This window comes from Micromys minutus (genome assembly GCF_963924665.1).
Source record: "Micromys minutus genome assembly, chromosome: 1".
Taxonomy (NCBI): domain Eukaryota; kingdom Metazoa; phylum Chordata; class Mammalia; order Rodentia; family Muridae; genus Micromys; species Micromys minutus.
Genome location: NC_137969.1, coordinates 97,847,415 through 97,975,287, shown reverse-complemented (window position 1 = coordinate 97,975,287; position 127,873 = coordinate 97,847,415). Strand labels below are relative to the sequence as shown.

The window sequence follows — 127,873 nt, the reverse complement described above, 5'->3', positions numbered from 1 at the left end:
GAGGTATGCTGGGATGGCCCCTGTGACCTACAGTCAGTCCACCCTGTAACTGGGACAGCATCAGCTAGAAAGACACTTGGTCTGTTCAACAAGAGGCTGAGGAACTCACTCTCAGTCTATACTTAGGCCTGCTGTAGGGGCTGGTGTTGCTCCAGGCTACCAGCTCTCCTCGGGAATCAGTGAGGGACTGATGGGGGCCTCTTTGCCTCACATCACATCCAGAAGACAAGGCCAAACCTCCAAGCCCTGGCTTTTAGAAGAAGGTCTTCAGTAGCTGGGCTGGCCTGCACAGAGCCCGACCCTATGGACACCAGTCTGGAATTACTTGCTCAGCCTGAAGGTATGCAACTTTTGACACCAGCTCCTTGCCATCCATCAAACACGGAGTTGGCAAAAAGAGGGAAAGAGCCCCATTTGCAGAAGGCTATCCATTTAAGATTTGAAACTATGGTTTTCCCCACATCTTAGCGTGCCTCCCCGTAAAACTACAATCAGCCCTCCCTGTCTGCATGGACAGGTTCAATGGCTGTGGGGAGAAAATATTCAGAAAACCAAAATGTTCTTTCTGTGTTGAACATGTTTGGCTCTTCTTCTTCTTCTTCTTCTTCTTCTTCTTCTTCTTCTTCTTCTTCTTCTTCTTCTTCTTCTTCTTCTTCCTCCTCCTCCTCCTCCTCCTCCTCCTCCTCCTCCTCCTCCTCCTCCTCCTCCTCCTCCTCCTTCTTTTTCTTCCCTGTTGTTTTGTTAGCAATGCAGCATAATAGCTGGTTAGGAACCGCTGACATTGAATTAGGATTATAAATAAACTACAGGACACTGTGCTGTAAATTACATGTAAATAACATTTCACTTTATACAAGGACTTGGGTATTTAAGAACTTAGGTAACTGAGCTGTCTTGGAGCTTGTCCCCCTGGGACAGTGAAGGTGACCAGATAAGGATTTATTTTCTTTTGTTTCATAAGTCCCTCCCTGTGGCCAGTGACCCTCTGCTCCGGCCAACCTTTTCCTGTCACCATAGTCTGAGAAGGGTAGCTCTCACTTCTTTCCCTTTTTTCTTCCCCTCTGCCATGGAGACAGTCCTGTCCTTTTCTAAGGAGAAGTTGCAGGTGAGCTGCTCTGGGGACCGTGGCTATGGGTAGGGACAGAAAAAGGTTCCCTGACCAAGACAACCATGAGGAGACAGGAGAAATGCTTTTCCCGTGAGCCTTGGCAGGGAGGGAGAAAGGGACACACAGGCCCATGGCTTGACTCGTGACCAAGTGTGGAGATATTTGAGTGAGAAGCTGTCCTTTACGTGGCATTTCGAATCTAAATCTGAAGCTCCATCAGCAGTGCCATTTTGTGATGAGGGCATCTTGTCCTTCTCTCAGCTCCCAGTGAGGACACTCAGGCATCTCCATCCTGGGGGCTCTTCCCTGGGAATCTGTTTTGGTTCCCTATATCCCTGCTTTACTGGGGAAAGAGTTTCTCTCTCACCTTTGTCCAGAGAAGGAGGGGTAACCTTGTCTGGAGCATGGGCGATGTGGTTTGCATCACTCAGTCAGAGAAAGGGCTGCTTCTTGGGGGGTGGGAGCCTTTCTGATCACACTCCCTTGTAGATGGTACTGAGATTCAGTGGGGATCGGTGGGACCCAAGCAGATGGTTGGGCAGGTGCAGGGCATCAAGCCATCATCCAGCCTGAGTGTCTTGTTTCTGATCACCCACTCCGGCGAGATCAGCAGCCTTCTGCAGGTCCTCAGAGCTACCCAAAGGGCTGGGACAGCATTCATCAGCTTGGTCTCAGTGTCTCCTCCTGGAACTTCTTCTGACTCATATCAGAATCACTTGTGCTTTTAAAAGCTAATGGTCTCGGTCTTAGTTTGCTTTCTGTGGCCATGATTAACACTGCCCCAAAAGAGGAAAGGTTTATTTGGCTTATGGACCGTGATTCATTGAGGGAAGCTAAAGCGGGGACTGAAACAGAAACAGGGCTTGGTCAGGCCAAACTACCAAGGTGTGAATACCACCCAGAGTGGGCTGAGCCTGCCAATCATCAATCAACTGTCTAGGGGAGGTTCAGGCACCATAGCAAGGAAGGATGGGGCTGTAGCTAGCAGCCCTTCTTTGGTGTCTTGCTTCAACCCTGCCTCTTTGCAGGTTACTTTGTGCACACACTGCTTGTGGGACAGCACTGAATGACAGCAAAAATTTCCATTCCTGAAGTTAGGAACTCTCCCCCAGGTTCCGGGGAGGGTACATAGAAGATAGAGATGGATTGAAGATAAAGGGACCTTACATATTGGTTGGTTTGTGAGGAGACTGAGGGTTCTCTGCCTTAGAATGGAGAGCAGAAATCAGAGAGTGTGAGGACTCTAGATGCAGAGAGAGAGAGAGAGAGAGAGAGAGAGAGAGAGAGAGAGAGAGAGAGAGAGAACATGTTTCCTGCAAGGGTGCAGAAGTCCTCAGAATATGGCCGGTGTTTCCCCCCAACCTTCAGGTGTGAGGTGTTGGAATAATTCCATACATTTACCTGAGTACTCAGAGGCTTTAGCTGCAGCCTGTAGCGCTGAAGTGGTTGGAGACTTCCAGGTCAGCGCCTGGAGAAAGCTGGAAAAGACCAGCAGTGTTTTGAGTTATGTTTGCCATGGGGTCCGTTTAGCAATGGCTTTCAGGAGTGACCTTCAGGAAGTATTTGGATGGAGGTGCATACGGAGAGGTTCATGAACTGGGGTTCTCTGCCTAGTGAGTGGGACCCCTGGCTGGTGTAGCACGGGGGTGGGGTGGGGGGGTTGGACACTCTGAACTGGGCTGAGATGTCTACTCCTCAGAAATGGAGTAGGAATTGGGGCTTCTGCCAGAGATCGGCTAAGAGAAAGAAAAGAACCTTACATTTCGTAGCCATTGTTTCATGGATTAAGATTTATATAATACGCAGACAACTGTGAGCAAATACCTCCAAAAACCATCTCAGAGTGGGTGGATTCAGAGAGATTTCCCTTTTTTTCTCCCTTTGAGTACTAGGGATTTTGGAAATCTCTCCAGTGCCTGTGGTTTGCTTTTTGATGAAAATGATATTTTAAGAAAACAGCACACACCCGAGCAGTGAAAGCGGTTTACTTTGCCACTTCTCTCCTGCCTCTGGGGTCCCCATTCCTTAATTGTCCCATCTGTGCCTTTTCCTCCTGCCCCTGCCAGCATACAGAAGGCACAGGCTGGCATGGGCTGTGGGGGCTATGGGAAAGAGTCTCACTGGTGATGACAGTTGGACATGAAGAATAGTCCTTTATCCTTTGAACCCACTGAGAGGGCACAGTGGTGGTGGGACCTTGTCATTGAGTGTTGGGGAGAAGTTCTCCCTCATATGGCCATGAAGAGGGTTGGCCCAGGGTGTGGGGGCTTTTCACACCTAGCCACATTACCAAATAGCTATCCTTGCAAATGGGGAAGGCAACAGAAGAGCCCGTCAACCCCAGGCTGCTTGGGAAGCGGGGAGTGGGGGGGGGGGGCAAGGCAAAAGCTGCAGGGTTGCTTTAAGAAATTCCCACCATGGTGGGTGGGGCTGAAAACAGAAGTGGAGGGGCTAGAGGGAGAAGCAGGCTGGTTATTAAAGAGTGAATTGCCTGCCCTAATTATGAATGCTCTTTAATGACCCAGCTCCTGAAGTTCACAAGTGGCTTTGCTTCAGTCCCACAGAGGAGAGGGAGCAGGTAAGTCTGAGGAACCGGCACCCACCCCCATCTCTCTTCCCTATCAGTTGTGCGGGGGTAGAGGTGTAGACCCCACCCCACCCAGCCTGCCACTTCAACAGTCCTGATGGACACCCCACCTCCCCCAGCTGGTAGGTGCCAGGACACCTTGGAAGTTTGCTTTTCTATCCTGGTGGGTTGTCTGACTTGATTTAGCAGCCCTGATAGCCCTGGCTTGAAGATTGTATGGACCCTCCCCTCCCTGTGTCCTAGGAGATAAAATGGCTTTTCTTCCATTCCAGGAAGGGGAGAGAAAATACACACATAGCTACTCCAGCCACATGTTTGTGTCCATCGGCCCTTTCCTATGACACTAGTGATCATCTAGGCGTGGGGGTGGAAGAAGACAGGCTGAGCCATCCGGCCTAGCTCCTCTTTATCTTGTTTCCAGGGCTTCATCCCATCTTTCCTAAACCTCTTTCTGAAACTCAATCAATCCTCCACTGGTCTGCCGAGGGCACGGCGCCAGGATCCCGGTTATTTCTGGAATACCTGGTCCCTTCCTCACCGCCCTCCCCTCAGGCGACCTGCTAACCACGGCATCTAATGAACTTCTGTTTTATAAGTGGTCCCACTCAAAGGGACACTTGCCCTACTTAGGCTCCTCTTAATGAAACAGGGACAACAAATCCTGCCCTCTGCCAACTCCTCTGGGCTGCTGCTTAGATCAAATGAGATAAGCGATCAGGAAGTCCATGGCCGCAGTGGGCCGGACCTCTAGAAAGGGGTCATTTTGTCTCTCGGGCTTCACACTAGCTAGCACATGACAGTGCTTGGCGATGATTCTCTGATTTTAAAAAGGTTTATTTTGGCTCATGGTTCAAGTGATTCCAGTCCGAGAGTTTGCATTTTAGGGAGTGTGCCAAGGCATTCGTTCAAGGTGGGAGCACGTGGTAGAGAGAGGCTGACTTAGGAGGCAGAAGAGAAAGAGGCAACAATGAGGGTCCCACAAGGACCTGCCACAGTCACTTAAGGACCTCACACTAGGCTCCAGGTCCTACCATCCCCCCATGGTACCTTTGGGGGGACACTCAGTAAACTACAGCAAACAGCGATGGTTGTTTCCTCAGTCTCTGTTAACAAGGACACAGCTCTCGTTGAGGTCTCCGGGTTGTTGTTACCTGTCTCCAGGCTTGCTCCTCTCGCTCTAGGGAGACGGCGCAGGAGTGCATGCCTTTCTCTCACACGGTGCGTGTGAGCTTTGATGGAGAAGGACTGAGCTGCCTGTAGCAGCCTGTTCAGCAGAGTGTGCATCCTCCAGTCTGATACCAAAGCTGCTTGGGGGCGTGTGCATGTGTGTGCGTGTGCGCACGTGTGTATGCGTGTGCATGTTAGTTTTATTGGTGTCTAGAAGTATGTTTCTAAGTGAAGCGTGGCTGGCTTGGGTAAGTTGGAAACCCTGGCTCTAGTTTCAGTAGGTCTTGCTGAAGTGAACTGCTGCTTGGCTGAAGTTGGTTGAGGCAGCTGGGGTCCACGTGTATATTATTTATGTGGATTTAGTGAGGAGATTGCTTTTCCACAGAGGAGCTGAGGAACAGTAACACGGAGACTGAAGACACAGCCCACTGCTTGTACTTATATTACAAATAACTTATTTTACACCGGTGGTGCGGCATTTGCCCAGCCAACAGGGGGAGGCCCTGAGTTCCTTCTGTACAGCCGAGAAAAGGTTCCTAGAGCACTCTTCAGCCTCTTTGTTTTAAATGATCTGCTACCGGGTACCATCTGCCTTAAACACGAGTTCTTAAACCAACAAACCCACAGAATGTATTTAGTACATGTGTATATTGTGCCTGCAGGGGCTTATGGGGACCATGTGTGTCAGAGAACAGTGAGTTCCCTGGAAGTGGCCTTGAGTTTTTGTAAGCCCTCTGATATGGGCGTCGAACTCTGGCCCTCTGCAAGAACAGTATGTACTGTAAATCACCGATGATCTCTCCGGGCCCAGACAGCAAAAGGCTATTTTTCAGGACCCTGTGGTTGGCAAGGCTCAGCTGGGTGGTTCTGGGTGGTCCTTCTGTTCTCTGTGGCAGAATCACTTGTGGGGTTGCTCTCTGATGGGGGGGCAGCTAGCTTGGGAAGTGTGAGAAGCCCCCCCGGTCCTCTGAATTTTCTCTCTATGTGGTCCTTCTCAATGAAGCATGTGAACTTATCTACAACATGGTGCTGGTCTTCTGGAAGGCAAGCCCCAGTGACCTTGAACTCATCAAACTGTTGCTTGGGCTATATTTGCTAGTGCCTTATTGGCTAATGCAGGTCACGTAGTTGGCCAGGCATGCGTGTGCAAAGAGATTCGTGGGATTTGAGAAATGAAAGGCGTGTATTGTTGGAGCCATAAATCCAACAATTCAGACAGAACAGCCACTGTTCTCTTACTTTTGAACCCATTCATACTCCATAGAATAGAGCAGCAGCCACGGGAGGTGCTAGAATTCACTCAGTAGAGCTGCCTCAGAACAGTGCACAGATTTTTTAAAAATATTATTTATTTAATGTATATGAGTACACTGTAGCTATCTTCAGACACACCAGAAGAGGGCATCAGATCCCATTACAGATGCTGTGAGCCACCATGTGGTTGCTGGGATTTGAACTCAGGACCTCTGGAAGAGCAGTCAACGCTCTTAAGTGCCGAGCCATCCCACCAGGCTCAGTATACAGTTTTTAACTGGGTCACTGTGCTGATACCCACTCCTCACTCCCGGGGTAGGGCTTGCCAGAGGTCGCACAAACTCAGGCTCCTCTGTTTTGAGCCAGTGCTCCTTTCGCCCCTTGACCTGGGCCCTCAGACTCTGTGTGGTGCTGCCTCTTGCTCATTGGTGTCGGTTGTGACCTCCAACGAGGCCTATCATGAAGATGAAGCTCGTGTCTATTCTGAGCGTCCTCGGGCGGCCCATGGGCAGCCTGCTGGCCTCTGCCATGAAATGCACCTGTATGAAAGCCCTTGTGTTGCCCGGCTCCCTCCTTTCCTCTTCCCTCCTGGTTGTTTGCTGGACTCAGCAGTCGCACATTCACCCTTGATTGCCCCCTGTCCTTGTCGCTGCTGGATATATTCCCGGTCTGTTGGTAGCGCTGACCTGTGGATAGCTGGGCACAGGAGCTTGGCACAGACAGAGGACACTTACTTGGTGTGCTGGAATGAGAAATGTTTCTGAAAGGCTCCTATGTTAGAACCCTGGATCCCCTGGGGGAGCCTTAGGGTGATAATGGAAGCTTTAGGAGGTGTAGCCTTGCAGGTATTGGACCGATCTGCCAGCTTCTTGCTTCTTGGGGTCAGACCACGCCTTCCCTGCTATCGCGGACTCTAGCCTTCTGGAACCAGAAGCTACAACAAACTCCTCCTTAAGTTGTTTTAGTCATACCAGCCATAAAACCCGCTTCACTTCACTTGGTATTCTCAGATGCCTGTGATCTGTCTGCTTCAGTTCCCCGGAAGTGCGCCCCTCCCCCACCTTCCCCGAATTTCACCTTGCTGCCGCCTCGGTTTGGGCAGGAGGCCGACTGTGTGGTCAGCATTTGTGCCATTTGCGAGACCCGCCGAGAACCTGTGCTCAGTGGCTGGAAACTCCCTCCTTTCCACCCTGCAGCCTCGGTACAAGTTCTATCATGCGGCTCTCTCTGCACTGTGATCAGAGACAGACCAGCTCAGGCGTCGTCTGCATCACAGGAGGAGAACTACCCTGAGAAGCATGGCCTTTTCTAATGCACAGAATATTCGTGCTATTCATACTGACAGACGGTGATGCTAAGTGTCTGCATGTGAGCCTGAGGAACCAGTAACACATCAGCCAGTCTCCCGCCCTGTCCCCCCCCCCGCGCCCCCTCGCCCCCCCTAATTTACCTCCGCAGATTGGGAAGACTGAAAGAAAAAGATGACATGATGGGGCACCAATGAAAGGAAAAGTCACTGAAAGGAAAAGTCACGGGGCACCAATGTTGTGAAAAGATGACGTCCCGGGTTTCGGCACCAATGTTAGGGGAAGGATGAAGACAGTGAGGGGCATATGGCTCGTGGGGGTGCGGCAAGGCCTGGGGGCAAGGGAGATGCCTGGGGGGGTCCATGTTGGGAATCCCTTCCCCTAAGGGACCAGCCACACAATGGTATAGTACAGAATAGAGTTTATTCAGGTCATGGGAGAGTTAAGAGGGTAGTGGGGGGGGGGAATAGAGGAGTAGAGGCCGGCCATGAGCACGTGGAGAGAGAGGGGGGAAGGGAAGGGGAAGAGGAGGGGTAGGGTTGGGAGAGCAAGAGATCCAGGAGGCAAGAGAGGCCAAGAGAGAGAGAGGAGGGGGCAAGCAGCCCCTTTTATAGTGTCAGGTCACTGGGGCAGGGTGGAGCATACCTGGCTACTGCCAGGGAATTGAGGGGTGGGGCTTACAGAATCCCAACAAAGGCTTTAAGGGATTCACTTTGCTGGAGCCTTCTGTGACTGACTGGTTCAGAGTTGAAAGCCTGGGGTTCCGTTCTCTGTGATTATTAAAGTGATCCAAAGAGTCACTTCCTGTGCTCACTCGGGTCTGGGCATATGAAAGATGGTGAGTCAGAGGGATGGTGGCTGGAGTTCTGCTCCCCATGGTCTATGCACGAGGAGAGTCACAGATGTCCCTGGAATCCAATATTCAGTTGTGTTTATGTAACTCCAATAATCGACTCCACCAGCCTGTTCTTACAAAGTGAGGCTACACAGCTCCTATTTATAGCAACAGCATCATCAGCCAGAAACTGATCACCCACAGAGTGTCTCCTGGTTATTTCTGGAATACCTGAGGACTGACCCCACAAATAAGGGTGAGATCTGGTCACCATTCAGGGAACATTTCTGGCCTCCCAGCTTTGTCACCTCCATTTCTAGCTCCCTCCACAGACCAGAGCCAGAACTCTTCTCCAAATTCTGAGGGGCCCACATACCTGGGCCACCGAGCAGCCCTGCTGGGCCCCATGCCTTATACATCGTCCTTGAGCAGTTGAACTTGGCTCTCCTTGCCTGCTCACAATTCATGAGCCCTCAGGAGAAATAGTGTGTGTAAACAGCTTCTGGCCTTCACCTCTCTAGCTTGAGACCTAATCCAGGGAAGGGGGGCAGGGACTAGGGTGTTAACTTCTATGTTCAGCCAGACTCTGAGGAGATAACTGTTGGAGACCCACTGCAAGCTGAACAAAAGTGGCATTTGTTGGGTCACGTACAACAGGTCACCAGGAAAACAAAAAGCTGTGGGAAGAGGGTGGTGGAGGTGGGCTTCACCCAGGGACCCTCTACACTGTACCCTCCCTTCTTCTGTCTTCTCTTTCCTCTAGTTCATTTGCAGACGGCCCCTCTCCACATTCCCAGAGAGACGGATGCATGGTCTCCTGTTCAGCACCGCCGTGTGGTCACAGAGATGTGTGAAACTCAAGGCAAAACTAGAAATTGCCTTGCTTTGGTAAAGTGTGGGGGAGGGGCTGTGCCTTCCGTTGTCTGCACTGGGCTCAGGTGCTGAGGTGAGAGCAGCTCTTGGCCTGTGTAAGGTTGGTATCCCATCACCAATGTCTCCTTTCCCCTTGACTTCTGCACCTGCCACACGCCTGCTTGCTTCCTGCAAGGAAATGACATGGCTAGAAGGTGACAGGGAATTCTCCTATTCCCTGGCTGTCATGAGAAGGCAAAAACCACTGACACAAGCTAGTGGCCCAGCAAGTGCTTCTGAGTGTCAACGGCCCCAAACAACACATGGACTTTTGGTGTGTCCATGTGGTTCGAACCACACCAGTGGGCTGTTTGCCCCACCTCTTTCTGATTCTGACGCACGAGGACCCGAAATCAACACGTTTACAGTTACTTTCATAAGAGAACACCAAAGAGCTAGAGGAGGCCTGTACTGAGAATTTTGGTTTCTTAAAAACAAACAAACACCCCAGTTATGTTATAAAAATATATTTTGTTTTAGTCCCAGTTGTGGGATTAGAGGTTGCTTCTGCAGGTGTTTATGATTTGCCTCATGCTCTAGCTGAGGTGTGATTTTTGCCAGCTGCAGATAGTTTAAATTCTGGGGACTCTGGGAAGGGTACAAATGAGAGGGCCTCAAGAGGGTCTGGAAAGGAGGCTGCTGTTTCCTTAATGTTCCTGGTTGCTGCTGTTGTAGTTTGTTAAGTGTTCATGAGCAAAGAGACAAGAATAAGAAGTTGGAGAGATACTATGAAGATTGGGCTTGTCCCCAAGGAACTCCACACCCCTTATCAGCAGGAAGAAGCCTAAAGAGGTCTATGCACCCAAACCCTTCCCTCTAACCTTTCTCTCTTACCCAGTGTTAAGGGATTGAAAGGATCAGGATGGAATAAGGGTTAGAAGGGAGGTAGAGATTAAGTCACTAAACATTAAATCACTAAACAAAAATCCCCACAGAGGCTCTTTCCTCTTCCTCCCCATTCTCAGGTGCAGAGCAAAGGCTAGCCCACAGGGAAGGCTGAGCTGTATTTGGCTGCTTCCAGTGGGCAGAGCTGGTCCAACCAGCTTGATCTCTAAGGCACCAGAACATCCCTCTTCCAGCTGGGCCTCCTTGCCTTGGTCTCTCTTTGCTCCTCTGTGGCCTCCAACTCTCTTTCAGGCTGATGGATGGGACTTGAGGGTGTGACAGAGCCCAGTGATAACCCATTGGCATCTCCCTGAGGCTCTTGTTCTTCTCTGAAGACTCCAGCTCCCAGAAGCCTTTAGTTTCCTTATTTCTTGTGCCATCCCTTTTCTGAAGCATGGGAATAGGATCTCCTAGGTATTTACTAGGGGAAGAGAAGGCCAGTGGTCATAAGATGGGTGGGTAGTGTTCCCACGGTGTAGTCAAGCCCCTGGGGCTCTTTCCTGGCACCAGCAAGGGTGGGTTAGCCTCAGGATCTGAGCCAGGGAACCAGCTAGAAGCCAGTCCGCTGAATGCCAGGACAGAGTAAGTTGGAATATCTTTCTTTCTCCCCCTCTCCCCATCCTCCTCTCCCTCTTCCCCCTCCTCCTCCCTCATCCTCTTCTTCCTTCTCCCCTTTCCCTCCCTCTGCCCCTCCTTTTCTCTCTCCTTCTCCCCTCCCTGTCCCTAACCTCCTCCTCCTTCCCTTCCCCTTCTCCTGTGCTTCCTTCTCTCTAGTACTTTCTCCCTGCAGGGGGTGAAGAGCTAGGCTAAACAAGAAAACCAAGAACTAAAGGCACTTAGCCTCACAGGCAGGGCACAGGTAGGCGGCCAGAACTCCTTGGCCAGCTCTACTTGTCAACCCCACCTCACTGAAAGCCACAAAGCACCAGTGTCCCCCCAGAGGAGTGGTAATCCAAGAAACCTCTTGCTTTCAGAGTGTCAGAGCCTTCCCAGGCCTGCCACCTCCACGTGAGGAACTTCCCTAGAGTCAGACCTGACAGAGCCCTCCCTGGGAGAAGAAGTAATCTTCCTCAAGCAGAGGAGGGCTGCCTTCTCAAGCATGTGTGTGAGAGCTTGCCTGTCAGCAGCAGCAGCCAGAAGGGCTAATTGGGGGGTTTTGTCTGGGAAGTGTCGGCAGGACTTGTTGAGTCCTATTAGAAGCCATCTGAAAGTGACAAATGACCAAAGACCTCCATACTTAATAATCTCTGCCTACCTCAGAGGCTTGATCAGGAGCCTCCCCATGGGCAGGGGTAGTGATGTGCTGTGGGAGGCAGTGGAACCACTCTCCAGATTAGTGCGGGGTCACACAGCTCAGCTACAGCTGGACACAAATACAGCCGGGGTAACTTGCAATTCTACAAGCTGCATGGTACCGTCTGCAGGCGCTTCCGAAATCCAGGCCCTGGAGGGCTTCACTGGCTGTCTACTCTTTGACCCTGGTCCAATATGAAGTCCTGGGTCCCTCCTCGGTCCTCTCTTTTGGGCAGCAGCAACAGACGCCAGAAGCACGCATTAAAGTTACGAGACAGCATAACAAGTGGACAGAGCCGCTGGACCGGACGAGCCTCGGGAAGTGGCTCCTGTTTCTCTGCCCCTGGACTACGCACATTTCTTTCCTCACTGGCCTGCCTACTGTCTCCACGAATTGCTTTCCCTGTCGGCACTGACTAATTCCGGGAGGGTCAAGGTAGGGAGGGTCACAACATGGAGGGTTGCCGCTCAGCTATGGCTGGTGAGCTCCCCCAGGCTTCAGTCCCAGGCGCTCCACTTGAGAAGGTACGGTAACAGCCCCCTCCATCCCCTGCCTCCTCCTGCCCCGCCCCCTCCCCTCCCCCACCCCGCTCCAGTCTCCTCCCCTCCCCTGCCCTGTCCCCTGCCTCCTCCCCCTTCCAGTCTCTTACCCATCTGGCAGCCACTCCTAGATGGCCCTGAAGGCCTAATGAATGGTACCAGTCTCCATTCCGGTTTTAATTATGCAGTGGGGCCTGTTTCCCTTTATGTCTCTTGAGGAGCAGATCTGAAGCTTAGGATTTTTAGGAAAAGGGTGTCACACAGTTTGAAAACAGGGCTGCCAAGCACCTCTGGCGGAAGCGGTTGGGGAACGGAATGCTGTATTTCACAAGTGTTTATCAGCAATCCGAGGAAGATAAGTGTGGGGGGATGGGGGGAGATCTGAGAGGAAATCTTCCGGAAACATTGGTAATTCGTTCTCTCTGGTCATATTATTTGCTCTTCCAACCAAGCATGTACTCCTTTCTTCAGAGTCCAGGCTGGAACGGGGGACTGCTGGGTCCTAGCCCTGCCACCTTGTGCAGGCTTTGGAGTTTAGAGGATGGCATGAAAAAGGGAAAGGCATCCCCCTCCCCCGGGACAAGCACACAACCTCAAAGGCACCTGTCGACTTTGACAGTTCTAGTTTTTAAATTTTTATTTATTTTAATGTGTTGGGTGTTTTACCTGCATGTATGTTGGTATACCACATGCATGCAGTACCCACAGAGACCAGAAGAGGGCGTCAGATTCTCTGGACTGGAATGAGAAGATTGTGAGCTGCCATGTGGATGCTTGGAATTGAATTCAGGACCTCTGGAAGAGCAGCCAGTGCTTTTAACCACTGAGCCATCTCTCCAGCCCCAAAGGTTCTTTGAAATACAACTACAATCCCTCCAGTGACCCCAGGCTAACGACAGTTTATATTTGTGCAGTGACTTGTTCATGTACCCAAGCTGCCCATGGACCACAGAGTTTGTATCTTGTTCAAGCTTTGTGTTTTGTGGTCCAGGTAGGACTAGGAAGGCCCAGATATGGACTATCCATGGCCACATCTTTTCTAGTTGCCTAGCTCCGCATCCATGGGCCCAACACATGATGACTTCCTCTGCTGTGTGAAATGGGGCAGATATGGCCAAACAGCCTGTATGACTAACAATCAGGGATTTGCCATCTGAGAGCCGTCAGTCACACCTGGCATCCCACGTCTGATATCATGTCACCCTACCTTCTTGCAGCAGAGTTAAGCAAACAGCTTTTGCAACTGGATGTCCTGAAAAGTGAGTCTTATCTCTGCACAGACTTCTGTACAGTCCTGGACTTCCAGGGAACACGTGCAAAGCCACCATGAGCTGAAACTAACACAAAAATGCATATTTTTTTTGTGTTACTCTAGGGAACTGCAGGCTAACTTGTGCTCAGCAATCTTAAAGTGAAATACGGTAGGCCAAAGATACCCAATGGGATAGCTCACTGGGTACCCATGTCTGAAAGTACTAGTCACCAAGTAGAGTGTTGCCTGTTGGTACATACAATCATGTGGCTGCCTAGGAGCAGCTGTCACCTAGCTTGAGATGCTGCATACTGTGTGCTGATGCCCAGCAGAAAAATCCCAAGAAAGAGTATGGGTCTCTGAATGCAGAGCTTTGATGCTTTTGTAAAGGTGAAAATCATCCATCACATGGATTACCATCTCTACATACGTGTGGGGATACATGTGTGCATACATACCCATTCCATATCTCTCGCTCTCTCTCTCTCTCTCTCTCTCTCTCTCTCTCTCTCTCTCTCTCTCTCTCTCTCTCTCTCTCTCCTCTCTCTCTTCCAGGGTTATCTCCCAGGCATTTGAATTCGAAACCCTGACACTCCTTCCAGGGTCACTGTGAAGACTCAGAAGACTGACTCATGGGAAATCCTGAGCACAGCACATAGTAGGTATGCAGTCACTAGCTGATCCCTACCACCAGCTGTTTCCTCATGACCAGCGGGGTCTCCTTCAATCCCAGGGCACCTTCTCTGACCCATGGTGAGGCACATTGTTTGGGGCTGGGCGCCCTCTGGTGGTAGCTCTTCCCACTCTCAGGCCCCCTTGAGGTGTGAGGCTCCATCCCTGGCACCCTTGCCTTCCCCTTTACACTTAACAGGGCAGGGATGCTCCGGGGGAGGTCTGGAGGGAATCAAACCTGCCACATACATCCATGAGTGAGTCCTTCTCTTCCTGCCTGACCTCGGAGAGGCTGGGGTCAGGGCTGGAAATAGCGAGTGGGGCTTGGCAGTGAGGGTAGAGGCTGGGGACTTCTTGGGGGCCGTGGCTGTGGTTTGGTCCTGTCCTCTCAGACAGCCCTGACCCAGTCATATCTGTCAGAAATGGCCCCGAGACCCACATGTCAGAGATGGCCCAGCAACACATCCACCATAGACCCCCAGGCTATTATGAGGTAATTTTATTTCTTCTCATTTTAGGTAAAAATAGTAAATACAAGATAATCTTAATAAAGGTAAAAATACATTATTTGGATTTTGTTGTTCTCTAAACAATGACAACTCTTCCCTACAGTACAATTTTTGATTTAGTGTTTTTAAACTTTTTTTTTTATATAAACAAATAGAACTATTTAGCTATTAGGCTATCTGGGTTCTCATCTGGCACTTAAGAGTAGGTCACAGGTCACCTCCCGGTTCTGGTTGTGTGTATGTGTGTGTTTGTGTGTGTTGGAATAAGAAGGGACTCGGGTGCAGAGGGCTGACTTCCCAGGACACAGCTGTCGCGTCGAGTCAAGCAGGAGGGAACACATGTGCATCCAAGATGGCCTTCTCCTGCTTTGGCCACTGAGGCTGGACAGGAGGTCTCATGTGTGTCTGATGGCACTTCTTCCCTTCTTGGGGTAGCTTGTCTCTCCCAACAGCCTAGTTTCACAATCCTGGATCCAGGTGGTTCCTGGGCTATAGATATCAGCCACGTGCCCAGGAAGTGCCAATGGTTCCCCCTGTATCCCAGGGGAGTGGAACATGAGCCCCTCCCCCAACAGGGCTTAAACTGGGACGTCTGGTCTGGCTTTGGAATGCTGTTAGAAGTCACAGTGCCCTCAGGCCACTAAATGTCCTTGCCTTTGTTCACCCTCAGGTGGTCTTTGTTGAGATTCTTTCCGAACTTCTCACTGAGCTGTTGGATCAGGTCTGCCAGCTCTCCTGTAGCTTGAGACTTCTCCTCCAGGAGTTCATAGCGAAGGCTTGAGATGTCTTGCTTAATCTCTTTGAGTTCACCTGCAAAAACAGAAGAGGCCTTCTTGAGGATGTATGTGTAACAGGAAGGAGGCTCTGTGCTGTGAGTGCAGGTGAATGATCTTGGGGAGGGTGTTGGGAATCCCCTCCCAGCCTGTTTCCCATACACACTTAAAGCCCCTCCTCCCATTCCTGGACAGCCTCTCCCTTTACAGCTTGGAGAGGTGGGATTCAGGGTTGTGAATTTTGGGGCACCTGTTTCACACACCGCTGGCCCCAGTGTTGGCCTCAGAGCCACTGTGAACAGATGTCAGGAGTGCGTAAGATGCTCATTAGCTGGGACATCCGTTTCATGATGCTCTGCTAGGTTCTGTGGATGTGAGTGGAGCGGAGAAACCCTAAGCACCAGAGAACAGGGCTCTGCACAATGGATGTAGCCCCAGAGCTGGCTAGCTGTCTGCAGGTTCCCTTAGTTCTTAGGAGCAGCTTGACCTCCCTGATGTGAGCCTCCCTGATGCTTACAGCTGCCTCCTCCCCTAATAGGGACCACCAAATAGTCACTTTCATTTTCTGTTTCCATAGTGACCCACATGGTTAGAAGCCGGATGGGTCTGGGCCTGTGGGAATCTATTAAGCACAAAGGAGAATAGAAAGGTTCTTTTCTCATATGTTAGACACCAGACTCAACTCTGGCAGGGCCCCGCTGCTTGCGGGTATATTGCTCCTGTCTCTTATGCAGCATGCTTAAATATATAAAGTGCAGAGATTATACGCACAATTATACCCGTTTTTATTAGGGTGCTTCACTAAGCCCCATGGTTAATATTAATTGAGTTAAAATGACATCTGGGTACCTACCCCCAAACTGTGTATTAGTTACCTTTATATGTGTCACAGCCCCCACACTGCTTGAGGCTGGCTGATGTGGTACCCCGTGATCTCATACTAGGGGTCCACGAAGAGTGGTAGGGCTGCTGCTCAGTCTCTGGGCTCTGTGTGCTCAGCAGCTAGACTGGGCATTGCAGTTTTGAGGGCTGTATGATAGGTACCCCAAGATATGAAGCCAAGGGTCACTCAGTGGCTGAGCTCTTTTGGTAGCTCTGTGGCCCAGGTAAGGGGAGACAGGGTACCTTCCGTTATGGGCCAGAGTCTTTCAAATATTTATCCTACGTGTTGCATGATTAGTGCCCCGGTATAAGGCATCTGTATCTTGAGAATAGTTGCTGAAATTAGACTGAAAACTAACTTTTTCAGTGAGACTGGTGTGTAAACAGGAACTCCGTTGTTTATGGGAAGCTCCTGATGCTGTTATCTTAAGTGTAAGCCACAGGCCTTGCAGCAGATGTGGGGAGGCATTAGACCAGGACCTGTACTTTTACCAGCTGCCACTGAAGAGGGCACTTCAGCCTTCCTGAGAGAAACTGCTATCACCATAATCTCAGACCTTGGAACAGAGATTCGATGTGCAGTTCCAGCAGCAGATTCTGAAAATGGTGCCCGGGCCGACCCTTTTGTCTCAGTGCCCACATAAGCGGGTGTAAATGGTGGGATTCTAGGCTATCCTGAATTCAAAGGGCTTGAAGCCAACTGAGGATGGCATCACCGTGAGAGGCTGACTAACAATGTCCCATTCCTCCATGACACCTACAGTGTCATCCTTAGTGGTTAGATAAGTCAGGATAAGTTGGTAAGTGGTCAGGATAAGTTCTGTCACACAGCCAATAGGAGCTAAGGTGACATATTGTCTGGGTTAGGAGGAGATCCTGGACCATCCAGGAACCAACCTGATCATGTGCCTTCCTTACAAAGGGAGGAGGTAGAAGGGCCGGGTAGAGATAAAGGATGCCAGACAGGAGAGGAGGTGAGGAGAGAGGTGTGGACTCTGAGGGGCAGGTCAAGTTCAGAGACAACAGGGTGGCCCAGCTGCTGCTGCAGGGAGGAAGTGAAGACCTTGGTCTCCCCAGCTCATGGGAATGCATCTACTAGCACTGAAGAGCAAGGCATCCTCCAGAAAGAACACAGAACCCAGACTGCGCCGGTCTCCACCTCAGAGAACCATGCTTGACCCCTGGCCCGTAAAACTCAGTAAAATCGATTTGCGGTGTCCCATACCTTCGTTGACTTCATCGTTCTCTCTGTCCACCTGGGCCTTCAGCACGTATCTCTTTATGAGCCGCTTCATGATCTTCTGAAATGAGAGGTACAGCGGTGCTCAGAGGCAGGGAGGCCAACAGAGCCTCACTCGCTCACCCACCCCAGGCCTCGGCACTGGACACTAGCAGGCTAGCATGGTCCCAGGGTGCTCTGCCCAGTGGAGAGGACTTTCTGCTTAGCCTCCCTCGATCCCAGGAGGTGGACAGGACACTTCCGGCTGACAGGAAGCCAAGCGGAGGAGAAAGAGAAGGAGAACCATCTTGGGAGTCACGGCTCTGCTTGAAGACCTAGGCCGGTGTTGCTCTGGCCAGATGTGGAATTCTGCGAAGTCTTATCAGATCAGTCAGATAAATGCAGCCCTCAGGGGTGACAGCAAGGGGCCTGCTGTTCACAGAGCAGCCCAGGCCAGGCTAGAGGAAGCAGTCTACTGTAGAGGGTTGCCAGCATCAGCCACACTCTCATCTGGGCCTCTGGGCCTTGATGGAGAGACCCCTGTCCCCTGATGCGCACAGGCCTGACCCTGTACCACCAGGTATGGAGGAGCAGGGGCTTTGGTCCCTAGCTTCCAGATAACTTCCTGGCAAGTATCCCTTAGGTGAACAAGGTTTGAACTACATGTGAGGAACTACAAGTGCCGTGTGTCAGGAGGCCCGGCAGAGCTGAGCTTTGGATCTTGCCAAGTAGTTGTTCCAGGGTCTTGTGAAATCCGAGGTTAAAAATATTCCAAAAACTGAGATTTTTGGCTCTCATGAGCAGCACAAAGAGAGGGGCCAGAGTTCCCTGGTGCTGCCTCATCTGTCTAGTGCTTGGTTCACCTAACCACACCTAGGACTAAGGATGTGGTAGCATCTTCTAGATTCAGAGGCTGGTAGTGGACCTGGGCTCAGTCCTGAGTTCTCTCTGGCCACAGGAAAATGGAACTGTGCTGTCTGCCAGGCACCGGAGGCTTCAGGTCATTTGCCTGTTGATGCTCTCAGCAGGGACTATCACAGTTGATGTCTCCAGACTGTGGTCCCAAGATACTGCCTGTACTGAGCTAAGTTTCTTTCGCCCATGGGCTGGGTGAACTTAGTCCGCCCCTCTTCACCCATGCCTGTGGGCTCCCTTCCCCATGGCTCTACGGTTTGGATGATGGGAACAGCTCATTAGCAACCCCACCCCCATTCATCTTGATGAGGCAGCTGTTAGCACAGCAGTGTCTGAAGTGTCCGATATGTTCTACTCCATGAAGCAGGGCATCTTCATTACAGGAATGTGTACCATCAGTACATTCACTGGAACACGAACCAAACAAACACACCAAGAAAAATCGTCCTTCATAGGTTCTCAAAGGAGACAGCAGAGTTATCAATTACCTGCTAATCTAAGGAATCCTCAGCATCTGTCTACGGCACAGTTTTAGGCTGGCGGTGCATAGGAGCTAGTTAAACCAGGTGCCTTTCAAGGCAGACCTCAATAAGTGTCTCTGCTGGGTGCCCTCCTGCAGGCTTGAAAAGTCAACACTCTGAGACACTTGGTTAGTGAGTTCCTGGGCCAGTTCCAGGTCTGGGCTACACAGCGAGATCCTGTCTCTGTGAAACAGAGGCTTCTCTATTTCTGGACTGAAGGAGTCTCGATGTTAATGATGAAGATGGCAAGGCAGAACCTAGAAATGAAGGGGGTGAAAGGCACCTTTCTGTGGGTGCAGAAGTCACCACCTGCTTCCTAGTTAGTAGTTAGTATCTACCATGCTCCCGATGGAGTCCCACAATCCAAGTCTCCAGAAACATCCCAAGGGCTATGCTTATTACTTCAAAACATGGCTGCCAAGCTCTGGTCTGAATTGGTGGGGAGCGGGGCAGGGGTGGGGGGGCGGGGCAGGGGCGTGGTGGGGTGGCGGGAGGGGGTGCGGGGGAAGATGGGGAGGGAGATGGGGCGGGGGGGGGGTGCAGGGGCAGCAGCGGCGAAAGAGGAAACTAAGATATGCATGCTGCATCGCGCACAGCCTGTTTAGTCTTATTCACAGACCTGATCTCACTTTCCCCAGAAACTCAGGGACAGATGAATTGTTACTTACAGATGAGGACCTGTGGGCTCAGAGTGTCAGGGACTTCTCCAGGACAGATGGGGAGCAGGGGAGGGCAAGGCTTAAGTTTAGTGGAGATGAAAACCGAAGCTGCAATAAGAGGTGAATCTCCAGGTGGTTTGGCGGATGAGAAGTTTTGTTTAGGAGCTGGATCCTTTAGTCCCTGGGTGTGGGCTGGCTCTGGGTACCCCTTACAGAAAGAAGCCTAAGTCAACAGATAGGTAACCTCACAGAAGGAAAGAGTCTTTGTGCTTGAATACACATGGCCCATTCTTGGCTACTAACTGCTTGATCTGAGTGGGGTTCTGCAGTTTTGGGGTACAGAGGCTACAGGATCAAACGGCATAGGATCTGAAGGACAAGGTGGTAGAGAATGTTGCACCACAAAGCATAAAATGGTTGGAAGATATTCTCCCTGACGTGCTTGCCAGAAGGTTCTGGAGAAGATGGTCATCAAGTTTCCTCTGCTTCATTATGTATGTGTTGTAGGGTAGACTAGGGTGGGATAGATGTAGGGAAGGTGGAGAGAGGAGAGGTAGATAGCTCCTTGTTTCCTTCTGCTGAGTCCTTTGGCTTCAGGAAGACATCTCTCCCACACCCCTGGCCTCGCCCTTGGCCCCGCCCCTGGCCCCGCCCCCCATGACTTTAGCTAGCAGCAGAGGTGAGTAATTTTAGTGCTCTTACTCAAAAGTGGATGTAGAGGAGATGCACCGTGAGTAAGAAGAGGCTGTCACATAGAGACTAGCATCCAGGCACACACCTCCCCAGTGCAGACTCCTGGGGTCAGTTGTCTCTGGGTGCAGGTGGGAGGAAGTACACCCTCCTTTTGGGGGCCTCTGATCTTTGTGCTGTCAAGGTAGCCAAGAGCACAGCCTAGGAAGAGAATACATACTGCATACTGTCAAAGGCAAAGGAGGTAGAGTCAGATGGACCTGTCATAGCCCTCCACCAACAGAAAGGAGGAGCTTATGGAAGCGTAGATAAAATGGCGCTCAGCAGAAGCCATGCATGAACGTCATGTTTGCGAGACCCTGGCACAAGAAAAAGTAGTACCGGCGGTGGCTCGTCTGGAACATACTGGTTTGTCTCACAGCAAAGACCAGCTAGAAGGAACCAGAAGTTTCTCCCTCCCTTCAAGCCAGGCAGAGATTGGAGTTAAAGGCTAGTCTTAGCCACATAGCAAGTTCAAAGCTAGTTTGGGCTACATGAGGTTCTGTCTTAAGAAACCCAACCAACCCACTGCCCCTAAACAGCAAAATGAACTCCCTCCCTTTCAAACAACCTACTGTGTTATGCGAACTAAAGTCTGGATAGTAGACCGTGCCTGAATTCTGTGGTGTCTTTCAGATGTGGCTGTATGCTTTGTCATAGAGAAATGCTTCCCTCAGAGAGTGAGTCCTGGGGTCTGTTCCCCTAAGAGACAGACTCTTGGAACAGGCCACAAGGCAACTCCAAGGGGAGGTCACTTAGACCATGTCCACTGTGTCATGGTCTCTTCCACTGTTCAGTCTCCTGGGCAGGGAAGCCCAGGTTGGAAACAATGTAACTAAAGCAAACAGATAGTGCAGAGGGAATCTAGCAATCCAAGGTGGCTCCCCTGGTCTGCAGGAACCGTCTTTCCCAACTAAGCAAGGCAAGCTTAAAACAGAGACAGATACTGGCAGGGAAAGGAAGGGGCTCAGGCTCAGGGATGCTGGTGATAGCCAGAGTGCGCTGCTGAGAGGGCCAATGACCACGGGGTACAAGGCTGACAGAACAGGCAGGCACTCAGTGAGCTGGCTGCTCCAGGGAGAAGGACTGAGGGCTTCAGAATATCCACAGGTGGAAACTTGCTGTGTGGCCAGCATTCAGCGGAGGGCTCCCTGTGGGCCCACAGACCCATCTTGTAGGGTTGCCTGTTGCTGCTGGTGACAGGACGCTGCTTAAGGGCACTCTGGTTCCTTGTCCTCACGCTGAGCTTGGAGGTTTAGACTGATCCCACTCAAGAGACTGCCTAGCTCCAGTAATGCAGGGCTGAGGGAACTCTGGAGGACGCACCAGGAAGTGGGATGCCAGGCTAGTACTTGGGCAGTGTTCTGGGGCAACGGAGAAGTGCCCTCAGAATCAGGTGGGTCACAACCGGATCTGAAGCCTCGCCAAGCCGACTGTAAAATTTGCCAGAATCTGGGGGAGCCTGGTTCCATGTCCTTTGGGGTCATCCCAAGGTCAATTTAGATCTTGAATAGATGGCACAGAAGGCTGCCCAGACATAGAGCACAGCTGGTCCAGAGTGCCGGGGTGCAAAGAGAAGGGTCTTCACAGTCCCCTGCCTTCCCCCAGACCTTATCAGGTGCTTTTGTGCTTTTCTTCCAGGAATACTTGAATAAGTAGCCTGGAGCTTTTTTCTAAGGGACAAAAGACAAGCGAGCACAGTTTCTCAAGGTCACCCCTAGCCTGAGGCTGAAAAGCAGCCAATTTCTGTCTTTGCAGCAGGGGAGGTTTAAGGCTGGCTGGCTGGAGAGATGGTAGGCAGATAGGAGAGGGTTACTAGGCTGGTGATTCATCTGGGTGCAGGACATTCTCTCGCAAGCATCCTTCCTTTATCTTGGTAGCTGGTTCTGCCCAAGACGAGCCTCTATAAGACATTCCTATCTTGTCATTGACAGAGAAAAATCTATGCTCTTCTCTGATAAGCTGAGACGTGGGAGCCTTCCGTGGTCAGAGGACTTAGACTATAAAATAGCTCAACGCAGATCAAACCGGGCATCTCCATTCTGTGCACGACTAAACTCAGGATCTGCCCGTTGCCAATTTTGAGCTCCTGCCGTCTGATAAAACGGTATACACTTTGAAGGCTGAACTGTTTCTTAATTGTACAATTAAATCCTCTCCACAGCACAGCTGGCTTCTGAAACCCAGATGAGGAGATTCAGATGAGGAGAGACTTGTGTCAGGGAGATGCCAGGTCTGTAAGGGTTTCCCATGGGAAGGCAGCACTAGGGGCGTGTCGCCCTCTCACGTCAGTCACATTACAGCCAGGAGAGAACACACATAAGCGAGGGAAAATGCCCGCACCTGTGGTTACCGCCCATCACTCTTAGGAGCTGATCCAAACTGGCACAAAGATTTAGCCCAGGTTTCCAGAAGGGAGGCAGGGGTTGCAGCCATAGGGGAGGGACTTTACAGAATTCGGTGGCTTCCATCTCTGTGGGCTGCCAGTCTAAGGACGGGTGTGCAGGGAGGATCCTGAGATCCACACAGCCACCTAGGGCACACCGGGTGGCACGGAGGGGCCACTCCTTCCCCTATACCCACCCAGCCTCACCCTGCTGACTGTGTGTCCAGCTGTGCATTGCCCATGTCTGTTTGTCTCCACAGCCCAACTGTAACCAGCAGTCCTTCCATCTGGACCTGCCCATGTGTCCTCCTTACTGGTGTCCTGCCTGGTGCTGAAGCTGAGTCCAGTCTCCTTGTGTCTGTCTCTGCACTTACCCTCCTCTCCTGGATCTTCTTAGCCCTGCCCCCATCCTGAGTGGAAGGGCTCTGCCTTCCTTCCCACCATAACTTCCGCTCCCCCCTCCAGCAGTTTTCGATCTTTGTGGATGCACCTTGACCTACACGGTTATCTCCTTTTCCTGGCTGAGGTCTTAGCCAACTCTCCTCTCCAAGAAGACGCCCCTCTGGCCACGCCTTCCTGGTTTTCTCCAGGTTTAACCTTATTTGTTTTCTTGGGACTTCAATCAGTTTGATGCCTTCCTTATCTATGGGTTTGTCTTTTGCCTCTCCCCTTAAGTGGCCTGGGGGTGCCACGAAGGTACTTCCTGTCTCCTCGGCAAATGGTACAGTGCCTGCTATACAGCAGGCGCTCTGAAGGGAGCTGAGCTCTGCTCACACAGCAGTGCGACTGGGCACATCTTGGTGGCCTCTGCCTCTGCCCATGCGTAGGTAAGGGTAGTTACCTGGTACCTGGTGGGCTTGCTGAATGTGCTGTTTGCTGTCAGGTTTTCAGAATTCCTCATGCTGGCCTGGTAGCGAGTCTTCTGGAGCAAAGAAAGAAAAATACATACATATATATGCGTGCAGGACTTGAGAACACATACATACAGGGAAGTGTGTAGGGGACCTTCTAGAAAGAGATTTAGAAGTGGCGTGGCTTCCTAGAGTGTTGCTCCTGGGAACTGAGTTGCTGTATGGTTGTCATGGTAATGGCCCATTTATTGGCCCATTTGGTCAAGGAAGTCCTGTGTTTCTTGTCTTTCCTCTAGAACTCCTCAGAGGTCCTGCTCTATGCAAGAATACTGAGGCCACAGGAGCAAGGGAAACTGGGCGGGGAATTCAGTTCTGGGTCATCCTCTGGGTACTTTCTGCAAAAAGGTATTTATCTCTACACGCTCTAGGACAGTGGTTCTCAACCTGTGTCAAGCCACACTCTCACAGGGGTGTGAGACCCTAAGAGCATCTGCAGCTCAGATATTTGCATCACAATTCATAACAGTAACAGAACTGCAGTTATGAAGTAGCAGTGGAAATAATGTTATGGTTGGGGTTCACCACAGCCTGAGGAACTGTGTTGAGGGTTGCAGCATTAGGAAGGTTGAGAGCCATTGCATTAGGGAGTACCCCTCTGCTCGGGTCACATCTTTCTAGGTAGCAGGCAGTTTGCTGAACTCAAAGCATCTAAGAGATTTGGGGACATTCTGCTGGGTGGTGCTTTGCTGAGGTGCTGGTAGATTCTGCAAGGCAATGGCCCCTCACAGCTTCTGGCATCCTTGGTTTGAAGGAAGGAGTCAAACACAGATTCCCTCCCACCCCCTCCCTTCCCTCCTCCTCTCCCTTCCTCCCCTCCTCCTCTCCCTCCCTTCCTTCCCCCTCTCCCTTTCCCCTTCCTCCCTCCCTCCCTTTCTCTCTTCCCTCCCTCTTCCCCAGACCTCCCCTCCCTCTACCTCCAGACCTCCCCCTCCCTGCCTTTTCTCACCACCACAGAGTGGATGCTACCTACCCTGAATTTGGAGTTCAGCATGCCCATTTCCAGGTCATTTTCACAGCGCTTGGCCTTAGATTTGCAGAGCTTGATGAGGCACATCTTGATTCTCATTATGAGATAATAAAAGGATTTAGGGCTCGGCACCAGGTTAAAGGGAGCGGGGAGAGTCCTTCCTTCATCAAAGTAAGAAAGCCAGAGCTTCGCTCGAGCAAATTTCCACTCCACGTCCGCGTCTTCCTGCGAAACAAGGGAAAGGCCACACGTGTCAGAGGCCACAATGACGTCGAGGGCAGCAGGAGCTGGGCCGACTGACCGAGTCTACCACAGTAGAACGGATCGCTGGGCAGGATTGTCAGGCTGCACAGGGTTACCCCATCTGCGATGGCAGAGGGCAGGGGTGTGCTCTAAGGCCATATGCATGCACTTCCTGGAGGAAAAGACTGGCCAGTGCTGCACCCCGCCGCCCATGCACTCCACTGGTGCCTTTGCCAGTGGTTCCCACTTGCAGCTCCATCAGAACCAACCGTCCTCACTGAGGCTCCATCCTTCTGCTCCCTGCTTTACCGTTCTGGCTACCACAGCTTGTCCAGTGGGTGTTCCTGCAGTTCTGAACAGCACTCTGTCTGACCCTCTCAGTCTTAAAACATTCAAACCTATGGTCTAGAATAATCTTTCTGGGAGAATGTATTCTGGGCTGAATGACCTTAGAAACCGTCTGCTGTAGCCCTAACTCGACTGCTCTGGGATGGGAATGGATTTGCAGACAGAACCCTTTTAAAAGGTGCTTGACATTAGATGAGGTTACATGGGCAGATTGATCAAGCAGATTGGCAGAAAGGCCATGGAAGGACACAGCTGGGAGGCCGCACTCTGCGTGCCCAGGAGGACAGCCTCACGGGGAACCATCTGCCTGGACATCTTGCTCTCCTAACCCCTACCACTATAAGAAAATAAATGCCCGATGTTTAAGCCACACAGTCTGATTTTACCCTTTAAAAAAATCCATATTAAATTAAATTTTTTATTTTCCTATATGAAAAAATGGATGGAATAGTTTATTATTAAAGCATAGGGTTTGCCAGCAAGTGCAACAGGCCCTGACTGAGCCTGCTGTCTGCTTCCAGCTCCCTGCCCCACAGGGGGACTGCTGCCTTGCCCTTGGCATACTTTCCTCTCCATTTTTCCTGTGTGTGTGTGTGTGTGTGTGTGTGTGTGTGTGTGTGTGTGTCTGGGGTTCGGGAAGGTATGTGCACATGTGAGTGCAGGTACTAATGGCATATGGTACAGCAGGAAGATGCTATAAGGTCCCCTGGGTGCTAGGAACTGAACTCTGATCCTCCGCAGGAGTGGTGCACTCCTAACACTGAGCCATCTTCTCAGCCCCAGTCACACCTTTCCTATTGGCTCCTTGAGAAGGTTTTTCTTTTCCAAACACACGTACAATCACAATGTGTATCCCCCCTGTCCTCTCTTCCACAGGGGAGGTTACTTTTCTCATAAGGCTTGGAGGTCTCCACTGTCATCTTTAGGAAAAATCTTCATCTATTCTGTTCGATTGCCTGTTGTTGAGACATGGTCTTGCTAGGTGTGTTGGGATTCTAGGTATGTGCACTGACCTTTTCAGAAATGTACTACATTTATTTATTATTGTGTGTGCATACACGTTTGGATGTGTACAATGCCATGGTGCATATGTGGAAATCAGAGACTAACTCTCTGAAGTCAGTTGTCTTTACCATGTGGGTGCTGGGATTAAACCCAGGTCACCAGGCTTGGCAACAAGCTTATTTTCCCATCATGCTACCCACCCCCACGATGGCTTCCTTTTCTTCTTAAGTTGTACAATATCGACTTGTTCAGGGTCATCATAGGCAATTTAACTTGATGACCTTACCTGGCTTTTTGACACTAAAACTTATTACTGTATGTGTGTGTGTGACATGGGAATTCGTGTGCTATGGCACACGTGTGGAGGTCAAGGGACAACTTTATGTGGTTGTTTTTTGATTTCTTCTTTTATATGGGTTCTGGGGACTGAACCCTGGTGGTCAGGACCTACACAGCAATACCTTTACCGGATAAACCACCTCACCAGCCCTTACCTGGTTTTGTTTGTTTGTTTTTGCATATGCGTATGTGTGTGTAGGGGGGATGTGCATGCACGAATCTATACGACTGTGAGTGCCTATGTGTGTGCATATAGAGGCCATAATTTGATGTTGAGGATCGTCCTTCTTTCCACCGTATTTGAGGGGATAGGCTCTCTCACTGACTCTGAAGCTCACTGATTAAGCTAGGCTGATGGGCCTGAGGGCTCCCAAGATCCTGCTGGTTTTGCTTCCCAGAGCTGGGACTGCAGGCATATGACGCCATGCCTAGCTTTTTATATAGGTTCTGGGGAGCCAGATTCAGGTCCCCCATGCTTGCTAAGCATGTACTTAATCGACTGAGCCATCTCCCCACTCCCATTCTCTGCTCTTTTCTAATTGGTCGATGAGCCCCTTGGGTGCAGGGACTTGTCTGCATCATCACTGTAGTACCGGCTAGGCACAAGACGGACAGAAGGGAATGGGCACGTAGCCATTGTGATGTGCCGTGGGCTGCCGTCACCTGTTCGAATGATGCACCGTCCTGGTTCCTTCTGCTCTCACTATGCTTTCCCTTGGGGTGGTGGCAGCAAGACCATGTGGCTGACTGACAGAAAATGTGGTCCTGGAAGAAGGTCTGTTAAGGTCTCGGCGTCCCACGTGAGGGCGCACTCCGGTCTGATGCCTCACCACCGCCCTCTTTGCTGCAGTGGGCGGGACAGCCCTGAGCTGGCTTACCTCGATTTCCTGATAGGAGTTGTTGATCATGGCTATGAGCATGTTGAGCAGCACGACCACCATGGTGACGTTGTAGACCCCGTACAGCACATAGCCGATGTTCTCGATGAACTTGTGGTCATATTTCAGCACCACCGAGATGACCTCAGACAAGCCAAATATGGACCAAAACAGGGTTTTAAAGCTCTCTTCAACTCTACAAGGAAGCAGACGGGCCTTTCAAGCACCTTGAACTAGTTCACACGTTTAGAACAAAAGCCACCCTTTAATAACCAGGCTTTAATGGTTTCCCTCCCACCCCCACCCCAGAATGGGGCCGGGATGGGCTGCTGACGCCTGCACTCTGAAATACTGAGATACTCAGATTTCTAAGAAGACTCGGAAAGACGCTCACACGGCGATTTCTTCCGTTTCCAATTCAGTTTTGCTAGGACTCCTGGCTGGGATATTGTTTTTCATCCCGCTGTCATTAATCAGACATCTAAAATTAAACACGGGGCAAATGTTTGCTTTTGAGCCCCGGGAGAGCTCATTGCTCCTTCAGTGGACTCTCAAACAGCTTCTCATAGGCTACACAGCCCGACCATGACCTGTGTCCAACGGACGGAGCTGGCGTTGCTACCTGGCACTTGTGAGCTTCTGACACCTAGTAGCAGGCTCATGTTTTTCCTTAGTGCCTGAGAGCAATCACTTAAACAAAGACCTCTCAGCCAGCGGGACTGGTCAGAAAAGAAGGCTGAGGAAAATGTACCCATGTTCTAATTCCGTGGGTGCTGCACATGTGTGGCGGATGGTCCTGGGGAGGCCAGGCCGTTACCAGATTGCTCTTTTGACACTTTGAAGTTACTGAATACAGTGGTTTCCCTCCCTAAGCACATTTCATGGTCCTAACCTTCTGGCTATGAATTTGTATGAGGCTTATTGCATAATATCCAATCAGAAAGCTGGACTGTGTTTGGATGGCTTAGAATATGCCTGTGTATGTATTAGGGATGTTAAGTTCAACTTTCTAATCTGCATTTAAATTTTCAGTGCCATTATAAGACAGGACTCCCCCCGCCCCCCGCCCCCGCCCCTTAACATTTCAGATTTTTAACACTCCCCCACAAATGGCCAGGATTAACTAGAGCTCGCCCCACCCTATCAGTGTTTCTCAAGCACTGAGGTTTATTCGAGAAAATGTATAAAAATGCTAGTTTTCAAACTTGGGCTAAAAATCCACTCTTGACTTGCATGAATTTACAGTTCTCCTGCATGTGAGAATATGGGGGTGTCTATGTGTGGGGGTGGTGGCTAATGTGTGCAGCAGCTGTGTAGCTCATTCCCTGTGCATCTCAAGAGTCTGAGAAGCTGCCATCCGGAGTAAGTTTACGATGGGACTGCTTGCCTTTTATTTCCTTTGGAGATGTGAGTTTGTAACGTTGAATCAGGAATTCACCAGCAGGGTTTCATTTGTTTGTTTGTTTGCTTGCTTATTTTTGAGACGGGGTCTCACTATGTAGCTTTGGCTGGCCTGGAGGTCACTATGTAGATTGGGTTGGCTTTGAACCCAAACAGATCTATCTGCCTGTGCCTCTGCCTTCAGAGGGCTGGGATTTAAAGGCATGCATCACTTTTTGACGTGAAAACTGGGTACGAGCCATTACTGTAGAGTTCAGGCTCCTGCTGCTGTTCTAGAAAGAGAAAATAGTTTCCTCATAGAAGATGTGAATCCATTTTATGTGTAAACATGGCATTGACTGTGTGTAAGATTTACGGAGGTACCATCTCCCATCACAAAGGAATTATTCTGTTATCTCTTTGTGGATAGCATAGAGAGTCCCAAGCCACAGGATGATGAGTTCCAGATCCTAAACTCATAGGAGCTGGCTCTCCATCTCTGGCATAGCTGTTCTCCTCTCCACAGGATCCAGCAAAAAGTGGCAAGCAGTTGTCCTGAACAACAGAAAGAGGATAATAAAACCCGTGACAGCGAGATGTTTCACCCAAATTCACCTTCTGTTCCTTACTCTAGATCACCCCACAGGTTCCTGACTGATGCCAGTGAGGTCACAGACAACACAGGCGGGGCCATCCCTCTCCATTGGTTTCAGTTGGGGAAGCTGGGCTCAGGTCCGGAACGTATTGTTTCTCACTATGACGTCTGCCTCTGAGCCCTCATCTATTTCCAGTTCCTTCTTAGGCATTCTGTGTTTGTAATCAGAAGGGGGCAGGGCAGGCCTGTTAAGCAGATCACGTTTTGGTAAAACTGTGTTTGCTTTGGGGTCTCTAACGTGCCACGAACCCAGTCCAGACAGCTAGCGGTGCACGCTCATTTGATATCCCCTCTCTAGTGCAAGGATTAGTCTCTTAACTTAGCCTTATTTCTAGAAGTATAATTATAAGAGGCCCAGATTCGAGATTGCTAGAGGGATAAACACTCATCCCTGATTGGCTGCAGTGACCTCTTCTAGGCTCTTGAGGTCTGTGGCTTTCTCCTCTTTGTAGGAGGCAGGAGGAGCTGAAGCAACAGACCCTCTTTTGGAGAAAAGGTGGGCTGACTGACCAAGTCAGGGCAGTGAGAGTCTTAGCCGGCCTCTGAGCTTTGTATCTGGAGCTAGCCCACTCTGGAGGAGTGATCAGTGTACTAACTACGAACAGACTAGTGTTTGCTATTGGCAGAGGAGACCTTATTGGCTGACATCTGACATGCAAGATTCTCTAGGCTAAGCTGCGAGTGATACCCTATTTTGTCTAGACCGACATAATATGAATAGATAATCTCTGAATGGAACTGAAGAGTTAAAAATTAGAAAAAAATACTTATAACAAAAACTATCGTACACCATTGCCAAGAGTTTACAAGATGATCTTGGCTTGGGGAAAGTTTCAGAAACTATTAATACAGATACCAAGAGATCCGACCACACAGAAATTAGCTCCTGAGTGTCAAAAGCACAGTGAGTCACAGACTGGTGGGAAAAGGACCTGGATCTGCAAACATTAGTGGATGTACTAGGACCTTTCCCATCAACTTGATCAGATTCCCCAAAAGAAACAGCTTAAGGTAGGAAGGCTGTATCTTGGCTCATGATGTAAGAGGATATCTGATGGGGGCATCACAGTGGCAGGAGAGTGAGGCTGCTCGCTCAAGCCTCAGTGGTCAGGAGATCCATAGGGGCTCAGATGAAGCCCCGGCCAGACTAAAGACAGAGTCTTTCTTCAGTAACACACTTCCTCAAACTAGGTGCGATTTCCTAAAGTTCCCATAACCCACCTACACAGACACATGAGACTGTGGGTGGCAAGTATTTAAATTCAAGCCACACAGACAACACATGAATGGCTGGCTTTTAACTCAGTTTGTAGCCAAAGCTGCTGACCTTGAACCTGATCCTCCTGCCTCCATTCTCCCAGCACTGACCGGGACCACGGGCTTATGACAACACACTTGGCTTCATAAACACTTCTATGAATCAGCATGCAAACAGCAGACATTGTAAGGAAGAAGAGGTGTGTGTGTCGAGGAAACATCATGAACAATGAATGAGTGCTTTTGAAGTACAAGAGCTTTGTAGTCAAGATGCCTGGCTAATATTTTTTAGTCTAGGGTGTAGCAAAAATAAAATAATTAAAGAAACTCAGTCTCTCTGCCCTCACTGGGAGAAGATTTGTGTTACCTACATTGTGGAAACCTACATAATATACCTTTAGAAAGGAATCTGGGCTTAGAATCAAGTCAGCAGATCATCACTGATGCCAAGGGCTCAGGTCTGGAGCTAACCCCAGTGTCCTGTGAAGTGTACCATGGTCTGCAATGGTGTCTTTATCACCATCCACTGCCTAGCCTGACTTTGAACTCATGGCCATCCTTCTGCCTCAGCCTCCTAAACACTGGCTTTATAGGTACGAACCCTTGAACTCAATCATTGCCTAGAACTTGCAGAAGCCACAAGACCCAGGACAGGAGGTGTGTGTGTGTGTGTGTGTGTGTGTGTGCGCACACACACACACACACACACACACACACACACATGCAAAAGGTCTACCCTTCTCATTGTCTGAAGCTGCCCTTTAGAAAGGAAGATTTTGGACTAATTTAACTATCACAAAACTAATCACAAAGACCCCCCCCCCCACTGGCAGCTGGCTGCTGTAGGGCCAAGTCTAAGGTTCCTCCTCATCAAAGGCTGCATCTACTGGCTCTCCATCCTCCTCTCAGCCCATTAGCTGTACAGTCTGCCAGGCCCTCAGCTATGCCACTCCCAGAGACAGGTGGGGCAAGCAGAAGTGCATGCTGGGGTCCAAATCTCCTGAGCACACATACTGGATATGTCTGTGTTTAAACACCTTACATGCTTGTTAGGGTCTCGGTTTGTTCCACTGTGAAGTGGGCACAAGGGTGATTTACTGCTCTGTTTCTGGGAGGATTAATGAGCAACTCATGCAACATATCCATTAAGAGGAGCATCCCAAATGGCTGCTATCCTTTTGATGTGTCTGCTGGTTTGTAGAACTCTGAAAGAAATCTGGTAGGTGCTAGTGGAGAATGCTGGGAAAGCCAGCTGCTGCTGGATGCTCTGTGCACAGCCCCAAGAGATCCAAAGGTCTCCGCCCATTGAATGAAGAGTAATCAGTTAGGTATTTATCGATTTCCCTCCTTATCTGACAGATTACCACACGTGCTTGCTTTCATGCAAATTATCCTCTGGTTCCTCCAGCCTGCGCTCCCGTGCTCCCTTTTTTCTTTGTCTCCCTTTTGGGCTCTTGGCTTGCAGGGGAAGGGACTGAAGTTAGTCAATAGGCCACCCTGGCATGAAGTCCTCTTAGCAGCCAGAGCCTGTGAGTGATCCTGAATAGACATGATTCACCCTTGTCTCCCTGGGCGGGGGTGTGTGTGCATGGGAAGGTTGGGGCTGATCTGTCATGCAGAAAGCTGGGACAAGGTAATCAGTTCTCTCCCAGGTCTGTCTCGCCTGGATAATGAGACTTTAATAACAGGCTTCCTGAAGAGGCAGCATGCACGCGCCTCAGAGAACAAACTGATCAACAAGGCGACAGTTTAGGCCGATTGTTTTGAAAATTGCAGCTTCTTCAGAACGACAGGAACCCTCCCCACAAGCCTTCGGTTCAGTTTGGTTACCTAGCCAATGTGCAGCTAGCAAGCTAAAATTAAGCAGGAGGATCAGAGCTCAGAGGGTTGCTCTGAGGGCTCAGAAGACAATAGCTGTGCCCTGCTAGAGTTCTGCCAAAGGACAGCAACGCCCGCTTGCTATGCACCCAAGCAGGGTGCTGGAGGAAGGTGCTTGGGAGTGGAGAAAGAACTGTAGGCAGGATGTCTCTCTGATACTCAGATCCCAGGGACCCAGACCAAACACCATGCCTGAGAAGGGTGAGGGGAGATAGTCAGACATCTAAGGGAGTCTACGTTCCTGCCAAGTTCCTGACCCAGAGTTCCCGCCTCTGCCTCTGAATCATCTCGTGGTTCTATCTTGGGCCTCAGATGAGGAGCTGGGATTAGAGACTCCAGACAAGAGAGGGGTCTGGCTTGAGATGAGTGAACCTACACAGTCTAGCGGATAGAAGGATCTCAGCAAACTTGGTGTGTAGTTACGAGTAAATGGATGAATCTGTGCTAGATGTTTCCCTTCCTTCGCTGGCCTTGAAGCTAGACTTGCTGTTGACAGCTGTCATGAGTGCTGAGCAAGGCAAGCTTGGGTTTGGCTGTTAAGTTTTTGGCCAAATTATAGGCTCCCTAGATCTTGTGTTTCCCCTTAGGCACAAGATGGGAAAACAACAGTCTCTGTTGTGTAAGGCTGTTGTGACGGGCAAGTGAATTCTCAGGATGCAGGTGAGGTGCACAAGACAGTTGGCTTTGTAATACTCACTGATAAGCACTACTTGATAAGTATTGATATGTTTTGATAAGCCATACTCATGTTAGGAATGGCATTTTCCTTTCATTGTTCCCTTAATCGCAATAAGCTGTGGCATCTGGGGGAAGTCTCTGGAACCTTACAAGACATTGGAAATAAAAACGGATTCAGCCCCCCCCCCCCCCTTCAGTGGCTTGATGGCAGTCAAAGCCCATCAGTCGGCCAAGGTCTTCAAGATACTGGGCATTTTAGCTCCTCCCACTTGGAAAGATGGCCTGCTATTGTCCGGCTTCTTCTTACTCCGTCTCTTTGAGAATGAGAGTTTCAATTCAGCTTCCACAGGTAGAATGACATTTTGGTGACTAAAAGGGTTAACATGTCCTCTCTAGCAGAGCCTCCACTCCAGTGAGGACCTGAGGTAGTGTTTGAGATACCATGTCACAAAGACAGTCACCAAGGGCCTGTGGCCAAAATGCCCGGAAATCTAACCTTGGAAGCCAAGCAGCGTAGGGCCTGGTTAGTACTTGGATGGTAAGATGTCCACCAATGGAGCATATTTTCTGTGCGTGGGTCTCTTGTCTTACACTAAGGATACGGCTAAGTGGCAGGGTGCTTGCCTGGAGTCTCCAGTGAGGCAAAACAACAACAATAACGAATCCCCCAAACCCTTGTCACCTTTTAGTCTGCTGAAGAGGCTTTAACATTTCATGTCACAAATTAACCCGAGAGGAGCAGCGAGGAGCATTCCAAACAACTCCACAGAGCAACAGAATACTTGTTCTAAAAAGCGTTGTTAGCTTTTAAAAATAGCTCAGGTAAAAGACTATCTCTTACATATTAATGAACCATGCATGCAAAGATAAGGCTTTTTGTTTGTTTGTTTTTTACAGGTTAGTGTTAAGTGTAAGTTGCCCAGACTCTCTGAGTCTGAGTGGGGGCTCCATGGGTCTGACTGTGTGACACCCTGTCAGGTCTCAGAACTTATCTGATGAACTCTCTTATGTATCCAAGCACCTTGTATCTGTTGTATTGTTAAGGGTGAGGCTGATGGCCTTGGGGATATAATGAAACATGGTCTTAAACTCAGCCCAAGTAGCCGCTAGATCAGATGCTACATGTTCCCTCACTGGCCAGGATCCTGGCAAACACCTCACACTGAGGCCAGGCAGGTTGCTTCTCTCCCTTGTGGCTCACCATGCACTGCATGCACTGCACAGATAAAATGGCTGGAGCCAAGTAGGACCTATATGCCCCACCTATATTTCCCTGGCTTCTTGTAACAAGCCACTGGTTGGCATAATCCAGCCTTGGCTGCCTCACAGGACCCACCCATGGCTAGATCCTTGCATCCCCCCTCCATCCCCACCATTGCTACTGTAGCCTCTGCCTCCCCTCTCAGCCCCCAGCACAGCTAGTTCACTTCCCTCTGGAGTGGTTTTAGTTGTAGACCTTTCTAGAAGAATGCTTCTACATTCCTGTCTTATTCAGTCTCCAGACTTCAGCAGCAGGTCCAGACCAAGTCCAAGTCTCCAAGCCCACCTCTCCACCCTCCTCAGGATTTCCATAGCATCCTTTCTGAAGTGTCTCTGAGCTCATCTTTATCTAAGAGAGTCCTCAGCAGAGATTCTTGCCCTCTATCAGGACTTAGAAGACTCTTCATGACGTAGTTCCTTCCAGAGTCCCTTGTGTAATCTTTTCCCAACTCCCACAGGCTCTTGGCTACTTGAAGTTCTTTGAAGATGTCGTGTGGGAGCTGGGTGCCCTTCTAGCTTTCCCCTAAGAACCCTCCACTGGGCCAACCCTTCTAGGAAGCGTTCCCTGACCCTGCCAAGCAGCCAACACTTCCAGCTGCTGCCCAAATACCATTTGCAATAGTTACACAGTTCAAAGCTGCTGCCCATCAACTTCTGCCAGTCCCATTTGTTCAAGAGTTCCCAGGCAGCAGTAAAGGGTATCTCTTATTAAGGCAGGGCCGCAGGACCAGAATAGAACTTGACAGTCATTGGTCGTCCCATAACTATTATAACAGATATCTGTTAGATAGGAGAGAGCCATGGGCTGTACGCTGAGAGCCATTGGATTTTCACTAACAAGTCTTGTAGAGTATATCAGCCTTAAGAATTAGCACCTCAGGGCTGGAGAGATGGCCCAGTGGTTAAGAGCACTGACTGCTCTTCCAGAGGACCCGAGTTCAAATCTCAGCTACCACATGGTGGCTCACAACCACCTGTAATAGGATCAGATGCCCTCTTCTGGTGTGTCTGAAGACAGCTACCCTGTACTTATGCGTATTAAATTAATTAAAGAATTAGCACCGCAGGAGACCAAAAAGACAACCTCCCATGCAAAGCACACAGGTGTAGAGTTCTACTTGATGGAGGAATGACATCGTAGAGGGCGGGGTTCATGTCCTTTTACTGGCTCTGTGATCTTGGGCAAGTCCAGTGCTTTCTTCTCTTTAGAGGTGTCTGTGTCTCCATGGTGTGAGTTAAATGAAAAGACCAAGGAGCTGCTTAAGGCATGGGATTTCTTACTTTCCCTGTCTCTTATTGTCTTCAAAAGGATGGTGTGGAGCCAGAGTGCAGGAGGCTCTGGCTTAGGCACTGTAGCATAGCAGTATAAGTATACGTGGCAGTCTGCAGGGTCCCCTCCCTCTGCCCCCGAGCCCCTCAGGATTGCAGGATGGACCCACGGGGAGGCAGTGTGTCAGTACCTCCTGCTCATGGGTGAGGTGGGACGTAATGAATCTTCCCAGGGCGGAGTGAGGAAATTTCCCATCGTTATCGTGGAAAGCAAGAGCTTCTAATTTAGCCCAGCACTTCTCAAGTTCCTTCCATTAAAAGTCATTCCCGGGGAGCTAGACTTTAAAACAAAGGCACTGCTTTTGATTAGACGGGTATCGCCAGCACTCCTTCCACAGCTGCCAGTAGGAAAGGTCGGCTGGGGTCATTTTTAGTTTATCTTTATGAGGACAGAGCCCCACCTTTAATCTTCAATCAGGGTTAAGTGGAGAGAGCCAAACTGATCTCCTGGGGAGACAGTGGCCCTTTAATGTGTTCCATGAGAGAGCCGGCTGCTTCTGTTCTCTACCACTTGTGGCTCCAACCCCACCTATCTGTGCATTTGTCTGGTCATATGCTGCTTAATGGTGAGTCTATTGGTGGTGACGTACAGCCTGGGCAGGTAGGAGGCGATGCTATCTGTCTGTGTTAGTACATCCTGCGACGTTCCTACAGCGACTCAATAGCCCAGCGCTCAGGATGTCTTCGTTAATCCATGTGTCGTCATATAAGGAGGGCCTGTATCTTCTCTGCAGTCTCTCCCAGGAGGATGTCATGTGTGGGCCAAACCTTTTCTCTCTGTTTTTTTTCTTCCATAACCAAAGTGCTAGGCTGCCAGCATTTTCATATAATATCGACGTGGAATGACTTTGCTTTATGGGATATGTGAATCTTAGCGAAGCTGACTGTAAGACAAATTTCCAAACAGCAAGCCTAACTTCGTTGACTTCCAGTATGTGATAAAAATAGACATCGCTGGTGAGAGCCCATTCTCCCATTCTTAAAGGAGGCGTGTCCTCGGGCTGTCTCCTCCCTCCTTCCTCATCCATGGCTTGGATACTTGGAGACTGATCTAAAAGTCCCCTCTCCTCCTTTTTGGCCATTTCTGGTCTTTAACAGGTGGTTTGGAGGGAACCAGCTGCTGGCAGGTGTGTTGTCTGTCATGTGTAATGGGTCCCGGCTGTGCATGTACACACACAGCCTTGCTCTTCCCTCTTTGGAAGCCGCTGACACAGAAGTGCTTTTGTAAAACACCCAGACCTTCGAGAGAACCCTTGGGTGTGGAGACGAAGGTTAAGATACCAGAAGCCTTCGCAGGATCTAACTCAGGTCTCAGTCCAACTGGATCCGAATTTATCTGACGGCCTGTGCTGTGAAAAACCTGCCCCCGTGGTGTGAAATGCTAACAATGCCACCAAAGAGTCACTGTGCCAGGCTCCTTGCTCTGAAAGTGCATCTGTGTGCTGATAATGTTGGATGTGATCCACACTGAGGTCATGCATGCATGTGTGTGTGTGTGTGTGTGTGTGTGTGTGTGTGTGTGTATGCACGAGTCCATGTGTGTGCATGAACACAGGTGTGGAGGCCAGGGGATAACCTTGGGTGTTCTCAGGAGTTGTTGACCTTGGTTTTGGAAGCAGGTTCCCTCACCGACCTGGGCTCATGGATTGGTCTAGGATAGCTGTCAGGGGGCCCCAGGGAGCCTGCGCCTCTCCAGCTCTGGGATGGTAGCTCATCACCTCACTCAGCTCTTTTGTATATTCTGGGATTTGAACAGAGGTCTCCACAAGCCATGCCCCAGCCCCAAACCAAACCGAACACCTATAGCTTAATCCTGTATCAAAATCCTAGTGGCTTAAAAAACAAATGTATCCTTGGATACTTCATACCCCTGTTTGACACATTGAGATCTCATTCCCACAAATGTTCCCTTATGTCTCCAGGTTAACTCCGGTTCCTCCTGCAGAGAGACTCTCCCACATCTTTTCATCTGTTTTGTAAACTGGGACCACCCAGATAAGCATGGATATAGAGTAGTCCACAGAGTACGAGAGTCGGGCCCCCTTCCCTGCGTCTCTCAACAGCCTATTCTCCAGGGAGGGGCAGGCGTTGTCCACACCGTGCTCCGGATCCTGCTCTATAACCCCTGTCATTAGAGGCTTAGAGGTGGGGTCTAGGAAACCTTAGATTTAGCCACTGCCCCTGTGTGAGCCTGGTGTTTTGAGGACCACTGATCTTGGGGTCTTCATTCACACCTGGAGATGGACTCATTTAACCCTCCCACAGTCTTCTCCCCTCCCTGAGGGCCGCTGGATGGAGGAAATGGGAAGGGAGGAGGGACGAGAGGTCCCCGATTAGGTACTAGAGTACCCTGGGAATCTAAACTGAGGGCTGGGGGCTGCAGTCCACACCTTCTCTGCTCAGTTGTCTCAGAATTTATGTCACACCCCTCCCATAGTACAGAACTGAGCTTGGTCAGATTCAGTTAGTGCTGGAGTCTGTGACCTGCCCGGGGACCTCTCCCTAGGATGGGCAGGACTCCATGAAGAGGCTCCCTGTAGGAGCTGCTGTTGGGAGACCAGCTTTCCCTGAACATGGAAGGTACTGAGGATCAGGTTTAAAACTGAGGGTGAGATGATTCTTGCAGTGTGCTTGAACCCGGACACCCTTCCTTATGGCTGTAGCTTTTTAAGACTGTGAAAGCAGAGGAGAGGAATCCTCTCTTAGCCTGCAACTTCAGGATCTACAGAGAGACAGTTTCTGTGTGTGTGTGTCACTGTGAGTGTGACTGTGGTAGTGTCTGTGTGTATGAGTGAGTATGATGTGTATGTGTTTGTGGTGTGTGTGAGCATATGTGTGAGTGTATGTATGTATGCATGTGTGACTGTATGAGTGTATGTGTGTGTGAGTGTGTGTGTATGTGTGTTTAGTGTCTGTGTATGAATGTGTGTGGTGGGAGAGTGTATGTGTATGTATGTGTAGTATATGTCTGTATACATATGTGTGGTATATGTAGTATGTGTGAGGGTATTTGTGAGTGAATGTGTGAGTATGTGAGTGTGTGTGTGTGTGTGTATGTATAAGTGTATGTGCATGCATACCTGTATGTTTAGGCAGGTGGCCTGGTGCCTGCTTTGGGGCAGAATGCACTTCAGTAGGGTTTTCTAACTTCATCACCAGCATGGTGACACTCCATGTCCCCAAATACAAGTGACTCCTTTATTCTCTCAGGGCATTTTCAATGCCCTGGCTGATCTCTTGGGGGTGACATGCCTCAGTGTACAGTCAAAAGGGAAGGGGTGACATTTACATTCTCTCTTCTTTCTGTTCGCTCTCCTCCATTGACTTTCCCTCCAGTCAACCCCTGCTCACAGTTCAGGACCTGCCAAGGAGGGAGCAGGTCCCTTCTTCTTTGTGCTTGCTGTGCCCGGGGCTCCTTGTCCCCACACTAGGAAGCCCTGGGGTAGTTTGGTGTCTGACATCTCTGGTGCCTGAGACACATGAGCCTTCCCTTCTTCCCCACATCTGTTGACAATGTGGCTCCTGCTGACTGGATGCCTTTAGGTCCTGTCATCCCCACGTCCTGCCAACCGTCTACATACACACCCCAGGACCTTCAGAGCAAACCTGCTTTTGGGTGATTCTGGTTTATCCATTTCTTCAACAGGCTTTAGAGAAACAAAAAGGAGTGTGAGAGACCACATGATGTACTGTAGCCAGTCTGAAAGCCAGGCCACTGCCCAGGGAGGGTCCTACAGTGCCAGCTCGGTCGCCACGCCCATCGCTGGCACTGCCAATAAGGGAGGCTTCTGAACTGCACGGCCCCTGCTTCTGTGTGAAGCCTGCAGCTCTCAGGCTTCCGTTGTTCCTCAGCACTGGGCCTAGCACCTGCATTCCGCAGACACTTCTTGCAACACATGGGGCTGCTCACTGAGCAGGGGGCACCACCACAGCCTTGAGGTAAGTGGAGCGGAGGTCAAACCACTTTGTTCTTAGATACACTATCCCCCCTCCAGGAGTGATTTCCCTAGAAGAAGAGCCAGCCAAGGCCTCGTTGCAGCAGGATCACACAGGGGACCAGTCACTTGAAGTGGCTGGAAAACTCAGGTGCCACCTGTGGACATGGGTCAGAAGGTTCTTAGCCCTCCTGGTCCCAGCTGATGCCCTGCGTGGATGAACACTCGTCTCCCAAGATTCTGGCCAAAGCTTAATGAAGAGAAGTTCTCGGACCTATGGGTCTGGAGGATGTCTGAGACCGGAGACACTGTACCAGGACACTCTGCATGAAGTACTCGGCTGTGGAGGAGGTTGAGGGCACTTGAGAATAAGATGGGTTGTCCCTTTTCCTCTTTACAGATGCGAATGAGAAGTCCTGGACAGAAGCTTTGTCAGCAGAGGCCAATGGACACTTAGCATTTCACTTGTGTGGAAAGACTGGGATGCTGCGGGTCCAAAGGCTGGCTACTTTATCTCGGACTAGTTCTAGCCCCACAGAGCAGCCATTCTTTGCCCATCTTTTCATCAGGACTAACATTTTATGGCAATAGAAAAAAAACCTTTTAATATCTATTAACTTACCCCACTAACCATTGCCTATCCAGAGGCTTAGGAAGCATCCTAGCCCATAGATAAGTTTCCCCCACCTCACTGGTCCTGCCTCTCTAATGTACCCACACCAATAGATCTTAAACTTGTTCTGATCATTCTGCAAAACCATACAACGTCATGAAACTGCTTCCATGTTGGAACATGGAATTTGGGGTAACCTAAATCTGTTCTGGGCCACGGTCACTGAAAATGGCTCCGGAAACTCTTTTATTCCCTTTAAGATGAGAGCTGTGTTTTTTGGGTTGACCCTGAGGTAGACACTTGGGCTCAGATACATCCAATGATGTAGCTAAGGGCCATCAGCCATTAATGCCTGCAGGGTGGGAATTTGGCTTCGCTATATCTGTTTACTAGATTTAGCTCAGTACTCCTGGTGGCCTCTTGGAGACCCTGCTATTCCTCAGAGACCGGAAAGTTGGAGAGGCCCATGAAGCTGCAGAACTTGCTTTGTGCACAGCCAGGTGGGGAGAGCACTCAGCCCCAGGGCTTCCCTGCACTACGGGAGAGTCAGTGACTGACTCAGGAGAGACAGCAGATGGGAGAGAGATCTGACTGATCAATTCTCTTTGTCTTTCCAATAGGCTATTCGGAGATGGGATGTTTTCTTCTTGTCTCCTTGGAGAGGTCTGCTGTGAGCAGGGTACACAGTCAGATAGCAGCCTCTGTTAACCTTCCCTGCCCCTTGTTTTTCTCTCAGCCTGCTTACTCCCTTCCCCTCCAACCTCACTCCCACCTCCTTGGATTATAGCTCTCTGGACCTAATAGCATAGATTTGTCAGGTTCTGTTTCTAAGTAATATAAGTAAATGTAAAAATCATTTTATTGTGTACTTTCTGGGACACCCCATCCTGCTGAATCCTCACACTATTGTCATGGGGCAGACATTGTTATTACCCCTTATGGTGGTTTGAGTGGGAATTGTCCCTCAGAGGTTCAACTGGCCTCTGTTGGTGGCATTGTGTGAGGTGGTGGTGTAGCCTTGCTGAAAGCAGTATTTCATTGGGGGTGTGGGCTTTGAGAGTCCACAGTCCTACCCTACCTTTGGTTTTTCTTTCTCCACTTCTTGTTTGTGGCTGAAGATTCGATCTCTTCATTTACAGATCCATCTGCCTGTGACCGTGTTTCTCCTGCCATTATGAGTGGCCCTCCAACTTGAAACTGTAAACCCAAATAAACTTATTGTTTCTGCCTTAATTTGCTCTTGGTCACAGTATTTTATCACAGTAACAAAAAAAAAAAAAAAAAAAAAAAAAAAGCAACTAATCCATCCTCATTTTAAAACTGAAGAAATGGCTACGTATGGTGGCATTTGTTTTGAATGTCAGTACTCAGGAGCAGAGGCAGGTAGATCTCTGTGAGTTCAAGGCTAACCTCGGCTACATCATCAATTGCAGACCAGCCTGAGCTACGCAGTGGCTGGGTGAAGATTTAAGTCCTTTTGTTCTTCTAATATCAGAAACCAAGCCTTAAAACACTGAGAGCAAAACTCACACCAACCTCACAGAAACCCGAGTTCTGCAAGGAACAGCCTACAAGAGGTTCCCAAGGGTTCTGGGGGATGCCCAGAGATGGCCTCGGGGAGGGAACACACTGCGATACTCACGTTGTAAACGCTGGGTTGTACTTTGCACCTCGGTAGTAGGAGTACAGGTTGAACATTCCGATCATGAAGGCCACAAATACCATGATAAAAATGACCATGAACTTGAAGATATCTTTCACAGTTCTCCCCAGGGAGATCTGCAAGGGTCCGAAGCTCTCATTGGCTGGCAGGATATAGGCGATCCGGGAGAAGCTGAGCACAACAGCAATGGCATACAGCCCTTCCGAGATGATCTGTGGGTCCGAAGGCCACCACTTGTCCCTGGCTGAAAGGAAAGGATCTGTGTTACTTGCTGGGGGATGAGGTCTGCTCTGGAAGAGCCCCCGGTTAGGCATCTCCAAAAGACATGTTCTTATTATTTTCTGTCTGCATGTGTGCGGGGACCCAAGAAGGGTGGAAAGGCTTCAGACCCATTCAAGCTGGAGGTTGTGAGATATCTGAAGAGGTGTTATACCTTGGTCCTCCTGCAGAGCAGCAAGTACTTTGCGCTGCTAAGCTATCTCTCCACTCATTAGGAACCGGAAGCATGCTCCGTTGCCATCTCTACCCTTAGGTAATCTCAGTGAGCAAGATACCATGCTGTTGGAATGAGATGTCTCACCTGCCCGGAACTTTACTTCAGACCTGACTCATTTCCAATCATCCGTTAGGATTCAGTTTAGGAATGATCTTTTTCCAGAAGTTGCCTGGAACTCCAGCAGGTTAGGTGTCTGTTCTCCTGTGAGCTCCCTGTGGTGTCCCACGCATATTTATTATGACAAATGCTGCAGAGTTAGCCATTACGTTCCCATCCTCCACACACAGGAGCCGGGCCCCTCACTGGGAAAGCATGAGGAGGCAGTGGAGACCAGCATGGGCTGAAATCAGTCCACTGGCTTTCCTGAGCCACACTGTATGATCATGGCAGACAATCACGTCAGCCTTAAGGGACTTTGACCTTTAAGCCACACATACATAGAGCTCTGGGCAGAGTTTGTACAGAACAGGCACTAGTAAATGCCTGTGAAGTGTGTTGGGATTCTGTAAACCCCACCCCACGGTTGCCTGGCAACAGACAGGTATGCTCCACCCCCATTACCTGACACTATAAAAGGGTGCTGCTTGCCCACCCTTCTCTCTCTTGTCCTCTTGTCTTCTTGCTCTCCTGCTTTCTCGGTCTCTCGCCCTTGCTCTCCCTTCTTTGCCCCTCCCTCCTCTTCCCATTCCCCTCCCCCCTCTCTCTCCACGTGCTCATGGCCGGCCTCTATTTCTCTACTACTTTCCTGTCTTCTCTCTCAGCCTCTATCACCCTCTTAACTCCCCTCCTCATGCCCTAAATAAACTCTACTCTGTACCATACTGTCATGTGGCTGGTCCCTTAGGAGGAAGGGATTCCCAACATGGGACCCCAGAGGCAACCCCCTTACCCCCATGCCTGACCACACCTCCATGGAGCATACCCCCTCCCACACGCTCTTCATCTTTTTCCTAACTTTGGTGCTGAAACCTGGGACATTTCTTTTCTTTCACAGGTCCTGGGTCACTCTCTTCTTTTTCCTAACAAAGTGACTAAACAACCTCTAACCACATGTTCAGATAGCCACAAGCCAGAACAAATCAGCTTCTGGGGACCAGGAATCTGAAGGGTTTGCCTGTGAACATAATCTTGCTCTCTGCCCCTCTGCTCACCCCAAAAGTATTTGCTGGCAGCCTTTCTCACAGACTGACTAGGGTCTCAAAGGGGATGACCAGTCACACGGACTTGCTACAACACTATTGGAGGAACAGTGTTGGTGTTGACCGGTGAGTCCTAGGGCCTGAGGTCCCTTACAAGCATCGCTGTATCTGAGTAAGCCTCCACTGGGCCCTAACGCAGGCCTAAGTCTCAGGCAAGGGTAGTACCTCCCTCCTGGGACAGTGACCAGTGCCTGCTTCGAACAGTGCCTAGGTAGGAGTACTCCTCAGATGCGGACCATCCTAGATGGCCCCAGACTGCACCGAGTGGTAAAAACTGCCCTGCTGACAAAGCCAGTGGCATCCCCGTTGAGACCTGCTGAATGAAGCTTAAATGAGAAACATTGAGAAACTTAAATTAGCCCTCACACTAAATTAGCTGTGATTTTCACAACAGCCCCGTAGAGCGGACATTACCATTGCCATTTTGAAGATTGGATTTGGGGGTATGGGGCCCCTTTCAGAGCCAGTAAGTGCAAATGGAGAGCATATTACATGGCAATTCTTGGCACCCCACGGGAGGTGGAGGGGGAAGGAACTTTATTCTTTATTTTTAAAGGCAGGCTCTGTTAAATTAATTATAATAGAGGGAGAAACCTTTAGTAAAGGAAGCTGTGCCAACAGTTTCATGTAGTGTATTCCAAATTGCACTTGGAACACAATAACACAGACTCTTAAGTTCTTACCAAGTCAGAATTCAGAAGTCCACCAAAGACAATGTTTTCTAAACTACCTGCTGCCCTCTATGGATAAATAATACATCCATGAAATTAGAAGTGGCTTCTTCTATTAAAGAGGCACTAAAATGAATTCCGTTCTCAATGCCACCTACAATTTATCACCTCCAACCTCAGCTGTTTAACAGTGAAAACTACTTCTAGGCAGCTGTAACTTCTAGGAACTGTCTGTTCCTAGAGGTCCAGGCTGGACTTCCGGTGCAGACAAGTCTTCCTAAATAGGCTTGACACAGCTGTAGTGCTGGCATAAAACACAAAGGGACTTTCATCTTGGAGCTGTTTCCACTAGGTAAAAAATAAGGCTTTTCACAACCTGAAACCTCCCGCTCCCGCGCCCCCATTCTTTTGATACTGAAATGGTTGGAAGGCTCGCCACAAGAGGGTGCTCGGCCTCCATAGCTGGAGCACGTGCGCGCAGCAAGGGCCCAAGGTGAACTGGAAAAGGCAAGGACAGAAATGTTTGGTGAGCTGAGGTGGGACCTAATGCAACTCACAGAGGAATAGAAGTTACCGCGGGGACAATACTGCAACCCGTACCGTGACATTAAGAAGGGTGCGCCCATCTTTTCTGGAGGAACCGAAGCAGCATAGACTGGAAAAATATACACTGATCAAGAAAAACCTGCATTCCTACACCAAAAAAGCCCGGGAGCAGGGACCAGGAAGCAGTGGTTGTAACCGGGGCTTGCACTTCTTTTACCACATTTGTGTTATGTGGACAGTTCTCTGAAGGCCGTGGCTGTACCCTGCCATTCAGTGGTTTGTTTTTATCTACCAGGAGGGATATTTGACATTCAAACCCTTTAAAATATCTATTTTCTTTATGGATGTGGCTCTCAGGGGTCTGGGGAGACGGCTCAGTGGCTAAGAGCACAGCTCTTCCAGAGGACCCAGGTTCAATTCCCAGCACTCACATGATGGCTCAGAACTTCTGTTAGCACCAGATACACATGTGGGTGCACAAACATAATGTATGTAAGACATCTATAAACAAAAATAAAATTTACAGACTATGAGTTTCAATCAACTGAAGGCCAGAATTTTCTCTCATATGAAATAATACTGTGCTTCTGGTAGCATCCTAAGAGCCCCACTGAGGTAGGCTAGAGAGGCAGAAAAGTTTAAGAGGAAAAAGGAAGTTTAAAAAAAAAAAAACTCTTCACTGTGGGGTCTAGTTAAAACCTGAGTCAAGAATCCCAGCACAATTAACACACCAACACAAAGCCAAGTACCTGGAATCTGATAGAAGAGATTGTGGGGAACAGTCTTGATTCATTGGCACATCAAAGACCTCCTGAACTTCTAGAACACTGTGTGTGCAGGCACTAAGAACATTGACTAATAAATTAGACCTCACAAAGCTGAAAAACTTCTCTATGGTAAAGGACATTGTCATTTGGCCAAAGCAGCAAACTGCAGAATGGGAAAATATAAAACTGTGGATCTGATAGAGGGTTCATATCTACAATATATAAAGAACTATAAATAGCCGAACAGTGAGAAAACAAATATCACAGTGAAAAATGGGGTACCCAACTATGTGGGGAGTTCTCAAAATATATGAGACACAAATGGCTGGAGAGCACATAAAGGAACAGCCAATACTGTTACTCTTCAGGGAAATGCAAATCAGAACTACTTTGGGATTCTATCTCACACCTGTTAGAATGGCCAAAAGCAATGAAACTAATGAGCCCTCACCCCTACTTCAAGAGCCATGGACAGTTGATGGCTTCTGTGAGGGGGAGTCCATTTTCTTTATGGATGTGGCTCTCAGTAGGATTCCCCCCCCCCCCAGGAATAATATATGTACAGCACAAACTGGAGAATATGGGTCAATTGGTTAAAAAAATCAAAGGACACAGGGTCTGAGAGGAGTTAGAGAGGGAGGCTTGGGGTGAATATGATCAAAAGACATTGTTGAAATTCTCAAAGAATTAGTAAAGTATTTTAAAAATTAGCTGCAGAGGCTGCCTGCATTTTTTCTAAACAAATGTTGAGGGGAGGGTGATCCTAGGAGCTTAATTAGGGTTGCTTACAGATTTTTCTTCCTCATGAACTCCAACTCTTATTTGTAATGGCCCATTCTGAACTTATTTTCTGCAGGGTAGTCAAGAATCCCACTGTCACCTAAGAAGAGGTCTCGGTAGATCTCAGACTTCTTGGAGGCAGCAGCCTTAGTCGTGTTAGGAGTTTCCATGACACCCGTTTCAAACTTGTATGTTCAGTGTATTGATGTCTCTTTTAAGAACCTGCCTCGCCGTGAGAAAGAATGTTGAACTCAAGCAGAACTTACCTTTGTGCAGAATAGAGGATTGAGCATGGAAGGAAAAATTTAGTATAAATATTCCCCTCGTCGGGGTGGCGGGAGGTGGGGGGCTTCTTTAAAAACAAAACCAAAAAAAAATCTACAGAAACGTTTCAAGAACTTCCCCGAAATAAACCCATCCTTCCAAACACTAAAAATCCATTTCTAAGTCATGAATTAGTTCCACATTCTGTAAGTGTGTGTGCTGGGGACACCTGTGGGATCTGCCCTTCCAGGTTCCGAATCCCAGCTCATGGGACGCAGGCTAATTGACCCTTGTAACTCACCGTAGGTGAAGTATGCCACTTCCGGCGGAAGTGAGACGTTGTGCAGCGTTACATCCTGCACATACTGGTCCACATACAGCTGGGCCTCGCTGGCCTTGAGGAAAGCCATGAACCTCGCGGTGAAGGAGGCCACGAAGATGGACAGCATCCCGAAGTCCAGAAGGTTCCACAGGTGCAGCACGTATTCCCTCGGCCCCTCCTCCCAGATTTCCTTGCATTCAGACCAGATCATTCCTGTGGGAGAAGGCCAGGCCCATTTTCAATTACTCTGGCAGATGCCCAGGGAGCTTGGTAGAAAGAAAAATATTAGCCCTGTGGTGCTCGCTAGAGACAGACAGGTGGAAACACCTTCGAAAACTTACTGGTGAATTTTTGGGACTGGGAGGTAAACCCATCTGAAGTGAGGAGAGGGGCCCACCCATAGATGGACTTTGCAGGCAGAATGCGGGAGATGAGGCTGCAGAACTCACACACTTTAATATAGAGTAGATAGAAATTAGGAACGAAGGGAGCTGAGGGTTGCGGGATTTCTGAAGGCCCCACAGGTGATTTAGAATTCGGTTTCCCCGAATTTGCAGATTTTCTGTTTCTGTAGTTGGTTCAGAGAACTTAAGCATAGGGGCATTGACTTTTCTCTGCTTTTCCTTTACATAAGGAATTGGATTTTAAAATTGGATTTTAAACCTCCTCGTTGTTACACAGTAAACAATGTGGAGGTTGGGGCATATAAAATGTTACCGGTTCCTCCATCCCTCTTCCTCTTCCTAGAAAACCTTAAAACATGGCCCAGGCAGTGGTTTTCAACCTTCCTAATGCAGCAGTCCACAGTTCCTCCTGCTGTGGTCACCTCCTAATGATAAAATTATTTTCGTTACTTTCTGTTATGGATCTTGATAGAAATGTCTTTGTTTTCTTATGGTCTTGGGTCACAGGTTGAGAACCTAGTCCTTTGGTGTGTAGACTTCTAGACCTGTTGTTGTCTAGGACTATGGCCACTTTGTAAGTGTGTACAATATTTACAACTTCTGATTTTAATTAAGAGTTTTAAAATGAAATTCCCACCATGTAGAGAAACTGCAGTTGGGGAATGTTCTGCCAGTGCCAAAAATGACATATACCCCAGGCTAACACCCCATCCCCACCCCCGCTGCCTCCCGGTGCCGGGTACTTCTTGCATTCCTGACTCCTCTCTCTGATAGTCACAAGAGATCCTCTTTTGGTGGACTATGAGTTACATAGAGCGCTTTCAGGTTTCAACTCGTTCACCTTAGTAACTAATCAGGTCACATGGTAGTGATTCACTTCTGTCTTCGACACTGTCATGTGTCCATAATGACCCCAAGGTAAATCCCCACACTGACAGCACCCTGTATTACAAAACTGGCTTCTTTGAGGATTCAGCTGCTGAAAAAGCCGGGAGTCAAAGATGCTCCTGCCAGTGGACATTGGTGGTGGCTCTGTCCTCCAGAGGGAGGCTGCCTGGGGCTCAGTGCAACCTCAGAGCATACAACAGCGAGGAGCTGATTGCCTTCAGTCTTCAGGGATCCTACCCAAGGACTGCTAGGATCAACATTTGGTGGTGGAAGAAGCCCTTCAAATAAAAGGGATTGAAATATTTTTCCAAGGCAAAAAATAGTCTGAGAGCAGCTGTTTGCTGATGATTGAGTTGAAGTTCCCACAGCAAGAACTGTTCCCAACTCCTCGTGGCCCTTGCTTGCTTTTCTCTAAACAAAGCATATTTTTCATGCACACCCTATCAGACTTTGTATAGTAGTTCAGTGCACTTTAAGTTTCTTAACACTGAAATATATTTGCCTATTTAGAAATCTTATTAGAAAACCCATCTTAGGCTAGGGAAAAAAACATGGGTAATTTATTTATTTTTACTTTCTCTTCCCCTAGACTAAAATTACCAATGTCCCAGTGGATGAGGTCATGGGGTGGGTAATCAGTTTTAATTTGGCCAACTGTGGGATCGGGTTCTAGCCTGGCCATTCACTGACAGTGGGATACTGGATAAGTCCCCTGATTTTGAGTGCATTTTGGAGGAACTTCAAAAGCTTCTATGAAACTAAAACAGAAATTATTATCACCAGACACTGACAATTATTTCATGGTCAGATGTCCTTGTCAGTCTTCCTAGATTTAAATATTAATCACGGGAGTTAATTTAAATCATCCCAAGGCCAGAAGTAAAGTAGCACGGGGCGAGGGTTTGAGCAGCCGGGATACCTAATGAAAGCAGGAGTGTGTGAAATGAAGTATGTCAGTAAGGGGAGCTGGGCCTCCTGCTTCCAAGACGCTAGAGGAGCATCTGGGATTATGGTGTAGCTGAGCCCCAGGCCTTTTGCCCTAACATGTCAGTCTGAGAGCTGTTTAGAGCTCAGGGTCCCAAGAGGATAAAGGATGCTTGGCGCTTGAGATTCCTCCAGGCAAAGTTCCCATTACTCACAAATGCCTAGAGCTCAGAGAACAAGGTCGCCAATAATTAAGAAAGGAGCTTGGCAGAGAAGGGGGTTAGGGCATGCTAGGAAGCCTCAGCAGGCATCAGCATCTTGATGTATATAATGTCTGAGTAATGCCTGCAGGGCTAGGTAGAGGGAAAAGCACTGGCTCCCTTCCGGCCTCTCAGAGGGCTTCCCTTCAAAGCATTTGGTGACAGAGCTATGTACATTTCTTAAAGAGTCAGAGGCTCCTTCTGCTTTAACCCAGGGTCTCATATTGCCTATTTCCTTAAGTTACTATCTCACCATTGGGTCATCACAGGGTATTCCATGAATTCACAGGAAGGAAAATACATTAAGAAGTTCTGCATCCACCTTTAAGATCCAAATGCTGCCTCGGAGTTAGCATTTCCAAGGTTTATATGCTTGCCAGACAGAAGGTTGATATTAATAGTTTCACTTTTCTCTTTATACCCTGTCTTCTGATTACAGCACCCAGCAGTTGTCCAGTTTCTTCTAGGTGCCCAGCCCTGAGCTAAGTGTTTTACAGACACCACCTGGTTCTTCATAACATCCTAACTGACAGCTGCTGTAAGTATCCTCACTTTGAAGACGAAACTCATGTACAAGTTGAGTGAGGGTTACACCAGTCCATGAACGGCCTTCAAACATGATGAACAGGACAGTAACATGCTCTGACTTGCTAGAAGAAACTTTGGTAAATCACCTGGGATTGTGTCTTAGTTAGGGGTTTCCATTGCTGTGAACAGACACTGTGACCAAGACAACTTTTAGAAGGACAACATTTAAGTGGATCCGACTTATAGGTTCAGAGGTTCAGTCCATTATCATCAAGGCAGGAAGTATGGCAACATCCTGGTAGGCATGGGGCAGGAGAAGCTGAGAGTTCTACATCTTGTTCTGAAGGCAAACAGAGGACTGGCTTCCAGGCAGCTAGGAGGAGAGTCTTAAAAGTTCATCCTCACAACCCTTCTTCCAAGGAGGCCACATCTACTCCAAGAAGGTCACACCTCCTAATCGTGCTACTCTCTGGGCCCAGCATATTCAAACCACCACAGATGATGTGTTTAGACATCCTGGCTAAATACCCAAAGGCTCTATTCAAAGACTGAATTTGTTAAGAACCAGAAAGAAATCAGGGAAGCGGGATTGTATAGTTTTTCCTCTTGACTAACCATGGAGATGTGATCCTAGAGCTCAGACTCAGCCATGCCTTTGGAGGTTATAATCCCGGTGGGTTTTGTCGAGGGAGCTGGTGTGGGACCCGAAAGCTAACCTGGAGAAAGCAAGCTGGTGAGAGGAACAACCAGGATGGTTCCCTGACAGCAGTTCCAGGCGGTTCCTCTTTTTGGTATTGGCACATATGTGCTGCTGTCCTGGTGTTCGCACTTCGCCCCATCAATGCAGCAGGCTCAGCGAGCGAGCGCCAAGCCTGGCAACCCGGTCAGTCATCCCAGAGCCCACATGGTGAGAGGAAATGAGTGACCCTGGCCAGGTGACCTTCACATGTGCACATGTCTACCCCACCGTGAAAGGATGATTAACAACTGTAATGAAAAGATTTAAAAATGAAAGAAAGAAGAAGAACAACCAATGCCAGGTTCTTCTGAGACTAGGGATAGAAGGTCTTCCACAAAAAGTTTCCTCTAGATGGGAGAACCGCACATTAGGAGAGTCCTCTGGTCTTAACTGCTCTCTGGAACCTCCCATTTCTCTGAGGCCATCTCTAGAGGCTTGCTGTCAGTTTACTGTCTTCCAGGCTCCTCAGCTACCCCAGAGTCGCTGCTTTAATGTGAAGCCAGGCAACAGCTGCTGACTGGGCTGTGGCTCACTCTGCAAAGGTTTCTCCAGCAGCTCCATAGATGGTATGACTTACAGCAAGTTTGCCCCTCCTCCCCAGGTGTGCCCTCCGTGCTGTGTTCTCTCGGGTGCTAATCTGTCTCTCTGATGCTGTCTTCTTAGTCCCCGTGGCTACAGTCCTCTCTGTAGGCATTTCCTTGTATTTTTTCGATAGCTTGGTAAAACACCGAGAGTGACAGAGGGTGTCCTCCTGACTTTGACTGTCTCACAGAACATGTTGGGGAGGAGTGTGGTAGGGAGCTAAGGCTATTGCTATGACATGTGACCACTGAGTGAAGTCATTGAGGAGGCCAGTTGCCCCACCCCCCGCAGAGAGGGTGAGTCAGCCGCACACTTTTGAGGCTGCAGAAACACCCAGTAAGGCGTATGGGCTGGTCAGTGCTCAGCATTAGGGAGAAAGAGAAGGGGCCAGGAGGAAGAGGACCCAGGTTTTGGAGTAGGGTGGCTTATAAAGGCCTCATCTGAAGAAGACCTTCCAGAGTCTAGGGGTTTGGTGTCTAAGTTTGTGGTAGACTGCTTGCCTTGTGTACCTGAGGCTCTGGGGTCTGTTCCCAGGCTCTTTCTCACACAAAGACCCGAACAGAAGTGGACACGTAAGAACCACGAGATCCTTGCAGGAAGTACAACCCAGAAAAGGGCTCGGGCAGAAACCATCAAGGAGAGCAGTGGAGCTGACACAGTGAGTGAGGTAGACAGTGGTGACAGAGAAACCAGAGAGGGGGTTGGAGAGTTGAGGGCACCCTAGGCTGGTGTAAGGGCACTAGCTGTCAAGTAAGGGAATGGATAGCTACAAAAGTTTTGAGGCAGTGACAAGCGGTGACTATGGTTAGATGGATTACTCTTACTCTTGTGCTGAGGCAGGGGAAGGGCAGAAGCAGATCTGAACATGACCCTTCACCTCCCAGTGGTAAGCCTCCATCCCTGAAAGGAGCAGGCTGGGCTTGTTCAAGACCTCAAGGTTCCTTTACTTCCGGAGCTGCGTTTGGTAAGGAGGGACTGATGGCTTGTGTCGTTTTATAACCAGCTGGCCCAGATACTACAGCGAGGCGTCTGGTGTGTCAACAGATAGGAAATTTGCGCATCTGTGCTGGCCACTAGTTAAAGGCTTTCTTAGCTGTGATAAGGAGCAGAAGTCCAAGAACATCAGCAGGGGATAAGGCTACTTTGTGCTCTTCCATGTTAGAGCGGCTTAGATGCTGTATCTCAAGGCGTGAGAGCACGAAGAACCATGTGTAGACAGTATGCTCAGATCTTTCAAAGTCATTTCTTTTGCAGTTATTAAAGGGCTCCAGCAGGTATTTAGGACAAGATTACACTAGTCATACTTACTGTTGTTTCCCTAGCACCTGGCAAAGCACCTAATCCTTGATAAAATGCTTAACATTTAGATGTATCTATTGGGAAAAGGTGATGAAATAGAAAATGCCAGCTAAGGGCTGGAGAGATGGCTTAGTGGTTAAGAGCACTGACTGCTCTTCCAGAGGTCCTGAGTTCAATTCCCAGCAACCACATGGTGACTCACAACCATCTGTAATGAAATCTGATGCCCTCTTCTGGTGTGTCTGAAGATAGTTACTATATATATATCTCACACACATACAATCTTAAAAGAAGAAAATGCCAGCCAAGACCTTCAGCGCACCTCCATCAGTGTGTCAGCCACACCATTTACTTCCTGCCCTCTATATGACCTTGCCCCTGTTATAGTGAGTAATAGAGAGCCCATGACCCTGAAAAGGCCAGGTCCAGGCCATGCACACCAGATCCCATTCCTATCATCTATTAGGAGCTTTGCTTCTGGATGGCCAAACCTCAGGACTCAGCATTCCGTGCTCCATTGGCAGCGCTCCCCAGCTCCTTACTCTGCTCATAGCCCAGTACTCTCTGGGTCTTCCTTTGCTAGATAATGCTCACGTTCCCAAATGTTAACATTGCTGTGCCCTGTGGCCCCATCCTTAGTTTATGGTAGTGATGGGGTAATTTGCTTAAATATACTGACGTGCTCAGATTTGTTTCTGACCCTGCCCCCACTCCTAATTTCAGATGCACACACCATTTACTACCTGACCTTTTCTGATACACACTGGTTCTCTCCAAATCTTTGCCCTTTGGAAAAGCATCTATAATATATGTCTCAAACTGGAGTTTTCATTTACCTCTCTCCTCCAAAATGCCTTCCTTCACCCCTGTGTTTCCCATCCTAGTGAATGACTTCCTTTTGGACCATTTTGTAAGTTACTGTTCCCAACAGTTTTCCTCATGTCTCACATGTAATATGTCGGTAAATATTGACTTTATCTTCAACTTGGGACCCTTCTCTACCTGTCCTCACTAACCATTTGATGTCCAGCTTACTATAGGGGTTTTGGGACTGGACCCCTGCCTCTGCCCCTGTCCCAAGGCATACACGATGAAGGTTTGTGACGTCACTTGTGTTACAGCCTACAAAGCCTCTACCCACATGGCTATCATCTGTTCTGAGTGTGAAGATCTCAGAAACATTTGTCTGAAACATGTCCAATTTGCTACCAATTCTAGGGTCAGGGTGCACCACCCCTTCTGTCTAAAATGCTTTCAGACTATCATGGTAGGGGATAAGATGCTCTCTGGCTGTTCGGCTATTCTGGTGGAATCTTGAAGACTGGGAGAAGGATCCACTTGCCTCTCTCTTACAGAAGGTTGATTACTGTTATAAGATGGCACAGAGGAATTATTCCCCTTAACTCTCTCCACCCAAGTCTCCCTCTGTCTCTCAGTCTATATCCCCAATTTCCTCCCCTCCTTTCACCCCCACTCAGGTTCTTCACATTGGTGATTTTGCTGCCTCAGCTGCAGAGATTACAAGTGCATGTGCTACCATGTGGCCTCGTTAGTTCTGATAAAGGTTTCTGTCTCTGTTTTAGAGAATGTGTCTTGATTTCTGTTCCCAGAAATTCAATAAGATGAACCATTTGCAAACATTCGAAAGAGGCTGCACTGGAGTGTGGCCCCTTAAACCCACGGGAAGGCCTACATCCTCTCTGGAAGCCCATGCCCCACCTGCAGCAGTGCAGAGCAGAGTGACAGGGTCACTGGCTGGAGGGGGAGGATAAGATGTCCTGTGACAGGCCTCTGAGGGAAGGGAGGTGCACAAGCCTGAGAGTGAACCCACAAGTACAGGCATGCAGAAGGAACAGGCATGGATGTGTAAGTTGGGTCCGTGGCTGAGTTCCAAGCCATGAACAGGTGGAGTGGAATTCCACACACAACAGCCAGAAAGGTTGCCAGAATGGAGAGACATTTGCGCTGTGACCACCCAGAACTGAAAGGCATTTTGACACTGGAGGCCTCTAGTAAAGACCACTGAAGTGAGTTCTATAGCACAGAAGTAATAGTCATGGTAAAATCAGCTCCAGCTGAATAGTCTGTATGGTAAAGTTCTCCACAGGCCCTCTAACAAAACCTGAAAAATGACTCAAGGTGACATGCAAAAGCTTAGTTAATACCCAGTCTGCATAAGGCCAGTCTTTAGATGATGGCATGCTCCTGCCAGAACAGAGGCTCCGTGTGCCAGTGTTGAGAAGTTGGGCCGATCAGGGGCTGGTTGGGTCATGGGTGTAAATTAATGTTTTCCTAACACCAGTGGCTTCTTGGTCCTGGGGATAATCGGTGATGGGGCTGTCAGCGAGGTGAAATTGCCTCTGGTACCTTCTTTTATGAACTTGGCTTTGTCCCCCATATTCCACCATAAGGTCCTTGTCAGACACAGCTGCCCCATCTTAGGTACCCCCCGCTTCACAACCAAGAACCAAAACAATCCTCTTTGCTTTATGTGTTACCCAGCCTTTGTTTTTCTGTTCTAGCAAGAGGAATTGTGGAGGCAACAAAACTCAGATGCTCAAGAACACAGCTTATGAGGCCCTAATCGATCGATGTTGATAAATTTCAACTTATAGGAGGAAGACTAGCCAGGGGAAATTACACAAAAATGCCAGAATTTAAGAAGCACTATAAATATAGACGATATATTCAAGGATTTCCAGGGAAATGCAAGCACACTGAGGAAGGAAATGAGAGATGTAAAGATATAAAAAGAATTGAGAAATGCGAAAAGAATACGAATTTCATGAAGTGAAAAGTATCTGAAATGAAAAAGAAGTTACTGGGATTAAAATTCCCAGGCATGGCAAACAGAGCTGTGACATGGGGTGGGATGGGCTTGGGATTAAAAAGAAAAAGAAGAAAGCAGACTTTCCTGTGTGGCGTTACTCTACATATCCCTGAAGCTTGCTTTGTAGACCAGGCTGGCCCTAAACTCCCAGAGATCTACCTGCCTCTGCCTCCAGAGTGCTGGGGTTAAGGTTTGTGCCACTCTACACTTGGCAATAATTCATAGTTGGTGTTTTCTTTTTAAACATAAAAGTTTCATAATCCCAGACCTGGTTTCAGAATAGCATGGGGTGAAGGAAACAGGCCAGACTGGCCATGGCTCCATGATTCTTCAAGATGAGAAACACACACGGATTCCTTCTGTTCCTCTCTTGAGTTTTGTGTTTTTTAAGAGTATCTACAATAAACATTTTGTGAGTTTTTCACATTAGTAGAAAGCAAAGCAAAACATTTTTTCTGTATTAAACAAGGCAAGAAAGGCCACTGTGAATGGCTCTTCTCCAACACTTCAGTTGATTAACTCTTGAAAACTCAGCTCTGGTCTAATGGTCAGAATTCAAGCTGTGTAACTCTAAGAGCCACCATCTGGAGACACACCTCCACTATTGCAAGAAGACTCTGACACCTAGGAGGAGCCATAAGAGACCTCAGGAAAATGTCATGGCCTAGGAGGCGTAGCTTGTAGTAACTGCTTAAAGGGATCATGTACTCACTGTAGTCCGGGGTACAAGTAGGAGAGTGGGGGGAGTGAGAAACTTGTACTGTAAACACTCAAAAACTCAGATTGTGAATCTTTAAGAGAACCTAGTATTAAAGTGTTTGATGATGCTAAACCAAAGGGCTGTCTAAGAGAGGCCCTGGAAGGATCCTGAACTGGGAAAGGCCACAGATATAACAGCATACCAGGGTTCGGTGACTTCTCTGTTCAGCTGTAGTGTTAATGACTTCACTAAACAACTCTCTGGTCACAGGCTTGCCAGTTGATCACATGTCTCTGGGAAGCATGGCATGTTGTCTTGACTGCCCCAGGTCACATTCTCATGATCTCTACTTGCCTACTTGTGGTCCAGTGTAGGTCTGTTTTCCCATGTGTTCCCCGGCCATGTGTTATGTAATCTTTGTACACATCCTTTCATGATTTTGCTGTTTGATGGCACAAACACTTTGATCCTGATTATATGTTTTGACTTAATACTTGTAAATATAATAACAGTTATGCAAATATTAAATATTTGTCAGGAGAGGAAAATCTGGGTGGAAAGCGGTAGTTAGCTGATTTATTGACCAGCTCTCGTTACCACACTGATTCCAGTTCTTTTCAAACTTTTAGTTATCTAGAAATATCCCCATGAATCCAGGGCTTTGTAGTATATAGTTTACAGCTTGTTAGGGTTTTGCTTATTTATTATATCCCTGATGATAGCTTTGGCAAGTTTTCATTTTTCTCCTGTTAACATTTGCGGTTTTCAATGTTAGAAAAAAGAAATCAATAGCATTTTCTGCATCCAGTTTAAGCCATTTCCAGTAATAAACGGGGGACACTGGGAGCCATTTCCTAGGAAATCGTGGCAAACCTCAGAAGCACAAAATATCAACACAGATAGGAACTCACAACCACTTAGCACATTAATATAAACAAATAACACGTCACTGTGGAGAGATCATCTTGTGTACTGTATGGATGCCTCTCCTGTCATTTTAAAAGCCTACTGCCTATGGCTTTGGCAGAAAATGGGAAGGGAAATGATTCTGGGAGAGAAGAAGGCAGGAGAGGATCCCGAAAAAGATGAGGAGACAGACCTATGGACACAGGGTACCTGAACACAGGTAACCTACCGGCCACGTGGCAAAATGTAGGTCAAAATAAGTGGGTCCTCTTTAGTGATGGTCTAGTCAGAGTAGACCTACCTGTATGGCCAAGGTATTTGTAAATATATTTTGAGTTTGAGTCTTATTTCTGGGAGCATGGAGCTGAGAGGAAGAACCGACACTTCAACATGTTATTCTATGTGTGTATGTGTGTGTGTGTTTATTTTTGTTTTGTCTTTTAAGTTGACATAAGCTAGAGTCATCTGGGAAGAAAGACCCTCAATTGAGAAAATCTTCCCTTTGGACTGGACCGTGGGCAAATCTGGGAGATTTCATTGATTGATGATTGATGTGGAAGGTTCTGTCCACTGTGGGCAGCGCCACCCCTGGGCAGGTGGTCCTGCCTAATAAAAACAAAGCAGACTGAGTAATCCAGGAGGACCAATCCTGTGAGCAGCACCCCTTCGTTGCCTCTGCTTCGGTTCCTCCCTCCAGGTTTCCGTCCTGAATCCCTGTGCTGACTTCCCTCAGTAGCCTGGGACCCAGGATGTGTGGGCCAAATAAACCCTCACTATTACTTTTGGTGAAGCTCTTTATTGTAGCAGTAGAGACTTAACTAAGGCACTACTCAAATTTTAGGTAATATTTACTATACAAAGTCTACATATTTGGATTATCCCAAGTGTACTTTAAGCTATGACATTTTACCATTCTTTAAATAGGCTTTTTCTAAGGTTTGCAGGGAACTAAATAATCAACATGTTTCCCAGGCAAAACCACTTTGTAATCATGTGAAGTTCACCTGTATCCAAGAGTGCCCAGCGGATGTCCCTCCCCAAACATTTCCTTTCAACATCGGGGCTTATGTTGCCTCCTGTATAGAATCTTGACTTTGGTGTTGGGCATCGCATCAGCCAAGAGTGGCACAGACACAGAAGGGGAGTCTAGAAGTTGGTACTTAATGATGTCATCTCAGAGAGACAGAAAAGACATAGCATCTGGCTTACCTAAGACCCACTTCATGATGAGCAGCTCCGTCCAGGAGAACTGCGTGGTTTTCACTCTGAAGATCTGTTTGGGGTAGTCTGTGAAGGTCTCATTGGGCAGAGTCTTAATGCCCTCAAACCGGTCAGATGCATTCACAACTAGAAGTCCCAAGAAGATGGTAAAAGACACTGCATGGGCTACAAACTTCATGAAAGGGCTCCTCAGGGTTCGTCCTAGCTGGAGACAAAGTGTGTACAGGACATATTAAAATGACAGCTCAGGTGGGTACAGGTTCTCTGCAACATGTTGCTTTGTTTCATAAAAACACAATTTAACCAGAGACTCTCCTGTCTTGGACAGAAACTGGAAGGAACATAGACATTGTCTCTTACATATGTACAACTGTTTAAGCAAATCTATGTACTACTGACTTCAAAGTTGTTTACAAGTCAGAGGAAGGGGCTAAAGGAATAGAACACATAAATACATAATCAGGTTACATATGTTATTGACCTTGGTGCCCTCCGCCTCATGGATATGGTCTTACACCCTTCCAATCTGAGGAAACAGTATCTAACCAGGATATACATCTTAAAAGTGCACACCAGGGTTTATCCATTTGCTTGGGTTTAGACGGCCATTTCCATTTTTCTTGTGTTCACTTAGGGCTGTGTGCTTCCTGTTACCTGAGCTGCACTTCCATAAAGTTTGACAGACCCTGATATTTATATCTTTGCAGTTTCCTTTTGATTCATTCTCAACTCAGGGATTATTTGCTTTGCAGTCATGCGGGACTTTTTCCCCCTTTCTTGAAAACTGTCTAGGGTAAGCACTAGGGTCAGCATTTGAAGGCTAGCTGGAGCTACACAGGCAAGCCCTGTCTCCAAAACATTTATAACTTATAATTTGATAGCAGCATGCTTACAGATCACAGGCTTCATGGTGCTGTCTTAAAATTCACTGGTTTCTTCTTGTGGCCTGTTAGTTGGTGTGTTTGTTCCCACTGAGTCTGGAATGACCCAGGGAAGCAAGCATTGGTGGCGTCTTCTCTGTCTAATGACACACCAGCTAAAGTTCATCATGTTGGTGAGATCCAGGGGTCTTCACTAGGCCACCTTTGTCATTCTCACCAAGTCTGACCTTCCCCCCAGGATACTGCAAAGGAGGGGAATCTTCCAGAGGCCAGCTCCTTCTCCAAGGTGGATTCAGTTATAACTAGTGGCCGATTAACTGAAGTTCACATGTTACCTCACTCAGGAGTCCCGGAGGTAAATGTCACCTGGGAGACAGACTGAATGTCAACCACAGGGACTTCTCTAAGGCAAGATTCCTGGATTACAGTTGTGTTCAGACAATGTTTGCACATCAGATAGCTTGATGGTATTCTAATGCGTTTCAGTCAGTAACCACCCCCTGTTCTCATTGTCAGTATAACATGATTTATAATTGTTTGAATGTCATGGGACTCATTTATTGGAATTATAATATGCAAGCTGTTTTTTATCCTTTTAAAACATTCATGACTGAGCCACGCATTAGGCATCCATGGCCATGTTCAAAGTTACCAGTGTGCACATGTCGATTACCGTAAGATACACTAGGAACAACTCCAGAGGGGTAGAGATGTTTGTCTGACAACCATAGGCCCACAAACACCTACCAAATAACATTTCTATATACTTATGTATAATGCTGTAAGTCATTATACATAAATAACTGCATTTATTGACTGGTATTTTTGACAGTAGGGACATATACTAAATTGATAATGCAAAATGGGAGGACAAACAGTATCTCACATGAATCAGTAGGATCAAGCTGTGTCTGAACTATGCCATGTTATGCTTGGTTTGTTGCATCTGATAACTAGTTTGAAGTTTTCAACATTTTAGTTATGGGCATTGCCATCTTAGAGACTCCAACCATCTGACCTTGGCCATTCTTAAGTATTCACTGAATTGTTCCTAAATAGCTGAAACATAGTATCTTCTCCCTCCCTGCCTGTGTTTTTTATAAGCAATGAGGGAAATGGTGAGTTCTGGGAGAGGAGGCACTGAGGAACAGACACAGCTACCAGATCTGTGTCTGGCAGAAGGTCCATCAAAGAAAGATGGAGACACCTAGAGAAAGACCTTAGAGCTCACAGGTTATCTCCTTCTGGGCTGTACGTGGGGTCTGCCAGTGACAAGCCATTTGAGACTCTGGAGTAAGGAAGCAGTTTCCATCTTTCTACCCAGGCCAGGCACCTGCTTCTCACCTAAGATGGCTATGGGGGGGGGTCTCTCAGCATAGCATCTTCTAGCAGAAGATGAACCCCTAAAAACGATTCTATTTACTCCAGAATGCAACAAGAAGTAACTCAATGCCCTGCACTGATTTGGAAGTTACCTCAGTCTCCTTTTTCACTTGACATAGGCAATAGGGTGAGAAGGTGAGATGGAGGACTGATGGGTCTTCTGAACATAAAGCATCCCTATGAGTGAGTGATTGGCAGATGAGAGCCAGTTATTTTCGTGGCTCTCCCTTCTTCCCCCTCTTCCTTCCCCCTCTTCTCTCTTTTTCCTTTTCCTGCTTCTTCCTTTTCATCTCTTTCTTTTGAGACAGACTCAACTTCATGGCAATCTTCTGCCTCAAGTAGTGGGGTTGTAAAGGTTTGCCACTACTATGTGTGTGTATGTGTGTGTATGAGTGAGGTGTGTGTATTTATGTGTGTATAGTGTGTTTATGTGTGAATGTGATGTGTGTTTATGTATGTGAGAATGTGAATGTATGTGTAAGTGAATGTAAGTATGTATGTGTGTGTATGAATGTATGAGTGTGTATGTATGTGTGTGTGTGAGGGTGTGTGTTTCTGTGTGTTTGTGTGTATGAATGTGTGAGTGTATTTATACGAGTGTGTGTATGTGTGTGTGTGTGTGTGTGTGATTTCCTGTTTCACCCACAAAGGTAATTTCTGCAGCAAGTTACCTCAGGGCAGAGCTGCCTTCCATAAGCTTGACTGATGAGCCAAGAGAAGACAAGACAAAAGACTAACCAGTAAGGTCACTCAGCTCTAGGATTGTTAGAGCTAAGTCAATGTTATAGCTTTAGGTTTATAGTTGCTGCTGGAATGTTGCGCGGGGGGGGGGGGGACAGTTCCCTCTGCCTGCAGTGTGTGGACTGTGAGTCTGGAAATGCAATGAAGCAGCTCCATCACTGTGGCCTGTGGATGAGAGTACAGCAGTTGCCGTGAGCCTGTTCTGGTACCTGGAAGGATTAGGCAGGAACATTAGGAATCTGAGAGCAGTCTGGGCTCATTGGGAGTTCCAGGCTAGCCCAGGAAGTAGATGCTATCTTAAGGCAAAACCAAGGGCTGGAGAAATGACTTGGAGTCTTAGAGCCCTTGTTGCTTTTGCAGAGGACCTGAGCTTGGTTCTCAGCACCCATATTGGGCAACTTACAAATAAGCTATAACCAGCTCCAGGGGAGACAGCACCCTCTTCAGGCTCCTGTGGGTACCTTCACCCAAGTGGCATACACTCTCATAGACATACACATGAACACATTTAAAACAAAGTAAGAGCAACGAAATCCAGATAGAAGCCTAACCTAGGGCTCAGGTATCTTCCTTTTTATGGCAGTGGATTATTTTTGGAGCCTGAAATTAGGGCATTCTCATAGTACAGTGTGAGGCCACTCTTTGTTTAGGGGCTAAAAGAAGTACTAGGTATTTCTACAAGATAGGGTTGCCAGTAAGGAAAAGGCAGGGTCTGGCATGTGCTAGATCTGATTTCTCTTTTCTAGAAAAGTTGGCATGCAGCTCTACTGGAGCTGTGTGTAGTCACACAGATGCCATTACAGTAACCATGGGCTTATGGTTACTCTTGACCTATAGACACAGTCTATAGGTCACAAGGCCACAGAGTTTTGGTGGTTGATTGACTAGCGTCTCTGTTTCTTCTATGAAATGGAAATGAAAAGATAAATACTTGCCTGTGGTTAATGTAAGCAATGACCAATGTAATGTCCAGCGAACAGCACATGCTCTGTAGGGAGTTCTTGATCTACAGGACTGATGGTGGAAGAATCCCCTAGTGGGAAACTTGAGTGACTTGACAGATTCTTTGAAATTTTTTCTTTAGATTTATTTATTTTATGGAGTCCCTGCCTCCATATGTCTGTGACCCGTTCATATCTGGTACTCTCAGGGTTCAGAAGAGAGTGTTGGATCCCCTGGATCTGGATACTGGGAACCAAACCCTTCTATAGAACAGCAACTAGCTCTCTTACCACTGCGCCATCTCTCTAGCCCCTTGGCTGACTCATGCCAGGGTTCATGAAGGACCCACACAGGATCACTGTACATGCCATGAGCCTGTTTGGAGTGCCAACTATGCGGAACTGGAGAGAATAGAGAGAAAACAGTCATCAAGCGTGGGGCCTTCCCTTAAGGACTGCTCCTTGCCTAGTGGGGAGAGACACAGATTAAAAATGTTGGCGGAAACCTAGATGAGGACTCAGTGCAGGGCTCAGACTGTGCACAGCAGCAGAGTAACCAGCCTCCGGCACCACCCAGTCCTGTCCCAGCAAGTGCCTGCTGCTGAACTGCCCTTAGAGACTTGGTGACAGAAGTGGTAGCAGTATAAGAGGAACCCTGGGGAGCAGACACAGTTGCTCCCATGACCAGAAAGTTGCATGGGATTTCCTGTAGCCTAGGCTTGCCTTCTGGTACGAACAACTGCAGGGGAGTGTGCCCTTTGCAACCTCCATTCTCTTCCGGTTGGTGCCTGGATTGTGTGGACTGAGGAAGCCTTCAAAACCGCTGAAACCCTGTTCTCACTAGAAGCTTGTTTGGGATGGGGAGGGGAGTTCCCACAAATCCTGAGAAATTCTTTCCAACAGGAGTCACATGGCAGGGAAGATGGGTAGGCTGATTCCTGGGACTGATTTTGGCAGTAACTGAAGACTACAGGTTGATGATGCGGAAGTAGCCTCTCCCGTTACACTTTTAACTGGACTGTGCAGCTCCTCCACAGAGCCATGGTGCTGACTTCTGCTGGGTCCTACCTGCAGAAGAGAAGCTGCCTGGGACTTTAGCGGGCACACAACCTAGGGGAGCACTCAGAAAGCACCAAAGTCAGCCAGTCAACAGGCTAGCCAGCCACAAAGGCCCTTGGGCACAGGAGCCCAGCTGAGAGGCTAAAGATGCTAAGAAATGATTTAATCCAAGGCTTCCATTTTAAAGAACTTACTGGCCTCACACTGGCCTTCCTGGTCATGTCTATGTTGACGATGGCGGTGAGCAATGAGGAACAAAATCTCCATTATATTTTCTTGGTTCTGGAAAACCGGTCCCAAGCCCATGCCTGCACTTGCTCTCACCTGTACACACCTGCCGCCTGCTTGTTTCTCAAATGACAAGTTAGTGAGCTGAACTTCTATTGATATGCCTGGCTGTGAAATCTATGAAACTCTCTTTCTCAGAACCCCCCCCCCCCAGAAAGACAGGCTTAGGAGTTCAAGAGGAAGTTAATAGTGAATTCATCTCAGAAGGCCAGTCAGACAATCTCAGTGTTGGTAATTGTCCCCTCAATTAGGACAGCAGCCGGTAGGAGGAACTCCTTTGGGTTGGGAATGGAGCCTCCCAACAGACACTAGACAATGACGGACATGAGCCAGTTGATGAGGTTTGTCAGTGACATTTTACAAGTCAGCTTATAAACAAATATGGCAGTCTAACATCTGGGCACGTAATGATGTCATCGGAACACAGAATCCCTGGAATGGCATTGCGTTCTTTGTGAGGCCACAGAAATAGCTACCAATGGCTATGACCTCACTGGAACATTGGCCTATTAGATTCCTCTGCAGTGGCCTCCTCCTGGGAGGAGATGGTATTCTGCACATTAGGAGCCCTCGGAGAGGCTGGCTTTGTCACATGCAAGATTTTGACCTCTTTGTAATTCCCAGCAACATCTCTGCCAAACTTGAAAAGGGTTTTTTTTTTTTTTCTCTAAGTGGTAAAAGGAAAGACTAAAAATATCTCAACTCTTTTATCTGTCCCTTAGCTGCCTCAAAGCTAGCTTGACAAGTGCTTTAATGAGGGACTCTTTCCTTATAATGAGTGTCAACCCACGTGACAGAGTCGGGCCTGTCACTCAGTTACTACTCACCGTGCTCCCCAGTTGCTTGGAGAGTTTTTTTTGGGGGGGGGGTCTAATAAATATGCCAAAGAGACAAGTGGCTTAATGGTTAGCTCTGTTTATGTTGAGCGCTCTATTAATTTGGTCTCACTGTAGTTTGGAGCACCAAATGTCAACCAAGTTTTTGAAAAGAGGAAAGGAAGCCCGAGTCAAGGGCTAAATCATTTTGCAATAATTTCCTCCATAACATTCCAGAAGGTTAATGTAAGTCTGTTCTCTGTATCTCTGTGTTAGCTTTCTGAACTCACTGGGCCTGGAAATCCCCGAATGCCCTCCCTATAAACATATCTTTTTTTGGAGGCAGGGTTGTGCATATATATATATATATAAGTCTTCTTATATATATATATATTATATATATAAGTCTTCTCAGCCATAACACAACTTTAAGAAGTAGAATCTTTCCCAAGATCCCTGAGCAGACGGTGTACTGGGCAGACAGAGGTGCTCCGTGTGCTGGTGTTGGGTGGACCTGGGGCTCTGGAAGCTGTCACAGTCAGCTTTGTTGGGGTGGGAAGTGGAGAAAGGGGAGGGATGTAGGGTGTAGCTGACTGGTATAACTCCCTAGAGTGTGCTTTGAGGCCCCTCGTGTGTGTGTGTGTGTGTGTGTGTGTGTGTGTGTGTATACATTCAATTGCACTGCAGACTATTTGGTTATAGCCTGGAGACACAGCCTTAAAAATATGTACCTGAAACCTACAGCCAGCAACAATCTAGCTGGAGTCTAGTAACCTTCTTTTTGAGAGTTTTGTAAGCTCATTTTTAAAAAAAAAAAACAAAACAAAACCACTTGGCCTTGCATACATATGTGTTATCTGGAGAATTTTGACTTAGGAGTCATGTCATGAGGCTGTCATAGAAGCAGAACTCTCAATAGGTGTTAAGGGAGAGACAGCAAACACATAGTTCAGTCTTAGGATTCACTATTTGTGAGGGAGCTTGTCCCCTCTCTGGGACTGCTTACCTACCCTGAGGTGCTGGCTTCCTTTGGTGGCTATGGCAGCAGCCTGCATTCTTGGACCCATCACTCTGTCCGGAGTGCCTGAGCTGTGGACCTGAGGGGAGTGTCAACTCAATGGCCGCACTGTAGCAACTGCACTAGCTGGTCAAGCTATCTGTGGAGCCAGTCTCCCTGGAGACATGTTTTCCACTGAGTGTTGGGTCTCCTAAGCTTCATTCCTTTCAAAATATATCACTAGATAAACTTAGTTTAGGAGTATTTAAGACAATATTAAACCCATGGAATATGTTATAAGGCTTCTTCATGGTTTGGTCTTTTGGGCACTGATTTTTCTTGGAGTGTAGGTGCTTTCTGATTCTAAATGCTAGGCCAGGAGGAAGGGGGGACCCACAGCATCACAGGTGTCAGAGTGCCTGTGGGGCCTGGTCCTCATGTCACTCCTGCTTTTCTGGTATCTTCCTTAAATAAACACTGAATCCCATCCTTCTGGATGCCCCTCCCCCCTTTCTCATAGTCTATTTAATGTGGACAAAAACTCTTGATGGAAGAGGGGGAGGCTCGGGAAGTAAGAAGGATGCTGTAAGGAGCCTTCCAGTTCTTTCTAGCTCCTGAACTGCTTCCTGAAGCACACATGTTACAGTGTAACCCGGAGTAAAATGAGCTATCTCAAGAAGAAAGCTCTTGGGGGGCTGTTTATACACCATGATGATAATTAGTGTCCTATGAGCTTGGAGGACATTCCCAGCACCCTGTAGAGGGAAGGTACCTTCATCTTCTATTTTGATATTTACCCATTCAGAGGGACCTCACATATTTAAAATATCCTATCTCATGACCCTGCTCTTTAAAAAGGAATAATTAAAAACAGATCTCTATTTTTGTTTGTATACCAGAACTTCACTCCCTCCCTCCCCACCTCCCTCCTCTTTCCCTCCCTTCCTCCCTTCCTTTCTTTTCTTTCTTTCTTTCTTTCTTTCTTTTTTTCTTTCTTTCTTTCTTTTTTTTTTTTTTTTGTGGTGCTGGGGCTTAAGCGCAGAGCCTTGCATGTGCACCAGGCAAGTGCTTCCCCCAGCTCCAGCTCTATGTAATACTCAAACAACACAGAGATCTTCTGCTGACCTGAAGGAAATGCTAAGAACGGAGAAGAAATAACCGCAAATGACATGCGCCTTAAGCAGTCTGTACCTTGCTGCACGGAGCAATCCAATAGGCTATGGCGAGAAAAGGGAGGCCTATGGAGACTCCAAAGACAGCCAGGAATTTCACAGCGATAGACTGTTGCCGTAAGCCTGAGAGGTTTTCATACCACATGGTAAGCAATTGCTGTTGACAGTTAGGGTGAGCAACGAACTGTAAAAACAAAAACAAAAACAAAACAAAATGCAAACAGGAAAGCGGTGTCATAGCACTTTAACAGTACACAACCCGGAGGAGCACTGGAGCCTGAGAGGAGCACTGGAGCCTGGGAGGAGCACTGGAGCCTGGGAGGAGCACTGGGGAGCTGTGGCAAGCACCAGAGGGCTAGAGTGGGGGTAAGCGGGACTTCTGACCCAGAGATGCTGAGGGGCAACTTCAACCAGAGGGCCTGGAAAAGACTCAGATTTTGGGATGCTCAGCTTTGGGGTGAATGTCTATCTCCAGTCCCAGCCGGTCACCTGATCGGAGAGACTTATCTCTACACAGGGCTCTTCAGGAGCAGCACAGAGGAGCACATAAGTCACTAATAGGGTTTTGGAGTAAGAATTTGGGGTTTGAATAGTATTTTATCATTGTGAGCTAGGTGCCCGTGGACAAGCTACTTAGCCTCAATATTCTTCCAGGCAAAACAGTTTATCAGACTGCCTTGGGGGATTAAGTTAAGGATTATGTTTCCTATGCAGCTGAAGAAAACACTTACAGCATCTCCAGAAATGCTGGAGGAACTGTACAGGGCTTCCGCACTGCAGTCTGCTGTGAGCCTGGGCCTACTGAGTGCTTCTGTGCTAGAACACTGGGTACAGTATGCCTCCATACAGGGCCCTCCTTTGGGGACATCAGTCAGGTCTCTCAGCATGACCTCCTCCTCTTGGAGCTGTCTGTTCTAATAGTTAAGTCACAAATGAACTTCTAGTGGGCATGCCATCCCCAGTTGGTGCAGCTACTGGGTTAGGGTCCCTGCTGTCTTGGCTCTCAGGTATCTGGGGTTCTGCTGAGAGGCAGTGTACCTAGCAGGAAGCTACTTGTAGCTGGGGCTACATGGCCATCTAAACAGGCCAGTTAAAAAGAGAAAAACTAGAGTGAGGAGTTGAAGGGACCATGGTGGTGATTGTCCCGTCAGGGTGCTCCTACACTCTGCCCACATGTGCAAAGATACGTTTTGTAGAGATTTTTTTTTTTTTTTAATTCTGCATGACTTTAGTTCATTGGCTTGCGTTGCTGTAGCCAAATCATCTGTTTTCTGTGGACAGTTGTTGCTACCCTGCCATGTTTAGCTGACCCTGGGTCCTGGCCAGAAGAAACTTATAATAAATAATATTTAAGCTTAAAAAAAAACTGTGGGAATAAAATTTAAGCCTGAGAACATTTTATGTTTGATTTGTATTTTTCTTCATGGCAGAAGGAAGGGATTGTTTGCTTTTGGCAGGCCTATCCTTGGGCCCTGCCGAGGATTCCCATGAGCAAGAGAAGACTAGGTGTCATTTACAAGCTTCACCACTGCTCAGCCCAAGCAGCATGTGCCCATTTCCCTCCCATTGGCCTCACTGGATATTGAGGGAACAGGTACAATGAATGACTCTGAGAAATACAAAGCATTTCATCGTGAGATCAATATACAAAATTAAAAATGTTCAGTATAGAATATTGGAAAGTTCTCAGTACAGATGGCAGCATGCTTTCCATCCCTGGAAACTTAGAACATTAACATTATTTGTGAGGATAATGGCAGTGCTCTTTTGACCCCCACAATACAGCTACCTAAATATAATCTGTTCTTGGTAGTGACCGTTGTCTTCCCTTCCAAAAGGCTCTCCTTGATTGAGGGAGGAGCCCTGAAGCCAGCAAGGGCTATGATAACCTGGGCCCTTTCCTTACAGCTAAGGGTAACAAGAGACAAGATGCAGACGTTGCTGGGATTCCCAGAGTCTGGTCCTAACCTGCATCTAGAGTGGAATGGTGGGCGAACACAGTCATCTCCAAGACTCCATCTTGGAGGGGTACTGACATGGCCTTGCTCCCGAGACTCTGAATACTTAAGGGACTTAAGCCAGTGCAAGCATAGAGGACCATGTGACCCCGCTGTGACTCTCCACACTGCTGCTGCCCTAGAAGACTGTCACTAGTGTCTCAGCTTGTAGAAAGCCTACTCCACCGTTCCTGTGATTGCAGCAGGGTTCTGAGAGAGAAAGTGGGGTCCATACATCCATGCTCTCTTACTCAGGAGGAAGGCAGTGACCTTCACTAAAAGAACAGGGCTCTTCTGCCCTCTTCTTCCTTGTCTTGCCCCTGACTAAACCTTTGCTGATTTTCACAGGCATATTTATTTCCCCAGAGCCAAGCAACCTAGCTTCAGATCTGCTGTTTATCTGAAGATGGCTTTATACTCAGCTCCCAGTAATTTGACAGCAGCTAAACAGCTGAAGCCAAAATGATGTTCACCTGTCTGTGGGCATTTTTTTTTCTATATTCGTGGCAGGCCTTGGAAGACAACTCAATGGCATATAGTTCACTGTGTATCAAAGGCTTTCCCCCTGTTATGTTCTAAAGCATAGAAAATTATCATTCCTGATCCAAGGAGGGTAAGAGTAAGAAATGAAGTCCACCTTCAGGACACAGAGAGAGACTGTGCAAGGGCACATAACCAAGGTACGTAAGCCGAAGAGCTTGGGTCGGGGGAGCTTCAAAGGTCAGAGGAAGAAAAGCCCACAGCTAGAGCAGGACAGATTCAGAAACCTGCTGTCTCAGGCTGGCTTCCTTTGTCATCTAGTTTGCAGAAGATGGAATCGTCAAAAGTTACAAGTCCCAAGCTTTGCCTGAGCCACTTCTGTCCCTGAGCCATTCTGGGCCAGAGCACTGCTTGCTTTTAGGAGAGCTCTTACAGGTAAGGGCTGGTGGGATTGCCTTGATTTTCCCTGGGATGTGATTTCCATTCTGCAGAACTGTGAGTCTATACTGAGCTGGAGTGGAGTCTGTTAAGGTGGGTTTACATGAGGTCACACAGCTTTGTGAAAGAGATGAAATCCAGCTACATGGTTTCCTCGGTGAGTGGGTAGAGGAGGCAGTGAAGAATAGGTAGACTGCAGGGGATGAAGGATGTAGCACTGAGCTCAAGTTCTCTACACTGGGCAGGAGACCGGGATTCACCAGCTTGGGAAATAGGACCCTGAGGTCACCAAAGACCAGCTTTGCATGGTTCTAGTTTTCAGATCTGTCCCCAGCCGATTATCCTGGCAGCCCACCTGCACCCTGTTCATGATTAATGTAAACTTTATATCCAAAGCTAATTTGTGCTAAAAACCTCATTTATACATAATCCCTCCAGTGCTTCTGCAGAGCTGAGACTGTGTGGCTAACCCTCAAGGACCCCTTGGCATATTGGCTAAAGCATGAGCCTTGTTTTGGATTTAGTCTATGGACTATTTTTCTTTCATACCTCAAAGGGAAATCTTCCCTTCATTATTTTCCCTGCTAACTTTCACCAACAAAGAAACGTCCAATGTTTAAAAATAATAGTTGTTGAGCTGCCAGAATCCCTTAACTACCTATCAAATATTGTGTGTGTGTGTGTGTGTGTGTGTGTGTGTGTGTGTATGCATGTGCATGTATGTGTCTGTGTGTGTGTGTGTGTGTGTGTGTGTGTGTGTGTGTGTGTGTGTGTGTATGTGTGTGTTTTCTGGGATATTGACTCCCATGGGCCTGATAAAAAGCAGGCTTAACAAACTCCAAGGCTTTCCTGGTGGTGAGCAGGTAACAGACTGACTGAGCTCTAGGCCTTGCCAGATGTCAGAGGTTGGTCTTGGTTCTTTCCACACTTAGCTGTGTTCTCTAAAGTACTCCAAAGTGTCCTCAAGTTGGTATTCAGGACTGAGTGTTTCATGAAAATGCAATAAATCAAAACAAGCTGGTGACTCTTTTCCCTCTCCCACCTCACTTTCTCTGTTCCTCCTTGGTCCTCCTGTCTTTAATTCTGACCTATATCTGTGTCCCAGCAGACATTTTCTTGAGGTGTTAATGTTTCTTGTTGGCCCATGTAATTACCAGGTATGTAGGCACCCTCCTCTATCATTTGGGTACTCTCCATTGAAAGCGGAGCTCATAATTGAGCTGTTCCCTGGTGGGGAAGGCAGGAGCTGCAGGAAGTCTGTTCATCTGACACATACATTTTTACTGCTAGAGCTTACGAAGCCCTACCCTCCCTCTTCTCCCTTTTTCCAAACTATATTCCTTCCCAACTAGAAGTTCCCCCCTGTTGCAGGGAAGGGAAGCAGTTATCACGGGGCCGTGTGACTGCCATATCCCTTATGGATGGGTCTTTCTCCTAGATCCTAGGGTTCATTCACACATTAAGGAGATGTGGGTATGCATGGTGTCGTGAGCTGAAAAGTGACTCGGCTGGAGAAGAATTTTACGAGTCCAGTGCTTCTGGGGAGAATACTTTTGTAGAGATAACTACCAAAGTCCCTACGTTCATACTGTCTGATGTGACTGGGAGAGATTTTTCCTCTTCCTCATCAGCATCCTTTGATCACAAAAGTCTGTTCTGGAAACAGAGAAGACAGACACGGTAGCAGCCAGCAAGCTCTGTTCTCAGTGTGGCCGACCGATGTAAAATTATTTTTGCAGTGCCGCCTCCTATTGGACTGTATACAGCACTGGGCTCAGTGGCAGTAATGTTCTTCCTGTCCAGTCTGGAAAGAAGTGTTTTGGTCACACCCTTGAATCATGGAAGTGAAAGAGAGAGAAAGCTGGAAAGGTTCACGATTCACTGCTTCTGCTGTTGGCTTGTTTGAATGTTTATTCAGTCAACAAACCTTCCTCTAACGAGAAAATGAGAGATTCCTCTCACTGGAGGTTGTACTCAACACTGAAAACAAAGAGAGGAATCCTGGTCTTCAACCAGGATCACACAGACATCAGCTCTGTGGCCAGGAAGTAGAGTGGAGTTCAGTGGTGGGTGGGGGTGGAGTGGGGTGGAGATATCCACCAGTTCCTGAGCTGGCTGCTGGTGATGCTGGGATGGGTGAGTTAGTTTAGACTGTGGATCATCGTGGGTGTTCCTGATGCCATTTCTCTCTTTTCCTCCCTCCCAACCCCCCTTTGTCTGCCTTTTTCTCTCAAACCTAGTTAGTACCTTATGCTTCACACGCTCTGGAATCCATCAGAATCTAGCTGCTTTGCTTCCATCCACATGTACCTTGTCTGCACCAGTACTGTGGTTGACTGTGCAGGTTCCAGGGAGGACCACCCTGATTCAAAGTCTGTCTCTTTCCTGGATGTGCAAACCTGAGCAGCCTGCTCTCCTTTGTGATCTGAGAGAAATGAAAATGCCTGCAGGGTGCTCAGCAGGACACCTTGCTCAGCTGCTGTTGAAGGTGGGCATGGCTTTAAGGTTGTTCCTGAGCCCACTGTGCCGTCTCTGTGGTCCTTCTCAGAGATAGCCCTTTTACCTCCTCACTTTCAGTTTATGCCAAGGAGGATGCTTGCTGAGTGAGTTTGGCATGGAGAGCCCAGAAATGAATTCTTGCACAGAGCCTGTAAGCATGGGTATCAGGCAACATGAAATCTGAACAGCACAGGCTGTTTCTACTCCTGTTTCTTGAAGCTCTACTGTAGACAGCATGCTAGTTACATTGTTACATAGTCTTCACAATAACCCTCCAAACTGGAGATATCTGTATGCACTCATACTCTAGCGATTTTGTTTCCTCTCTACGTTTCACTTTAAGAAACTAAGGCTGGGCCATCTCAAAAGGTTTCCAGGCCGCGGAAAGCATTCAGATTCCAGCCACCATCTGTCTCTAAGTTTGAGCTATTTCCATTCCACTATACACTTGGAATTCTTCTCTTCTGGTTGACTTGGACATTAACCTCTCCTGATCTTAGTTCCTTGTCATAAAGCAGTAAAAAGCAAAGAAGCAAATATTTACTGAGAACTCACAGTAGATCAAGCCCTGTGATGTTCATTTTACAAATGTGTTTTTTCACTTTTTCCTTATTATCTGATGTTGGAACAATGATGCTCATTTTAAAGCTGACGATACTGAAACACAAGAATGCCGAGGCCGCACTGACACTTAGCCTCAATGCTGGCATATGTAGCTAATCAGGGCCACATTCGCATTCTGCCTCTCCCAAAGAAGCTTCCTGCATCTTCCCTAGGTCAGGCTACTTACTGTCCCATCTATCCTGACGAGCTTGGAGTCTGACTGAGCTGTGGATCTCGGTCATGTTACTTTTCTATCCAGAGAGTCTCCTTTAGGTATCTCCCCCAGATGTCACTTTTATTCAAGAACATGGGCTCTGTCCTCAGAGGCAATTTTGCCTTTTTCCTTCTGAGGAACAGAAGAAGGGTGCTGATTCCTTACATCACTGGCAATGTTTGGGGGGAGGGAAGGGATAGTAGAGAATCATGCTGGCTGGCAAGGAAAGCAACAACTGACAGGAAGGAAAGAAGGAAAGAGAGGAAATCAGGCCAGGGGGCTACTATTGACAATGCAACAAAGAATGAAGCCAAAGCTCTCTGCATTTGCTCTGTGAACCTGGTTCCCCTGCAAGTCTTACTGGCCATGGTGTCACATCTGGAAGGGACATATGTGTGCATGAGGCTGCAGGGTTGCTTGGTTTCCAGATGTGATAAGCAGGCAAATGTCTGAATCTACGTTTCCACAGATTTTTTTTTTTTTTTTTTTTTTTTTTTTACTGTAGAAGCACATCAGATTGAAAAGCCACAGACACAGCAACCTCCTTAATCCACATTGATCTGAGTTGATGAGCTTGCCAGGAGGCAATTCATACTGCTATTTGGAGAGATGGTCTAAGAAAATTGAAGCAGTGGGGGAGATGGGTTGGGGGAGATCAGTTGAAGGAGTTTTCTGGTTATAACCTGGGGCTCTTAATTTTATATATAGATAAGCCTCCCCCCACACACATTGTTTTTTTTTTTTTTAAATAGTACTAACTTTAAATTTTTTCATCTCCTGATTATCTGTATCCTATATACATGTGAGACAGATATTTGTTGTTGTTGTTGATAGTTGGGAGATTCCATTCCTATTTATATCTAATGTGCTTCACTAGACTGCAGCCCCACTTTCACCCTTCACTTCTACACTTCCCAATCCACCTAGCTCTAGGATGTTTCTTGGTTATTTCCAGAGCTGAGAGGCCTACTATGTAGCTTCCCCTAAACATTCTGGAATTCTATCAGGCAGCAGGAAAGGTGAGTATCTCTGATGGCCATTTACTTCTACAAATATATCATCTCATTCATTCAGGTAAGTGGCTTGCTCTATTCCTATTTCCCAGCCATAGGAAAACTTAATGCCTATCTTCTACTTCTCCTTAATCTCCAGCTTTTAAAGTCAACTAGAATTATTTGTACTCATGTTGTAGGTTGGCACATGTCTGTGAAGACTGTACTTGTGGCTCATTATTGCCTCTCAGAAATGCTTTCCTGGTGAAAACAATCATTCATAAAATAGCCTATACCCCAGTCTCAGAGGTGTAGGGACAAGAACAGATGACATTTCACTTGTTGCAGAGTAGAGAGTGAGCTGTTTATTGAGTGCAGGTGTCAGGGCAGGGTGCTGAAGCTGGCCTTTGGAGATGAATAGAGTGCTGGGATTTGTCAGGAATACTTTCTATGGCAGTGAGCCTAGAGGTTGGGATTATGTGACAGGGTCTCTAGTCAGGTTAAGTTGTCATGGCCATAGTCCTGAAGGCCCTAAATGACCACTAGATACTTGGGTGTCTTTTCAGTTTCACAAAGAGGTCATTCCACACAACTAAGCAGCATTTTGTTCTATTTCACTGAGAGCTGTGTCTTCAACTGACACTAAAGGAAAAGTGGACCCACTCCTAAGAAACCCTCTTGGGCTCTTTGTGGTACTAACCTTCCTGAATTCTTGTCTCTAGGCAAGCTCCATACCTGTTGTCCCCAGGCACAACCTATATCTTTTGCCAAAGAAGTTCTATCCTATTCTTCTCTGGTTTAGTCATAATCAGCCTTCAAGATCTATTTTCCTGTTTACCTTCAAATCTTCCTTGATCTACTAGTCCTAGATATGTCCTGAACTCCTGTGGGTCTTACTCAGTGGTACACTCATTTGTCAGCTGTGGTGGTTTGAATGAAAACGGCCCCATAAAGATGAACATGTTTTAATACTTGGTCCTGAGTTGGTGGAACTTTTGGGAAAGGATTAGGAGGTGTGTCCTTGTTGGAAGAGGTATGTCACTAGAAGCAGGCTTTGGAGTTTCAGCAGCTCACACCATCAGCAGTTATTGTGGATAAGCTATGAGCTCTTAGGTACTGCTACAGTGTCATGCCTGCCTGTCTCCTACCATGATGGTCATGGTTTCTTACCCTCTGAAATTATAAACCTCAAAAACTCTTTTTTCTGTCAGTTGCCTCAGTCATAGTGCCTCTTCTCAGCAATTGAAAAGTAATTAAAAGGCAGCAACCACAGGTCCTAACTGTCAGTGTGCATACTTTTGCTTGTGGATACTTATAATTTCCCCTTTTAATCTGGAAAGAACCTTCTGTCAGTTTTCCCCCAAATGTGTGTCACCTTAGGAATAGGTATTCAGTAGGCTTCTGATCAATAGAGGAAATGCTCTTCTGTGTCCTCCTAGGATCTGCTCATGATTTTCTTGGTGACTCATCATCCCAAACAATTTCTAAATATAACAATCTCTTGTTACTCAGGGCTTGGGGAACACTGTCTTCACATCTTGACTAAAAGGCAGATATGGAGGAGTGATAGAAACTAAGCCAGGATTTTCTGTGGCTGTGCAAGAGAAAATTGAAATGTGAGTCTAACATAGGGTTTGAATATTAATCTCTTAGATTGGATGAGAACTGCTAAATTTCTCTCTATGTAGTAGATACTACCACAAATGACATTAATTAAATATTTTAACATTAATCCACATATTTATATAATCATAACTACAATGGTGATAAAATAGTATTCACTGAATATTTTTCTACATCAGGCCTTGTTCTTAGTAGTCATTATATTGTTTAACCCTGTATTAATCTATTTTCAGGTACTTTAGCAAAAGGCTTGAAGCTGGATACTTACAAAAAATTAATTTTATTTAGCATACAAATTTAGAGGTTGTAAGTTTAAGATTGGGTGACTCAGTTATCAGTTCTGGCTGTATCACAGCCTGAAGGATGGCATCAGGCGGGAGATGGAGAGACCTCATGGTATGACAGAGGCCAGAGAGCCAGAGGGCAAAGAGGGCAGCCTTTCTTTAGCCATAACTCGCTCTTGCTAAATATTCCTGATCAAAACTAATTTAATCTCTTCTTAGGGTGATGCTCTTATGACCTATTTCAGTTGGATTGGCCATCTCTTCTCAACACTGTCACACTGAGGAACCACGGTTCTGGCATATGAAACCTAAAGAGAACTCTTAAACCATCTCCAAGGTAGAAAAGCCCTCCCAATCAGTTTCTTCAGATGGGAGCTGTTACATCCTTGCTTTTTAGTATAGGGGCCTTAGACACAGAAGATGTTACTAGTTGGCAGCCAGTTATGCAAGTAATCATTTAGGACAAGGTCTGGTCTTCAACCCAGGCTAATTTGACTTTAAATCTAATATTTTAAACTTTCCCCTATATTTCTAAAAGGTAGATTTGAAATCCAACAGACAAGCCAAAGCAAGGAGTGGTGATTTCTCCTTCAGATCTACATGGGCAGGGCCTTGTGATCGAACGTGATATAGAACTCTTGTCTCTCTGCATCTATTCATTCACCCGAAGCCAACTCCCAATGTAGATGAGATAATGAATGTGTAAGGGAAATTCTCAACCATAGTTTATTTCAACTCTGCATCCTCTTAGAAGGAGCAAATAATCATGCTAGAGGCAAAATTCTGGACCCTGTCTCCCATGTATTAAGAAGAGTATCAGAAACTAGTTTTATAACAGCTCAAGTGCCTGACCCCTGCTCTGCTTGCGCCTCATGAAAGGTCATGCAGATTTACAGCCTCAGATAACACAACTTGGTGAGGCCTAATGAGGCTCTCAGAGCTCTAGCCAGTCCCACGTACACAGCTTACTAGGCAGAGCAGTGGTTCCAGACAGTTCCCTGAATCTGAGTTGTGACTGGATAATTGGCCGACATTGAATAACTTGGTAGCACTCCTGTGACTGTACTGTCCTGGGTGTACAAAGATTCATAGGGTTAGGAACACAGTTGGGCTCCGCCCAGCTGCCAGTCTTGGTCCCAGCATGGACTGTGAGTGGAACAAGAAGCTTCTTTTGTCTGTGAAAATGCCTCAGTCAGGGCTAACTCACAGGTGCTCCCACTGGCTTAGGGAACATTGGTCTAGTTTTTGATTTACGAAGCAATTCTTAATATCTGCTGATATATTTTACTTCATAATTATAAAACACTTCTGTCATGTATTAAAATTTAACTAAACAAAGCTGTCGTTTCTCAACAGAGAAATTATGTTTGGTGGCTTTTCAGCAGAGAATGAAATTTGAGCATCAATAAAAGCGACAGTTTTTTGTTTTTTTTTTTTTCCTTGCAAGCATAATTCTTGATTCTAATTCAAATACTTTATCAACATGAATATGTGCACCAAGTTATCAATAGCAATATAGGAAATCTGCATGGAATTTGTACCTGCGTTTAGTGAAATGGAAGAAGACAGGCACAGGCTGGGAATGCTTTCAGAAAATATGAACTGTAGCTGTGACCAGCATAGAAATTCCAGCCTAGGCTGATGGGGCTCAGGTGGGGGGGGTGGATATACTGTTTTCAAAAAGACTCCCTTGTATGGCAGATAAAATGTTAGGCTGGTTGCCCTGGATGAAAGAATCCATGAGAAATCATTTAGGGTTATCTCTTAATATTTCTAGGTTTTTCCAGATTTCTCTTGCTGATCAGCGTGTGTTGATGGGGAGCGATGCATTTGATCAGCTTTAATTAAAAACATCGTGTTTCATCTTATGTAATTACTTTAAAATTATACTTTAAAATCACCTTCATCTGCCATGAATTTATACAACGACGCTGACTTCTGCATCTCGTCTTTGCCCGTATTTAGTTCTCCTGACACTTATTTTTATATACGCTTTTACATTTGGCATGCCCTTGGGATTTAGTACCACCATTTTTTTTTTTTAATTTAAATTCTGGGCTTCTCAGACTTGCCAACTGTGAGCCTGTTGCCAGCATTTTGTATAGCATGAGCTGTAATGTTGAAATAAGGGTGTTGGTTAAGAATTAGGAATGATCCGGGTGTGACCCTGGTGCCCTAGGTCTTGGCTGCTAATATAAACCTGCTTCTGTAGGTAGAGTCATTCATGGGCACGTTGAATGCATGGTTAATGCCTTTTGATTCTTAGCACATACCTCTAGGCGTAGAAGAGTGAACAGGATTGTCAAGGCTCTGCCTTGGAAGAGTTTATTAACTTCTCGGTCTTGATGGTCCTAAGTCCTTTCAGACGGAGTCTGAAATACCTTTGTATTCTTATTTATTTATTTACTTATTTATTTACTTAGTCACTTTGTGTGTGTGTTGGGGGGTGCTGGGGATCAAACTCAGGCCTTTGCACTAAGTACCTAAGTACTCCACCAGTGAGCCACAGCCTCGCCTTCTCATTGCCAGGTTGTTCCACCTGACCCTATATACTGCGTGCAGCCTATCAGTTCTGTCTTGTTTAGGAAGAGCCTCAGGTAGTCTGCTCCAACTCCCAGGCAAACCACTGTTACCCCGGGCAGCTCTGCACCCACACTCTGGCATGCTCTGGCAACTCCCACATCAGCCTTTGGACCTGGGCAGATGCCAGACTTGGCCAGCCCTCTGCCCACTGCTCTTCAGGAGCTGATTTTCTGTAGTCCTAGGTATAGCAACATCATATCATGGTGGCTGTTGCATTCTTTTGGACCATACTGCTCCTTGGCCACACAGACTCTACTGTAGAGCAAAGATAGCCAGCCGCATTCCTGTCTTCCTGTGTCTAGCTCACTACTGTCAGTCAGACAAGCCCATCTTTCCTGAGACTGTCTTTTCTAAAGGGCAGTCTGTGAACAGAGCTGCTGAGAGTGGTGCCCCAGGCAGAGCAGCAGGTTCTACTGCTTGACAGCCTCTCTTTTCCAGGGCTTGGGTTTCCGTGATGTTGCTTCTCATCATCCAAGGCAGGGGTTTCTGATCTTTCCTCTCTCCCAGACTATGTTAATTAGCTGGAAGAGTCAGTTCTCTGGTTTGCCTGCAGGCAGCCCTTGTAGCTTTTTGGAAGGGAGGCCTGAGGAGGGCCTGAGGGCTCTCTAACTTTCTAACTACTGCTCCTCTTCTTCAGTTGGCTCTTGGCCAGATTTGGTATTGCTGGGAGTTTTGCTCTCAGATTTCTATGGTCTCTTACCCCTTGGCACCATTCTAATAAGTAGATCCAGTGTAGGCAGAGTGCATGTCCACCTTCCCTGCTACTTTGGGTCCATGCAAATAGTGTGTACTGTCAATGAATCCCTGCTCTTCCAAAAGTCTTTTTGCATATGAAGCACGTTTTTAAGGCATTTAAAAAGAAGTGTTCCATAATTCCGTACCTTACCCTGTCCTTTTGTACTCTAGCATGTTAAAGGGGATTATTGCTTACCAGTGTTTCTCAACTTTCCTAATATTCTTGTGGTGGTGACCTCTAAGTACAAAATTATTTCATTGATATTTCATAACTGTAATTTTGCTATTGGGATGAATCATAATGTAAATATCTGATATGCAGTATCTGATATGTGACCCCTGAGAAAGGGCCATTTGACCCCCCAAAGGGTCATAATCCCACAGGTGGAGAACCACTGGCTTAGACCAAGAACCTGACACAAATCCATGAGTGACATTTAGTCAATGTAGGTTTTTTTATGTCTTGGTCATATATACCATGGTTTTTCTGCTACCCAAGTCTCCCATTTTGAACAACTTTTATTGTTCTTCCCCTCTTTGAGAAATGCCAAAATTCCTCAAGCCCCAAGCACTGGGGATGTTTCTGTCCAAGGCATATTATGATATACAGATGTCCTCTGGCTTTGAGTTCTTAGATGCCAAATTAGGATATGATTATTCCTTATCTAAAGCAAAGGTCACAAGGGCACTTAGGGTTGCTTTTGAAGAGCAAGTTCACCCCTTTCTCTCAGGGAGTAACCTTGGCATGGGTCAGTTCTGGTCATTCTTTGAATGCTGTATTTTTTTTTTAATTAATCTATGGTGAATACAATTTCTCTTTTTTACCATGATCATATTCTTCAGAAGAGGAAACTGAGTCTAACCACATGCAGATTTGTCTAACCATCATGCCCTTCCATCCAATTGAGCCAGGCTGGGAGCATGCAGGACTAAAGCATTTTGACTCTTAGGGTCTCTGAGTCTAGACAAGGACACATCCAGAGGAGCTAAGTCAGTACTTTGTCAGTGATCAGTATCATGGAGTCCCATAGAAGGAGCACCTTAAGCTGGGATGTGGAGGCATACAAGGAAAGTCTTGCTAAAGAGGTCATTTTGTTTTAAGCTGAGACAACTGTATACTTAGCTCACCAAAGGATTAAGAAGGGTATGCAGATGAGAAAGAGCAACAGAACACTTGAGCCCCAGAATCATGAACATCTTAGCCTGAGTCTTGCCTCTGGGTGTGACTGGATAGGTATGATCCTGATCACTTCTGTTGATATATGTTGATGTCACCTAACAAGTAGAAGCAGCATTGAGCACATTGTATAATTATACTCAGAGCATCTGGCATGACAAAGGCCATAGAGTGAGCGCTTAATAAGGTACTGTTATAGCTGCTGTTATTATTACTGAAGCCTAAGAACCTGACATATCATGTAGCCAAGGAGATTTTCACCCCAGAGGTACTTATGAGCCATGATAAGATGGAGACTGAACATAAGTCCAAAAGTTTGTTGCCCTGGGTACTAGGAGAAGCTGCAGTAGACTTGGTTTTTTTTTAGAGGTAGACCAGATATCCAGAAAGAAAGTTTTTCTGCATACAGACTTGCCCCCACTGCTACCCCTGCTGTGCCCCATGCACTAAAGAGTAGAGCAACATCCTCTAAATGACACCACCAGACAGTCTCAGAAGGCTCCAGAAGCACCTGATTCATTGAGCCTGCCCAGTGGACAATGATAATTTATTGTGGTGTCCAGTGTCCTGTTTGCAGCCTCTTTAAATGTTAATGATCAATAACATAATTATGATGGGGAAGGTTCCTGGGCTAGTTGTGGCTTTAATTAAATTTTCAAAGCCATCTGGAGCTATGCAGAATTATTTTATGTTTCTTTCCAGACATGTCTTGGGAGGCCTCTAGTGATACAGTATCAAGCCTATAGCAGATATTGTTCCTATGCCCTTATATCCAGTAGGGGAGATGTGTTGGCTGTTGGGAGAGTCTTGTCATCTCCAGCCTTTACACAATACCAAGGCAGACAGGAGGAGTATTTGTCTGGCAAGGAAGCTTCTCTCAAGAACTGAGCCTCGTGTAGTCAGCCAAAGGGCTAGACTGATGAATGCTTTCCATGACTAGAAATAACTTTCTCTCTGCTCCCTCTTTATGAGACTGTTGGTGACCTGGTACTCACCTACATTGCACTCTAATAATTCCTCCCAATGTCCTGCCATGTGGCCCTACTGACCTCCTCCCTAAATTGGACATGCTCCACAGCCCTCCTCAATTCTCTGTTTAAAACGGGATCTTATTTTTTCTCTACTCAGATCCTCCATGGTGTCCTTCTTTACTTTCTCTCCCCCTACCTCTCTCCTCAGATCCTCTAAGGTGTCCTTCTTCACTTTATTTCTTCCTATCTATCTATCTATCTATCTATCTATCTATCTATCTATCTATCTACCTATCTATCATCTATCCTTGTGACTGAGTTTATATATATCAAATTTTGGCCTAGTGCTAATGAAAGCCACAGGAGGGCATCAGAACACATGAGTCTGAAGTTATGGGTGGTTGTGAACTATTGTGTGGGTGCTAGGATCAGGCTCTGGGTCCTTTGCAAGAGTGGTGTGTTCTTCACTGTTGAGCTGTATCTTCAGCCCCAATCCTCCACTTTGTCTTTTATCTCTTAACTACCACTAGCACTGGTTATGCCTTTATTATCCACAGCCATGCTACAATACTAGACCTTTCAGAGTGAGGTTGTTCATTAAATTCTGTCTAAAGACACATAGCAGATACAGAATGCTTAGCTCACAAATAGATTTTTCTGGGTGGGTGCTCATAGGGCAATTGGCCCCCTGAAGGAGTTGTTAGTTCATTCCAGGCACAACCACAGTTAGGGACTCTGAACTTTCCCTTCCTCCCGAGAGTGACAGAATTTCACTGAGACGTTAATGTAAGTATCTCTCTTTCTGATTCCTCTGGAGTACTTTTCTGACAGCTGTCCATTAAGAGGTGGTCTAGCACTCAGTGACCTCTTTTGGCTAGCAGGACGTGGCTGCATTTTGTATGATGCTGAGAAGCTCCCAAGGAGGGGTAATAGAAATCCCTAGCATTTGCTTCAGTCCTGGGAAGGCTCCTTCTTGGAAGGTAGCTGCCATGGAAGATCACTAGTGAATATGGCTGGGCAAATGGCCCCGGCACAAGAGCTTCCCAGCTGAGCCCTGCTCGACTTCCTGCATAATCATGATCAGATGGTATGATTGGTGTCCTAAGCAGGTAAATCCTAGAGCTTCACAAATAACGGGAGCACCTTTTTCAGTTTCCTCACCCAGGATTTCACACTGTTAATCTCTAGGAGGCGTGGGCAAGAAACCCTTCCCCATCCCTCACTTCCTCCCTGCCTTCAGGCTCTTCCTGTGTTTCCCCCCAACCCCTCCCCCACCCTCTTCATCCCAGGACCTCTCCTTGTTCTTTTTTCCACCCTCTAACTGTCTGAAATTGGGCTCCTGCAATCATTCTCTTAAAGTCTTGTTTATTTCTTCCTAGAGTCGTTTCTGCCAGACAGCACTGTGATCAAGCTGCTGCTGGCCACGCCCCAAGCCACTCCTTCTTTGGTCCTGCATGTGTGGAGTGTGGTTGGCGGCTGAAAGAGCCTGCTTGGATGATGTGCCTGCTTTATTTTGTCAGCAGGAGACACATCCTGGAAGATAGGGTGACATTTGCTTTTGGTTTCCCTGCAGGGCCAGGAGGGATCTGTGGGTTGCTACTGTGGAACAGTTCACAGATCACAGTGTGTTTGGGAAGATGCAACCCCCCTGAAGGGGCTTGGAAGATAGTGCCCTTATTGAAAGGATGCTTCCTGGGACCAGGAGAGAGAAGAAGTGTTTGGCAGACTCCCATGGATGGTGTATACCAGGTTTCATTTAAACTTTCTTCTGGTGTCCTTTGTGGAAGCTTAGAGTCTCAAAACCATCTGACTCAGAGGGTTTTCTTCATTGGAACATATTGGAGAGAAGGAATTGTACCCATCCCTAGTACATTCTATCTTAGAATACTGTGGACACTCTAAAAATATGTTAAATGATTACAGGGAATCTTACCTAGTCCAAATGGTGGTGGTGGTGAACATTTGTAATGGCTGAGGTGTCCACAGGAGAAGGGCATTGGTCTGATTTCTGCCATGGGTATACAAGTAAATCCTTGGACCCCAAAGAGGATGCCCAACTGAGGTTGAGATAGGATTTCTAGGCAAAGCAGGTGGGGCACTGTGAGCCAGGTCTACCTCATTAAGGAAAAGTAGAGGATAAAAGATGCCCTGAATGACTTTGATGTATTGATTACCTTAATCCTTGAAAGAGCCTTGTGCCATAAATATAATTTTAGCTTTGTTTTCAAATGAAGAAGCAGAGGTCATACAGAGGTCATACAGCCAGGGTGTGAGACCAGCCTGTCATCATGGGACTTACACCAATAGTCCCTGGACTGGGAAGTTTCTTAGCTTCCAAATCCTTACTGGTTATACCTGCTTCTCCAACCATTCTATATACCATATATATGTATATGATATAAATATACATCTTGATAATATATCAAACTGTATGGCATAATGAAATAATTCTGGCAACAGGTTTAGGTCAGAGTGACAACAGATTTAGATTAGAAAGAGCTCTCCTTTTCTATTAGTACAATATAGTATCTATTAGTAGGATATAGTCAAGATTTAACATCTTAGTACCTTGACTACCACACAAATAATTTACAGACCATTTCCTAATGGGCATTGGATGTGGCTCTGCACAGTTCATGAAAGATGGTATTTGGAAGGTACCATGTGCCACTTTTGTCTAGAACTTAATACAAGCTAGAGATTTATGAGCAAAACATTGCTGTCCCTTTAGTGGAGGTGAGAAAAAGCAGCAATGATTCACTCATGGTAACTCAGTTGTCACATCAGGGTCACACCATGGTTTTGGTGACTATGTCATGTTGCAGTTTTCTCTACATCTTATTAAAGGGATGATTTTGTTTCTTATTCAGAAACATGCATTTCTTGGGGTGGGAGAAGTCAATTATTTTGGAAAGTAATCTCTTAATAGCTTAATGTAAGGAGGGTTAGAGATAACTGTTACTATCTGCAAATACAATATGTTACACCTTGGAGGGATCTATGAGCCTGCATGTGTTCCCAGTCCCTGCAGTGGACTAGAGCCTTTTCTGGGCAGTAGTTTATTAAAATCTAAGGAACCTCAATGGATGCTAATGGGCCCAGTTGTTAAAATCTGTCTTTGTAAAGCATCTCTAAAAGACCTTAAATTTGCTCGATTTCAGCTTGGTGGTCACCAAAAGCAGCTTCCAAATCTGCCAACACTGTACCACTTCCCTTTTGGCCACAGAATGAAAGTCCTTAGGAAACCGTGCTTGGGGCTGAAGAGATGGTGGCTCAGCAGTTAAAGAACTCTTACTGCCCTGGCAGAGAAACTAGGTTTGGGCTCAATTCCCAGCGCCATATGGCAGCTCGTGAGGGTCTGTAACTCCAGTCCCATGGCACCTGATACCCTCTTCTGGCCTCTGAAGGCATCAGGCACACACATGGCACACATATGGCACACACATACACTGGGATAAGGCACCCTTACACGTAAACAAACAAACAAGCACATTAAAAAAAAAAGATGAAAAGATAACCATGCAAGATAACCATGCAGGATGCTACCTGAATTGAAGGTGACCCGGGGGGTAGGATGAGGAGGGCCAGGGCAGGATCTGACGAGGGGAGCTTTCCCTGCACATGTCTGGGATACAGAGTAAAGGTCCCCAGTCTCTCACACCACAGCGACTCCTCTGGCCGCCTCCTAAGCTGGAAGACTTTTCTAGCTCCCTGGTGCCTGTAGAGTGTGGTAGTGGCATGTGGTAAGGGCAGAGTTCAGAATAGACGTGTTGGAACCAGATGTGTGTGAGTTTGGGTCTGCACAGCTTCCTCCCAGCCACACAACATTAGGTGGCATGCTCCCTTCTCTGTTAGGGCACAGCTTGTTTATGAACGGAGGGTGGCCTCTGTTACCCATCAGAAAACTCCTCTATGTCCCTTTTTTTCCTGAACCTCTCTCTCAAGTTCTGCTCCTTTCTCCTGTCTTCCGTCCTGGTTTTGCCCCATTTGTGAAGGGCCCTAAGGCCTCCCTCAGTGTTGCCCAGTTTTACCAGCAAGACCTCTGTTCTTGTAAAATGGCTTCTACTCCTTCCCTTACACGAATCACACTTCTGTCAGAGTGGTGTGGGAATCTGAGCAGTTTATCCTATGATTGGGAGGCGAGACTCTCATTGAAGTTTCTAGACTGACTTTGTCCCTTGACTTCCAAACTCATAATTTCTCCAAAATTACAGCCACACACATTCCTTCCCTGGACACAGCGGTTGTCTGCAGATTTCCGCACTCCTACTTTATCTCAAACCATCTAGTTTATTTTCTGTCACTGTGACAAGAACCATGGCCAAGAGCAAATTAGGGAGGAAATGGCTTTTTTTGTCTTAAACTTTTCAGCTCATGGCCCATTGCTGAGGGAAACTGGTTAGGGACTTGAGCAGGGACTTGAAGCTGAAACCATGGAGGGAGGCTGCTTGCTGGCTCTCACCTAGACTCAGGCTTAGCTGTCTTGTAAAGTCCAGGACCACCTGCTTAGGGAATGGTGCCTCCTCTAGCAAGCTGGGCCCTCCTATGCCAATAAACAATCAAGAAAATGCCCCATGCCTACAGGCTGATCTGACCTGGGAGTTCCTTTAAGTGAGGCTTACTGCTTAGACAAGTCTAGGCTGTGTCAAGGTTAGGGTTAAAACTGGAGTTCCAGAGTGATCCAGCATGGGTGCTGGGAAGCAAACTTGGGCCCTCTGCAAGAACAGTGAGTGCTCGCAATTGCCGATCCATCTCTTCAGCCCCTTGTCACACTAATGGGAAATGTCATTAGCAACCTAGTGAAATTAAGTATATTTTAAGTACGAACATTCCTCAATAAAGTAAATGTATACAGTGGCACGCTGGTTGTCTGCTAACATGGAAAGAGTAATTATAGAAAATACAGAAAAACATTTCCATTCTAATAGTGAATCAAATTACACAATCATTTACTTCAAAGCGAAATGTATGTTAATCTGTGTCTGCACAGAGAAGGAATCAGGAGACTGAAAACATTAAAACAGCTGACATCTGAGATATAGGATCGTATGCTATTATCTGGCTTTTAATTGTCTTTCTCATTCTTTTATCATGTCATGTAATAAACGAAATAAGTGAGATGAAAACCATCACATGCAGAGGCCATTTAAACAGCCACTCCCTGTCACAGAGCAGGCCTTCAGCCCTGCCCCCACTGGCCAGGTTTCTTCCTACCCTCCTCTCCAGTTGCCTCCTGCTTCCCAGCTCTTAGAAGCCAACACTTGCTTCTTCTCTACCCCTTCTTACTTCTACAGGTTTCTCTTGACATCACTCTTTGACCAACCATGAACACATGAGCCCAGCCTCAGGCTTGGTTCCTTTGTGGTGGTCACAATCTGAATCCTAAGGATAAAGACTGAGCCAGGATTGCTTATTCCGAGACAGGAGATTTACGTTTGAACGTGACCTGATGTGATTATTTAAGACACCCTCTCTCTCTCTCTCTCTCTCTCTCTCTCTCTCTCTCTCTCTCTCTCTCTCTCTCTGTGTGTGTGTGTGTGTGTGTGTGTGTAAGGAAGAGAGAAGATGCAAGAAGATTGCTTGGATGCCAGTGCCATCCAGGCATGATGTCACTGGGGCTTCGATTACATTGACTGAAGCCTTCACATTAAACAAACTTCTTCATCTGCAATTATACTTACAAACATCCTTTTCAAGAATGATGCATTGGGGACATAATGAAAGGAATTTGTAATAGATCAATTCCTCATTAAAAGTCTAAGTCTGAAAATATGTAACCAGAACTAGTCAGAAGTCCTCAGGGGAGACTTCTAAGATCTTTTTGATTTATGAGGTGAAAATGACCATTTGAACGTAGTTTATGTTGTTGTTGTTGTTTGTTTGTTTTTTGTTTTTGTTTGTGGGTGTTGTGGTAGTAATTGCCCCTGGTTTGCATCTGCTCTTAGGGATGATGAAGACTTTGTGTTCCTGCTGTAAATGGCCCTCAGACACTTTTATACTTACTGACTTTCTAATCAGAAAGTAATCCTCATCCAGTTCTGCCTTTGTCAACAAACACAGCACCCAATGATTAGAGCTGTACACGCTAAAATTCTGTGGCATCAGAAGCTTGGTAAACAAAGAGAAAGTGTTTCAAAGAATTCTTCCTGCACACGTTTGTTTATGTAGAGCAAACAGGTAAAAAGGTTTAACAGCCTGCCAATCAACAGGAGTTTCAGTGGGCTGTGTGTCCCCCTCATCCTGAGTTTTTGTTTTGTTTTGTTTTATTTGTAAGCTGGGTCGGGCAGACTGTGGGGAAGCAGTGATAACTCGGGCTACTGACATAGGAGTATGCCAAAGATTTCTTTCATGACCTGAAACTCTCAGGCAAGGTCCCCACTGCTTCTCTTTGACTGCAGAGTCCCCTGGGACTCTTTGCTTCATCTATGAGACTGGTGGGCCAGAGCCAGTGTCAGGGTTTCACTGGATAGCAAGATGCTTTTCCTGTGACCCAAAGGGACACGGTTGGTAGTAGAGAGATTGGAGATGTTGAGTCTATACTCTGGGGTCAGCCTCGAATGGCATCTAGGTTCTGCTAGATGTGTTTTCATCGAAGGTAGTAATCACAGATATTGGAGGAGCACCGAGACCACTGGCTTCCCAGTGGACACTTTACTCTTCTGCTCAGCAGATTACATGTAGGATGCATGCATTTCCAGAGAGGCCACACCTTCTGTGAGTGTTCATCCTCCCAAACTGAGAATCTCTTGAGAGCCTTAGGAAATACCAATGTGCCCCCCACCCAGGTTAACTGAACCTAAAACTGGGTAGTGATCAGTCCTTGTCACAAAGCTCCCAAGTGGCTCTGTCAGGGAAGAAATGTATGAAGTCCTTGGGATAAGTACAGTTCCTATCCTGGAGGCTTAGAATCCAAGGTTTAGTGTGGCAAAGAGTCTAAAAACTAGCCTGGTGTTTTTTAGCAAGGGGTGGCTTTGTCCCCATTGTCCTCAGGAAGTATGTTGGAAACAGATGCACTTTTGTTTGGTACAGTTAAGGGGAGGTGACACTGGGTGTAAGTCAGGGCTGCCACTCTGGACAGTTCTCACAGCAAAAAATGATCTGTCCAAAACATTATAAACAATGGGACTGAACTGAGGGGTGCTTATGTAGCCCGAGGGTAGTTCTGCATACAAAATCAGCAAGGCAAATAGCTTCCGCTGACTAATCTATTATGTATGTACCATTTTAAAATTAGATTATGTGTGCTAATAAAGATTGAATACCATTTCTTAGGTTGTATGTTCTCATATATGGATAGGAAAATTGAGGTCCCAAGATGAAGTTACATGTTTAAAGTCATATACCTCATAAGCCAGGACCCTGAGACATGAATCTAAAGTAGCAGGCTTCTGCCAGGCACCTTCCTACTGCTTTTCCTGGGAGTTCTTCTAAGCAGAAAGGGGATCATGATTCACACAGGTTTATTCTGATTATTTTTTCTTTCATTAATACTCTCTGCTTGGAAAAACCACATTTCATTGGGTAAAAGACAGCACTTCTAATCCAGGTGATTAATAGATGTTGGTTATTTTGTGTGTGTGTGTGTGTGTGTATGTGTGTGTGTGTGTGTGTGTGAGGCTAGAGCCACGGAAGTGAAGAGAGGCATCCCTAAAGGGGCTGGTGATCGATGCTTTGGTACCAACACGGTTTGGCAGTGAGCAGCTTCATGCCACACAGCTTGGGTGGTGCCTGAGCAGCCAGCCTGCTTGCTCTCATCTCACCTCTGAGCATCTGCTAGCACAGTGCTGCAGGGAAGCTCAGTGGGAGAATGTCTGATTGAGCCTGTGCGTGTCTGACTGGCCCCTCAGATGTCCTCTAGAAAGATCTGATGTCCCCAGGTCCCCTTTGTTCACTGGCCTGGCCTGTGCGTTGTGCAGACAGAGGAAATGAAACAGGACCCAACAGAGGTCACTTGGCCTCTCCCCAGTGTCCTTCCTGTCCGTGAAAGATACACAGGGGAGACAGTGCCAGCTGGTTCTGACTGCTGCTGGGTCTTGCTTTTCCTTTCTTTTTTCTGTTTTAATGGGGTTCATTAGAACAGCCTGTAATGTACACTAGAAGCCCCCAGGCTAGTAAGTGAAGTGGTACGTCTATATCCATATACCGGGTAATCAAGAAATGTGCAGACATGTTTCTATCTAAATGCAATACTGCTGCCTAGCCAGCTCTAACTCCTAGAAGTTCTTTAAGTAGAAAAGTGGATCCATTTGCAAAAAAAAAAAAAAAAAAAAAAAAAAAAAAAGAGCACGAGGTGTTCACTGGGCCCACATTTAGGTGGAACAATGCAGGTGGATATATGTCCCCACCCCCACACTTCTTGATAGTCTTTCTTGAAGCCAAATGCTCTCTCACTGAGCTCTTCTCAGAGGAAAGCCTTCCTTGGCATTGAGTCCCGTGGGTTCCTGTCCTCCCGCTTATAAAAGAATGGTGGCAGCCCCAGGAAACAGTTACCGCGTGCTGGGCTGGTGTGTTTGACGGTTATTAGGGACTGTCGAACTGACAGGGTGTAGAGTCATCTGGAGAACAAGCCTCTGGGGATGTCTGACAGGGAGTTGCTGGTTGATTGAGGTGGGGGGACCCACCCTAACTGTGTGCTGCATTGGCTGGGGTCCCCTGGACTGCACCGCCAGTGTCCATCCCACCGCTCCCTGACTGTGGATGCCCAGTGACCACCTGCCTCACTGCCTGCTCTTTTGACTTCCTGTAATGGGCTGAGCACTCAAACCATGAGCTAAGACAAACCCTTCCTTCCTTAAGCTGCTCTTGTTTGGTATTTTGACCTAAGATGAGAGTAACTAACACGGGGAACTGGTATTTGGAGTAAAGTTGTTGTGGGATTGAAGAGGATTATGTGGTCTGTAGGCCTGTGAGATGGTTTATCTGGATGAAATGGGGAATGTGTGTAACTTAGAGTTATAAAAGCTCTACAACCCTATAAGCAGAGCTCAAGGGACCATTCTTGTGGGGGTTGTGAGGGACAGGAAGATCAATGGAGGCCTGGCTCCTGAGCTTTTAGAGGGTAATATGGTCTCTACCAGGAACGGGGATAAAAGCCATTGGTTTTCATCATGACAAAGAACTTGTGTGTATTCTGCCTGTGATCTGATAGCTCAAGTGAGGCACAGTTCAGAATCACTGGGCGCATCGTTCGTCAGGGAAAATGCGAAGCCATGAGTAGTGTGTAGCCCGGCTGGGGCTGCTGCCTCTCCCCAAATCATCTCAAGTCAGTGCTGAGAGCAAGAGCAGGACATGAAGGGTTTGAGAAATGTGTGCACTGGAAGAGAACGGAAGTTCAGACAAGGCAGTAGCTGTGATTCTTGAAGGCAGCAGTAAGAGAAACCTCCTGCTATACACTGGGACAACAGGAAAGGTGCCTGGGAGTGATACTGGAGGCTGCATTTGAGAGACATCCTGGTTCATCAGAGAGAAAAAAAATGCCACTGAAGAGCATCCTACACAAAGGCCTGTGCAGTTGTGGTCCAGGGGAGCCAGCTAACTTCCTGAGCTTCCTGACAGCAGAATGTGTCAACATCATGCATGTGGTACCTGGCTTTACAGGTATAAAAGATGCAAGAATAGTGGGGTCATCGAGGCTAATGCAAGGGTTTCCAAAGGCTGGTGAACCGGGCATCTACGTGAAGCCGTGAAACTGAAGCCCAGTTTGCAACAGAGACTCTGGATCTTAGAGATGCCAGGATCCTGAATATCTGCCAAGGGATGCTGCATGTATAGAGTGTAGCTAGCTCTGGCTATAGTAGTAGCCCATAGTAGTATAGTTTAGTGTGGTATGTGGTGTGCTGTGGTGTGTTGTATGGTGTGGTGCAATCTGTGGTGTGGTATGTGTTCTTGTGTATGTGGTGTGGTGTGTGTTGTGGTGCGATGTGTGTTGCGTGGTGTGGTATGTGTTCTTGTGTGTGTGGTGTGGTGTGTGTTGTGGTGCGATGTGTGTTGTGTGGTGTGGTATGGTATAGTAGCATAGTAGTAGCTCAGGCTACTGTAGTAGAATTGAAGGGCAGGTGACTCAAGTCCTTGGAGCCCACATGATTCCATTATGAGTCCAGGATGCCCAACATAGAGCATCAGGACTTGGTGTTTGCCCTGGTGGATGCCGGTCTTGCTTTTGTCTGACTGTTCCTTACCATGCTCCTATTTTTCAGTTTATGGATGAGAATGTTTACTTTGTACCTCTGGATAGCAGAGCAGTGTCGTCATCTTTTGGTAGTATTGACACTCGCAGGTAGGGGAATGTCTGAGTCTCAGAACACACTCCACATGTGTGCATGGGAGAGGCCACTGCTTCTGGAGTCTTGGAACATCCTTTCCATCTGATCGTCCAAATTGTCGGGCACAAGAATGTGACCTGTTCTCATTGATTCTGTAACAGGCCAAGCTGTGTCTGTAGAGTGCAGAGGTGATGACTGAAGACATAAGAACTAATCACCATCACTGTAGACACTGTGCTGCCTGGAAAGAAACACGCTTCTTCTACAGAAGGAATAGATTTAGCAAAAATAGCCATTTCTCTCTTCACTCCACTTCTGACACCCCCTTCTCTCTGTGTGTATTTATCCCCAAGTAGGAGGCCTTTGCTTGATTATGTCCAAGGAGCTGTACCCATCCCACAGGTACAGTTACAACTTCTATGATGCAAAATGAGATAGTCCGGTCTGGGTCCCCTTGCCCTACTCCCTTTGAATACTATCCCTAACAGAGTTCTCTGGCTGTATCTAGGAGAGTCATCTGGTCCTCTCTCGGGCAGATGGGAGGAAGGATGATGAAGAGACAGTCTAGCAAAAGGGAAGGCGGATATTACCCTTTAAGTCCACAGATGATGAAGCAGTAAGGGAGAGGAAGAGTGAGACGCGTTCCCCCTCCGACAAGTCCCATATGTCAGCAAGTCACCAAGTAGTCACCACATGCCATCTACTGGGTCTGCTCTATGGATGAAACAAACATGGGCTCAGCTGAGCTGAAATTGAGATCTAGAGTAGTTGGACCTTTTCAGAGGGTGAGCCTAAAATGGCCCAGGTTTATTTAGAATCAGTGGATTGTGGACGAGGCTTTTTAAGCCTTTGAGAAGGATATTTGAGACCAAGATAGACAGCAAGCTGCCTTATTTAGCTGACGTATGGCCCGAGGAAATGATAAAGCATTTTAAGCAGCTACAAGCCACAGCTGGGGGTGGTTTTGAGTAGCTGGAGGGTACGAGTATTGTCCCTTTAGAACTTTGGTGAGAGGCGACTGGGGGATAGAGTCTTACCTCTGAATTCTCATGAGGTGAACTTGCTCTCTCAGGCAGGTAAGAGGTAGGGTCTCAAGTGAACCCTTAGCTCTCTTCCCTTGCCTTGCCTGTGAGCAAATTAACACTACTGCCTTCTCCCCAGGTGATAAGGGCTGTCCATATTCAAGGTACACACGTTCTATCCCACTTGAGTCTCATCAGAGCCTGTGAAGTTGGTCTTGTCCTGCCTTTAGTAGCAAGAGAAGTAAGACACAGAATCTAAGTGTCTATTTAAGTGAGTCTGTGGTCAGACCTGGGATTGGCATCACTGGGCTCACTCGCACCCACATCTCCAACAATGTTACTCAAGTGTTGCCTTTAACTGCGTTACTGAGTCTGAGTTACCCTCTTTTGTTTGTAAGTCAGGGTCTTATTATGTAGCTCTGGTTGTCCTGGAACTCACTCAGTAGACCAGTGTGGCTTTAGACTCACAGATCCATCTGCCTCTGTTTCTCAAGTTCTGGGATTAAAGGTGTGTGCCACCATGCCTGTCTGGAGTTAGCTTCTTAAAGCAGAAGTCGTGGAGGATAGTCATGACTTAGACAGTTGACCATTCCAGGAGGAATTTTATACTAGATGACATCCTTACCGTGGGGCTACTTTTAATGTTCTTGTGGGAGACAATGCAGGGCAAGTTGGAGAATATCTTAGGGGATAGTAGGACATTAGGTGTCTTTGCAGGTAGTCACCACTGAGACAGCGATGGTGCCTCTCCTTTGGCATACTGAAAGATTGCCTGTCTTGTCATCTGGAAATTTGCAAAAATTTTTATAAAGAAAACGGTCATTCATGGGTCCACTTTTGCAGAAGGCACATAAAGTTATGCCAGTGACTTGCCTGAGACCACAAGATTATATAGTCTTATGATTCAGGCTGGAAGTCTGTGTCCTGTCAGAAGCTCGGGATTGTCTTTACCAAGGGCTTCTGTGTTTTCATGTAATGTTGGCTGACAGCGGGCTGGATGTTAGGATAAGTCCTGAAGAGAGGCAAGTGTTGAGATGAGAGGTGATATTCCTGTGTTAGGTGTGTTGTATTTTCTGTGACAGGTGACACACACTAAGGGCTCTGTGGAGTCTTGGAGCAAAGGCACCTATCTGATTATGCTGAACTCAAGGTATAAAACTGCATTTGAACATAATCTTTTTTTTTTTTCTGTCTCTCTTTTTTAATGGTCAGACCTGATTAGATACCTGTGAAAATGTCAAGAATAACTAGTTTCATTGATGGCTGATCTGATAGCATGTGGGTAGGACCTTAGGCTTTATATTCTATTATCTACCATCTATCTATATGTCTATCTATCATCTATCTATATATCTATCATCGATCTACATACCTATCTCATCTATCCTTGTACACATCTATGCATCTATGTATGTATCATCTATCAACTGTCTATTATCTATTTATCTTATTTATATATCATCTACTATCTATTTATATGTATGTATGTATGTATGTATGTATGTATGTATGTATGTATGTATCTATCTATCTATCTATCTATCTATCTATCATCTATCTGTCAATGTATCTCAGATACAAAAGGCCATGGTAATTTGCACATATTTGTACATGGGCCTTTGTAATTGTCATTTGCAGATGAGATGTCCAGGGATGGACTGTATTCATGAAGATATGCTAAGATTCCTGAGGTCAAACTGGAAGTTCATTCTATGATTCATAAGACTTCCTAATATTAGACATTTTCATTAGCAATTCACAATAGAAAAGATGTCAAGAAAAGCTACAGGGCTGTCTGCCTTTGCATGATGGCATGCATGGTCAGAGAGAATTTGCACACTGGAGGTCTTTGACATGAGCAAGGTTAGCATCCCACGCAAGTCATTTATTATCGTCCCACCTGTGGAGGCAGCAGACACTTGACATTCATGATAGATATTTCCTGAGATCTTTATGACTCCGTTAATTGAAAATTTTCATGAGGGCAAATCGTTTCCCTCATGAAACCCTTTCATTCTGACCTCGGCCATCATGACCATGGAGGGCTTGGGTTTCCCATCTTGTTCATTATCACATCATTGGTACCCATATCTGGCAACAGCGGGACATGGTTGTGGGGAAATGGCCAGATACCCACTTACTGAATGACTCTACCCTCAAAGGCAGTTTTGCTAGAGGATTTGAATTTACATTTTAGAGGGGAAATGGGCAGTGTCTACAAGGTAGACAGTGTTGTGATTGCTTATGGTAGTCAGTTTCTGTGACTGTAAACTGCAAACCCCCAGTATCTCCTGTTTCCTGGATGTTTCAGACCACAATGTCATGCCCTGTGAAGCACCTCAAGCTCATCTTTGCCAATGTCACATGGCCCCACAGCAGGGCTTGTTGAACTGAGACTGTGGGAAGTCCCAGCAGTTCTAGAATGAGACCCCAGTGCTTTGGTTAAAAACAATGCAAAACAAAACCTCTAGTCAGATCTGGGACTAGGTTAAATAATGCGTTTCCACAAGCTCAAAAACATGGATTTGAACTTGAAGCTTGACTTCTCCCAGCTCCTGGCAAAACCTCTTTGTTTTGGGGAACTCATTCTCTGGGAAATGCATTTTTCTCCGATTTAGGGTGATTATTGAAGTAGGAACATAGAAAGCCTTACAAAGCATGGAAGCCCTCTGTAGATGAGTCCCATAGGTGCATGCCATTTGTTGGTGGCTGGTTTATGTTCTTTGCCCTCCCAGTTTAGATAATCAAGGGAGGAGAAGTGTTCAGAGCCCAGACTGGGCCATTTAAATACCATTTGGTTAAAAATGATTGTTTTGAGACGGAGTCTAGCAGTGTAAGTATGACGGGGGATGTGAGAGATGCTGGGGCTGCAATGGTCACCACCTTGGTGTGTACTGACGAGAGGGTGAGCCTGCCCTCTGGCATCTACTTGTGCTTTCTATTAAGAACTTAATGAGACTTTGGAATGAAACATCTCTAAGCTAAACCTCTGAGGTCCACGGGTCTTGCCTGGCCCTCTCTCCGACCTGCTTTCTATACAACCAGCTCCTTAGTGCAGAGACAGCGAGTGATCAGTGACAGGCTTCTCGGTGAGCCGTGGGCCTGGCTGGCTAGCTAGCCTACGGGAGCCCTGCTGGAAGTGTGTTCTGACGCTCAGCTCTGGAGACCGATTTCTGCTCTCCGGGCTCAAGGCTTTCTCATGGACTGATTGTGATTCCTTTGCTGGGGATTGGGAGCCCAGGTAGAAAGCAACGGTCCCTGACCGGGTGTCACAGTTACTTTGTGGGAACATGAACACGTATGAGCACGAAGCTGGGCCGGCAGCACTGCAGAGCCAGGTAAGAAGGCAGGAAAGGCAGAGAGCTTACCTTCTTGACTTCGTATTTAATGGCGAGTTTGATTCGGCTCAGACTCGGACGGTGGTGGTCTGACCAGACTTGCAAGTTCACATCGCCATTTAAAATTGCTTCCACCTCTTCCGTGTCTCGGCACAGGTCCAGCACGCCCACCACAAAATCCTTGCATTGCATAGATAACTTCCTGTAATCATTCTAACAGAATAAAAAAGAAATCAGGGTGGGTCACACCGAGCCCCGCGGGTTGGCTCAGCACAGCAGTGAGGGTCAGCAGGCATGTGCTGGCACCAGGATGGAAGGCCCTCGCTCTCACCCGGGCCTGCCTTCTCTGAGTTAGTGGTTCCCGCCTCCTCAGGTGTGTGCTGAAGCCGGCTTCCTATACTCCACCCTACCCATTGAGCCCCAATTCTCAGGGTTAGGGCTCAGGAATCTGTCGTGTAAGTCTGTCCCTGGCTGCTCTGTGAGCCTGCCCTACCCTCTCCAGCCCCTTTCAAAGAATCGGGTTCTTGTGCCCAAGGCTGAGTAGATCTGAGAACTGTAGAAAATGTCACTCCAGTCAGCGCTAGGAACTGCTTCGCAAGGCTTTGCTGGAACGCTGTGGCCAGTTTGCTAAACTGGAACACACAATGTACACGGGCATGTCTTTTCATGTTTTGCAAAACTGGCTTATAAAATTTTAAATGAGCTATAATTCACATCTAACATTATGCTTTAAAAACTACATTTATTTAACAAGTTGTGACCCCTGCACTCCCTGCCTGTTGAAAAACTGCTCTAGGTCTTGATTCTCTTGCTAATGTTTCTCCTTTTTTAATGAACTGCTCCTCAGTCCTCCCCCCACCCTCTAGTATTTCTTTCAGAAAATCTTTGAGTGGCTTACTTCCTTTCTTAGTGACGTTCTGACATGTCTATCTTCCTAACATAATTCAAAATTTCAGACAGTGCTGCAAAATGTTGGCAAAAAAAAAAAAAAAAAAAAAAAAAAAAAAAAAAAATCTGTGTCACCTGCACACCACCTTCTCCCAAATATTTCCCCTTGAAACTTCCTTTCGGATCTCTTAGCTGAAATCACACACATGTCAAATGTCACTCTCAGTGTTAATCACTATCATCAACCCACAGGCTCACAACCCACAGTTGGCAAACAGGACACCTTTGCCTTCCCAAAGCCCAGATTCCTCAGAACATAGGCAGGAGCCTGGCCGAGAGGCGGCTCAGACATTTCCCCCAGTTAATGATTTCTACCTTCTTCCTGGATGCCGCCTCAGAATGTCACTCTGTGCTACACACAGAGGTCTCAGGGTGCCTGTTTGCTGGGGAAAGGAAAGGGATCAAGCAAATGTTTTCAGACAAGAATGGCCATGCTCCATTTTTGTTTTTTTTTTTTTTTAATTCAGAATTTGGGTAGAAGAAGAGAGTTTCAGAAACTCTGGGGAGACATGGCTGCTGCAAAACTTGGGTAGCTTGACGTGCTGGGTCCACGGGGAGTGTGGGAGGTTTGGGCAACTAAGACCGGGCTGACATGAACACTGCATCCTGTCTTTCTTCATCCCGGGACTCACCCACTCACCACGCACTCATTCTCAAGGAGCAAGGCAGATAGCGAAGGTGCCAGTGAGAGACGTAGCTGCCCTTTTAACGCCGTGGGCATGAAGGAGGCTGGGGATCCCTCAGAGTTCCATCCAAGAGCAGCAGATGCCCAGAGGAGTGTGCACGGAGCTACCCTGACCCAAATCATCCAAAGTCACATTCTTGGATGCTGGGCTTTCCCAGTGCCAATGAGGCATCTTTTTAGCCCCTACTGAACCCTTTAAAAGAAGGGCTGTCACCGTTTCCAGCCAGAGAAACCTTGAGACTCAGAGAGCCTCAGGGGCAAGTATACATTTCTGCTGTGTGCAGCCTTCTCCCCCTCAGGTCGCAGAGGACCTTGTTTGTTGTCAGAAAAGAAGCTGCCCACGCTCATAACGCCAGCCACACCGACTGCCTCTCCTGCCTCTGCACTCAGGAAGCCTGGGACCTGTCACCTCTGCTTCTCCTAAGCCAGTTTCTTCACTCACAATAGACAGCGCTCAAGGACACTCCACTCAAGGATACTCCTCTGCACTGCCCGCTTTTCCACCTCCTACTGGCTCTGCACACACATGCTGGTTTTTTGTTTTTTTGTTTTGTCTTAAAACCAAATGTCTCCTGACTCCCATTATAACCCCAATTTCCTGTCTGACAGCAGAACTCCGGCCACAGTTGTCTACATCCATTGCCTCTGTTGCCCTCTGATGTGGTGGTTTGTCCCTTTTAGCAATGTCCCCAGGCATGGGCTCGGCTGTGGCGGCCTGGCCACAGTCACAGATGACATTCCTGTCACCGAGGCAGCAGCTGAGCATCATCTCGTCAGTTCATTAAAAGTTCATTCCTTTCTGTATTGGACCCACTCTGTGGCGCCACCACAGTCTGTCCACTCACTTGCCAGAGCCACGGGATGTTTCCAGCCTCTGGCAAATGAGAACAAGCAACTATCAATGGCAGTATACAAGTCTCCGGGTGAACTCACGTTCCCACTTGTTAAGGTAATTCTGTAAACGCATGTGGATTTGATAATTTACTTTTGGAATAAGCATATCATTTTATAGGACTGGTCCTTCTGTGGATTCTTTGTCTTCATTTCTGTAGCTTCACATCAAATGCCAAGGATTGGCATCCCTAATCCTCCAGCTTTGTCATACATTTAAATATTGCTTTGGGCTTTTTAAAAAAATGTCTTTTGTTTTTATTTTTACATAACAGCAAATGTATTTCTATCTATAAGAATCCATGTTGGGATTTTTTTTTAAGTGACATGGGTTTGAAATCTGATGAATTTCTGGCCCCAACACAGACAGCAAACTGAACCCACCCGACAGTCTGCGTTGGTCCTGAAAGTTTGGTGCTGAGCCTGCCATTAACAGCATCTGCTTTAGTAAGCCATTGGTTCTCCTGGTGTCGGTGAAGAACTTCAACTTGTCAGTTCTGTCAAAATGACTGACAGATAAAAATGAGGAAAGCGAGAAGCTCATTACCCAGATGGGACAAAAGTGAACAAAAGTCGAGTGACTTTCTCAGGGCGGTGCTATGGAGACACCCACACAACTCAGGATAATTAACACTCAGTCCTCAATGGAAATCCTAGAAATTAAATTTCAAAGGGGAGCGGACTTCAAATCGACTCCCACAGTCTTCCCTTCAGGGACCTGGTTACCGAGGGGATGTTTACTGAAATCCTCCACTGAGGTAAGATGGGTGATGAACGTGCTCTATGCCTGGAGGGAGCTTTTTGTTTTCCCCACGCCCGATTGTGTTAAGACATGCTCTAGTAACAACCGAAGTGCCTTAAACACCACATGTCACCCAGCAGTCACAGATCTCCCATGAAACCTCATTATCCATAAATAAGAGAAATGAGATTTTGTTCCTGGAGTTAGTAACTCCAGGTCATGAGCCACCTGATGGAACAGCTCTGGGAGACCATGAGGATTATGCCACAGGGTGTTGAGAAGAAAGAGAGGCAAAGCAGTCAGCGGGACACATGGAACAGCCAGTGGGGCTCACGGGGCAGTCAGTGGAACACACGGGTCTCTAGAGTTGTGGAGTGAAGGAGAGAAGAGGAAAGGATGCACAGGGCCAAGGGAGTCACTTCTTTTTCTTCTTTCCCCCATCTCTGCCTTCAGAGACAGAGCTCACTGGAGGTGTTAGTCAGACTGAGCTCCCGTTCATGCTCTGCTTCCTGAATGTGGACTCAGCATGGCCAGCCTGCCTTGCCTGCCCATGGCCTGTCTTCCCAGCTGTGACTCTCTATGTCCCTCTGGAACTGTAAGCCACAATTCTCCCTTCTTCTTTAAGTTGTTTTTGTTAAGATATTTCATCACATGGGGTACAGAGCTAAACAAAACATTCTCAGTTGAGGAATATCGAATGGCTGAGAAATATCTGAGGAAGTGCTCGACATCTTTAACCATCAGGGAAATGCAAATCAAAACAACCCTGAGATTCCACCTCACACCAGTCAGATTGGCCAAGATCCAAAACTCAGATGACAACAGATGCTGGCGAGGTTGCGGAGAAAGAGGAACCCTACTCCACTGTTGGTGGGGTTGCAAACTAATACAACCACTCTGGAAATCAGTCTGGCTATACCTCAGAAAATTGGACATAATACTACCTGAAGACCCAGCTATTCCACTTCTGGGCATATACCCCAGAGACACCTTAGTACACAACAAAGATATATGCACCACAATGTTCATAGCAGCTCTATTTATAATAGCCAGAAGCTGGAAAGGACCCAGATGTCCTTCAGAAGATGAATGGATACAAAAAATTGTGGTACATTTACACAATGGAATACTACTCAGCCACCAGAAACAATGACTTGACCAAATTCTTAAGAAAATGGCTGCATCTAGAGAATATCATTCTGAGTGAGATAACCCAGTCACAAAAGAACAGACATAATATGCAGTCACTGATAATGGGATGCTAACCCCAGAGGCTCGCACTCCCCCAGAAACAACTCACAGACTGTATGAAGTCCAAGAAATAAAGAAAACAAAACAAAACAAAACAAAAAAACTCTATACAACAAGAAAACTTTGACTATTTCCATGTTACATTTTGTTTTACATGTACTTTATGCTCATTGTAACTATTAAGTTTTCAATGCATACTATCAAACCTTTAAAAAAAATCAAGTACTGACTAAAAAATATATTCATACAGTTTTATGTAAAAATTATTTTAAAATCTGAAAAAAAGTACTGACAAAAATGTATTGTATAATTTAATGCAAATTTAAACAATGCTTAAAATCTGTACATTTATCTTTGTTTTGTAAAATAAAGTTGTTTTAAAAAAAAGATATTTCATCACAGCAACAGCAAAGTAACTTTCTTTCTCCCTTCCTTTATTCCTTCTGTCCTTCTTTCTTTTGCCCATTCGATGAATTAATAGTCTATATCTTGAGTGAAGTTTAATTATGCTGATTGTTGCCTATGATAGCAGTAGGCCGTTAGACTGATTTAGTGGGTTTAATACCATATAGTGTTAGAACATAGTCTACAAGCAGAAAACAAATGTATATAGAGATGTACACACAGAGAAATATGTCTATCAATAGATAGATGATAGATAGATAATAGATAGATAGATAGATAGATAGATAGATAGATAGATAGATAGAATTACATTTTGCGTATCTCTAGTAACAAGAATTGTCATTGTGTAAGTGAAGCCAGGAGGAGCACTTTTGGTTGGTAGCTGTAGATATTTTCATTCCATTATTTTGCTTTGAGTTAAATACAAACCAAAGTTGTTAGCCGAGAATAAGAGATGTGGTTCAGATTTGAAGAGATCAGATATAGTTTGGGGGAGAATATCAGAATGAATGGGTCAGTAGCGCCTGGGAAGGGTAGGTAGGAGGCAGCAGAGGTTAAGGCTAGCCTGGGGCTGCATAAGGAGTTAGCAAACAGCTAAAAACCAAGGCTCTATCCAAACAAACAAAGCAAAACAACAGCAGACCACAAAAGGACTCATTCAAGGTTTGTGGTAATAAATACAAGATGAGGTCGTTAATGGGATTCTGTTTTTTTTTTTTTTTTCTAAATACATTTCCCTGTTTTGGGTGCCTGCAAAGAGTAGGCAGAAACTTGCCCCCCCCCCAAGAGAAATCCAGAGGGCAGAGGAGGTGAGGATTCTATAGAGGTGTGTTTTTAATGATGGTTCACAGAGCCTAAGATCGTTCAAGGGGAGGAGATTTCAGAGGGAGAGGGATAGTGGACAGATAACATCATCAAGTCCTGGGTTCTGGAGGTAGACAGGCAGGATGGGGAGAATGGAAAGGTGGCTGGCTGCCTCAGTGAGTTGGGTTCCTGAGGATGACAGTGTTGGCAGAGTTGGGGACTTAAGGGAGACAGAAACACTGGAGGTCACAGTCAGAGTTTGGTGAGATGTGCTTTCATGCTTAAGGGTCTGCATTTACTGATGGTGACAAATAAGTACCACAGATTGGCTTGTGGTGACCAGGAGAGTATGAGATTGGAAAAGAGTCAGCAGAACCCAGATAGAATGCTGCAAGGGTGATGCATTCATACTGAACTGCCAAAGCTGTGAACAGCAGTAGATGAAACCACAGGAGAGTGACTGGGTAGCCCCACGGTGTGTTATGCTGTCACACTGTCAACAGAGACAGCAGCAAAGGGTGAGATTGTCTGTTGACCTGCCAGTCAGGCATGGACGTTCTTGGGATGAGAAGCAGAGAAAGGTCTAGGTGTGATAAGGAACAGCAAGGGGATGGCAGTTTCAACCCCAGGTTCAGTGCTGGGGACACTGTCAGGGGCAAGAGCTGTCAAGGGAACTGTGTCCTTAGGGAGATGTCTCTTCAGAAAAGGGGTGGTGGCATTGCATCTCTTAGGGACAGCATGAAGGGGGGGGGGGCTCTACCAAAGGATTGTTCCAGCAAATGAATGGGAAGGTAGGGGAGATGAATGTGGGTGGGTGGATTAGAGTGCTTGGGAGCAGTCTGAAGCTCTAGTGCAGGTTCAGAGAGGCTAGGGAGACCCTGGTTCCCCTGGTGATCACAGAGAAGCCTCACTGATTGATGATAGTGTGAGGATTTGGTGAGCTGAGGCAGGAGAAATAGGCACCCTGGTGCTGGGTGTGTAATACACAGGCTAGACCCTATAGCCACCCCAGGAAAGGTGCCTATTCCTCCTGCATACTTCTCAGTTGCTTGATGGGTGAGAGTGTGCTAAGATTTAATATACAAGGCAGAGTTCTTACTAATTATAACTGGAATAAGCTGATGAATGGGGAATGCTGGGCAAGAACCTGAGCCTGGCTCTTATTATTAGAATGAGAATTGGTTTCTTTGTTTCTTTGTTTGTCTGAGCAGACTGAAGTGGAGATTCTGAGTAAATCAGCAAGGGCTGTCAACATTGTAGCAATCTTCAACAAGGATTCTTGTCTCTCTTGCTTTAACTCTTCCAGGGCCTCTCTGAATACAGCAGACAAAGACAAACACCTGAATTGGACGGACTCAGCTTCCTGCAGTGAAGCCATTGAGTGCACAGTGCAAACACAGGTCAGAAGCTTGGAGCGTGGAGATGGGAAAGAACTCTGATAGCTCACAACTCGGATACAGGACCCTGGATGCAGGACCCTGGGCACAGGCATGGCTTCTGTGCCAGGCGGGGCTGACAGGCCTCTGCGGATGCTTTGGTTTCCCACCTGGATTTTAATTTACTTGTTTGGCGGCTACTGATGTTGAGAGGGGCTCTTAGCTTAGCAACACATCTGTGAAATTCCAGAAGTAACAGAGTACTGAGCTTGATGGTTTTCTTAGCCATCAAGGTCTTCTGTCATATTAAGAGGTTTGCCTAGGGATGGAGCTGCATTTTAAGAAAACAATCCTGGTATTCTTTGGGAAAGCCTCTGATATCACAAGCATATTTAAGCAGCCATGATGTGCCAGGCACCGGAAATATATATCTAAGTAAAACATAACCCTTGCATTCAAGTTACTGGCAGCCAAATGAAGACCACAAGGTAGCAGAAAGTGCCCTGGGCCAGAGCTGGGCATTCCACTGACACATTCCTGTATAGCCACCAGGGCTTTCAAGGCATGCTGGGGGAGGGGAGACAGAGGATGAACTGAGACCTGTGGACAAGAAGTTAAGAGGCAGGTGTGAGGCATAGCAGGGGTGAACTTTCTAGAGAAAGGGGCTTGCAAAGGCCCTGTTGGGAGAGGGCCAGGCCCGTGCGGGCTAGGCTAGATGTTGGTGACTCTGACCAGGCCTGATAGTGTGCACAGACTGTGGGTATTACTCAGATACCAAGTTTGCTCATGTGTCTGTACAGGAGACCACACACTTCACAAATCTTTACTCAGAGCAAGGATGCTCCTTGGCTTTGTGTTGCAGAGTTAGTTCCCAGCAGAGCCTTGCCTTAGCTCCCGACCCTTCTGCTGCTGCTGCAGTGATTCCAAACCTGGATGTCTTGTCCAGTCCTGCAGCCCACACCTCTCCACCCACCCTGGGCCTCTTCTCTGTCTTGGTGGTCCTTTATTGTACACACATGCACACACACACATGCACGCATACACATGCATACATGCACACACACTCTCTCTTACTCACACATACATACACATACTCTGTCTCTCTATCACACACACACACACACACACACACACACACACACACACACACCCCACTGTGTGCACACTGTCCTCTCTAGTCACACTATGTCCCACCCTATGGCAGAATGATTGCTTTAAGCTGTGACTAAGGATTATAAGTCGACATGGAAAGATGGATGGTCTTCATGAGAGGTCCTCTCTTCTGCCTCCACATAGGGTTGACCTAAGCTGGGTTTTAATTGCCATGGTTTGCATGTGTTACCCAAAGCTCCCATCTTGGAAACATAACTGCCAGTCTGGCAGGGTTAGAGCCTGATAAGAAGTCACTAAGTCAGTAAAGCCCTGCCCTTGTCATTGGACTAAGGTCATTACTGGGAGTGGGGGATACATTAGGACATGAGCTAAAAAACCACACTTAGAATTCTATTCTCTTTTGAATTGTTTAGTACTTCCACCTCCCACTACGGGACAAAGCAGGAAAAGGCTGTCTACCAGATGCACACACCCGAGCACTGGTCTTTCCAGCCTTCGGTTAATATTTCTTTGTCATTCATCCAACCTGTAACATCCTATTATAAAGTATGAAATAGACTAAGAGAGACACAATTTTAAGAGGTATACGTATTCCAAATGTCGTTACAACTGGTTGTCATTTATCCAACGCTTGCCGTGTGCCAAGTCTTGGGTTGCCTTCCATATTGAGCTCATCAAATTTGCATGGGAAACCTAGAGTGTAGATACTGTTAACATTTCTGTTTCCTGGATGGGGGTCTGAAGTCCAGAGAGAGACTCGCTGACAGCCGAGATTCAAGCTCAGATGTCCATATTCCTGTGCAGGTAGGTGCTCATAGCAACACTTACTGCTCTAGCACATGGTCTAAGCCCCTATCACCTCTCTGACAGTAGGAAGAAGCAACAGTGTTCAGGGGCCTCAAGGGCCTGGTGTTCGAGGCAGCAGTGCTGAGACTCTAGGCAGGATCCTGTGTGAACACACCCAGGGGAAGGTGGGATGAGGGGGTGAAGAGGGATGAGCTAATGGGCAATTTTATGTCATACTTGATTTAGTGGGGTGCACGTTGACAGGTGTGTTGGGCAGAAGCTGACACACATTTCCTAAAAGAATGGGAGATTTTTGTTTTTCCCAAGGTCCCAAGTCTCCCAAAAGTGCCTGCACCCCGTCCCGAGAGCTGGGGTAGCACGTGGTAGTCTGCCCACTCTATCTGCTCCCACATCCTTTTTAATCTCATGGCTCACTTTTTGTCTGTCCTGGGTCTCCTCTCCACTCGTATCCTTGTCTTCGTGGTGAAAGATATGGCACTGGGCTGATGAACAGAAGGTTCCCAGAGTCTTCTTGTAGTGGCTTGGGGGTCTTGTGTCTTGTTCCTCAGGCACACAGAGAAACAGCCTGGCAGGTTGTGGCAATACCGCTTGTGCCAGCTCAGTCCCTGAGGGCTCGCACAGTCAGCAGGGTAGCTTTCAGCAAACACATTTTTAGAGTCTTTTTGTCCCGCTGTGGCTGAAGCAGACGAGAGAGCTCCAGATGCTGCCAAACTCAAAGTGGCCCCCTCCTGGTTCCTGCCAAAGCTTCTACCCAGTGGCATAGCCAAGCCACAGCCACCCATGGTTGATTCTCTCAGCCATTCGTGTAGTCATTGAAGATGAACCAAGCATTTTCAGTAAAAGCACTAGCTGGGATCCTGGAGTGGGCAAGTGTACCTTGCCCCTGTGAGGCTGGTGTTTCAAAGGGAATGATGCCAGTGGAAGCCCTGTGGTGAGTCAGAAGGTGAGCTCTCCTGCTCGTGAAAGTGGAGCTCAATTGTTCTGCAGTCAGCTTGTCACTAACTCCTGCGAAAACATTTCCTTTCAAACAAACACTATTGGTAGGAGTCAGAAACTGGGTAAGAGTTTACTAACCCAGAGGCCAAGTGAGTGACTTCCAGGAATGTCTTCTTGGAAAGAGGTTCTACCCAGCCCAATGCATGCTCACTGAGCTGCCTTTCACTGGAGCTACAGGGAGTGAAAATGGGGTTCTCCTTGCCCACAGAGACATTGTCTCACTGCTAGATTAGTTTCTATGTGGTGAGTGTTAAATGATCACTGAGAAAAGAGCCACCAAGCACTCACTGCATGCCAGAGGCAGCCATAAGCAAGGCAAGTGGCCGCTCTTGTGGACCTCGAATTTCACTGGGGGATGGGGAGAGCTGCCTGGGGAGGTCACTGCTTCACACAGTTGGTAAAGCAGGAGCTCCCTGAGGAGGTGACTTTGAATGAAGAGCGGAGGGAGGTGAGAGAGACAGCTATGCAAATTTGTGATGTGTTCCAGACAGGAAAGAAGCCTGCAAAGCAGAAAGAGTGTGTCAGTCAGGGGTTGGTGAGGAGGGCAGTGACAGGGGGCAAAGTGAGCAAGGGAGAGAACTGGGGAGAGCTGAGGCCAGGAGAGCAGGGGTGAACAGATGGTGGATGTCCAAACATTGGCTCTGAAAACTGTCCTCCTTTCCCTCCAGGGGGATGGGAAGTCATTGGAAGACCTTAGAGCAGAGCAGACACCATCTGATTCATGCTCTGAAAAGATCAGTCTGGCTGCTAGGGTGGAGTGAATTTCGAGGAGCAAAAGCAGAAGCAGAAGAGCCAATGAGGATGCTGTTCCCATGTCCTAGAGGAGAGATGAAGGGAGCCAGAACCAGGCAAACTCGGTGAAGGGGTTAAAGGATATCGGGCTGTGGACGTCTTTGCAGGATGGAGCTGAGAGTTTGCCGATGGATTGGGGGTTTGGAGCTTCAGCAGCAGGCTGGGCTGGGCGTCACTTAGCAACTCTCCTTCCTTCCAGTCTCATGAGAAGAATCCCCACCCCCACCTTTCCCACTGTGGTCAGTGGAGACAGCATGGGGTGGGAATGGCAGCCACGGAGTTCCAACCTAGGCCTGGGGACATCAGACATTCTCTGTTGTCCCCCTGAGTGTCTTATTGCTACCAAGAGAAGGATGTGTCTAGAGGCAGGGAAATGTAGTTGACATGAGAAAAGAGAAGGAAGCCCCACCCCCAAACTCTGGAGTTTAGTTGAGGTCTTTGCCTCAACAGAGCAGAATCTCAGTGTAACCAACAACTGTCTTTTCCCCCTGGCTTAGCCACAAACCCGTTCTTGCCTCTGTATCTCATGAGAGACCCATTTTCCAGGAAAGGACATATGCTTAAGCTCTCATAGGTTACTTTACTAAATTATAATTCTACCCACGGCATTTCTGAATCCACCTCGCCCATTTCTTCTGTCAAAAGGTGGGTGGAGGCTTCTTAGTAACCTTTTGAGATGTACTCCAGGAGTTCCTAAAAGTATTCATATGGCTAATGTTAAGACAATTAATCGCTCTAATTCCTGAGGAGACTGTACCCAAACTTGGGTAATCTTGATTTTTGCCCATGATTTTGAGAAGTGAACACCTTTGCTGAGGTATGGTTTTCTTTCTGAGGATCTTTCTCTTAATGTTCATGCTAAAGCCTATAATGAACTATCTTTGATAAAACTGCCAACCCCACTTCACTGAACTGGCTAATCCTGATATTCTTTAGTGTTGAAGTCACAAACCCCAATATAGGCTGAGTCAGGTTCTCCCCAAATCCAAGTAAACTCAGGCTGTTGAGGGTGGCAGTGTGGAGCTGTGTCTTGGTCCCTCTAACACTGCCACCCACTGCTATCCACCATGGATAGCCACCTCTCCGCCCTGACCTGTAAACATGGGTTATGTTCATTTGCAGAGGACTGAGTGTGGAGGTGGCTGTTACACAGTCGGCTGTGACAATAGCTGATAGATAAAGACAGACTGGGTGATTCATACATCACTATCAAAGATGGGGTCAGCCCGTGTTTGGGGAGTTGAGGAAGCCACCCTGGATGAGATAAGGGTAGAAGGCTGAGCCTAGGAGGACACATGAGTCGTCCCGTTTTAGAGGTGGAGGAAGCCGGGCTGAGGGCATGGAGACCCTTCTACGGGAATCTGCATTGGGTCATGCTAGATGAGACAGAGCGACAGAGGTTCGCCTGGAGAAGCAAACGGAAATTGGATCACAGAGAGGTCTCATTCCCTCCGTCGTGGCATGGAGGCCGAAGGACCGCCCGGTCATAGTTGGTGGTAAGGATGCAGGAAAATGACTGGGGACACATTATGTTGTAAGAATCTATGTGCGAAAAAATGGGAGCTCAGTGCATGATACGCTGGGGACATCACACTGACATCTGATAGGATCACAAATGATTTTTCTTGCATACAAATGCATTTTTATATCAATCATACATCAACATTATAACTAGAAAAAATTTGGGTGTGTTGCAGTTTTTAATCCCTCCCTGTTTGGCTTTGGGATACCTGTACTGAACACAAAGGGCTGATGGGGATGGAAACCCCTAGGCTGCTTTCCTGGTCATGTTTCAGCTGTTTGTGCTTGGAATTTGACAATTTTGAGATTTTGTTTTTCTTTCAGATAAATTGAAAGAGCAAATGTGGCCTATGCACCATATACCAACTGTGTCTGGTGAGAATGGCTCAGGCGGGCACTAATGTGAACTTGGCGTCACCAGGTACCAGCCTTAGAGAGTGTCATGCTGTGTCTCACCTGGTTACAGAGTCACAATAAGGAATGTGTGTGAGAGTCGTCGTGAAGAGCCATTAGGGACAGAATGTGTGTAGGAGCACATCTGAAAATTGCTTGTGATTTCCAAGAATGTTATTGATTAAGGACGGATAGTGAGATGACAACGTAGCCATAAACACATGGGACCCTCCGATGACAAAACAAAGAGCAAAAATCAACTTAGGCAAAGCAGGGTGTGTGACATCCCTGAGGAAGGGCCGTGCTGTGCCTCCCACACCCCTTCCTGTCACTTCCAAGGACTCTACTCTTCTCACAAGTACCGGAAAGGTACTTCCTGGATGTCTGTCCTGCATCCTTGGAGACACCCACTATTTGATGCCCTGGGCTCCTGCAGCATTCTCTGCTTTGCATTTAAAGCACTGCAGGAGTGTTCTGCATTCTGTTTGACACTTAACAAACCAAACTTACTCATCTGTATCTTCTAGCTCCGGATCAATGCATTCCAGGAACTGTAAAACGTATGAATTGATTTAATATATGCAATCTGGTTTTTGAATCTTCTTGTGGGTGTTAGAGGGGCAGTTCAAAGGTCAAGAGAGCTGGCTGCTCTTGCAGAGGACCTGGGTTTGATTTCTAGCACCCATATATATGGCAGACCACAACTGTCTGTGATTCCACGCCATAGTGTGTGACTTTGCCCAGGCTTCATATAGGCACAATATTCACTTACATGAGAGAGACTGAGAAAGAGGGAGTGGGGTGGGGGAGGAGAGAGATGAGAAGAAGGGAGGGGGGTGGGGAAGGGAGGACATTTGGTATAAGCCTTAAAATAGAGCTGTCTGTTAAAGGCAATTAACTATCCTGAGCATAGACAGACGTAGTAACGTTCTAAAAGTTCTGGAATAGGTATGGTGTGTGTGTGTGTGTGTGTGTGTGTGTGTGTTAAGCAGGGCTAGCCTAGCCAGCCTCAGGCAGTGCTTCCATGCCAGTTTATTGACCACAGTCCCATCTACCCAGGTGCCAGAATCTATAAGGGAAAACTCTGTCCTTATATGCCTCAACACGCTCATTAACATGGGCCTCAAAAGCCAAACCCTTTCCAGGCACACCTGTGCCCAGATTCCTGAGCATACTCTGTGGTCACACACACTCACTCCTCAGATCCCTGAGCACACACTGAATACACACACACACACACACACACACACACACACACACACACTCCACAGATCTCTGAGCTCACACTATGTACACACACAGACACACAGACACTCACACATGCTCACTCCTCAGATCCCTGAGCTCATACAGTGTACACACACACACTCACTGCTTAGATCCCTGAGCACACACTGTGTATACACACACACACACACACACACACTCTCTCCTCAGGTCCCTGAGCTCACACTGTGTACACACACACACACACACATACTCCTCAGGTCCCTGAGCTCACACTGTGTACACACACACACACACACACACACACACTCCTCAGGTCCCTGAACTCACACTGTACACACACACATACATACTCCTCAGGTCCCTGAGCACACACTGTGTATACACACACACACACACACACACACACTCCTCAGGTCCCTGAACTCACACTGTGTACACACACACACATACACACACACACATACACACACCCCTCAGGTCCCTGAGCTCACACTGTACACACACACACACACACACACACACACACTCCTCAGGTCCCTGAACTCACACTGTGTATACACACACACACACACACACACACACATACACACACATACATACTCCTCAGGTCCCTGAGCACACACTGTGTATACACACACACACACACACACACACACACACTCCACAGATCCCTGAGCTCACACTGTACACACACACACACACACACACACTTATTCCTCATGCTCTCCCTACTGGCGCCCATCTGTGGAACTCCTTGGGAAGAAGACCACTCTGGGAAGCTTTTGCTCACAATGGATCATCCTGGGAGGATCTCCTTACTCTCCAGCCTCTTTCCTTGCTCTGGGGATGGCATCCAGATCTCCTGCCCACTGCATCTTTAGTCCCTAGTACAGGATTAGGCACAAAGCAAGGAACTACCCTGTCCAGGAAGGTTTGAACTGCTCAGTCTGTTTGGTTCTCTGTAAAATAGGAATAATAGTTCTCTCTTAACATTTTAATTAAGACATTGGCTGTAGTTTGCCAAGCATTCTTGGTTTTATCCTCCATAATTTAAAGAGTTGTGCGAGTGTGTATTGTTGTTGTTGTTGTTTATGATAGTGTTCTACAGAAATCAGTAGCAGATAGGCTTGAAGCCTTGGGTGTTATTGAGGGATAATATAGTCCAATACCCTGACCTTCAGAGTGAGGAGAGAGAGATGCTGAATGAGGAAGGATTCAGCGGGGGTCACATGACATTGTTTTCTTGGAGCTATCTCCCCTGTCTACACCCTACCCCTATAACTATTCTAAAGACTCATTTATGACCTAATATCACTTATTCCATGAGACAAAGCATGAGAAAGTTTAACCAAGCTTTTCTCCCTGGAGTAATGTGGAATCGCAGCTGCCACGTGAACACTTGGCCAAGCTTGTGTGGCATGCGGAAAGAGCAGACCCAACACTGATTTGTCTTCGTCTGGTTGGTGAATTTGTCTACACAGGGGAGATACTATTTAAAGGAGCCAGTTCTGCATCCTGATGTTTTTAGCCTAATTTGATTTTTTTTCTCTTCTTGCACATTTTCTGGACCTCATTTCCATGTTTATGTTAAAGTATCTGTTTTAAGCCCATAAAACATGGAGTTTCTAATGTGCCATGCCGAAGTGTTGAGTGGACTCTTTGGAGAATGAACTCAAAACACAATCATCACCTGACAAGAGACACTAGTCCCAGAAAGACTTAGTCTAGCAGTCTTAAGTGTGATGGGAAAAAGCCCAAACTAGCATTGCCACATAGTATGCCAGGAAAGCTGTAGGGTGTTCTTGACAGGCAAGTACTGAACCCCATCATGAAGAAGGCCCAGGAAGGGACTGCAGCCTCCCAGCTGTCGGGTTCAAGCAAGTGCTTTGGGAGAGGGAGGTGAAGGAAAGGGAGAAGGAAGAAATAGAGGAAGAGAGTGGGCAATGGGGGGGGGCTCTTCAAACCATTCGTTATTAGTAATTAGCAATCTTTCTCAGCCTGGGAAGCAGATGACTATTGTTAATTTCATACTGTGGCGTGTGGTTATACTGCCCAGCATTCAGGCAACCCTTTTCTGTTTGGGCCTCTATAGTCCTTAGAGCACTGTCCTTTTAGGGGACTATAAATATTGTCAGCTCTTATCACTTTTATGAATCTTCTGTCACTGCCTCTACTATGACCTGAGCTTGTGGCCCCACCTCCTAACCTCTTGGCCAGTAGGGTGGTGAAGAGAGTCCAGACAGAGGCACTGCATCTGCAGTGGGGAGGAGAGTGCAGACAGAGGTACTGCATCTGCAGTGGGGAGGAGAGTGCAGACAGAGGCACTGCATCTGCAGTGGGGAGGAGAGTGCAGACAGAGGCACTGCATCTGCAGTGGGGAAGAGAGTCCAGACAGAGGCACTGCATCTGCAGTGGGGAGGAGAGTGCAGACAGAGGTACTGCATCTGCAGTGGGGAGGAGAGTCCAGACAGAGGCACTGCATCTGCAGTGGGGAGGAGAGTGCAGACAGAGGTATTGCATCTGCAGTGGGGAGGAGAGTCCAGACAGAGGTACTGCATCTGCAGTGGGGAGGAGAGTGCAGACAGAGGCACTGCATCTGCAGTGGGGAGGAGAGTGCAGACAGAGGCACTGCATCTGCAGTGGGGAGGAGAGTGCAGACAGAGGCACTGCATCTGCAGTGGGGAAGAGAGTCCAGACAGAGGCACTGCATCTGCAGTGGGGAGGAGAGTGCAGACAGAGGTACTGCATCTGCAGTGGGGAGGAGAGTGCAGACAGAGGTACTGCATCTGCAGTGGGGAGGAGAGTCCAGACAGAGGTACTGCATCTGCAGTGGGGAGGAGAGTCCAGACAGAGGTACTGCATCTGCAGTGAGGAGGAGAGTGCAGACAGAGGCACTGCATCAAAACTGTACTCAGTATATGTACTCACCCTCTATTTTCCCAGGCTTTGAAAAGAGCCTCTGCTAGGATTTTGAAGAGCGCTTATTTTAGGGTACCTTGTCACTATGCTGTGTTTGAGTGCATGACATGTTCATTAGGTATTAATCACATGGTTTGTAAGTAAAAAGAATAAAAAGAAAAGGTGTTTAGTTAATCAATGTCAAAGAGATTTCTGGATGGTTCCATCTGAGTGACAGTTCTCTGATTGCTTGATGGAATCCAGTGGACTCTCGTTCCCAGGGGCTGCACAGACATTTGCCGACTTCTCACGACTCATGGACTACACAAGTACATGGCTTCTTAGTTGGATGTAGTGCAAACTCCAAAAATCACAATAACACCGAATTAAACACTGAAAACAAACATAGAGAATGTATACTGTTTAACACATGTCTCTGGGAACTCCCTACTGGAGTTAGTCATGTGGACCAATGCACCCTCCTCTCCTAGAGTTAGTCACGTGGACCGATGGATGCACCCTCCTCTCCTAGAGTTAGTCACGTGGACCGATGGATGCACCCTCCTCTCCTGGAGTTAGTCATGTGGACTGATGGATGCACCCTCCTTTCCTGGAGTTAGCCACATGGACCGATGGATGCTCCTCTCTCCACTGCCTTCTTGCACGGATCCTTTCTCAGGTGCCCCTCTCTCAGAGACTTGAGCCCCCCTCAGTTTCTGCTGGACTGTCACAGACGTGATTTTATTGAAGGTGATCATGAAGCTTTCTAGAAACTGATGTCTATTAAGTGATGGCCTAACAGGAGGGGGTGAGTGCCAAGTTATGGCACTCAGAGAAAAGGACAGGATTGCACGTTATTTGTTCATTCATATCACAACTCTACAAGATAAATCTATGCATAGAAAACTAGCATCATCACACCATCGTGACCATGACCAATATTACCACCAACATCATTACTGTCACCACATCACCACCCTCACCACCATCACCATAATCACCACCATTACCATCACCACCACCATCACCACCATCACCACCACCATCACCACCACCATCACCACCATCACCACCACCATCACCACCACCATCACCACCATTACCACCACCATCACCACCACCATCACCACCATTACCACCACCATCACCACCACCATCACCACAATCACTACTATCATCACCACCAGGACTATTATCATCACCATCACCGGTCAAAACCCAAATTCCTAGGAGTGAAACTGTGAAGGGATGGATGGAATTCCCCCACCTAGGGGCTACTGTACCAGGAAACACAGCAGCCGAAGCACTCACTATCCATATGAAAGGAAACTCGGTTGGGCTGAAGACTTACACATGACCACTGGGTCTATGAAATTATGAAGGAGAAGAGAGTATGTAGGACTTTAGGAAGCAGGGGGAAATATCTTTTCCAGCAAGACCACACTTTCAAGCTATTTCAAAACCAAGGGTTAACACAGGCACATTTGACAGAGTTTAGGCCTCAGACTGCGTTACCCCTAAGTGGTCACCATCAGATAGGTTTCACTCACTGTTTCCTGCCTGTTTATGTCAAGAGCTGATTAGAAAGGAAATTTCTCACTGAAGGCCCCTGCCTCAGGGCCAGGAGAAGAGTTGTGATGAACAGAGAGGCCAAAGGATTCCAGACAAACCTTGCTGGGTCACCTCCTCAGCCTGATGCCACATCATTTCCTCTACATGCCACAGAGTCTAAACATGAAAACAGACAGTTCCCTGAACCCATGCTAAGTCCTTAGTTGATAAGCACCAGTCTTGTCACCGAAGCTAAATCTGTGACTGTACACTGGCCTCCCAACCTAAGCATCTCTGTGGGACTCCGGGGACTGGGGCTGAGAGAGGGGTTGACAGAGAAGACATGAAGGGAGGAGGTGAGAAAGGGTTGCCCATCTGATCATCAAACCCCGGGGAGGAAGTTCACGTGTAGACTCTGAACAGCAAATCAAAGCCTTGCTCACAGCATCTTTCTCCAGGTTCGCTTCAGGTAGATACAAAGGACAAGGTTCTTAAGCGAATAGCGTGTGTTCACATCCCACACACTGAAATGCCCTGATGTAACTGTTCTATGGGAGAAGAAAGAATACAGACTTATCTCTGAAGACTCTGGGAAACATTAAAGACTAAATTTGCCTCGCTTTGCTTTTGTTAATATAGCCTTTTTTTTTCCTGTTATGGGAATATCATGAGTGATCCTTGTGGTGGACCAAAATGGCGCACACTGTTCTCATCTCTGCTGAGACAGCTGTCAGGCTGGGAGAAGGTATTTTCATGAGCTGTTTACTAAGCATGGAGAGGGACAAAGCACAGACTTTAGTGGCAGAGTCCTCTGTCCTAGACAGAGGAAAGAAGGTGTGAGTGATGTTCACCTACGGAAGCATCAACCTCAGTCTGGTCTCTCACACTGATGGCACATTATCAAGGGAGGGAGTAAGAAAGCCACAGTTTTATTTCATAACCCCCTGCATATAATTTACAAACGCACGAGTCACTGTGTTTTTCTGTGGTCTTCATAAACACAACGGCAGAGATTACAATATTTTCATGATTTCTTTCCAGCCTTTAGAACTTTGGGAACATAGTAGATAGAAAAGATGCATTTAGCAAATGAATGAGATTGTAGTTATCCTGACTCTGTGAACAACCCGGAGTCAGGCTTCTTGGGGAAGAGAGAAGGGGATGGAAATACAGGAAGAGGTGTAACATGCACATCGGCACCTGTTTGTTAGGGGGCTCATCAGAATCACTTAGGTTTCTGCACTTGGGGTGAGGAGGAAGTCTAGAAAGATATCAAAATATGCATTATTATAGGATTAATTTTGACTATTCCAGCTATTTTTGATATTTTAAAAACATTCTATAATGAATAGTGGTTTGCTATTATCACCATGTTCAGACTAGAGAATGACTCTCTCATACTTGGCAGGGTTGATGCCTTTGGGCCAAGTTTCTTTTTACTGCTTCTGTGAACTGCCCCTCTTCCCTTTACCATTCTTCATCTCCTAACTGCTACACACACATGCACACGTGCACAACACACACACACACATACACACATGCATACCACACACACACACACACAACACACATACACACATGTATACCTCTCACATGCATATATCACACACACATGCACACCACACACTCATGCACATCACACACATACACACATGTATACCACACACACACATACCACACACACAACACACATATATACATGTAAACCACACACACAACACATATACATACATGTATACCTCTTACATGGACATAACATACACACATGCATACCACACACTCATGCATACCACACACATGTATACCACACACACAACACACACATACACACCATACATACATACATACACACATACACATGTGCATCACATGTATACCACACACTCATACACACATGCACATTACACACACATCACACATGCACTCACATATGGGCACTCACACACACACACACACACTCACATATCACACACACACATGAGTACCACATACTACATACTTATACATACATGCACATCACACATATCACATACATACACACACTTATGGGCACATACACTCACACACAATCACACACACATGTACATACTACACACATATATGCATATACTCATACATACACAGACATACACATATACACACAGACACGTGTGCACAGACACCAGACATGTATACGAACACACATAATGCATGCACATTCATGCTTTTACAGAATTGTTATAAGTTTGGCCTTGGTCTACAGAAAGCATGGGAAAGCAGCCCTTTGTTTCCTTCAGACTGGCATCCTAGCAGAAAACTGACCTTGACTTTCCAAGAGTGCTGATGACCTACCTGCCTCTCTCTGCTTCTGCGGAGCTCTGCCCAGATTCCAAGTCTTTGGCCTCCTCTAGTTCATCTCAACCCAGACTTGCTCTCTCCTGTGTGAGTTTGAATGCACACTGCCCTAATTCAAGATCTTCCTGAATCATTCGAATGTGACCTTATTTTGTAGCAGGATAGTTACAGGTAGAATTAATTATAACTAAGCCCTAATACAGATGGATGAGCCTCAGCTCAATCGTATATAGAAACACAGGACAAGAAGCAGGGATTGGAGAGACGCTCAGATAAGCAAAAATAGGTAGAAGCTATCAGAAACATGTGACAGGAAGGACGTTCCTTGGGCCTTCAGGGAGAGCAAGCTCGGGCTGTGCTCTTGGACTGGTAGCCTCTGTAGTTGGGTATAATAAAGTTGTCTGTTAACCCTGATATCTGGGGACTAGGTCAGAGCAACAGTGGAAGACTCAGGCTTAACTGAGTGTCCATGGAGTGTGTTGGGTACCCTGAAAGGCCTTCTCTTACTCAGCCTCTGTTGCTTGGAATTCTCAACACCCTGCACAAGAAGGGGGGGGGGAGGGAGGGAGGGATGTCCACTTGATCCTTTACTTACACCCGTGCAAGCTGCAGCTTAACACAAATCAGTTAAGGTTCAAACCTTTCCTTAACAAAAAACTTACTTATTCCAGGAACCCAAGCAAAGGACAAAGTGTCCTGAGAGTCTGACAAAGCCAGTGGACTACAATCCAATGGATCCCAATCTGGTGCTGTCACTTCTGAACCCACTCTCCAATAGGCTGGTGCCCCTAGTGTAGTGTCAAGGTGCCATGGGCTGTGGAACACAGCTCCTCGACCTCCACTGCCAGCCTTCCCTCTGCTCTCCTGGCTTCTGTCATGGAGGAAAAGCCAAGGAGAGGTCTCTCCTCTGCCTTTCCTCTCTTTGCCTTCCCTAGCAGTGAGAGATCCCAGAGACAACATCATGACAAGAAAGATGTCCAGGAGGTAGTGATGTCCTCTGTCTTGTGTCTCCTCCATCCAGGATGACTCACCTGCTCACTGAGGTGTGCTGGTCACCCTTCACTGATGTGGGCTCCCCCCTCCGCCCCCCCCCCCCCCGTCAGGGAAGTAAGGCTGTGGCTCATCAACGTCCCTATGAACTGCCTCAGCTCTCTTTACTCTTACACTGGATCTATCTCAAGATGCCTTTGGAATGAGCCTCTTCGCTGTTCTCTGTGGTAGATGGTCCGGGAGCCCTTTCCCTCTCTTTCAGGCCTCTGAGTTTCAGTTAAGCATTGCCTTAAGGTAGAAATCTTTGCGCACACACTGTCTCCCAACAGAGTCAGCTTCCCCACCAAGCTGCCTGCCCTCTTCTCAACAGAACTTCACTTTAGGGTTCAGGATGCTGTGTGCTTGGAAGAATGCCCATGTCTCCCACCAGACAATACCATGGTTTTATCTCTGCTTCCAGAGTACAGCCTGTGCATCAGACTCCAGCATCAGACGCTGAGGTTTCAGGGTTCAACCCCATGGGTCACCTGTGAGGCTGGGTCCTGCCTCTTCCCCGCTCAGGGTTTATACTTTTATATTCAATGTAAACACATATCTACTGCTAACAAAACACGTGTCTCCATGCTAATAGTCTGTGCAGCAAAGATGATCAATATAATCAATATGCACAGCCTTGTGACCTTTTCTTCTCAGAGAAAAGTGTGCGTCCATTTGATTTAATTTGCGTTACTTCTCACTGACTAATTTCCTTGAACAACCATCGCCATTTTCTTCAGATCTCTGATATTTCAGACTGACAGTTACACTTCTGTGGAAAATAATTTTTAATATGGTGTGTGTGTGTTGGAGACTCTTTTCATGAAGATATTTTCCAAAAGATGATTGTGTGTTTGGTCAGGGTGCTGCCTGCCCTCTTCCTCCTCCTTCCTTTTGCTGTCTTTTTCCAGTCCACGTAATTTGTTTTCACAGTAATATTTTAGCAGGACTCTTAGCTTATCCAATTTCAGCAGGCTGCATTTTCCCACTTACAAACACTCCCCTGTCTCGTTTCTCAACGAGGAGCTCACCTGTACATCCTCATTTTTTTTTTTTTTTTTTTGTAGTTCTTCGAAGATCTGCTAAGGGGGTGGGAAGCAAAGCTAAAATTGGGGAGACCCTCCTAAAAGAGGACATGCTGAAATGTAAGCCGTGTTCACTGGAGGGGAAAGCTGTGGTATCGATCCAGTAGGAAACCAGAAAGGAGTCTCCCGCAGCAGTGCCCATTGTGTGTGAGGCTCCCTGCCAAGACTTTATGTTCTTAAATTCTCCTTCTCGTCTGACCCGCCTTGACCCTGAGAGCTCATCAGGGATAACTTTCCTCACCTTGTTTATATTTGTCATCGAGGGCATGAATGTTGAGCAACTGATGGGTGTCAGGATTTTCTGGACATTAAGCGCGGTGCGGGGATAAAGTTCTTGCAGATTGATGTTTCTGAGGTAGACATCTCAGATGAAGAGGAACCGTTTAATTGGGGGAAGTAAGCATCCACTGGACAAGTTACAAGGATCCAGTCCTTCCTGCCCTCCCTCCACTTTTCAAATAAGAAAAGGAACTTTTGAGGGATGCCGACCATTGCATGATTAGTAGGAGATGAGACTTCGGTCATTCTGACTTCAGACTCTGCACTGACGAAGAGAAACATGGTGGTTCTGTGCCTTTCCTGTACCCTACCGAATGTGGTGGCTTCCTTAGTCCTACTCAAATCCCCGAACCTACACTCTCTCCTGTACACAGATGCTCTTGACAGCACGCAACCCTAGAAGAGCAGCTGCTTCTAATTTTAGGTTTGTGATCCAGTGAGTGAAAGGCTATCATTAAAGACATGCTGATTGGCTGACTTCCTGTGACGTCACCTAATTAGCGCATGCTCCGTTGAACTATTCCTCTAGCCACTCGGAGAGTAGACTGTAACCTAAGGCGGAGTTGTCTTTTTCTTATTCCCCAGAATAAGCCAGTCCCCAGATCTTGCTCTCAGGGACAGGAGCCTAGGAGCACTGGCCACAGAATGGATTGCCAACAGACAAGAACATTCAGACTGCACCATCCCCGCCTATGCTGGGACTATACTGGTAGCACGGGGACCACATCTTCCTGTGTTTAGGGAGGGGCGCACTCATCAGCACACTGATGGGCCGGCCTGAGATCTTACTGTCCTCTGCTCAGATGTTCTTGTATAGGGCTAATGTGTCACACTGAATCCCCAGGGGTATCGGGGACAACATAAAAGCAAGTGCTTTGAGAACTATTTTTTGTCAGATTCTCTTCCACACATACACCACCCTCGAAAAGCACCTTCCTTTTAACACCTGCGGCCTTCACAGCTTCAAAACATATTTTCCCAGTGGAAAGGGAAGCCGTCTGCATATTAAACAGACATCTGTTTATACTACCAGCCAGCCTCAAGGAAATTCTGTTTTCCTAGGGTGTTGGTTTATATAATTTGGAAATCCAATGTATCTAAGAAATTGATTCGAACACTGGAGGTTTACTCAGCTTTTCTCACTGCCTCTGGCCCAGGCTGAGCCTTTACTCACTTCCTGGCTCCTTGGCTCCAGTTGGCCCCACGTCAGACAACCTCTGGGTTCTCAGCCTCAGGAGACAAAGACGCCTCCACCCTCCTCCTCCTTGTTCCTGCTCAGAAGTTTTCCAGCAGATTGCTGACTATCACTTAACATCTTTAGCTTCCACAATAGGCTTGCCTTGCATCGCGGCAGGTGGCAAATCGTCCGATTTATCATTATTTGCATTTTTAATTGGAGGTATTTTAGGCCCAGAGAGGTTCTTTTTTCTTTTTTGTGGTTGTTTTGAAATAGGTCTCAAACTGACAGCACAAACATAATTCACCATTTGTTTTTCAGAACGCGTGTGGTTAAGGATCCACTGGCACACAGAAGGGTCATTAACAATCTAGACAAAGATGAAGTTACAGTTTGCTCTTCTCGCCTCCTACTCTCCCTTGTCTGAGCTCCAGGCTGCGAAGCACAGGGTGCTTTCGATCTGGCACTGTACCAACAGGAAAAGCCTCCTCAGTGGCGCCTTTGCCCATCTTCGGAATAGCCAAACGCTAAGCAACAGATACATTGACAGGCTTCTTTCTCCCCTGATGGAGGCACATGGATGCTCCTAACTGCTAGCATAATGTTTGAAGGGACATGAAAGAGTCTGATGTCCCTTCAGCTCCTCATTGTTCCTCACCCCATCAGGCAATGCTGTCTCTAAGCCCCACTTTAAGTAAAGCCAAGAAAGCACACACACACACACACACACACACACACACACACACACACACACACATATAGGCACGCACATGCATACACACACATTTTGTCTTCCACATACCACACAGCATAGCATACAATCTGTCCCCAGTTATTCAGCTTGGCATGTCTAGGGGGCATTTTCTAGATTAATGATGGGTGTATAAGTGGCATCTTGTATCCTGGACTGTATATGAAAGGCAGCTAAGCAAGCCAGGGAGAACAAGCCAGAAGCAACATTCCCCTGTGGTCTCTGTTTCAGTTACTGACCTGGGTTCCTGCCTGGGGTTCCTGTCTTGGTTTCCCCTCAGAGATAGACTGTGATTAGTCAGGGGACACAAGCCCTTTTTTCCTCAGATTGCTTTTGGTCATGGTGTTTATCACAGGAACAAAAAGTAAACAAGAATAACCACCAAGCTAGGTATTTTAGAGTTTTTCTCAGTTTCCCAAATGATGCACATTAAATGCTCCCAATAAATAAATGCACAAGCACAGGGAGATTAAGCCATGTACTAAGTAACACTCACTTCAGTAGCTGAGATGATTTCCCTTTGGGGGATTCCTTCCTTCAAGTGTTTCCAGAATGCCCACAGGTTTACTAGGTTCATGAGAACCACTAGGAAGGCTCCAGTGACCTCATCAAATATTAATGCCTTCCTAGACCCAAGAGAGTTAGACCTAAGATAGTCCTTGAGTGACTATGTAAATACCCAACCAAAATAAAGTCTTGCATCTAACCTCAGCTACAATTTACCTGAGACCTTGACACTGGCTATACTTATTAGTGGCTACACTTGATTCTGCTAATAAATTATGATGACCCCCCCCCAAAAAAAAAACCCAACAGCCCAGGCAACTGAATTCGGGCTTATTATGTGTAATGCTTCCTGTCCAGGAATAGTCGCTCTAGAATGTTTGAAGGGTGACATCGGAAGTATTTCCAGAGAACCTTTGGTATCTCTATGTAATTGACAGCATCTGGTCATACTCATATCGTGGCTACCTAAATGGACAAAACGCACTCCCGTGCAAACAGAACAGCCACATCCAATGTTTTGCAGAACAGGTCCACGTGTTCTTTAGCCTCTGGTTGCCATCTGACTTCTGCAAAGCTGCTCTCAGAGATTTGCAACACTGGGATGCACTTGCAGAGGCCCGTGAAAGAGTAGTCATCTCTGAAGGATCAGTTGGGTCGGCTTACAGTGGACCACTTGATCCGAATTCTGAAATTATCTCATCTCCCTAGGAAGGTTTGAAGAGCCAGCAAACGTCCTTTAGGTGGTTTTCACTCTGAGTAAATCGGTGCTTTGTAGAAAATATTTCTCACCACATGTGTAGCCTTCTCTATGGCCCACAATTTTCATACTTGACTTTTGAATTCAAATATTATATTTGGTTTCCAAAGATGCTTTCAAAAGCCTTCCAGATTTAGAGATTGTGGATACTGAAGTATGACGGACCTTCAGACTTTACTAATGGAAACCGATACCTCAGAGGTACTTTCAAATGTCAGTCTAGGATCATTTCATTTAGGCTGGCTCACTCAGGTGGGAGGGAATTGGAGAATCAGGTAATTATCTAGATAACCTGATTCAATAACTTTTTTTTTTTTTGCCTGCTCTCCCTTTTTTGGCCAGGATTCCTGTCTGAATGAACCGGCTTAGCCATTCCTGCCACACAGCCTGTTCCAAGTCCACCTGAACACTGGGCAATGAGCAAAACTCCAAGGACAATGGCTGGGACATCCTTGGCCTCAGGAGATGAGGTTACTAGACGGACAAGGACAGAAGCAACAACTGCTGTAGGCTGTTCTCCTAAGAGCTGTTCTGCACCCCTGCCTAAAAGAGGCCAGGAAGAAGACAGGGATCTTAGAAGTAGAGTTGGAGCAGACAGACTAAAATAAGCATAATTACAGATCTCCTTTCTCACGGCCCGTGGCCTTGCACCCTCCTGTTAGCTGAGCTCAGCTACGCCTGGCTTGTGGGGCAAACTGCTTCCAATAGGCAGACATCTTTGGTCTCATATTACATAACCAAATCACCCATGTATCTAGACCCAGTTTGCATCCTCGAATTCATCTTATTTTCCCGTCAAACAGATTTCCACGTCTCTGTCATTACTGTAGTTCCTTAGCCACAATTTTTCTTTTAAGCGAACCTATATTTCCTACAGGATAACGCTTGAAGTGCTCACACTGGTAAGTAGGGTCCTCGGGCTCTGCTCCCCACCTCACTTATCCCCACATCCCAGGAACCCCTGTTGCAGTCACACAGAGCTTCTTCTATGTCCCCTCCCTACCTTGGGCTGTTGTGGGTTTCCACTTCACCTGTCTGCTCTAGGCCCAACCCTATCTGAATCCTCTGAATCCTGCCTGAGCAGCTTGGCCAAAGGCCTCTTTGCTGTGAGGCTGGACTCACTGTTGCCCACCTAATTGCACTCCATGCAGGGATACACCTTACATGGATATCTTGTCTGGACAATGAATCATTCACTTGTAGGTAACATCTTTTGTCCATTTGATTACCATCTCTGTGTATGACACCATTTCATATCTCCATGGCATTCAGCAGCACACAGAAGTTTTTTAACAAGTGTCAAGATGAGAAATGCCTAGTTGTGGTTTCTACTCTCCTGGCCACACCTCCAGCCACACCCCCTTTGCCATTTTTGTACAGGGAAGCTGAGTGCATGAATTAGCCTCAGGTACTCATTAGCTGGAGGGATTAAACATGGACACTGGGGTCTGGCTGTTCCTTAGATGTGTGCTCTGGGCTCTGTGCTAACATGCAAAACAGGGATGTTGTAACATTGACACATGGTCGTTGAGGTTAAATAAGATCTCACAGGCAAGCCAGATGAGTAATTGGCACGCAGGAAGTACCTAATCAATGTTTGCTCGTCTTACTAAACATCCTGTCAAGAAAGATTCTTACACCTGGGCCCTGTCTCCTTTTTCAGAGCAAATGTCACTTGACAGGGAAGGCAAAAGTACAGTCTCCAGGAATAGCCCTTGGGGTAGGGCTCCAACCTTTGGAGCTGCTTGGTAGGTTGAGGTCTTCTCAAGGTGACTGGATTCTGGGATAACTCTGAACCTTATTCACTGGAATGGCCAACTCAACCCTTATGTACTGGCTGGTTTTGTGTCAACTTGACACAAGCTGGAGTTGTGAGTGACACAAGAGAAAGGAGCCTCCCTTGAGGAAATGCCTCCATGAGATCCAGCTGTAAAGCATTTTCTTAACTAGTGATCAAAGGGAGAGAGAGGTCCCAGCCCATTGTGAGTGGTGCCATCTCTAGGCTGGTAGACCTGGGGTATAAGAAAGCAGACTGAGCAAGCCAGGGGAAGCAAGCCAGTAAGTAACATCCCTCCATGGCCTCTGCATCAGCTCCTGCTTCCTGACCTGCTTGAGTTCCAGTCCTGACTTCCTTTGGTGATGAACAGCAATGTGGAAGTGTAATCTGAATAAACCCTTTCCTCCCCAACTTACTTCTTGGTCATGATGTTTGTGCAGGAATAGAAACCCTGACTAAGACACCTTATTTAAGAAGAGTTTGCTTTGCTCTTTTGTGAGCCTCTGCCACAGTCAACTGACAGAACAATAGCAACAGGTCGCTGGGTCTAAGAAAGACTAATCCAGTCTGGTATAGGATTCCTAGTCCTAGAGAGACTGAGGCAGGGGAATTAGAAGTTTGAGTTAATCTTGGAATACATAGCAAGATCCCATCACATTTTTTTTTTTTTTTTGTATAAAGCTATACTTTTTATGGTCACTGTGAAGCCAACTGCAGGCCCAGCAATGCAGAATATGAACGTGGCAGTCAGAGCCATACAATCAAACAGCAGCACTAAGCTAAGTCCCAGGCCGGAAGTCACCTCAGATTGTTGGGTGTTAGAACTTTCAGAGTCTCTAGGGGTCAGAGCTGTGTCTCAGATAGCTCATCTCTCTCTTCCTCTCTCTTCTTTCACCAGCCTTCTATATAGTTTAAAGCATCCCTGTTTTAGGCTCCTTTTCTCCAGGCCTACACCGGACCAAATAACCCGATCCATTCTTCCCCTACTGTGAACCCCAAAGACAGAAGCCCAAAGCCAATCACTCTGCCTTTGATAAGCACACAACCCATTTCGCTATTAAGTACTCGCAGAAGGGCCCCTGGGCCACCTGCGGGCAGGATGGCGAGTGGAAGGTTACCTTAAATTCAGTCTCAATGTTGGCCAGTCTGGCTAACTCATTGCTTAGCTCCAGCGCAGTGAGGACAGGGTCTTCACTGGATAGGGACAGGTAGGCGGCACTGGCCAGTCCTTTGTAGGCATTCATCCGCGAGCGGGAGTGGCTGAAGGAGTCCTTGCGCTGCTTCTCGGTGCACTCATTGCACTTGCAGAAGTAGTCATGGGGCCGCTCAATGCGCGCACCCTTGAGCAGCAGGATGTGTACAATCTCATACTCCTGGCAGTGGGCCGCCAGGATGATGGGTGTGATGTCATGGGAGAAGCGCGTGCCATCCTCGTCATAGGCATAGAAGTCATCGTCCCGCAGCTCCTGCTCCAGCGGGCTGAGCGTCAGCCGCTGGCCCTGTGCGAAGGCCGGATGGCTGAGGATGGCCTCCACAATGCGCACGTAGCCCTTGCTGATGGCCAGCAGCAGCGCGTCGCCCACTCGCGCCAAGTTCTCCTTCTTCAGCAGCAGTTCAGTGACCTCTAGGTGCTCGTTGCCCACGGCTAGCTGCAGCGCGTTCTGCCCCATGTAGTCCACGCAGTTGAAATTGAGCGTCTTGGACTCCTCCAGCATTTTCCTGACCACTGGTATGTTGCCATACTCCGCCGAGTCCAGGAAGCGCTCCTCCTCAGGGGTCAGACTGGTGCCCTTCTCGTTGAACATGTAGGCAGGACCCCGGATGGCCTGGCGGCGCCCCTTCTCCCTCAAGGTGGTGTGCCGGCGCTGCATGTTTTTGAAGGTGCTGCTCCCCAACCTGAAGGACAATGGCAAAGACGCTTGGTTACTTTTCGGGGGGGCCTGAGGACTATTCGGAAGGACAAAGAAAATCTGATATTTAAGACTGTTAAGACGAGCCTGAAATACTGTTTTTGTTTGTTTTGCTGTGACCATTTTTGTTCTTTGGGTTTTTGTTTTTCTCTTGGAAGAATACTGACTCACTGTCCTCTCTCCTTGAGGTCAGAGGGGTGGGGCAGAGCTGATAAGCCCCTTGAGATGTCCTGTAGAAGTGGAGGATATGGGGCAGGGCTGCGGGAAAAGAGGCAAGGGTGTCAATTTTATTCCCCTCTGTGGAAGACTGAGCAGGTCCACCAACTTCTCTGTATTCTTGTTTTCTTAGCCCTAAAATGTTGCACAGGTTTTTTTTTTTATTTTTTCATTTTTGTTTTTGTTCATCTGTATATTCTGTGCGTGTATGTGTGTGTGTGCCACAGTGTGGGTTCAAGGGGCAGGTAGAGGCTAGAGCTATTCAATATTTGTTTTATCTCTTCCTGTCTCACCCTTGACCGAGTTCTGACACTGTGGTCCAGCTGCACTAGGCTTTATGCATGGCCACACAGAACCTGTTCTTGTAGTTGGTGACATTCTCTATGTGGGTCACATCCCCTGGGCCTCAGGCAAATCAGGCACCTACTCAAGTCAAGATGTGGCCAGGAACAGGAGTGGAGGACTGCCTCTTATGGAGGACAGGCATTGACCTCTTGGGGGACTCAGCCTCATCTCCCTATGATGAGATTCAGGTAAGCCCATATCCTGTCTTCTCAGAAGAAGAAATAGCCCTGGTTACATGCTGTGCTCGCTTCTAACTTGTTACTCTTTCCCTTGTGGCACAGAGTAGAAGTTAATACTGATCTACCAACAGCAGCAGCTGGGGCTTTCTGAGTCCCTGTCGTGTCCTGGGTGCAGCGCTAAGAGCTTTGTGCTCACTGGCTCGTGCAGTTCCTCTCTCTAACCAACAAAAAGTTTTTTTTATCCTCAGTTGATTATCAGCCCTTGAAAGCCACACGGCCCTGGCAGTCCTGAGGCTTCTTGGCTTTGCCAGGTCACCTAAGAGTTTGCCAAGGGTTTGTTGTTGGATTCTATTTGTCTTTATTATTTTTTTAAAATTTTGTCTATTTATGTGCATTCATATGTGCACGAGAGAGTACACATGGAGGTCAGAGAGTAACCTGCAGGATTTGGTCTTTCTCTTCCCATCCTGTGGGTCCCACACGGCAAAATCTCAGGTTGTCCGGATTGTTGGTAAGAGCCTTAATGGGTGAGCCATCCCATCGATTTTGATCAAAATTTAAGATGTCAAACAAGAAAGAGGCAGCCATAATATAATTTGAGCTCAAATCAGACCTTTCCAGCTAACCTTGGGATCTTGTGGGCACCTAGTTTCTTGGTCCCAGATTACAGCTGTAAAAGAGAGGGGCTAGACCAGATGTACCCAGGCCACCACCAACTTGGACATCTTAGATTTTTCTGTTTCCCTAGTTGTTCCTACCTGGATTCCCTGTTTCTGTCTTCTCTCACCCACGATATCTAAATGATCCAGGATGGCGTAACTTTAACCTGGAGAGCATCTGCTTCACAGTGAGTACTGAGAAGCTCGTTTTAAGTCTTTCCCATTGTCCCGATTGTGTCTGGGGCCTGCAGAACGCCTGCTCCTTCACTCAAACCGACTGAAGAAACAGCTGCCCTGATAATGCACATTGAAGCTTTTCCGGCAAACCTGGTGTTTGCGATTGAGTGGACTTTGGGATTCTGACCTCATGTGTTCTTGCTCATTTAACCTTTGACCCGATCCAGCTCCTTGGGGACCAGTCTCTGCCATAAATCACTGGAGGCCAGAGTTGGGTACTCTAAATCCTGCCTGGAGCTGAGTCACACTCCCCTTGGGAAAGCCCCGTATGGCAAAGTAGAGCAGCTCCTTCATCTGCAGAAACTAAAAGCAGGAGTCATGGGAACCCCCTCCAAGCCAGCCGGCTGGGCTCCGGGTGACAGATCCTGACAGTGAGCCCCGCCAAAGCAGGAAGAGAATTCAAACCGCCACCAATTTAAAGTGTTACCTAGACAGAAAGAACAATGCAGGGGACAGCATCAGGTTCAAGTTTACAGGCCTCTGAGCTCTCTCTCCCCAGAGGGCTGTTACTTCACAGAGGGGAGGCTGCTCCCTCCTGCACAAGATGGGGATCCCATGGCAATGGCTCCACAAGCCAGGGAAGCAAGGTGTAGTTTCATTAGTAGGCACTTCCGAAGGGGGTGGAAGCCAACCCCCTAATTGGCCTTCCCCTCCCCCTCATTCCAG

At 47.1% G+C, this 127,873-nt stretch overlaps 1 protein-coding gene across 1 annotated transcript; it reads right to left on the bottom strand.

Moving 5' to 3' along the window:
* Window positions 1-14,961: 14,961 nt before the first annotated feature.
* On the bottom strand, window positions 14,962-125,532 carry TRPC7 (transient receptor potential cation channel subfamily C member 7; the record flags this gene model as incomplete). The annotated part of the gene is made up of 11 exons (XM_080914411.1): window positions 14,962-15,131; window positions 17,202-17,277; window positions 23,247-23,327; window positions 24,287-24,508; window positions 27,097-27,292; window positions 41,724-41,988; window positions 46,769-47,002; window positions 58,059-58,275; window positions 66,367-66,531; window positions 95,596-95,778; window positions 124,780-125,532. 11 exons carry the CDS (start codon window positions 125,530-125,532, stop codon window positions 14,962-14,964), a joined length of 2,562 nt encoding a protein of 853 aa, XP_080770537.1.
* Window positions 125,533-127,873: the final 2,341 nt, after the last annotated feature.